This window comes from Diplotaxodon limnothrissa, linkage group LG12, assembly GCF_057381915.1.
Source record: "Diplotaxodon limnothrissa isolate DT_005_m linkage group LG12, D_limnothrissa_male_GT1.1, whole genome shotgun sequence".
Taxonomy (NCBI): Eukaryota; Metazoa; Chordata; class Actinopteri; order Cichliformes; family Cichlidae; genus Diplotaxodon; species Diplotaxodon limnothrissa.
In genome coordinates, this window is record NC_140607.1 from 34,242,858 (window position 1) to 34,387,036 (window position 144,179).

General features: G+C 39.5%; 5 protein-coding genes across 7 annotated transcripts; 4 read left to right on the forward strand and 1 right to left on the reverse strand.

Annotated features, from left to right (window-relative positions):
* The first annotated feature begins 11,313 nt into the window (after positions 1-11,313).
* ddr2l (discoidin domain receptor family, member 2, like) lies at positions 11,314-49,419 on the forward strand. Of its 2 annotated transcripts, XM_085367521.1 has the most exons (20): positions 11,314-11,590; positions 33,226-33,324; positions 33,503-33,605; positions 33,880-33,949; positions 35,034-35,186; positions 37,388-37,535; positions 37,898-38,003; positions 38,083-38,263; positions 39,212-39,452; positions 39,535-39,612; positions 39,849-39,991; positions 40,481-40,592; positions 40,742-40,858; positions 41,418-41,492; positions 41,916-42,160; positions 42,245-42,372; positions 42,867-43,064; positions 43,191-43,425; positions 44,822-44,971; positions 45,246-49,419. In XM_085367521.1, the coding sequence occupies exons 2-20, from the start codon at positions 33,264-33,266 to the stop codon at positions 45,378-45,380; spliced, it is 2,679 nt and encodes an 892-aa protein (XP_085223647.1). In that variant the 5' UTR covers positions 11,314-11,590; positions 33,226-33,263; the 3' UTR covers positions 45,381-49,419. The 2 variants fall into 2 exon arrangements, with proteins under 2 accessions (XP_085223647.1, XP_085223648.1); XM_085367522.1 differs by lacking the exon at positions 41,418-41,492.
* A 9,616-nt stretch (positions 49,420-59,035) lies between these two features.
* On the forward strand, positions 59,036-64,042 carry lox (lysyl oxidase). The gene is made up of 6 exons (XM_085366849.1): positions 59,036-59,537; positions 60,152-60,260; positions 61,262-61,393; positions 61,529-61,685; positions 63,651-63,746; positions 63,923-64,042. The coding sequence occupies exons 1-6, from the start codon at positions 59,036-59,038 to the stop codon at positions 64,040-64,042; spliced, it is 1,116 nt and encodes a 371-aa protein (XP_085222975.1).
* Positions 64,043-70,613: 6,571 nt separating this feature from the next.
* On the forward strand, positions 70,614-87,603 carry sncaip (synuclein, alpha interacting protein). The gene is made up of 12 exons (XM_085366851.1): positions 70,614-70,711; positions 77,620-77,707; positions 79,067-79,139; positions 79,218-79,771; positions 81,482-81,647; positions 81,736-82,007; positions 82,109-82,288; positions 83,492-83,605; positions 84,176-84,301; positions 84,989-85,158; positions 85,780-85,869; positions 86,311-87,603. Exons 2-12 carry the CDS (start codon positions 77,651-77,653, stop codon positions 87,299-87,301), a joined length of 2,793 nt encoding a protein of 930 aa, XP_085222977.1. The 5' UTR covers positions 70,614-70,711; positions 77,620-77,650; the 3' UTR covers positions 87,302-87,603.
* Positions 87,604-102,104: 14,501 nt separating this feature from the next.
* On the reverse strand, positions 102,105-107,591 carry rnf214 (ring finger protein 214). 2 transcript variants are annotated; one of them, XM_085366852.1, is made up of 7 exons: positions 107,512-107,591; positions 107,286-107,416; positions 106,587-106,816; positions 105,910-106,043; positions 103,592-103,820; positions 103,290-103,499; positions 102,105-102,957 (listed from the first exon to the last, which is right to left on the reverse strand). In XM_085366852.1, the coding sequence occupies exons 2-7, from the start codon at positions 107,413-107,415 to the stop codon at positions 102,133-102,135; spliced, it is 1,758 nt and encodes a 585-aa protein (XP_085222978.1). In that variant the 5' UTR covers position 107,416; positions 107,512-107,591; the 3' UTR covers positions 102,105-102,132. The 2 variants fall into 2 exon arrangements, with proteins under 2 accessions (XP_085222978.1, XP_085222979.1); XM_085366853.1 differs by lacking the exon at positions 107,512-107,591 and having other exon boundaries at positions 107,286-107,467.
* Positions 107,592-108,561: 970 nt separating this feature from the next.
* On the forward strand, positions 108,562-133,699 carry snx2 (sorting nexin 2). The gene is made up of 15 exons (XM_085366854.1): positions 108,562-108,740; positions 113,199-113,298; positions 113,586-113,746; positions 115,481-115,547; positions 116,240-116,283; positions 116,632-116,773; positions 117,836-117,914; positions 120,805-120,880; positions 123,898-124,011; positions 124,706-124,799; positions 125,037-125,242; positions 125,669-125,812; positions 132,488-132,568; positions 132,662-132,733; positions 133,329-133,699. The coding sequence occupies exons 1-15, from the start codon at positions 108,642-108,644 to the stop codon at positions 133,377-133,379; spliced, it is 1,530 nt and encodes a 509-aa protein (XP_085222980.1). The 5' UTR covers positions 108,562-108,641; the 3' UTR covers positions 133,380-133,699.
* Positions 133,700-144,179: the final 10,480 nt, after the last annotated feature.

Genomic DNA, 144,179 nt, shown 5'->3' on the forward strand with positions numbered 1-144,179 from the left:
GGGTTTTTGAGATCCTAACCTACTTATATGTTTTGTTTTGTTTTTTGCAGTTATTTAATTTTTTTATGACTGTCCTTGATTATTTTACTATCTTGTGCACAGCAAATCCAGCATGTCCAAATTAACACTGTCGGATTTGATTTCAACACTATTAAAGTGTCTATATGGGTCCACACCAGAGAGTGTTAATTTAACTCTTTTTGGAGAGTTGGTACGTTAACTCTGATTTAGTGTTAAACACCAAATCTGTCTGGAGTTGATAATTTAACACTTGGTGTTAAGAGTTTATATATTAACTCTCAAAGAGTATTTTAGTTTAACTACGTAAGAGTTATCTTCTAATTCATTCTAAAAAGCGGGAATTTTACTGTTCTGAACTTCTAGAAATTTCTTTTGGAAATAAACATTTACTAAAAAGATGCAATGGTTTTTGAAAAACATTTATTCTGAACTGTGCACCACAATTTCAAAACATTTTCTGAAAGATGTAACAGTGTACATGTTCTCACTTTCATTAGAATTTTGTTTATCAAAAGGTCTGACATGGTAAATGCAAATAACAGCATTCTCATCACTTATTTCTTCAATACAATATGCATGTCCTTCATTCATCCCTTTGTGGAACTTCAACGCACTTCTGCTCTCCCCCATATTCCATCTTCACAAGCATATCCTGTGTGGAGATTGAATAAAAATTAGTTGACACTAATTAACGGCACAAATAATCCAGTAAACAATTGCAGCACAGTAAAAAAAAAAAAAGGAATCCTCTTTGAGCCATTACTTGTGTAAAGTATTTTCCCAAAAGACAAGGACACAGGCAACAGGTAATACTGAACTAAATGTAAAACCTCAACTTTTTTCATTTTTACCTAAACCGTGTGCACAAAACTCTGGAGGGATCTAAATGCTACCGTAGAATCCAGTCAGGACGTCTGCTACTGCTGTTTGCTCGTGTTTTTTTATTTTTTTTTTTATGGGCGATCGTTTTCAGGCTTCAAGTAGCACCATTATACCAACATTTCACATTCTAGACATTGTTTTAGGTGTTATTGACCAAAAGTTTGACTGAAAATTCACATGCAAGCTTTTTTTCAAGGCTGTGGTATTTGCCCGCAAACAATACCTTTCAGCTAGCTAAAACAGAATATTATGCTATCACCGAGCAACATGGCTAATGCCTTTCACACAGCTTTGTCTCAACTCCAAAGAGCCACAGAAGTAAAAGCTAATAACAATTGAAACAATCTTTGAAAAAATGACTTACCAAGCATGGCAAACAACTCAAATATGTAGAGCAAAATGTTCTGAAACGGCTTCACTTCAGCTTCGATTGGAGCCGTGCTGGGGGCGGAGTCTGTGAATTTACTCTGTTGGTGTCATAGCCCCTGTGGGAGTTCAGAGTTAAGAGGTCAAGAGTTAATGTTTCCATTGTAACACCTCCAGATTTGAAATAGAAACACTCATTTTTAACACTCGATTTTAACTACTATCATTTTACACCTCAGAGTTACATTAAAAGAATGTGACTCTGCTTAGAGTAAAATTAACTCTACTTTTGCAAGGAGACTATTAACACCAAAAAATTTAACACTTTTGAATTTGCTGTGTGTATTTTAAAATTTTAAAAAACTGACAGTGTAAGAGTCAAGGCAGGGATTACTGTCATGGAGCTTTGAAATTATTTAAACTAAGAAGGAAGGATCATAGTAAAATACACATTTAGAAGTTGAAATGTTGAAATGTAAATCTGTAAATAACAATTTGTAATACCTTTATTATATTATCTTCTACATTTCCAGTTAAGATTTAAAGCTCGGCTTGAATTTTGTCAAATTTATTTTTAACGTAAGTGACCTCTTGGGGGATTTTAAGGGTTCCAAGGAAGACAAGTAACTCGCTTAAACTGACATAATTATTGCATGTTTGCTGGAGTCAGCAAGCTGAAGACAAATTTGGATCTTACTGGAATCAGATCAGAGACATAACATCAGAAGTGGTGGGGAGGTTGGGAAATTCAGGAGACAGGAGGATAAAAACAAGCTCAGACATATCTGACGTTCAGTTCAAAGAACTCAATAAAACAGAAAAACTCTTTGGTGCAGTTCTTAGAAGCAAACGTGGGATGGGTTTCATCAGCAGGCAGGTTTCTTTCAAAATGAAACTACAGTTCAGATCAGACTCAGATCCATCTGTTCATTCACTTTCTACCGCTTTATTCAATTCAGGGTTGTGGTGGAGCTGGAGCCTGTCCCAGTTTCACAGGATGCAGGGGACACACCCTGAACAGGGTTGCCAGTCTGCCACAGGGCCAACAAAGAGAGACAGAGTCCTGCAGGAATGTGGGTTACTCGGTTTTGCCAAGAGAAAAGTATAGAATAGCCTGCCAGTCAGCAATTAACATATAACCACTCCAAGGTTCACCCAGTGCTATTTGAATATTAAATTTGCGCCAGAGGCTTTACAAAGCATTTCAAACAAACACTTAAAGTACCATATGCACAAAAATGGTAAAAGTTGAGTAAAAGTTAGGATATTGTATGTTAGAGAAGGATATTGTATGTTAGCATCGACTGCTATTTTAAGGTTAGCTAGCTATTTAGCTTAACTGTGCTCAAACTCAGAACTTCTCAAATAAAAATAATCTTTCTAAAAACTCCAAGTTTCCACAAAGCTGACATATTTTCATTACATTAAGCTAAGCTAGTAACGAATACTTACTGTAGGGTCTGAGAGTATTCCAGGCGAAGAAAGACCGCCACCTTCCCGCCACTAGTATTTCATGTTGCTGAACAGAATTTGATTCATTTTCCACCACGTGTATAATTTAGTTGACTAAAAACAGGCCAATACATAAATACTGAACTGCTTTTTAGGTTTTTAAAAATAACACACAAAATATGTCGAACTGTGTAACATATCAAGTGTGTTGACTTTTTTACACGTTTTAAATATTTACGCTGTTTTTTTTTACACATGATACATTAAATTAACTCATTAATTATTAATTAACACATGTTTTGTGTCATTTTTTAAACATCCTTTCTAAGAGTGCATGCGTCTGCATGTATCTCCTTAGCTAACCCGAACCACACTTTGTACAAACATTGATAATTTATTCTTATGATTTCTGTATTTTAATTTTATCATCCCCCTGCAAAGGTAATATTTTATTTTCCATTTGTTTTAGCACTGTAGGGTCACATAATGACACACATTTTCTAATTGTGTTCTTTACCATTTTATCTCTCTTCACACGTGTGGATCTTATTATAGTGTAAGAATAACAAAGCTATTTGGCCTTTCGTGTCTGATGAATGTTTTGGATGTTTTTTATTTACCCTTTTTTTGACATTTTGACAGTCCTCTGTTACATTTGTCTCTGATCTACTCAACACAGCCTAGAAAATGTTTAAACCAAGCAGTCTGCCATGGCCTGTGTCTAGGGACCGAGGGCTCATGTATTTCTGTATTTATGTTTATGTTCCATGTGCAGTGCTTTGGATGCTCTCTCTCCTTTTTCCTCTTGTCTCCCTGTGTGTATTCATTTACGTTCGTACTCCCAGATGTTTTGGGTCGCAGAGGGATTGCAACCCGGAAGTGTTCCTGCGCTGGAAGCTGCCACACCTGCCGCTCATCAGCCATCGTCAGCTGCAGCTGATGGCCTCGTTTAGAGCGCCCTATTTAAGAGTGTGGTTGAGTCAAGCTCATCAGGACTGCCGTGATAGCTGTCATAAAAGTGACATCACATGATATGAGGCAAAGTGTATTCTCATTGTTAATGATATACGTAGGTTTAGGGTTTAATTCATACAGGTAGCGTCATTTAAGAGTTTGTTTCTCATGCCTTAGCATAGGCAGACAATGGGATTAGGCTGTGGACAATAGTTTATCTAATCTTTATAATACCTTTTGTACCTAAATGAGAATAGGGTGTGTTTTTTTTAACCATGTGAACGTAACTGTTATTAGGAGGAGAAGTTCTAAAGGTATAAAAAGTGAATTACATCAGTTTTACAAAACAGATAAAACCCACTCAAAATTATGATTATGCAAAAGTTTTGAACTCTTGTTTGAACTTATTGTTTGTTTGTTTGTTTGTTTGTTTGTTTGTTTTTCGGTTTCTAATCCATCACATTGTTTTATGGATCATCTTATGCTTTTGATATTAACTGATGTTATTAAGCCACATGCTTCATGTGTGACAGCAGCCAACTGGAATGTGTCCAGATAGCTTTTGTCTGACCTCCTACTCCTCCTCCACTCTGCTTCTGTTTTTCTGAATGAATCACAATAAGTTTGTTTTCACGAGGATAAGAGTGTGTCGTAATTCAGTCAATGAAACCACAGGAAGCTTTCATGCATCCATTAGTGACGACTACTGCTCGGAGTCTCCTGGCTGATAACCCAAAAATAAGCACTCTGTCCTCCTCCTTGTTTTTATCAGGAGATATGGGGGTGACTAAACTGATTTTTTTTTAAATAGACACTTTGTGGGTGGCTGCATCTTGGAAAATCCAAAGGTGAATGTAATCACGCTTTTTGTGTCTCACTTTTAAAGTTGGAATTTTGTTTTATTGAAAGATACTCAACAATGTTTAAAAAAAATCAGTAATCTTCAGTTATTTGGAGTAAGCTGAATTTAATTGAAAGTAAGCAGTAGAGTAAATTAATCAGGTCACCATGAATGAATCAGTATTTAATTTCCACTTACATCTCCATTAAGGCAAATAAAACACTGCTTTCAGTGTGACACTTTCATGTGTTTCCTCTTCTAACACTGAAATAGCTTCAACATATAGGCAGCATCCTCTTGTCTTTGGCTGATCTGATTGCTGAGGTTTCTTTTAATATTATAGTCTTACCTCACAATATAAAGCGCCTTGAGGGATAACATAAAAAACTGACTTATATCTTGCTGAAATTGAAGACTTCTTTTGAATCAGCTGTTGGGTGATCTGTGACAATTGGGTTTTTCCTGCATGCTTAGTTAGACTGGGTTAATGCATTGGCCTCTTAAAGCATTAGACGATGCTGCCATCAGGATGTTTCTGGGAAAGTTTATGTGGTTGGTGCATGTCAAAGTTCAGTTCAAATGTATTTATGTAGCACAGCAATCACTTTAAGGCGCTTTATATTTTAAGGTAGCGACCCTACAATAGTAAAAAGTACACGTAAGTACCATCAACATTTCTCTCATTTAGTGTTTTAATGATATAGATAACCAATTTAAATCGCTGTGTTTGCGCTGATGTGACTGAATTAAAGGAGCAGGGTCCACTTGAGTCCAAATAATTTGAATTTTATCATTAGCGTGAACATATCCACATACTCAAATTTGTTCCAGGACTTACAGACAGATAACATTTAGCATAGATTTGTATTTCAAGCTGCTATGATTGGTGGTCTTTTTTTATGTAGAAAAAGTGCAAAGAGTGAAAACAAAACAAATCGGTGCATTTAAGAAAAAGCAGATTTAGACAAAACATCTTGTATTCCTCCTCTGACGGTGTCTATTTATTCAAACACTTTTAGGTTCATACACCGTTTTACTGAGAAACTGGATTTTTTTACTGTACATTTAACGAGAACATTTGTTCCTCTCCAGCATGAATTCTGCCTTTGTGCGAGGACCAGAAACAAGGACAAGAACTGTGTCAGTCGACAGCGAGCTGGACTGTGACCATCTGTTAGATAACCTGACGAGCATGACACCAGCATGTGGTCATACTTAACAAGTTTCTAATGTTGTTGTTAAACAGAGCTCAACTAACTTTGTTTCCTTTTCTTTCTTGTAATGTATTTTTATTCATTGTAGTTCATGTATAAGCAAAAGAACGTTTAAAAAGCGCAAAACTAATTTTGTTCTGTGAAAAATTACCTTCTAATTAAAACTTTTTGTTTTAATTAATTTCATTAATAATTGTTTTATTTCTGATTCTGACCTTTAATGAAGTGATTTGCCTATATAAACGTAACTTTCCCAAGCTGTCGCAATTATAAAGGGACTCATACATTAAAAATAGCTGCTGGAATTTTTTTTGGGCTAACAAGATGGTGATAAGAATAAGATACACAACAAGCCAAAGAGCCAAAATGCAGCAAATATGAATTTGCTTTAGAAAGTACAGGAAACATGCCCATCAGTCTTATCTGTGGAAACTGTGAGTGTTTCCTGTCTGCAGCTGTGTGACCGAGCTGAGGCCATTAGCATGACTTGCACTGGATGGACTCTTAAATTTGAGGGGGAGGAGTAAACTCATGATGAAACAAACAAGTAATGACGATAATGTTTTACTGCATGGAGGACTGAGTTGCTCCTACAACCAGATTTGGGAAAGTTTACATGCATGAGTCAGAGCAAGTAAATGTTTAGACAGTAAGATGAAGGCGGCTCTGCTAAGTTGTGGTTATTAACAGCTGTTTGGCATTTCCTGCTTGCTGTGGATGACTTACAGGAGTTTTTGTCATCACCTGGACTCCGGTTTCAGTCTGTCTCTTGCCTATGGGTCCAAGAAAATATGCGGAAGCTGTTATTTCGTAACTGTAGAGCAGGGGTAGAGCAGACCAGCTACTGATTGGAAGGTTGGTGATTCGATCCTTGACTTCCCCAGTCTGCATGTAAGCTACTAAGTAGTACAAGTGGCTCTCCGATGCGTTAATCAGAGTGTGAAGGGTGGTTAGATTGCACTTGAGTTTATAAGTGCATGTATGAGTGGGTGTAAATGGTGAATGAGGCATGTTGTATACAGCGCTTTGAGTACTCCAGGAGAGTAGAAAAGCTCTATACAAGAATCAGTCCATTTACCACTCTTACAAGTAGATATATGGTAGTGCAAGACAAAACACAATATCAAAATTGCAATATTTTATATGCATATAACATTGCAACAGCAACAAATGTTGGAATTGTAGTTAAACATAAATTCCCATAAAAGAAGCTGCAGAAGCATTGAAATACTGGAAGCTGTTGCCTCACACATCAAATCATGAGAGCATGTCCAAAACAAAATAACAACTTTCTATCAAAAACACAACTGAATGTTTTCCTAATCAAATGTACATTTTTGGACTAGCCCCTGAGAGACCCATTCATTATATATCGGCTTGCATTGAGACAAGAAGTCATAGAAAGACCCTCCATAAATCACACCCTGCTTTAATCTCCTGCACATCATCAGGAAAGTGTTTGCTGGGGTTGTAGATCAAGTGAGCAGTAAAGCCCTTTTCTCATACACTTCTATCTTGTACAGCCGGAAGAGTCATCGATCAGTTGTTGCACCCAAGTCACAAAATCAGTGATTTTTAGTGATATGTTGGATTGAAAATTTTTTTTACTCATAAATAAGAACAAGCAGATTTATGTTGGAAATGAAACATAATTCACATAGACTAGGAAGCTCATGAATGTGAGACTAAGAGGTCCCTCCTTACTCTGCGTGTCATCAGGATGAGCTTCACTATGAGGAAACTGTGAATAATGTGGGGTTTTTGTCACTCATAACAGTGAATACTTCCTCTGAATAAGAATTTACATAGTTACATGGTTTGTTTTGGGTTTTAAGCATTTAAATATGTATTACCTTGTTATTATGAACTGGGTGGAAATATAATCAATTTAATGGTAAAGACCAAAAGAGGGGAGAATTTAGTTTCTAGTTTATTAAGAATTTGATCAGAAAAAAAAATTCACAGTCATTGTCACACATTGTGACATATTACAGAGACAAAACCATGTCTACATAACAAACTTTTGTTACGTAGACATTACATTTAATATTTAATATATTATATTATAAATGCATGACTGTAAGGTTTAGGTATAAGGTTAAGAGAATTCACCTTAATGTAAGCGAACGTCCCCTGAAGTGACAGAAACAGGATAATGAGTAGGGATGGGTACTGGTGTCGGTTCTGACATAAACGGTAGTAACCAGACCGAAAAGCAGCGCACATTTCGGTGCTTTATTTCGGTGCTTTTTTTTCCTGAGCTGTGATACACTTCTAGCCAATCATTTTACGTTTCCGAGGATAGTAGGCGGGGCCAGGTACGTGCGTTCTTTTAGAGCAGAGCTACAGATTAAAAATGCCCAAGGCGAAGCGGTCAAAAGTCTGGCTGTACTTCACAGCAAAATATGCAAACTCAGCAGCCTGCAACAAGTGCTTTAAGCTGATACTGTGATACTGTCAAAGGAGGTAACACCAAGAATCCGATTAAACAGCTGGCGACGCAGAGCGTTTTTTTTAAAAGCCGAGAAATGCGCCGTATTTGATAGCTTGCTGCGAGACCTCACACCGTGCACGTCGGGTGGGTTGCCAGTTATCGGACCCGGAGCAACATCCCCCAAAAACCCGAAGAATAGAGTGCTGGCCCCTAGCCCTGCCAGTGTAGCAGAAATGATGACGGATGATGATGCAGCAGCAGCCGTTCTTCTCTGCATGAGTAGCTTCATGTTGTTCGTGTGTAATTTACGTTGAGTAGGCTAACCACGTTATTACATTAATGCATGTAAGGTGAACTAGCAAACATCATCATAGCTACATGCGGCTGTCTTCTTGTTTGATGGCAGATACTCCCTTCACCCTGGCCAAAAAGGCTAAAATGACCAAAGAAAAAGTGGGAAACAGTTAAACATGAGAGGTTTTTGGACAAAGTTTGTGTTTTTTCCATTGTTTAAGCACTGCTTCCAGCCAAGAATCATACCATATATGCCCCATAGCTGCAGAAAAGGCTAACATTGTTATCTTTTTACAAAAAAAACCAGCTGAACATGAGAGGTTTTTGTACAAAGTTTGTGTTCTCCATTCTTTAAGCACCGGTTCGAGCACCGTTTAAGCACCGGCACCGTTTCAAAAGTACCGATTTGGCACCGGTATCGGATAAAACCTAAACGATACCCATCCCTAATAATGAGTGTGTGGCGGATTCCCCTCTAATTGCCATCTTTGTTGTAGTGTACACAGCTCTTGCGTCACGCCACACTGAGGGAACTCTTGTCAACACCGGGTGACCCACAGGGAGGAAGTGATGTGTGAAGTAATGCAAAACACGAGTTTAAGGAAAATAATGAAAAACAAGCAGCAGCTCCCCCAGCTGGATGTGCTGCTTAAAGAAAGACAAGCAGAGAATAAAACATAACCTACAGAAGATTTTTGTATCCATAAGTTATAAAGACCTAAAAAAAAAGTTGTATTCTTGAATAAATTACTCAACAAAAAAGCTCAGAATAACATTAAACTATTTGCTGACAATTAAATGTTTATATGGAAGTTTTTTTATGCAAAGATGATGAAAAAACATAATGTCCTAGCTCCCCAGTGTGCTGGATTTAGTGTAAATGATGTCATTTTTTTATGGAAACATGCATCATATACCTGCGAGCACATGATACACAGATTTTTACCAATTATATATTTATTCTCTTTAAGAAACATTTCAACAAAAATCTTTCTAACTGTATTTTTAACTCATTTTTTCCATTGTGTGTTTCTCTTTCCTGCTTCATGATATGTGTGCACATTTGACCTTTTCTGTGTGTATTGTTCAAGATTGAATAGAATATTTGCCAGTGAGAGGCTTCCACTTGTAACAGAGAATTTTAAAAGTTCAGTACGTTTGCTGATGCTGATAAGCAGGTCTCTGCTTCCACCTGCTGGCTAAAAGACACACACACACACACACACACACACACACACACACACACACACACACACACACACACACAGTGGTTTTAGAATAACTGCATATGTTTGTTAAAATACAGTCCTTATGTAGGATAACAACTTACTATGCAAAGTATGTTTAACATAAAAAAAGATTCAACTTTGTTTTTTAAGTGCTACAAAGTTGTGAGGCACAGGTGGGTCACAGAGTCCACTCAGATATAAAATGCTTCTGTGAACAGAGATGGGGGGCAAGAACGGTCAAGATTCTCACAGCTTCACAGCTTGAGGTATGAACCTGTTGAGGAACCGCAAGGTTTTTGGTTTTGGTTCGTCTTCTATATCTTATCCCTGATGGTAGGAAGGAAAACAGGCTTTAATAAGGGTGCGAGAGTGTCCTGGATGATGATGGAAGCCCTGCAGATGTAGTGGTGGTTAAAGATCTCCAGCATGGGAGAGAGGGTGGCAACAATGATCTTTGCTGTTCTCACGAGACTGTCTAGATATTTCTTTTCAGACATTTTAATGCTTTCAAACCACACAGCATTTGAGTTGAGAGTAACAACCTTTCTCATTAAACTGGGAACAGGATCCATGATGATCAAAGTCGATGGTCTTCTGGGCTATGTCATCATCAGCACAGCACAGAAGGTCCTCGGCTGTGCACTCCTGTCCTTACAGGAGCTCTGTAACAGCAAAGCCCACAGTATCCTGAAGGGAACATCCCACGCAGCACATCCCCTGTTTCAGCTCATGAAGGCAGTACAAGACCATAAAAGCCAAAACAGTCAGACTGAAAAAAAGCACACATTCCACGGTTGGTGCAACTATAAATAAAATTATAAAACAACTGAATACAATAAGTAAACAATGGTATGTCCCCTTTCACTAAACCGTTCAATATCGGGCTAATAGCTTATATTAACTTCAAAAATCCAGGTGCATTAGTAAAATGCTCCTGATTAAGAACGACTTCCAAGAATATTAGAGCATATTTGAGACTTTTGAAAGTTTAAAATTGGGGCGTTTATCAGCAAAAGTCTTGCAACTACCAGTCTGAATATTAAATCCAAATGAACAGAAAAGTAAACGTTTTTAAGGTAAAAATTGTTAAATTATTAATTATCCTTTATTTAGTGTAAACTAAAATGTTTTCTTCAAACAGTAAGTCCAGCAATGTTCAAGTAAATGTAACTAGGGGAGAAAACCATGAAGTACTTATAATCTAATGCATGTCATGTGGTAATTTAAGGCAGTTTTTTAACTGGTTGCTGAACTTCATTTGTTTTCAAACGTTTAAAAATCAATAAATCGAATGAATGGATCTGTAAGGTTTTTAATGTGCGATTGAACAGTGAACTAAGCGTAATTCGGATATTTAGCGACATTTAGTAGCCATTGTGCCGCTAAATATGGCGCTATTCAACAGCAACTAGCTGAAAGTGCAGCTCTGTGTAAGTACTATGATAATAACACGTTGCACTTTACATCACGTTGATGTAAAAGCCCTATCTTCCCTCCGTAGTCCCTTTCATAGGGCTCTTGTGCGCATGTCCTCCAGGCTCAGATGTCAGACACTCAGGGGGCTCATTGCCTTCCTCCTCCTCCTCCTCCTCCTCCGCCTCTTCGGAAACGGGATGTGATGTAAATACACAGAAACTTTTTTTTCTGTCCCTCTCTCCTTGGTGTATGTCTTCTTCTTTCAACAAACTGCTGCGTTAAAAGTAGAATAAGAGCAAAAGAAGTAAAGTAAAAAGTCGCGTAAGTGAAGCATCCGGGAGGTAGTTTTGTTCACCATGATCCTGTGAGCTCCTACGTCTGTCTCCGACAACAAACTCAAGAGAAGCCGGACTGCACTCTGAGAAAAACGAATCGAAGCGGAGAGAGGCTCGCTGCTGGTGTGGACCCGGAGGGAAACTGCGGACAGGTAAAACAGCTGACACTTTCTGTGGGTTTGAAAGGACTGAGAGCGGAGGATCCACGCTGCGGGAAAACTCGTGATGATGAAAGTGCATGATGGTAACAGGGCAGAAATCAGATTCTTTATATTGAGGCCTAGATGAGATGGGACATATCTCTTCTTTGTTGTATTGAGAAAGATGCAGGAAAAATAATCAAGACATGATGCAACCAGCTGCAAATAGATATTTACTAATTGACCTACTAATCCTACCTTCCGAACAACAGACATGTCAGAAAACAAAGGTGTGATTAGGTTTACAGAGAGGAGGAGTTTGAAAATTCTGGGAATACTGTAGAAAAATGTGCAGGAAATAAAATAGTCAGTGAATTACTATTAATCTTTTAGGACAAAGGCAAAACTAAACTGTTTAACGTAAAACTTGAAGATGAAAAGTATGATATTGAAAAAGCCCACAAGGTTAGATGTTCAGTTGGTCATGATGTGTTTCAAGTTTCAAGGTATAGAAATGTTTTTTTTTTTTCCCTAAAAGAGAAGGTGATAGAAGTATAGTTCTGTCCTGTTTCACAATCATCCCTCTTCCAGATTATGTTTAACACCATGCGCTGTAGGGGTGCTCGATTGTTGTCTTCTGATGTGGTTAGATTCATTACATCTTTTTGTGTTGTTGCGATTTCAAATATTCACAATGATTTGACAATAGGTTGCTTCACACAGACTGAAGGAGTTTTAACCTGGATGATGACTGATGACTTCTTTGTGATAGCTTTTTTTAAACAAACTGACAAACTTCATGGCTCACTTGTAGATTCGTGTTTGGACCTCATCTGGTTCTAGATGTTTATAAATTGTACTAGCACACTCTATAGGGGTGAGGGGACCCCAGGGTTAAAATATGTTACTGGTCTAATGCAAAATACCAACCAGTGGTGCAAACAACTTGATGATAGTGAAAAAAATACTAAAAACCTTCTGGCACCAGCCTCCCTGCAGCACCAGTTAACGACTCCTTACCCTTCAGTGAAGTAAATGGTAAAGTTCTATAGGCTGTTGATGGGGATGCACGATTTGTGTTGACTGAAATAAAGTATTGCAGGATGCAGACAAGTGCAGAACAGCTCGCTGTGCATTAGTTTGTGTTTGTATTTCTGTTGATAATATATATGCAGATGCATTACTGAGCTAGAAAAGTCCTTTAATGGCAGAAGCTGTGAAGCCTTTTAAAGGAACAATGTGTAACAGGTTTAGCACCAAAGTGAAAAGTTAATCAAAGCCAGGTATTTACACCAAAGTGAGCATAAATCACAGAGCTTAAATACAGGAGTAAATGAGGTCTTCTGTATATTTTACTGTGAACTGCTGTGGTTATGTTGTTATCGTGTAAAGAGAGAGCTCATTATCATGTTTGTGTGCAAAGACATTGCATGTGTTTGCAGTTTACAGTAAGTTAATGTCACCAGTCAGACAGCAGACAGGTACTGTTGCCGTTTAATTTAGAACAGCTTGTTAACTGCTTCAAGTGAGCACACATAGGATTTGCCAATCAGAGAGCAGGACTTTCGGTTGCATTGTGAGAGTCCTGCATGCAGAGGTGCGTCTACAGAACTTTGGTGTAAAAGTTTGTAGTCTGCTGTGTTATTATAAGCTTTGCATGTACAGTGTATTTGCATGCAGGTCCATGTGTGCGTGCTGCTGCTGACCTCTTCACCTGCAGTGGGATCATGTTTGGTTTATTTTCATGTTCAGCACTGAGTCAGCTCACGTTACAAGGATGAACTTATGGCTCACAGCAGCAGACCTTGAAGTGCAAACCCCAGTACGTTTGTTTTCCGTATCGCTATGATCATCATCAAACCTTAATTTCATCTGTGGCTCAAAAGTAAATATATGCAAAAGCAGAATGCAAACACAAATGGACAAATATGACCAAAAACATGCAGGTTGTGGACAAAAATGATGATGATACTACATTTACCAAGTATTTTTGCCACTTAATGTTGAAAATTAATAAATCAAGGTCATGGTGTTCTTATTTACTGCGCTGTTATCTTATTCCTTTAACCAGGAAGAGGTTTTAATATTAAGAATCATGTTTTGTGGGTGTGTTACTGGCTCACACAGGCAGCATTAACCCAACATGTTTTTCAATGGCAGTAGGGCAGGAGAAACTGGCGCTTCCAGAGAAAACCACAGGAAGAACATGCATACTGCCCACTCAAAGGCCCTGCCCAGGTTGGTTTGAACCCAGGACCCTGTTGCTGTCAGGCGACAGTCTTAAACACTGAGCCAGTGGTGCCAGGCTCAGCACAGTGGTCAAAAGTCTTCTTGAACAATATTGACACAGTTGTAATGGAAAAAACATGGTTTCCACATCAGTTATGGCTGTAACTTTTTTCCTTACAAATTTTTAAGTTAACAGCTCTCTTTTAGTCATCTGACACATATTTTATATGTTCCCTGCCTGTAAATAATTCCAGGCTTTCATAATATCTAAGCTGTGTTATTGCCGGGGATGTGTTAGTATCTAAACTTAAGAAAGAGACATTTGAGGGTTTAGCAAAAGAACATCTGTTGACAGTTTAGTTTGATGTAGATTTAGAAATTCGATAAGCGTGAGCTTTAGATGCATTTCCCCAGCAGCCGATGTTTGGAATAATAAGAGAGTACAGAATACAAGAAAGAGGAGAGCGGTGCAAGGCTGAAAATCCCCTCCACACCATGCATGAACCGAGTCCAGAAGGATCTGGAGGTAGTTTATGAGATTTTCTTGAGCTCATCAAGATGATGTGTCCCAGTTTTTTGTTTTTGTTTTTTCAGTTTGATTTGTCCCGTTATTAAATTTGCTTTATCTCTCAGTAGTAAAGGAACCTTTCAAAAATGTGTAGATCTGGAACAAGTCCAAAAGTTAATCTGCCCTAAGCTGGGCCAAACCCCACCTCTGAAGAAGAAGAAAGAAATCCATCCATGACTTTTTGAGTAATCCTTCTAACAAACAGGCAAGTAAAAACCTATAGCACCAACCTACTTTGTAGTGGAAAAATATAGCTGTTCAGCTCACAGACACATTGCACAAGTTTCCAAAATTAGTGTCAAAATATTAATGAAGCAACTTTTTCTTTGCATTTTTTTAGGTACACTGATGCTAAAGTCCTAAAATACAGACTATTTATCGATGCCTTCATTTACTGATACTAACTAAACTTTCTATTGTCTGAAATATTCTGCTGAAAAGCTCTCGAAAGGGAGCAAAGTCATAAAATCGGACTCCCTTTAAAAGTCCCCAAATCAGTGTAATGATCAGCAAACCAACAAATAACCAGCAAACTGCAAAGAAGGTGACCACAAACATTTGACACTAACGTTTAATACACAGCTTGGTTAGTTATGGTACTTAAAGCAAAACTCACTTCATCAGCCTGACTTACAACAAATGTTATAAATTATACAGGCTTAAGTTGAGCCTACTGTGAGAAAGGGATTTAAATACTGCCAGTTTGTGAATATCTATGACTAACAGTAAATAATACAAGTGGTTTATTTGGAAACTACTTATCGACCAACAATGTGACGCAGTCTCTGCTTCCAGCTTCTCTAATGAGAGAACGTGCTGTTTAGATTACAGTGAACTGATATTTTAGGACACTTAGACACAAATGGAGACACTGTTTTCTGACATTTTGTAGATAAAGCGATTTCTCTAAAAAGTAATTAACAGTGAGAAGTACCCCACCCCCAAACAAAGAACAAGGTTATTTCTATCAGCCTGGAGTTGAGTCAGTGACTATCCGACCCCTGCAGGTATTTAAGTGGCTTCATGTTTATGACGTGAGATGGTAAAAATTTCATTTGTTGTTTCTTGAAGAGACTCTGAGAGCAGCCTGGAGCTACATGGAGAGAGTGATTGCACAAGAGCAGGAGCTCAGTGTTTGGCTCACACTGTGAGAGCTGACACCTCAGCTCACTCACAAAGAAAAGCAATGAAAGACGCTTCACTCTGCTCAACTTGATGATTCTTATACCAACTGTGCAGTATATTACTCTTATTAAAGAAGTATAGGTCATGTTTGAGTGTAGCAGCAGCCGAGAATATAACAAGCAGGATCCGATCTTGCGCTGCTACTGCTGTCATCATAAGCTCATGATGCCTAAACCTTCACCTTAAATCACATGATACTGAGGTGATTCTTGGGGAGGTGGAAAAAAAGTCAACTGAGACAAAGACCTGCAAAAGTTTTGTAGTCTCCACATGTAAAACTTTATTAACTCTGTTAACTGGGAAAATATTTGGCGAGAGCCAAATTTCTCAAGAAATATTGATGTTGCGGCGTTCTTCACCGATTTAGATTTCTTTTCTAGCAGAAAGGACTCTGCAAATGTTACACTGGCCACGTTCTTTGTGACAGTGAAGTAACAGATAGCAATGTAACCTGGTGCCTCTCCAGTGAGTCTCTCCAACTCCTCCGTCTTGTACTACAGCTGGCGACAGTCTCGGTTTTGCTCTGCAATCTTGGTGAGCTTGGCATAGAGGCATGTCTGTGCAGTGAGACCGTGGCTAGTTGTTTACCAGCAGCTGAACTTTCAAACTTATTTGTTCTCCGTTTGTATACAAAGAAACTGCTTAAATTAGTTGCCAAGTATACTTGGGTGGCTGTTAATATAGTGAAGTGTGGGAAAACACCGAGGGAGCATTGATGCAGAAGTCTGTACCTTAGCTCTGTGTAAAACTGTGACAAACGTCAAATCTAATTGTTTGCAGGAAGAAACTGTTTCTTGGGTGTCAAAAAAACCCACCAAAGACAAGCTCATCTTATGAGCGCAATAGTAAACTAACCTTCATTATTCTTTGCTCCATTGTGAGTCAACAAAGGGCACCAAAAAAGAGGAAAAAAGGTACGAAAATGCAGATATTTCCCATGTACAGAGCCTTGTTACAAAGTAAAGATCTTACATCGGTTTGCATTGTTTGAGTGATGAAACCTTGTGTTTTCAGTCAAACGTGAGAAGGTGTTAAGAACATTTAAATAGCAAGTCTGGGTATCTGTTTTGGTCTATCTGTTGGTAATGACCATTTCCCTCTCTTTTCAATTTTTATTTCCCTTTTTTAAAGAAGATATTGGTGCTCAGCCAAAGCGATTCACATTCATGCTAAAAGATGTAGCATGTTTGCTTTTACAGTTTTGCTACAGAGAAAGAATTGATACTGTCTGAGAGTCCCCAGATGGGAAGTGTGTAATTGGACTCTGAGTGGCAACAAGCCACTGGCGGAAAGTGCTAAAGAGAAAGCAGAGAGATGCTGCTCAGACTTTCTTTTATCTGCATATGCACTGATGTCTGTAAACCTTGGCGTGGTAACCTACACCGTCGATGTGTTGATAGAAAGCAGGGGATAGTCACTTTACAGCCAAATAGTCTTTGTTTTAATGCTTTGGCCTCTCTGCACTCTGAGTCTGGCTTTGAGCTGAACGTTAACAAGATGACGTCAAACCATCTTCAAGAATCTCGATGAACGCTCTGGCTTTCCCATAAAGGATCATCAGAATTACAATATGCACGGCATTGGAGTTGCATCTCTTCTAAAATCTATCCAGCTCAATCTGGAGCCAATAAAGCCATCTATCTGTGGGAATCTAGGAAAAAGTAGACCTTTTTTTAGATTGTATCTCGCATGTTATATATTATATAATGCTATAATATATAATATGATATATCATCCTTCGCCCAACTAAATCTTTCACAAGTTTAGAAAAAGTTATCCAAAGTAATTTAACTTCAGGTCATTAAGTTACCACATAAATTCTTCGACCTTCTCGTCAGGTATTATTACGACATTCACGTAAAGCCTTTTTATAGAAATCCCACCACAGACGCACTGAAAAACACAAACACTTACAGGAAACTTCCACAATAGTTTTTGGAGAAACGTGTGCAGATAGTAGCTGCGGTTGGAGCCGAAGGAACAGATTACAGATAAGTTTAAAGGAGCCCATGTTTAAGTGTATTGAGTTTCCACCAGCCAGGCTGCAGCCAGCAGCTCATTAAACCCTTAAGAAACCACAAGGAGGATCTGTTAGAGTGGATCTGTGCAAGGCACATGAAGAGCAGAAGAAGAACGGCCAACATGGCAGCTGCTGAGAGAAGATGATATTGACTGAAATCGTCCGTGCCTATCACAACTTTATTAAAATTACATTTCTGTAAATTGCCAAAGGGATGCTCTGGTGGTTTGTGCACTGTCTGCTCTGAGATTGAGTCTTATCTGGTTTTAAAATAAGAAAAACAACTTGTCACTGCACTCTCAAATACTCTGTGTAGCTACTCTGCATTATTAGAAGTCTTATAGAAGGACTTTTCAACCGCCGACACTCCCATTCACAGCTTTTGTTCATATTTCTTGCAGTGTGGGATCCATTTCTTGCTCAATCATTTTCAAGTAACTCTCTCATAACAGCCCTCAATGGCTGGTTTAACTGTTGCTGCAAAGTACCCACATAAAAACATTGTTATTTTACAAGCTTCAATTTCCAAATGAACGACTTGCCGCTGAAAAGTTTGCTGGAGAATCATGTGAAGTCACTAGTTACTGAATGTGTTTTGCTTCAGCTGTGGTTAATGTAGCGGTCATATTCCCACCCGTTTACTTCCAGTAAGATCATTGACACCTTTGTTAGTCCTGCGGGGTGAGGAAAGGGTGAACAATCCTCAGTGATGTATCACACCCTCCTTATGGTGACTATGAGACTGATTACGATCAGGACAGACCTTTCCTGACTTCCCCTCTTCAGTGATCTTTTAAACTTTCCTGTGTAGCTTTGTTAATTAAATCCAGATAATATGAGGTAAGTGTCCCTTGCATTTTGTCGAGCACACTGATTTTAATTATTTGTAGCATCTTGATTTTTGTAGTTGCATCTATCTGACTGTTGCCACAAACTTGATGAGAATTCTTTCTAAAGTCGCTACAATGTGGCTACAATGTAGCTTGCTATCGCCAGTGTGTGAATGTGTGTGTGAATGGGTGAATGACTGAATGTAGTGTAAAGCGCTTTGGGGTCCTATGGACTAGAAAAGCGCTATACAAATGCAGGCCATTTACCATTTACCATTTAATCAATTAGACCAATTGTTGACGACCCACCCTGAGACACCTTTTTGGATTTTGGTTTGGATTCTTGCAGCCGATTTGTGACAAGTGGGTTGGTAATGGTTGATCTAATCTATTAGTCCAATTGATTACCATGCCATAGGCTCCTGTATTGCTCCTTAGTATCAGACAGGTAAATTAGTAGTTTGTTAGTACACTCCATTTTGGTGTATTACATCTTCTGGTAATCAAATTAAAGAATCAATACCTATACTTATGTATAAAAAAAATAACTTGTTTTTGTGCATTTTTTTACAATGTACTAAATCAGTGCTGCTGTACTTTTGCTAAAAGTCTATAAGATGAGTTGAACTGCACATTTATGAGTCTGCTGAGTGGATTTGACTAGTTGATTTGCAGAAGGGTTTGGTTTGAATCCAAAGATGCCCTGAATGCACTTTGGGATGTTAGCTGTTGGTTTATAGCTTTTTGGCTCATTAAGAAATTTCTCTCCTGCCCATGCATGCAAGTCAGGCTGGTAAATATGCAGATAAGTATATTCAACAGTTAAGTCACTCTTTTTCAGTTCTCCTGAGTTCTCCTGAGTTTTTATTCAAGTCTTACTAGGGTTTATCCCCATAATAACCACCACCTGCTGACCCATCACTTCTCCAGAAAACAGCATCAACCATTTCTGAAAATCCCCGTCCTGTGTAGTGAGAGATTACGTAGTTTTTAAAGAATGTCTGAAGTCTCTTACGTTCCGTGATAATCATCCATAAGGAGTATAGATTCTCATGAACAACTTGACTCATTGCAGTTTTCCCCTGTTGACTGAACAGTTAAAATGAGTAAGTAAACCTACAGACTTTTTCAAATTGTTTTTTTTTTTTTTTGTACTTGCTCACAGCTGGTTTAAAACCTCGGGAACTGGAGCTTGAAGAACACAAGGGAACATTGTCTTGCACTCCATGAGAATAGCTACCTTAATACAAGCAATGTGTCAGTTAAACTGAAGTCAGATCTTAGATAGGCTGCGTTTTTCTTTCTTGTGACACCTTACTTTCTTGGCTTTAAATGCCGTGCTGCTACACATGGATCTCTACAAGTTTGTGACTGGTTATGTGCTGACAACACGGCCTCTTTCTTTTGAAGGGTTAAGTTTGACTTGAATGGTTTATCTGTATTTATCTGAGTTCCTAACCACTTTCATGTGACTGCTAAACCTGGTTTTTAGTGTTAGGGTCAGTAAAAGCAACCGAGGAAGGGCTGTACTGGGTATGTTGAATTTGCTTGTTAGCACAGGCCCCTGGTGAGTTTTTATCACCAGTAATGGATGAAATAAAGCAAATGAATGCCAGATTTACTTCAGCCCTTGAATATGCCAGTTGATCTTTAGCTCATGCAACTCTGTGGTCTGTGTAATCATCTGGTGACAGACTGGGTTTACTCTGCATCTCACCAAGTGCATCCTGGGATGTCTGTAGTTCACGTGTGCTAAACGAGACCTAGTTCTGCCATCTGCCTGGACCGTCACATTAAAGTTAATGTACTCTGTGCTGTAGAAATTTGTGCAAACAGTAAACTGTTGGGTATCAAAAACCAAACAGTGGCCGTTTTTAAAGTGACAGGAGTCGTGAATAATGCTGTTTGATGTCAGAAACAGATTTTAGTTTACAGTTCTTCAGCGTCAACTTGTGTCTGCTCAGTGATAACTTCACTGAGCCTCCTGAGAGAGAGGAGTCGTCTGCTCCCTCCACCTCCAACCACTCCTGACAGAATTATGATACCCTGCATACCTGTGTGTGTATATCTGTGTGTGTACTGCTTGCATGTAGGTGCATGCATGTGTATAAACCTGCAGTGCTTTAAGGATGTATGGTCCTGAGTGTGTTTTAAATGGCTCCAGGTGTGTGCTTGCTTGCATGTGTTTTGTCGTGTCTCCAGGGTTTGTATTCAGACTTAAGCAACAGAGTCTTGAGTGACATTTTGATATCAGAGTAGTTACAAATTCTCCATCTGATTTCCAGAAGAGCAGCACTGAATCAATTAAAAAGAAGATGTGAATGAAGCAACACTTGCAAAACAAAACATTGAAGAGTTTTATGTAATCTTTTACTCAGAACTGCTTCAAGGCCAGTTCTGAGTAATTGTTTGAAAACTGTGATGGTTTACTCACTGAAGGTTTTAGCAGTTACTCAGCCATGCAGTTAAAAAGGAAGATGTACTACAAATATTGTCAATAAAATGCGTCTTGCAGAAGGTTTGACTATTTGCCAATCATAGGGCTGCATCTATCGTCAATTTCTTGGTGGATACTACATGTGTTTAAAATACAGTTGGGCTTATTCCCAATACCAGTAAAAGTAACTGTACAGTGTTTTCTATTAGTGGTAAAATAGTTTATCTGTTATTGCAGGTTGTGAGGATTTTGTCTTGCGAGGAGATCTCGAGGCTTGCATGCATGGGCCTTTCTTTTTGGGACTCGTTACCTCTTTGGTTCTCAACCCAGAAGTTAGAAGGAAAATGCCAGATGTCACAAGATGAGTAAAGATAAGAAAAAAGACCCAATTTTGGTCTTTGCTTTCATTTCCTGGCATCAGCTGCACATTTCACACACCTTTTAGCTCTAATTAAAACTATGTGACTCTTGAATGCAAACATTTCCAGAGGTGATGTTAGCAAATCAGTTAAGATCGGGTAAAATATGTCTTTGAAATTTGGAGTTAGCAGGAATTTCCCAGTTTTAGGCTTAGCATGTCCCCCATTCATACTTTTCGGTGTATTTAATTGTGTTTAACTTGGCTTTGGTCTTTGCTGTCAGTTCAAAGCTTTACATGTTAAATCAAGCGCTCCTCACATTCTTCAAATGCCAGCAGCTTTTTCTAAACCAGCTGCTTCTCGGCTCGAGTTCAGACCTCGCAACCATCACCTGCTCCAGGGTTACATTTGCATCTTAAACGTTTTTCTGACTCCCAAGAGCAGTTTCACTCCGTGAGAAAAGTTAATAAAAGAACATAAACATGGACCTCAAAGCGCTGAACAGAGACAGCAGTCTATAGCAGACAACAATAAATGACCACAAAGTTTTGCACAGACTGAACAGGCACTGTTTCTGCTCATAGCTGTGCTTGTGTATGAAATGAACTTAAGAAAGGACTCCACAGATTTTACAGCTGATTTGCACAGCATGGTCAGCACTGTGAAAGCTGTGTATAGCTTCTTTTGTGTGTGTGTGTGTTTTAGCCCAGTTTGAACTTGAAGTCTAGACATCTTGTGACCTGAGTATCACCAAACTTAACTCACACTGCTGTGGATAGAAAATAAAAGCGGCAGATTTTCTGTGAATGTAGCCTAAAGCGAGGGTTTTATGGATGGCCATGAGTCTATGTTTATCACAACCCACAAACAGATGAAAAAACCCTCTTTTGGCTTTCGATATGTCTACAGCGCTATTTGAAGGAAAACACTGGGAAGAAGGATGGCGCAAAATGTTTTGACGGTGAGCACACATCTGAATTTGGCTGCTCTCGGTCGTGTGGTACGGTTTTGATAAGAGAATCTCTTCATGAGTCTAATTATGGAAGTTTTATTTCTCGTGCAATTGCTCTGTTGTTTCTGTTGATAAGCAGCTGGGAGTCTTTATCGTCTAACAACTTGATGGTGTGTTCCATTACAATCTGGACCCAACAGGCCTCTATGATTGTGTGAGCGCAGCCTCATTTATTGTGTTGCATAATCAGGCAGACATTGCTGCAGTGACAGAAAGGCTTTACAGCAGATTTTGATTCATATTGACTTGATAGCATCGCACAGCTGCTACAGATTTGTCAGTTGCACATAAATGATACAAAGCTCCCATTCCAATACATCCCAAAGGTGCTCTGCTGGAGATCTGGTGACTGTGGAGGCCATTTGATTACCAGCTACTACAAATCACTGGTTTATTTCAAGAAACCAGTTTGAGATGATTTAAGCTTTGTGACATGGCACATTATCCTGGCTGAAGCAGCCATCAGAAGAATACTCAGACTGTGGTGTTCATACCATGCTAAAGTGGTACTAAGGGACCCAAAGGATGCTAAAAAATGGAAAGTATCACTCAAACCATTATACTGTTGATGCAGGAGAAGATGAATTCATGCTTTCATGTTGTTTACACCAAATTTTGACCATGTCAGAATGTCGCAGCAAAAATTGAGAAACATCAGACCAGGCAACATTTTTTCCAAACTTCTGTTTAGACCCTGACTGCTATGGTATTGGCATTTTAATGGCCAATTAAAAGCTAAAGGAGAAATGCCCTTCAGACATGTCATGAGTTTTAATGTTCCACAGGTAACTTTCCTACTGGCAACTTGTGTTTTGAACGACATGTCAGATTTTTGAATCACCAAGTATCGGTATGAGTATTGGTCTTAAAATCCTATATCAGTATATACATCAGTCTCTACTTCCATTGTTTCTGTTTTTGTGAACCCGTGTGTGCCAAGTGGCACACGGTGTGGTCTTCTGCTAATGTAGCCCATCTGCTTTAAGGTTCAATGTGTTGCACATTCAGAGATACTTTCTTGCATACCTTAGAGATGGTTGTGTGGGAAAATCCCAGTAGATCAGAAGTTTTTGAAATATGCAGCACCAACCAACAACCATGCTGCGTTCAGAGTCTTGCCAAACGTTTTTTTCCTCGGTCTGATACTTGGTTTGAGCTTCAGCAGATCTTAAATGCATTGACTTGGTTCCATGTAATTGGCAAATTAGAAATGTGCATAAGCAAGCAGTTGAACATGGGTACATAATATAGTGCTAGTGAGAATACACAGAAAGATGTTTTTGTTCATTAGAATGGTGATTCGATGGAGAGTGATACAGACCAGCTAACATGGCTCTGGGATTCATAGAAGCAATCACAATTGAAAAAATCATTTTTAATTAACACATTTATGCATTTAAAGGCTTTAAACTACAGAAACTCATCATAAAGACAATTAAAACATTGTGTCCATAGTCCTTGACAAAAGAGTGGGATTGTGGTATCACCTAGAATATGTGTGTGTGTGTGTGTGTGTGTGTGTGTGTGTGTGTGTTTGATTGGTTTATAATAAAGTCTTGCTCAAAGATCCCTTTTCCCTAAAGTGAAGTCAGGCATAACGACAGATAATTTTAGGTCAGTGTTTGTTACTAATGGTTTCTATTGTGTTCTCGGCGGGTCTGTTCAGTTTTGCTCTCAGTGAACTCTGTCTCATTCACCCCATCAACCAGAGAGAGAGAGAGAGAGAGAGAGAGAGAGAGAGATGTAGATTCCTGTGTGTAGCTGTAAGCGAGAGAGAGAGCCTTGGAGAAAGGCATGTGGATTCCTGTGTGTTTGTGTGAGCGAGAGACACAGAAGGAGAGAAAGACAGAAAGAGAGCGAGAGAGAGAGGTCTGGGTTGCGTTGAATGTTTGGAATGTTGAGGCTTTTGGCTTCAGTTTGTTCTGACGGGAGGAGGGAGGAGAGAGAAATGAGGGACAGAGGGAGAGGAAAAGAAAAATAGGGAGAGAGGAGGTAAGTAAGGGGAATTAGAGAAGGACAATGACGGTTTACTCTGTATAATAAGGAAAATGTACTTGAAGTAAAAGTAAAGGTATGAATGCGTTCTAATGGCCATGCCCATTTATGAACATAATTGTAGTTTGTTAGTATTTTGTGACTATTTTTGGCGGCAGTCAACTTTTTCATACTGGTTTAAACTGATGATCGTTTCTTTTTCCTTTGGGTGGTTCCAGTTACTTTATAAAATCCCATTCCCACGTGGCTGACATTCTAACCTTTTTAAACACCTGTTGGTCACGTTTGCATTAAAAATGTTTACTACTTTTCTGAACTGTGGCTTTAGCAATCATGGTGTAGTGTGTGAACTGTAAATGCCAATGCCCAAAACCACTGGAAATGAGGATAATATTTTTACTTTAGTTACCGTATTTTTTGGACCATAAGGCGCACTGTCGATGAACGGGTCTCTTTTCATACATAAGGATTATATGGATTATAAGGTGCATTAACCCTTTAAAAACGGTCAGAGCGGGCATGCTCCGTTTTGCGTAACTATTTTTAAATCCCGGTAGCACTGCAACCACGTGAGCTAGCGCAATAATTTTTTTTTGCATATGAAACCAGAGAAGTTGTACTTACATCTTATGCCATCAGCTTGTCCTAGGTCACAGTTTCCTTCCACATATAGCTTTGCAAAAACTGCATAAAAAGCACTTGCAGCAACAAAAGCATAATATTCCAGAAACACACTTTGCCGATCCGATCAGCTGTTCATAACACTTCCTACGTTGGAACAGACGTCAGCGCGAACTATCGCATGTCCGCCATGACCTGCCCGAAACCGGAAGTGATATCATTTTTGCGGAAATGTAGTTTTTTACCATCAGGGCCTCATGAGCTTATACTGGTGTTTTTAAAAGTTATGTTTGACTTTATGACTTTCTGTGTCGTTTCTGGGATGCTTAGAACTAAAATTGCACTGCTGGAAATAGTTTATTTTGATGCATATGCTGCTTTTTTGCAAATTTGCACTATAATATTTATTTTCGTTTTTCCTGCAGTGTATAAAAATTGGTGTATTTCAAAAATAAAACTATGAAGGCACTCAAAATTAATTTCCTGTGGTGGGAAACTATTTTGTGCAACTTTTTTGTATTTACAGTTTTGAGGGATAAGCCTCTTAAATTTCTCTAACTAGAAATATATCTTAAAAAAACAAAAACGATTTTCAATTTTTTTGTAGTTTATTGCACTTTTTTGCAATTTATGTAATTACTATGCACTTGATGCATTCATATTATTAAAATTTAGGCTGTAATGGTTGTATTGATGTATAGCAACTTGAAATGCTCCCAAAAATGGCACTACAGCATGTAAAAATATAATATAAGTTCTGGCGGACTTGGTTCTATGGTAGATCTTAAAGGGTTAAGCGAAACAAAACAGTCAGTCAAACTCCCACCTCCACTTCTGTACCATTGATTCATTAATGTTGAATTCTCTTGCAGCTGCTCTATTCCCATGTTGTTGCAGTATATTATTGACTAACCTCGTATTGTGGATGGATTATCTCAGTTGTTCTCCTGACTGAAGTTTGGTCCATTTACAACATCCTGCCATGCAATTGCATTTGTCCCTAAACATCGGGAACCCTCATGTAGGGCTGGGTCATATCATACCATTCACAGTAATACCGGTATAATATTAGGCAATGATAAAAAAATTTAAATATCGCAATAGAATATGGGTAAAAAGTGCATATGCAGTGCCTTTGTTTTCATACGCACATGGCAGAAGAAGCATGGCGACGACGGAGAATGAGAAGGGCGAAAGCGGATCGTTGAATGACAGATGAACCAAAATTGGTTTGTAAAAATGCTGCAACTTCAGTGGTGTGGAACTGATTTGGCTTTCGTCTGTTAACTTTTATCGAGTGGAAAAAAGTTACTATTCATCCTCTAGCTTCACTGTGTTTAACATAGCTGTTTAACATTTTAATTTTTTCAGAAATCTCTGTCAGAACATGCTATATCATGTTTAGGTAGAAACTAGCGAGCTAACTAACTTCTAACTCCGTTAAATTTAGTAAATTCTGTTTTCATGGATCCATGGATGTTAAACGTAACTGTTACACCTGGTAAAGCAGCAACGCTGAACATTTTATTACAGATGAAAGTTTTTAACTCTCAGTGATGCCGCAATGTTCGTTTGACTTTGGAACCTGAAGCGCTAGCCGTAATGCTCTGACTATCCATCAAGCGGTGCGGCTTCGTAGCTTACCAAAGTTGTACTAAAACATTTTTTGACAGATTTTTGAGTGCCGTGTACCACATAAGATCGGTTCATGGTCAGTAAGCACAACCAGAATTCATACATAAGGCGCACGGGATTGTAAGGTGCACTGTCGATTTTTGGGAAAATTAAAGGATTTTAACTGCACCTTATAGTGCGAAAAATGCAGTACTTTAAATTAGGGCTGCCACGATTAGTCGACCAGTCACGATTACGTCGACTATCAAAATCGTCGACAACTAATTTAATAGTCGACGCGTCATTTGAAGCTTTGTAAGATCCCAAAAGACGCAGGAATAAGTAGTAGGATTTAAGAGTGTAATAACGGACAGAAATAGAAGATGGCAGCACAGCATGTACAAGGATACCAGCTGCCGTTAAATCCCGAAGAAGAAGAAACTGTGTCCCAGAATTCATAGCGCAGCCCAGCTCAGTTTCCAACAATGGCGGCAGCTAGTTAGTTTTAGTATTACTTGTATTATTCTTTCTCGGTCACAAAATAAACGTTTAACATATTTTCAGACGAGAATGTAGCTGTGTAAACCTCAAATATCTGCTCAGTTTATCGAGACACCACATATTTTAAAAAGCGCTCCGACGTTTTCGGAGACGTCTGTTACCCACTAGCTCGATAGCTAGCCGGGGTTCAAGGCTAACTAGAGCCCGTGAGAACACCGGACTCCCGGCAAATCGTTTTCAAACCCACCGCCGTCTTTCGCTACTCAGGTTAAACATGATATATAAGTCACTTAGATAACTTACAAATGTTATTGTTTGGCTTTTTTTTGTATTTTATTTGTTCCTGAGTAAATCGGTTTGAGATTAAAGTTATAGTTTCTACGCAGCTGAATAAACGTCAAGCAGACAACTGATTATCAGAAGTGTGAGATGGTCAAGAATATACTCCGGTGTCCTGTTATATTTTAGATAGCAGGGAGCAGACGGCTGAGTTTATTAAACTCCACCGAAACAATCTGCAAATTTCATTAAAATTTAATAAACTATCGTCTTGTCTTTGTGTTTAGTTAGCACATACCTTAAACACTTAAAGCTGTAAGCTAATGGTAGTTATATAAGAGCAGATGCTGCTGGTGCAATAAGCTGTACGTTTTACGTCCAATGGACGCATGATCTGATTAGTCGACTAATTGCAAAAATAATCGGTGACTAGTCGATTATCAAAATAATCGTTTGTGGCAGCCCTACTTTAAATATATTTTTATGCTGAACTTTTGTACTAACAGCAAATAGTCTGAGTACATAGCTATTCTTCTATATATCTATAGTTTATCTGTTACAAAATAACATTGTCTTTTTTCATGTAATGCAAAAGTGCACATAAGCTGGACATGAGCCTGGGCATCCTGCACAATGGTTTCTACACTGGAAACACCCATGTTCAAACAATGGTTTGTCAGAGTGACTGTGACTAAGCAGTGATGTAATCATTTAAAGCACACATAGCTGGGCTAGGCAAAGAATCTCAAAGTGCAAGTTCTGCATAATTGAAACAAAGACAGTTTTGTATGCTTCCATATAATGTGACTCTGATTTTAATAAGATTTAAAGTTATTGATTAAATGCCCCACAGACCAGAGTGCGCTGAACAAAACTAGTCTTTCTGTACTTTTCTTTTATGATAACATACTTGTTTGATGCAAACTATCTTCAGCTATATTGTGTGTTAATTTATTACACAATAATCTCTGTATTGATGCAGAACGGAAATGCTTTTAAAAAATATCAAGCTATTTAATGAATCCAGTTTTTTAAATGCGTAAATTTCCTTTCACTAGTTTCGATCATGTTCTTTTTAGGCTTTGTGATGGTGTCAGTTTTGATCTCTGACACTGTTTTCTATTACACTCAGGTGGGTACACAGACCTGCTAAACCCATTTGTGCTTTCTGTCAGTGCTGCAGATTTACAGTTCGGAGGTTTTTGGTCAAAAGAAGGTTGTTATTTCCATCTGCAATAATTTATATTTGGCAGTAAGGCTCTGCTCTGGAAAAGCAGCAGCAAGACCCCTCTACAGAACAGGTCAGGCATCAATAACTTGTGGCTCCTAGAGTTTCCAAAAGAAGAATGGGAAGCAGAATCCAGCCCCTCTCCTGTGGAACCAGCTCCCAGTGTGCACTCAGAGACGCACACCCTCTCTAATGTTAAGAGCGGTTTAAATGTTCTTTTTGGATAATGCTTATAGTTAGGACTGGATCAGGTTACCTTGAGCCATCACTTAGTTGTGCTGCTGTCGGCTCAGACTGCTGGGGGACTTTCCCAGGTTGCACTGAACATTTCTTCTCCTCTCACCTCTTTTCACTGGCATTGCATTTATTGTACAGCTATTGCATGTTACTAACTTTTGCCTGCTCTTTCCTGCAGTGTTTTTCTTTTTTCATTTTGTTTGTTGTGTGTGATCTCTCTATGCTCCTGTTTTTTTCCCGTCTCTTTCCCCTCAAACCCCAGCGGGTCGAGACAGATGGCTGCCCCTCCCCGAGCCTCGTTCTGCCAGAGGTTTCTTCCTCTTTAAAAGGATGTTCATCCACATAGATGATTGTTGTCGGCTCTCCACTCAAATATTATTTGAAATTGAACTGAATCAAACTGAATTTATTTTTTTAAGTCTCTTATCTGTGTAAATTGCTGGACCCACATGTCTTCGTTCACTCAGGTCAGCAGACCAGATACTTTTGCTGATTCTGAAGAGAAAACTCAGACGTGACAGTTGCTTTTTCATTTGTGGCACAATTTGCCACTGCACACCAGGCAGACTTAAATCTCATTTAAAAATACACCTTTGCTCCCTAGCCTTTGTCCCATTGTGAGATACTGACTGTGATTTTAAGTCATCTTTTAATTGTGATGGTTCTTTTGTGTCTCCCTGTTGCTGCTTTAAAAGTAAAAGTGGCGAAAGTATTTTATAGATAGTGAATGTGGTTTGGTATGAATTGAACAGATCATGACATTGAAAGCAGGATGCAGATCTGCATCAACTGTGGACATGCTAGAGCGATTTAGATGAGATTTGCCAATTGGATCCATAGAGCAGTATCAGTAAAGCGATCGGGTAATGTAGGCTGATCCCAGCTGATCTGCTGCGATTTTCTGGACTTTGTAGCCTGCTTGAGCTAACCCTAAACTTGATTTATGCTGCTCTCAGCAGCAGAGAAGTTTGAAAAAAACACAAAAGGCCCTTTGCCAAGTCCACAATTGACCCATTTACTGTATCGCTCTCATGTTGCACACTCATCTAGAACAGTGGTCTAAAGCGAACACAGACCTTTAAAGTAGTTCAGATCTAAACAAAGACGTGGATGATGCATAGACAGTGACAAACAATCTCCTGTGTTGTTTAGAGAGCAGGACCTAGTTACATAATGTGCACACTTTGGTAAGGCATGTAATTGCAAGGCTTGATGCCCCAAAGTTGTTTTACGGCGATTTAATTTCCAGAAATCTGGTTTATTTATAGCAAGCCTGAAAAAACTAAATGGTCTGTTTGTCATGGTGGCTCGAGAGGTCAAGAAATACTCCAGGAAGTTATTTATAATTTGCTTATAATGAAGCAGAATTTTTTTCATCACTTATTTGTTACAAAAACAGTTCAGTATCAGTCTTCATTAGATTCTTCCAAGGGTTACTTTTTTGTTTCTCTTTGACTTCTCTTTGTCTCTTTTACTGTCTTTTTCTCTCTGTTATTTTCTCTCCCCCCCTCTCTCTCACTCTCTTGTCATGTGATTTTGCTGTAGAGATGAGCAACAGAGCAGGAATCTGAGGTTCAGCCAACGCATTACATAAAGCTCCCTCCTTCTCCCCCAGTCGTTGCTAGAAAACAAACGTGAACCACTTCTTCTTCAGCTCGGCTAAAGTGAATGAACTCACTTCCTGAAGGCAGAGCAGGGAGTTTTTCATTAGGGAAAAAAAGAGAGAGAGAGAGAGAGAGAGAGGGAGAACGATTGTTTCAGGAACAGACTGGATTCTCTGGTATTTAAGAACAGTCAGTATGTGCAGAAAAACATGCAAGTCTGTCTGAAGCGGGCTGCAATCAGCTGCTGCAGCCTGTTGTGTCTACAGACTGAAACATTCACATCCATGTCAAGATGGCAAGGCTTCCCGTCTTTAACTCCTGTTAGCGCTGGGCTGGATGTTTGCCACAAGGACAGACAGCAAAGGTTTTGATTCATGGTCACTTTCAGATTTTGCCTGTTGAAGTCATCACGACATAAACTGGACGCATCAGACGTGATTCTTCTTTGTGTTTTTCATTTCATTGTAGAGCAGAGGGTCTTGAATCTGAAGCTCCCTGTGGCTTTGACAAAAAAAGGAGAAACTAAACTTAACTACAGTAACTTTTCTATATTTTATAAGTGAGGTCTGGTACCAGAACTGTGCTGCAACCCCATCAAGAGAAGTTTGTGTCTCCCCCTGGTCTCAAGTCAGACAGAGCCACTGTGATTGTTCTGCAGATGGAGTTTACTTTCTTTTTTACTTTTAACCTCCTAAGACCTGAACTCTTTCATGGCATGCATTTTCAGTTTCTCTTGGGACCTGATGAATGTAAAAACAAAGAATTACGAGATTTTTTTTTTCTTTTTACCTGATTTTTGTTTCTGAGAGAAATTAGACTGACATATGAGGACATTCGCTTTACATTTCGATAGAACAGTGGCAGTATAATGTCCTCGGAAGTGGATATCAGGCCCTTATAGAGCAAAATTTAGTATTTTGGTCTAGACCAGCGGTCCCCAACCCCCTGCCCACGGACCAGTACCAGTCCGTGAGTTGTTTGGTACTGGGCCCGCGAGTTCAGGCACAGGTGTAAAATTTAGGGTTTTTATTGGTTTTTAGTGTTCTTTTTTTAATTGTTTTTATAGTTAACTCTGTTTCCCTGGGTCTTTTCCTGTGTGTTATGAATTAATCTTCTTTTTTGGTACCAGTACTGGTTTTATTTTGCTGTATTTATCTGCGACACCTTAAAGGCCGGTGTGTGAAAATAGTGTCGGACATAAACTGGTCCGTGGTGCACCTTTACTGGGTTAGCATCAGGGTCAAATTCCACTCTGATCCCAAAAGAGTTTAAAAAACCTGGAAGTTCGTGTTTGACTTTAACGCTGTCCTCTCTCTCTTTGCTTCTCCCTTCCACCCATTGTTGTCCTCCCCACCTTGCTCACCTCCCTCCCTCCTCCTCCTCTCTTTGTGTTTCTCTCCTTTTCTTCATTTTCTTATCGGCCCTCGGCCTCAAACCGCTGTCTGCGTTCTTTCTTCCTCTCTTTGTCTTTTTTCCTGTCTATTTTCTTTTTCTGTCCTCCTGTCTCTCTATCACCCCGTCTTTCTCGCCTGCCCAGCTGTTCTGACCCCGAGAACTTTACACAGAGTGAATGTAGAGAACAAGACAATACGAGTAGACAGCGGTTGTAGTTTTTCTATATGTGTCTATGTATTTATGCTTGAAATGCTTTGTGTGCAACAATAGGGGTGTGTTCGTGTGCGTGTGTATGTATGTGTGTGTTCTTTAGTGTTGCGTAACCTCTGTGAGTGGGATGCTGTTTGCGTCCAGTGTTTATAAACTACTCCGCTCCAACAGCAATAACGTTGCGAAATCAAACACACACACACACACACACACACACACACACACACACACACACACACACACGCAGTCCTCTCGTAAATGACGGTAGGAGTCATTCAGACTCCTCCTCGTCCATCCATCCTGCTGCAGTTGTGTAAAACAGTGACCGCTGGAGACAGTCGACTTCCTACAGCGAAAACAAAGATTTTCTTTGTTTTGTTTGGAGGAAATTGCAGTTTTCAATGTTTTAATGTCAGATAATCAGTTAAATTACTCTTAATGTGCACAATGGAACACCTAAATCTCCAGAGTTCTGCTTGAATGAGGGATTCACGTCTATTCAAGCCTCAAATGAGGGATATGATAGCTGAAAGACTCTTTAGATTTTATAGTAAACCGTAGAATGATTCTTTAAACGTAGATAAATTAGAAACAGATGAAAATATGTTGCTGGATAAAATGGGATTAGAGGGAATAAATCATTTTAAGGAGGGAATAAGGATAGGAGCAGCAAAAATCAACAAAAGTAGAATTCTTCAAATATTCATCATCACACAGGAGACGTAAAAAATTCGTTCATGTACTATGATTGTCAACTGTGGGTGACGATGGCGGGCAAAATCAAAGACTTAAACATCTATTCTAGTTATGTGTTTATAGGACCTTTTTTATTTTACAATGGCAGTAATGGTCTTTGCATATGTGCAAATTGGCATGTCAACTTAAAGACAAAATAATGCTGTATTTTATGGGTCAGTTTACTGAAACTTTCCTCATAATTTTCCTAAAAACATGCAAAAATTGCAAAGATATTTCCCAAAAGAAGTCAACGTGGTGCTGCAGTGGTTAGCGCTTTTCCTGTTTTGGAATGAGTTCTTTACACGCACTCTTGGCTTCCTCCCACTGTCAAAAGACATCCTCGTTAGGTTAGCTGGGTATTCTTAATTGGCTATAGGTGTAAATGGTTGTCTGTCTCGATGTGATTGGCGGCCTGTCCGGGGAATAAGCTCCAGCCCGACTACAACCCTGAATTGGATAAAATGAAGAAAATAGAGGGATGGGTTTCCAAAAAAATGTTTACTGTAACACTTTATTCCCTTGTTGTCTGAGCCGTCATTCGCTGTCAGCTGCAGATGTTCATGTTGTTTTTTCTGTGTCTCGCAGAGATGTAGCGTGTGTGTTGGTGTGATCGGCGGACCATCATGCACCTCTTCTTGCTGCTGATCCTTCAAGCTACAGCAGCCATCGGACAGATTGATCCCGGTACACAGGCACACACACACAAACCCCACTTTACCCCATCTTGATTTTAAATCTAAATCAGTCCTCTGCAATGAGCCAATTTAAACAGTTACAACTCAATAAAATGTTTCATTTGTAAAGGTCTAAAATCCGTCCTTGCAAAACACATAAAAATAAAATTGTGAATGTGTTTTTCCAGCACACTGTCGCTACCCCTTGGGCATGGAGGATCGACGGATCAAAGATGATGCGCTCAAAGCATCCAGCCAATGGCACGAAACAACAGGACCACAGTACGCCAGGTAGGTGTGGCTTAAAGGTTAAGTCGACTGGTTTTAAAAAAGTGTCTTTTATTGTTTTTAACTCTTGAATAAAGAAAAAAAGAAAAACCTGAAATGGAATTGTGCGATACAAAAATTGATTAAATATGCTTTAGAATGAAGTCAAATAAAAATTAGAAGATTTTAGAACTCCATCTTTTGGTTAAACTTGTGCAAGTGTGGTTTATGTGTTTGTGTGTGTGTTTGTGTGTGTGTGTGTGTGTGTGTGTGTGTGTGTGTGTGTGTGTGTGTGCAGGTTGAATCGTGAGGAGGGAGACGGCGCCTGGTGTCCTGCAGCGCTGCCATCAGTCAGTCAGTACCTCGAGGTTTGTGTCTGAAGCGTGCTCAGTCATGTCCGGGTACCTGCATTTGTTATGTGGCGAAGTTCTACTCCATAAGTAAGAAGGTGTCGTGCATGCAGGAGAAAGTGGCGCTGCACAGTCAGTGTAACATGAGAACGGGTGAAAAGATCACAGTGGATCAGAATCTGAGGTTTCAGAGTGTAAGACAATATTTAAGTGCTTTGCAAAGCAGCTAAATTCAGTACATTCTGATTTAAAGGTGAAGTCTGTGTGTGGTCTACAAAGTTATTCTTTGGATAAATCTAGAAGCTCATGTGTTACCCAGAGAAGGCTGTTATTACAAACTGGCATATAAACCTAAATCTGTGTATAACAGCTGACTTGTGGGACGAGTGGAAGACAAAGAAATACTTACCTTCAGAACTGAGCGATCTTTTAATAAAGTTGGTGGTATCGATACTGCGCCACATGTGTGAATGCTGCAGTGTGAAGCTGTAGGTATTTAAATATCAAAGGAGAGAATCTGAGTCACAGTCATCTGTGGACATCAAAGACTGTATGGAAAATCCTCAGTTTCACATGATATTTATGCGATTCAGACATTCTTACACTTCACATCTGTTTAAGTCGCTTTAATATCTGTATATTGACATACGTTTAATATGTTAAAATGAGGAAAGTAATTAAAAAATCTAAAACCTGAAAATAATTTTGTGATGTTGCAGAGGTTTTTGTGTGCACACTGTTGAGTAAAGGCACACAGAGCATCTTTAGTTTTTACAGTTTTCTTTATGGGCCGATTTCTGTAGAAATGCAACAAAAATCCTGAGACGCTGCAAACACTCAGCTCACGATAAAAACCAACTTTGAAGCCTGTTATAGATCTCTGACTTAAATGCATCTCGTATTTGGAAGCTGCATGCCTCTTGACATTAAAATTGCAGGATTAACAACCAGATGTGTGGACGGCTTGCCTCTATACTTTTGGGGTGAACCATTTTCCCACGTTAATGATACAATATTATCTTTAAATGCAGCCTTTAGTTTTTAGGTTACTCGCATGTTACAAGATTTGACCGAAAGCCTTTTGCTGGAATTTTCTTTTTAGGTGGATCTCGGCAGACTCACCTTTCTGACGGTTATTGGTACTCAGGGACGATATATCAGGAACTCTGGGAATGAGTTTGCCCGAGAGTATCGCGTAAACTACAGCAGGGACGGCAAGCTGTGGAAGTCCTGGAGGAATCGGCAGGGGAACGAGGTGAGTGACCCAAATATCTTACAAAAAGGACTTAATGAGAGGAGAGAGGAAACAGACTGAAAAATGGGACATGAGAAGGGTCTGAGCCGAAGGAAGAATAGGAGGAAATACGTGAGGACTGATGGAGGGAAGACTGGAGAAAGAGGAAGAAAAAAGAAACGAACAGGATTTTTTTCCTCTCGTTTTTCACTCTAAGCTGCTTCTGGTCATTCATATTCATATCAGAGGAAATTACATTTACACGCCAGCTTCCTGTTGGCATTCGAGATCCCCGCAGCTACGCAACACTGTTAGAACAATTTAAAACACCAGAATCATGTTTTTGATCTGAGGCTCCTCCCTCACATTCACATGGGGAACTTCCCAGAGTCTGTGCAGATTTCTGGTTATTTTGTGCCCAGCAGCACAAAGATTCACATTCCAAATTTCTCAGGGTGCTTTTTTTCACTTTAGGAAATGAAGCCCGGAAACATCCGCTGAGGAGTAACTGATGCATGCCGTCAGCAGAAACTCTCAAGCTTGTCTTCTTTGCTTTGAATGTTCGGCTGCTTATTTCTACACGTGCAGTTGTGCAGGGGCACTGTGTGAGAGGCAGTGAATATTAAAAAATATATATATTATTTTCTTGAGAACATAAATTTGGCATCATCCTCACCGTCCTTTTGCATCTATTTGTGATTATTTTTGTGGTTTTTGTCACTTTGTTCGATAATTCTGCTCATTTAGGGTGTGTTTGCGTTTTGTATTTGTTTAGCATAGCTTTTCTTGTCTTTTTAAAGAGATTTTCCTGCATCATTATAATAATGTTGGTCCAGGATCTACGTTGCAACTGACCAATCAGCTTTCAGTTTGCACTGGCCAAGAAGTTAGTTAATTATTTTAAAAGTATCACTAGCAAACTTACATGAGCAAACTAAATTTGGCTAACAGAAGCTAACTTGATAATATTTTTATTCGATTGTATAGATTAATAAAGAAAACAGAGCGTTTCTTATAAACATAGCCTTTTTTTTCTTTTTTACCCCATAATACAAAGCTGTGACATCACAACAATGTGACTGGTCACTTTCAATGTTGATCCTGGACACACATTGTTATGATGATGCAGAAAAAACACCAACACAGGGATATCAGATGCACCAATCGTTGGTCGCTGCCCCTCCCTGATCTTGATTTTGTCGGTGGTCTCTATTGCCAAGCGCTGCTCATAGCAGGTTGTTTGCTCACTGGGGCTCTCTCTCTAATATTGCAGCATATTTAACTCCCTATTGTCAGGCACAAATTTTCCTCTAGACACCATCACAGTGGATTTTAATCAAGCAATCAAAATGTGACTGAAATGCACACCTTCTGGTCTAAATCAAGGGATTTAACAAAAGTAACACAAAACCTATAAAAGTGGCTAGATAGCAACATTTCTATCTCTTTAATTAGCCCATTCTCACTCCCAATGCCTAATATACCGACGATTTGTCAAATCCTGAGGTGTTCCATGGGAATGTGAAAGGTGACCTTCTGCGTTCCTATGCTACGCGCTGGATTGTGGATGAAATCGAATAGAATGAAGCTCCCACGGTAAGACATGTTCCAGCCGTGTATTCCAGCCCCAACCCTAACCTTATCCCTAATCGTAACCGACACCTTAATCGTGTTAAATAGTGTTTTCCAAAGCAATTTAAGTAAAATAAACGTACATGTGTGGATTCGTTCCAACGGTTCTCATTTTCCGAACTCGTAATATAGCGTTGGGTGGCTGAAATCGTAATATACCGACTATTTGTCACCTAGCATAAAATGTTACACTTTGGGAGTGGGAACGTGTTGCTTTAATAGCTTTATTGTTTGTTTGTTTTTCAGCCTAAAAAAAATCCCTCCTTCACTTGCACCAATGTCTCTTTGGGAGGTCCAATGCACACCTTCCAAACACAAGTTCAGCACTTGGAATCAACTCCAGATCTCTTGTCTGGTTCATTTGTCACTGAATAATGAGGGCACAGGCCTCACCTGGCCAGGACACTGTTTGTCAAGCAATTCTCTGAAAATCAATGGACTGTATAAAGATGGCTATAAAGTCAAAACATGTCACATGACAACTTGTAACAACACTATTAACCTACTGATTGAACAGATGTTCCAGGGGTTTAATCTTTCTGTACTCCTGGTGTGATGGTCTTCTTTGTATCCCTGATATCTGTGTACAGATTATTGAGGGAAACAAAGACGCCTACACCTCTGTCATAAAGGACCTCCGCCCTCCGATAGTCACCCGCTACGTCCGGCTGCTCCCCGTGACCAGACTGTCCACCACCGTCTGCATGAGAGTGGAGCTGTACGGCTGTTCATGGGACGGTAGGACACATAAACACACAGTTTCCTTGTTAATGTGCGTTTTCGTCAGCTCAACTGCCATTAGAGACTGTTTACGCTTCCTCAGAGACAAGTAAACCTCTTCATGTCAACAAGCTTTTAATGTCCATAAACAACTGTTTTTCATCCACAAGCAACACTTTTATTTAACAAACACTGCTGTTTATCAGATCCTTATATCGAGCAAAAACAGGAATTTGAATGATGTGAGTGCGATCCTCACACTGTTGTCATGAAGGTTGAAAGTTTGCTGTTCTGAGTGCAGCTGTGGGATCTTATTGTGGTGAGATAACAGTGAAATGGGATGAATTGCACCTTTAACTTTCCACTCCTCCTGGTTTCAGATGGGCTGATATCCTACAGCGCTCCAGAGGGTCAGCGGATGCAACCGCCGGGTTATCCCATCGCCAACCTCAATGACTCCACATATGATGGAGTACACGAAAGGGGGTGGGTCTCTCTTTGCTGCACTCGTACATACATCACATATCAGCGTTTCCTGTTTACTGACTGCTTTGTCATCCGATAGGAAGCTTTTCGGCGGCCTGGGTCAGCTGACGGACGGCGTGATCGGCCAAGATGACTTCACACGGACCCACGAGTACAGCGTGTGGCCTGGCTATGACTACCTGGGCTGGAAAAACGACTCGCTGGAATACGTGGAGATGGAGTTCGTGTTCGACAGGCAGAGAAACTTCACCTCGATGAAGGTTTTTCATTTTTGCTTCCTCTACCTCATCAGTACTATGAACTCACCACAAACTTTGTCATAGCAGTAGTGGTTGACAGCACTTTTACATGTGCTTTTGCAATTACCAGACTTACTCAGAGCCTAGAAATTGCCTCTGGTTCAGATCCAGTGTCGGGTTTCTCTAGTTTGCTCGGCACCATGTCAGCGTCAGCCTAGGCTGATGGCAGGGGACATGTTTAAACATCTTTGTGAGGACAGTAAATTGCATGCTACTATACTTGTGGGGGCCAGCAGTCACTTATGGGGACAAAATGCCCGTCCCCACGAGTTTGAAGGCATTTTGGAGATTCAAAATGTGGTTTTAGTGTCAGTGTTACAATTAGGTTATGGTTAGGTTTAGGCTCAGGGTTAGGCATTCATTTTTGATGGTTAAGCTTAGGGTAAGGGTATGGTTAGGCTAGGGAAAGCATTATGTCAATGAGATGTCCTCACTAACATATGAAAACGTGTGTGTGTGTGTGTGTGTGTGTGTGTGTGTGTAAAAACGTACAAAGTAACTTAACTTTGTACGTTTTCAGGAGCATACACAGTATTGTCGCATAATAAAAGAGATTGAAAAGTATTTTCTGCCTACCTTTATATCTGGTCAAGCTTTTTAACCAGTTGCTTACAGCTCTCCTTCATCACTGTGTAACTGATTTAACTGCAAACTTACTTTCCATCCAGCATTTGCTCTTCCTGTAATATGGAGCGCAGTCAGCAAGTGCTCCAGCAATGTTCAGTGGAGTCATGTGTTTACTTTTAAGTCACGCATCAGCAGCTGCTAGCATCTCCTCCTACTGTGCCATCATTGCCACTTTGTCTGAGTCCATTATAAATGAGCTTTAGATCCCCGTGGAACTCCCTCACGCTTTACAAACAATAGCAGATGTTCTGCTACTTACTCTTACTTTCATTCTCCATCCAGGTCCACAGCAACAACATGTTCTCCCGCGATGTGAAGATCTTCTCCTCGGTCTCCTGTTGGTTTAAGCCCCACTTTGTATGGGAGGCGGAGCCTGTGGAGTTCAGGACGGTGCTGGATGACCGGAATCCGAGTGCTCGCTACGTCACCGTGGATCTGAACCACCGCACTGCCAAATCCCTCCGCTGCCACTTTTACTTTGCTGACGTCTGGATGATGTTTAGCGAGATTTCCTTTCAGTCAGGTAACAAACACGCACGTGCAAACAAAAGTGCAGAACAGTAAAAGAAGGAAAAATAAGTGACTTCCTGTTTTTTGTTTTTCAGTGGATACCATATTCCTGACCCAAATGACATCTCCTCTACCCACTAAGGACACCATCACAACACCTGCACAGAAGACAGGTGTGACAATTAATTGTTTCACGTTTTAAAGTCGCCACTTCAAAACTGCGACAGATAGAGGGCGCTGTTTTGTCAGTTTGTGCTCAGGTCATTTTTTTTTCCTTTTTCTTAATTTTTGAGGACATATATCTTTTTTAGCATTTCTGTCATACTTAGTGGAGCTACCACTAACAAATGTATTTGCAGAAACAAATGATAAAATCTTTGGTATATGGTATTCTAACCTGTCTTCTCAGCCGCTGCTCCATCAGCTAGTGCCACACCAGATGATGGGAAAACACCCATCCTTATTGGCTGCCTGGTAACCATCATCCTTTTGTTGGTCATCATCATCTTCCTCATCCTATGGTGTCAGTACGTCTGCAAGGTATTAGAGAAGGTGAGGATACAAATAAATGAATTACCTTTGTTTTTCTGAGTGGAAGTGGGGGTTTCTTAATAAAGTACCTTTATTTTGTTAACTTCCTGTCATGTCCGTTGGTGTTAAACATGCTGTAATCACTTAATCGCTTTAGGTTTTAAAAAAATGTTCCTGTAAACAGCTGCATTCTCTGCTGAAATGCAAACCATTTCCTAATAGATGTCCACCAGGAGGTCCCTGGTTCCATTTTATGGTCTTTAAGTCACCTCACACATTTGTTTTGATTTTTCAAAAAGAGGTTAAAAGCTGCAGTTTAGATCCCAAACTCACGTGGGAGATGGGAGGCATTTCTTTTTCTTTTTAGGAAATAAGATTATAGCTTATGTTTGTGGCTAAATCAGGACTATTAAGCATTAAATCAGATTAAAGAACGAATAAGAATGAACTGACTGACTCTTTACAGGCATCTGTGACCCCATGTTTTTTCTTTCTTCCATCCTAATCTAGGGTCCACGTCGGATTCTTGATGAGGAGGTGACGGTCCGGCTGTCGTCCTGCAGTGACACCATCATTTTACAGACTCCACCTGTGCCCCCGCGCTCTGGACGCGCCCCGACTGGTACTCTTCTTTTACTTGTATCGTTTAAAACATGCCTTTGTTTGCCATTATTATTCATGCAGAAAGAATTGGTGAAAGTTAAGGTGTTAAATTTCGTGTTTGTAGGAGAGATATTCTTATCCTTGACTGATTCCTGCTGTTTTCCTCAGGTCCTGTGAACACTGACCCTCACTATGAGAGAATTTTCCTGTTGGACCCTCAGTACCAGAACCCAGCGGTGCTGAGAAACAAACTTCCAGAGCTGTCACAGAGCGCAGAGGCATCTGGTAAACACCTTCAACGATGAAGTCGATGCAGGCGTTCATTTAAGAATTAGTGAAAAAGACACAAGTTGAGAAATAGCAGAAAGTCCTTTGAACGCTGCGTCATGATGTTTGTCTTTGAGTGACCGCTTCATAACCGTGTGTTTAGGCTTGTAGTAGGAATTTGTGTTAAGAATCATTGATGCCTCAGAGATGTTCCAGATCTATCCAATATGACATGATTAATCACAGCTGTAGAGGAAAAAAGGTCGAAAGCCTTTCAATAAGAGAGTCTGCTGCCTCCTGGTGGCGATGTCAGTAATTTCAAACAAACTCTACAAACTTCAAGCATCCATCAAAGTTCTGATCTTCTGTCACTCATTAACAGCTCCTCAACCTGTTTCTCTCCTGTTTATTTACTTCAGAACGTGTTAAATAAGCTCTTTTTTTTCTCCTTTTTCTCTCTATTTAAGTTTCCCGGATGAAGTTGAACATGCATGCTCATTCATACTTATTCTGCAGTGCTTCTCTCCTTTTTCTCTCGGCTCTCTACGCCTCTTTTCCAAGTTTCCTCTTCTTCCAGCTCTCCTCCTTGGTAATCCTCTCTATGACCTCCTCCTGCTGACTTCCTGTCATATGACATCAGGATGGCTTCGTGGTAAGAGTTGAAAGGTGTGACTTCATGCAGTTAATCAGATCACATATACTTAAGTGAAATCAAGTGAAGTTTGGAATTTTATTTTATTTTTATTTTTCAATTCTTTTCCTTCTATGAATCATCTTATGACCTCTCATGACCTACTGGAGGGGACCTAACCCTGAGAGGTTGGGATATCCTGGATTGAAAAAACTTCTGTAAAAAACAAATTCAAACTAGTAAAACTTCAGTCAGCAATTAGAATAATGGTACTAGTAAAATGATAAAGATGTACTGCTTTTACTTTAGATAGAAAACTAGAAATTGCCAGTAATTTAACGTTTTTACTAATTAATCTTGTGCTGTTGGTACTTTTCAGTAAGCTTCACTTCATTTTTTATTTATATTAGACATTAATTAAACAAGCGCTTGTCTTTCCAACAGCATGTGGAGGTGGCTATGCTGAGCCAGACATCACCCAGTGCACGCCGCACCAGTGTTTCCATAGCAATGCGCCACACTACGCTGAGACGGACATCGTGCGGCTGCAGGGCGTCACTGGCAGCAACATGTACGCCGTCCCCGCCCTCACCGTGGACTCTCTCACCAGGAAGGACATCTCCGCTGCCGAGTTTCCTCGGCAACAGCTGATCTTCAGGGAGAAGCTGGGGGAGGGGCAGTTTGGCGAGGTGAGCTTGTGGGAGGTTTCGTGGGCTTCAAAGTTATCCTGGAAAAATCTTATTTCATCCCTATTTCATCTTCTTCCCTGGCAGGTCCACCTGTGTGAGGCGGAGGGACTCCCAGAATTTCTTGGGGAAGGCTCGCCCCTCCCTGACCGAGACGGTCACTCTGTGCTTGTGGCTGTTAAACAGCTGAGGGCCGACGCTACCAGCCAAGCCAGGTACTCTTTATGAGTGTGTATATGAATCGCGACAATGTCAAACTATATAAATTTGGAGCTGAGGTGGTTAAAGGTTCATCCCCTGGAGAGCATATATTGGTTAAAATCAGTGTATTCATTGCTTTAATGTGTTCATATGATGAGAATGTTTCACTATTTATACACTAAAAACAAAAATATAGTCCATAACTAGTCAAATGAATAACGTGCAGGACCGAAAGCTCCAAACTGCATTTCCTGGTTGACTATTTTTTGCAGAGAAAGCCCTCCTACCTACAAATGCAGACCATGTTATTTGAAGTGAGAGCAGTACTTGACTCCGTAGATGAGAATATATTAGGATAAACTGGTGTAAGAGCTTTAAGGGATGTGCAGGATCTATCTGTGCATCAGGCTTCGCTGTAACACTGAGAAATACATACCTGTAGTTGGTTCCTTTGAGTTGAAGAACAGATCTGGAAATGCTTCCTCTCCTTTATCTGTCCGTCGATCAGGAACGACTTCCTGAAGGAAATAAAGATTATGTCTCGTCTGAATGACCCCAACATCATCCGACTGCTGTGTGTGTGTGTGTCGTCCGACCCACTGTGCATGGTTACTGAGTACATGGAGAACGGAGACCTCAACATGTTCCTGTCGCAGCGGGAGATCGAGAGCACTCTTACACATGCCAACAACATCCCTTCAGTCAGGTTAACCATGCACACAGTTCGCACAGGTCATACATGAAAACAATCGAGCGTCAGGTTTCTAAACTATCTTGTTAGTGCACTTTTGATTCTCACCACTTTGAATCGCTTTCTGCTTCTCCACTTCAGCCTGTCTGACCTCCTCCATATGGCGGTGCAGATCTCGTCGGGGATGAAGTACTTGGCATCTCTGAACTTTGTGCACCGTGACCTGGCCACAAGAAACTGCCTGCTGGACCGCCGCCTCACCATCAAGATTGCCGACTTTGGTATGAGCCGAAACCTGTACAGCAGCGACTACTACCGTATCCAGGGCCGGGCGGTGCTGCCTATACGATGGATGGCCTGGGAGAGCATCTTGCTGGTAAGGTTTGGACGAAGGGAGTTGATTTAAGATACGATCTTTATTTTGCTCCTTTTAAACTTTACACCCCTGTCATGTGTTACTTTTTGGTGGAAGTTCTGCGGTTATTCTGCTGCTGCATTCAAAATCTTCAGATACTTGAATGAATGTTACCCTGATGATACTTTCCTCTGTATTAGAGAGCTGAGAGCTGCTGTCATATGAGATAAGCTGATACGTTTTCACAGGATTCTGTCTGTAAGCACTAATCATGATTCAGTAGCTTGAAGAACCATCTTTAAAGTCATACAGCATTTTTTTGCTGTATGACTTTATTAGTCTAATATAATTGTGGAGGAATTTTAGCCCACTGTTGTAGTTCTTAGGTCTTTTTTTTCCAAACTGGGAAAACATCTGCTGGTAAATAGGTGGTCAGATATTATTGTATGTTTTTCACATGTTCGTACAGGATATTGTATTTGTTTTAAATGTTATGCACTTGTGTGGTACATGTATTTTGACTTTTGTTGCTATGATGCCAGGTCTCTCTTGGAAATGAGATTTTTAATCTCAATGAGATTTTTTACCTGGATAAATAAAGGACTAATAAATAATAATAATGATGATACTAATAGTAAAAAAATTGCTGATTATGCTACTTAGCCTATTTTAACCCCCAATACTTCACACATACTACCAGCCAAGCCAGACTCTATGCAATGCTATAAATAGTCTTTTTCAAATGACTGGTAGTCTATAAATGTCTTTAATATTCAAAAGAAGAAGAGCTAAAAGTTCCAGAAGTTTATATAGGCTTGTAATTGTATTCAAACCCTGGGGACATTTGCCTAGATCAGTTCAGCGACTTATAAAAAACATGTACGTTCCCCTCACATCTTCTTTTTTAAAAATCAACGGCTGAAAGCAGTAAAACAGTTTTCCACAAAACAAATAACAAACTCTTTACAGTTGCTTGTCTTTAAAATTGCTAGATGCATAAATGCAAATGCAAACTGTTTCACTAAAGGAAGTTTAGCTAAGAGTTCTTCAAAAGCTTCCTGCCCTCCAGAGGAAGCACCAGTAGCGGTTTGCACACTAAAACAATGGAACATTTTTTTGCTGCAGTGTTTTCTTTCAATAACTTTCCTGTTCTGCATCATGAATGTGGTTGCATAAGTTTAATGTCTTTTGCAGCTGTAAAGTTAAGCGAAAAAACAATGGATCCAAGCGGACCCAAACCAGGTCTAAAGCAGAAGCTTTTATCATACGTTTTTATCGTATCGTATTTTTTTTGTAAGTCTCACAAAGCATCACAATCAACATTTCATCAGCAGCTGTCTTCAGAGAGTCACTGAAAATAAGACAAAGTATTTTAAAGTTGGAGTGTTAAACTTTCAGATGTGATTTTTCTCCTCAGGGTAAATTCACCACAGCCAGTGACGTGTGGGCCTTTGGAGTCACCCTGTGGGAGATCTTCACTCTGTGTAAGGAGCAGCCCTACAGCCTGCTGTCTGATGAACAGGTCATAGAGAACACTGGCGAGTTCTTCAGGAACCAGGGCAGACAGGTGAGGCGAAACACAGGACAGAGTCACAGATTATTACCTTCTGTCACTGGATTAAATCATTTTGCCCACCTGAGAGTAAAACTGCAAACATTTAATTTAATTGCAACTGGATCCAAGACAGCTCATAGCAGTCTTTACAAACCTGGAAATCAGGACCCTTGTAAGTGCCTGCAGGATAAATTTGAGGGGCTACTAAACCTAAACCAACATTTGTCTTTTTTAACAAATCACTGGACTCTGTCATCACTCTTAATTCTCCCGTGTCCCTCACTAGATCTTCCTCTATGCCCCTCCACTCTGCCCACCTTCTCTCTTTGAGCTGATGATGCGTTGCTGGAGTCGCGATATCCCTGACCGACCCACCTTCGAGGGACTTTACCAAGCCCTGAAGCCCCACGTCAACCAGTGAGTCAAGGCTGCTGGGATCTGCTGGTTGGGATTTCCGTGGCGGTGGGACTCTTATAAGAAGACAGACTGACACAAAAGCACAGAGGACTGGAATTACAGTGCAGAGGGATTGTTGGTTTGCTTCACGGCACTAGCGACTCCCTTTTCTGAAAGACCAGGTGATGATGGAGGGAGACGTGACTAGTCAGCTCAGAGGAGAAAATATGGCAAGCTTCAGACCTTTTGGTCCATAGTGAACAAACCATTGGCAGTTTCATAGCTTCTTCTGTTTTTTTACAGCCGCTTTACCCCAAGCCTTTTGACTTGTTTGTGCCAAAAGTTGCCTTAAACCATTTGTTTCCTTCTCTTTGACTTTTAGAGATTACAAAAAACTGGATAGTCCTTGTAGTTTCTCCTTTCCCTGTGGGTTTTTATTATTATTATCATTATTATTATTATTATTATTGTTATTATTATTATTGTAAAGCACTGTGTCTGTGTCTCTCAGTTATTCATGTTCATATATTAATCCACACTGGAGCTAGGGCTATAGGGTCAGATTTTAGTGTAGGATTTTATTTTTTAGATTTATTCTATTTTAAAATTTTGTTGTTTTGTGGAGTTTCACAATCGTTGGTCTTTTTTTTTTGTGGATATGAATGTTGGTCAGCTGAGGTTCACGTCGCGGTGCCAAGAAGCTGAAGAAACCTGTGTGGCTCACAGACTGAAAATCAGTCGGTGGGTATCTGTGGGAAATTCTGAAAAAAAAGAACTTAAAGCCACATGAGAAAAAAACTGAATCATGCCACTTTTGTTCCCTAAGAGACAAAAAAAATGTTGAAATGCAGTTTTAAAATAAAAACAGAATTGTAAGCATCTTTGTGAAGATGGGCATGATGGTCAAAATTTATGATCCTTTTATTCAAAGTGCTTTGCATATGTAGCAAAATCGGTACCAGAGGGAAAGGTCATGGACGCCTGACCCTCAGATGCTGGTCACAGGGAGATTAACCAAGTGTCGAATATCAAGGTGTCATTTAACCTGTCGGTGTTTGTCTTTGGGGACCTGCAAAATATACATTTTGTGGATAAAAAAATCAAAAAGCATATCTGATTTAAACGTGGGCACCACGTGGTCAGAGTTTAGTGCACACCAGCATGCAAAACATTAAAAAAGCAGGATTTTCACTCAGCACTTGGTTTGTCCTCTCAAAATGAAATTCAGGTTCATTGGTCACACACGTCAGTGACACACAAATGCAAATCTGATAGTTATGAGCCCTGCTTAGGCAGCCCATCTCTGTGGGGAGATTTAAAACAGGTATCCTTTTTGATTTTTGATGGGCATTGTGGAACTTTATGAATGCACCTTGCATATCTCCTTATTTGAACTCACAAAGCTGAAGGTGTTAAGCTCTTCTCTGGCTTCATGTAGTCGGTTTTATTCACAGAAATAAACTGCAGTAATACTTACTGCATTGCTGCACATGTAGATGTCTCACCATTTGATATGTCTAGTCTTCTGTAGTCTGAATTTGCTAGGATTTGAACTCCAGACAAGGCATTTTGTCTTGACTTAATGTACCATCTACATTTGGGGCTGTGAGTTCCCAAACTACTGCGTTACAACAAGGTTCACTGATGAGTGAAAGCTGATAGACTGTGGGCAAATGGAGGCCTTACACCAAGGCTGGATTTCCAACTAGGCAAAGCAGGAAACTGGGAAAAAGCCATTTGTCTGTCACCACTGGTTGTAGCTAAAAAATGTTTTAAGTGCTTCCAACACTGAGCAGGTATTTAACCGAAGAGCGCCCTGCAATCATAGTTCATTTTCTGACCCTGTGTAGTGGAATAACCCTGTGGCAGATTGTACCATTTTAGTTTAGTTTGTCCGTAGCGGAGCCTGTTCCTGAAGTTATATTTAATCAAATGTAGGTGTAAAGACTAATGTTTCAGCTCAGAGGATCTGATTACACGGTTCATATTCAAAGGCACGCTGGTCAGGAGATCAGTGTTAGCTATCAGTGTATGTTTTACATGGGGGCCACTTAACAGGTTCATGCATCAGAGAAGTCACTGCATCCAATCACTGCAGCACCTTTACTGAAAAAACCATAAAGATTTTTATGTTTAAAAAGCAATGCATTCATTCTGACTTTGTTTTGCATAGCATTCAGATGAGTCTTGTTTACAGAACTAATGCTGGATCGATGCAGACTGTAGACTGGATTTATTGTTCTTCTGTCAGGATGTCTTAGGAGTAATAAACTTTTAACAAAAAAAACCCAAAACAATAAATGTTTCATGTCCAAATGTTTCACGATGATTTCAGCTTCAGCCAAAACTGACAAACGATACGAGCGTTGGAATTTTCATGATTCTGTCTCATCTTCAAAGTGTTGGCATTAACTTTAATCCAAGTATCAGTCCTCACCTTCCTTCTTGCAAGATTAAAAATGTATAACCGATAAGGAAGTTCATGTCGACAGTGCAACGATTTAAGCGAGCAGTTACAGATATAAGGCCATACAGATTCATATAGATAGGTGACCATAGCCAGTGAGTATTTTGCACAACCTGACAAGGGAGGGATGGATCTGACTATGAAACTGAGGGATGGGTCGTAAGGAAGGCCCGTTTGCATAAGCAAAGCATACCCTGCTTTAAGTCCAGTTAACTCTAAATGAACCGTAGTTTACAAAATAAAATTTGTGCTGAATTAGGTCAGACTAGAAACTATTGAATAAGACTATAAACTACCTGGGAAAGTCTTTACTTCACAAATGAAGTTAGCTGAAGAGAGATTCTCATAGACTTCTGTACAATCAGACTTTTTGCCACTAATGGAGTTTCCTCTGGGAAATGGGAGGTTTGAGGTACTTCTGTGTTCTGTGCCTCATTTTTCAGACACAGAGACTCTTTCTGTCTTTTCTACAGTCTGTGGATGGTAGCGGACGGTGCAGCCTTTTGACTAACTAACTCAAGTGATGCTGATAGTGGCTATCATGTTAGTAGTAGCAAGAGCCGCTTTGCCCCCATGCTTCCTGCACCATTCATTTTAACATGACTCAATAAACTTCTGATGTGTCTGTTTTCAGAGTTCTTGTCTAATGTATAAAGGTGGTAAAGCATAATTTAATGTCTTTTTTTTTTTTACTGTTTAGGTCACTCAGTTAATGTCAGTGTGTATTATTTGTATGCAGTACACATTTGCAGTATTTTAAATCCTCCCTGAGAACAAATCGTATAAAATTAAAAATGGCGCGAACGGAGAAAGACCAAACATGTAGATTTTTGAGTACATTTTTCCGTGTTTTGTTGTTGTTGCAGTAGTGTTTTGTTATCTGTACTGTATCTTACATTTCTTTCAGCGTGTTTGTGCGAGTGTTTAAGAGAAAGTGAGATACTGAGTGAGTCTTTTCAACATTCCCTTGAGCACTGGGAGCTAGTTGAGGTTAAAGTGGTTAACTGGATTTGCTCGGTTGTGCCAAATTATGTTAACTAAGCAAAAGAGGGAGTTGGGTTTTGTTGTTGTTGTTGTTGTTGTTTTCAAGGCAAGAGGAAAGATGGACAGAAGGAAACCACTAAACTCAATCTCCCAGAGTCCTTTGCTACAGTGAGCCTGTGTATTTTGTTTTGGTTCCATTTGAGAAATCTTTTAGTTTGATAGTGTACAGTATAATTGGTCTATAATATCTCAGTGTGTGAATGCAGATTAGGTGTGGTAATTTTTATTAATAATTAATTGTCTATCTGAATTTATAGCTATTTCTGTTTGTTTTCCCTTTTTTTTTTTTTTACACAGGAATTCAGCATTTATGGACATTTTTCTGAACAAGATGTTCTGTTTTGTTTCCCTGTTGTGTTCACAGTAATTTCTCATCCACACTGTTTAATCTTTGCTCCCATCTTCAGTATGTTTCAGACACATATTGTACATAGGCTAGTAGCTGTTTATATTAATATATAGGGAGGAGGAAGCTTGGTGTTCTCTGGTCCCAAGTGGTTTTCACTCTGTACTTTATCTCACTTTGGTTTGTTTTCCTATAATAAACAGTAAATGTGTCAAAGATGGGTTTTTTTCTTTTGTCTTTGTTTGTTTGTTTGTTTGTTTGTTTGTTTGTTTGTTTGTTTGTTTGTTTGTTTGTTTGTTTTTTTCATGAGTAGAGAAAACACTGCAAATTGAAATCTAAGCTTTTCAACAGTTGACGTTACAGTTTTCAGTCTAGACCACATCGATGTTCTGTACAGCAGGGGGCAGCAGAGAGATTTAAAACACACGTATACAGGACAGCCTATATGTGGAAATGAGTCCTAGAGAAGCTTTGTTGTTCTGAAGGAACACTGAAGGCCTGATTTCTGCACATTTTTATGCCTTTTGTTTCAGGTTTGAATGTTCTGTGAGGATTTACGCCTTTTTGGTTTTTTTTTCCAAGAAAAATAAAGGTTAGCAGGGATCCAACACAATAACAGGGTCCGTGGTGGGCAGGAACTTTTTTGTGAATTAAGGCACTGGTAATAAAACGTAACAGCCAATGATTAAAAATGACAAATTTCAGGCTCTTTAAGCTCTACTTTGGTCTCAACCTCCTCGGGAAAATATGTCTAGAGTAACCGTGGGTTTACCAAACTATGTGGGTTACATTATTAAGCCAAGATTGTTGCATCACTCGCTCCCTGTTCAATGTAGAATTGAATTAAATCCTTCTCTTTATAAACAAGGTCTTGAATAATCAGGCCTCATCTTGTCTTAAAGACCTTAAGTACTGCATTACTGGGATATTTAAAAGTAGAATGGGAGCTTTCATGCCTCTCATTTGTGGCACTAACTCTCAGTTTGGATTCGGGAGACAAACACCCTCTTTCATAATGTGTTAAAGGTTTTCAGTTGGCTGGACTGCAGGCAGGCCAGTTTAGTACCTGGACTCTTCTACTACTTCTTCTACTATAGGTGCTGTGTGCGGTTTAGTATTGTCATGTTTAAATATGCAAGGACTTCCCTGGAATAAGACATCATCTGGATGGAAACATGTGTTGCTCTAAATCTTGTATATACCTTTCAGCATTGTTGATGCCTTTTAATGTGTGCAAACCACCAGTATAGGCACTAATGCAACCTCATACCATCAGAAATCAAACAGCTTTCCCATTTGGATTTCTCTGACTACAGAAGAGCTTTTCCACTTTGCCTCAGTCCATTTTAATGAGCTTTAATGAGCCACCGTTTCTGTTTTCAGACATTGCTTCTTCTTTGCATGATAGCACTTAAATCAGGATTTTAGGACTGGAACAGGGAATTGTGTTCGCAGACGATGATTTGTGGAAGTTTTCCTGAGCATGCAGTGATTTCCATGACAGATGCATCCCTGTTTTCAATGCAGTGCCCCCTGCAGTTCTAAAGATTACAAACATCCAATACTGAGTTTTGGCCTTGTCTCTAGCACACAGAGATTTCTCCAGATTCTCTTAATCTCTTGATGATATTATGTACTGTGGATATTAGATATTCAAAATCAATTTTTTTACAGATTGGTGAACCTCTGCTTATCTTTACTTCTGAGAAACGATGCCTCCCTAAAGATGATCTTTTTTTTCCCTTTTCTAGCCTTCTGATGCCCCATTTGACTTTTTTTTTTTAAAATAGGGATTGCTGCCATCAAATTAAAAATGACTTGTTTTAGTTTTCCCATTTGAAACATTTGATATGTTTTCCATGTTCAATTGTGAATAAAATATGACTTTATGAGATTTGCAAGTCATCTCATTGTGTTTTTATTTCCATTTTACTCAACATTGCAACTTTTCTGGAATTGGGTTTTGGTCTCTTTTAGTTGAGATGTTTCTTTTGTATCTAGGATTTATCATGCATCATAATCAATCAGTTAGTTTCCGTAGTAACTGCACAAATTCAGTAATGAAAGAGAAGTGTTATAAAACCTTTGCAGGTTGCTCATGAACTCTGCAGGAATCCTGACAATCACAGATTTTGTAACTGTCCTAAATTTGGCAAAGAAGCCAAAGGCAGAGGTTTGCCTGCATGTGTGGGCTCAGTGCCGGCAGATTTCATAAGGGTGGTTCACGGCCAAAAAGCACGGCGCAGGTTTTACTTTGATGGAAGTTTGTTTAAAGTTGCCATGTCTCTCTGTAGGTATGAAGTGTAAATGTCTCTTGGTTGATAAATTGACAGCCTAAAAATGTGCTGTAAGTTTAAAAAGCACTAAAAACCTTCCACACGTGTGAAGGTTTACACAACACTGGGCAAGGTGACAACAGCTTTTATACAAGTGGTATGATGCTAGAGTAGATCCAGCCAAACCCAACCTGACTGTAATTGTTGGTGCTCTGCTCCCTGCTGTCCTTCCAAATGTGCGAGTAGGACTGGTCACAGTAGGGACTATTTTTGTCTCTTTAGTGTGAGAGCTGTCACGTACACCAAAAGCTTCATAGAGGACTGAGAATAGCTTGAGCCATTTCATTTTTGAACATTTACTTTCCTTTCACTTTAAAGGCCGTCAGTGACAGAATGACAATTAGCAAGTGGAGTACGCGAACATTTGGAATGGAAATGCCTTTAAGTTTCATTCTATGTCCAAGTCCTGCGTTTGGGTCCGTATCCTGCCACAGTACACACCTTGAAAGGTGCAGCACTGTGTACCTATTTTATATACCTATTTCACCTTGAGACTGCCACCAACATTTTGCAGACTGGCTGAGAAATATACATTTTTCCATAGTGATCTGTGGTTACCAGATGGTCTCCAGGCCTGTATGACTGGAACCTTATGTTACCTGTGCATTTCCATGACTCTGCTACTTTCAGCTGCTCCCTTAATCCCAAGAGCGCAAGCACCTCGGCACAGATTTACACCAGATATACTTCCTGACAAAACCCCAAATGGGATTTGGGTCTCCATCTATGATTGGACCAAACCAAACCTTACAGTTTTAAGGTGAATGTGTAAACCACTACACTATGGAGTCTCTTGCTTCTTCTTACTGATTCTTCTTCCCACCTTTCTTCACCTCATAAGGTTTTCTACTGTGGTGAAGAAAAGGTAACAAGGAAAATGTTGTAGGGAGTAAATGTTTTTTTTAGCTTTTCCACTGAACCCTCAGTCTTTGTTAGGTTGCCATTTAATCTCCCTTCTGTTTCTCAGTTTTCCGTTTTTCTGGCTCCCAAATTTTGATTTGCTTCTAAATAAATAGATCCTTTCATATTTACTGCCAGCCATCAGTCCCATCCAAAAACCTTTATATTTAAATTTGCAGATAAATTAATGTAATCTACATCAGTTAAACATAAATAGTTATAAAACCAGAACTCTTCTAACTCTGGTTTTTGCATTATGTTCACTCGTGGAAGAATCTGGATGTCTGTATAAACTCTCACAGCTCCTACAGAGCAAACAGCAGGATGCTATAAGCCAGTCATGAATGAATCGAAGCAACAGCACAATCTTTAATCTTTAACTGAATAAAATATGATACACGGAGGAATGTTAAGCCTTGTGTGCACAGATAAAGGATTCGGGTCATTCATTAAATAATGCCACTGTTGTGTTTTGATGCAGGTAAATGCCCATGTGCCATTTTAAGAACTCGGTTTTAATTCTTATTTTGCCAAAAATAAATATATCTTGAAACCCTAAGAATCCGGAAAATAATAATTGTTTTCAAGTTCAAACATCTGGCTGAATAAAGCCTCATTAGTTTGTGTCGATTAAAGATTTAATGGTCCATGTCAGGAAACAGGGTCCCTGCAGGAGTTATAATAGGAAAGACCACAGAATAAAAAGGATGGAAAGAAGGAACCAGCAAATTGGTCCTAAATGGGCCAAATCACGCACAAGATTGAGGGCTTGGTGTTATTTTTCTCTAACATCACTTCAAAGAATGAAATTATATTATTTAAAATTGATTAGCTTAGGTGCTGAAATGTATGGATGACCATGAACAAAACGTTTTATTTCCTTTCCCTTTGTGAAAGTAAATTACATTTTAGAATGATTTATATTTTAAATGTTTGTTACTTTGGGAGTGTTAATTGATATTTCCGCCTCTAGAACTGCTCTCAGGGGTTTTGACACAGTTAGTGCTCTGAGGAATTTTACAAAAGCCTTTTGCTTTGCTTTGATTTGTTTTATTTAAATGGAGCTTTTCTAGAGGTCTCTGTTTGAGTGTAACAATCAGATTACTACAAGCGAGCAGGTGGCAGATACTGAACTGTACATGGAGAGCAGAGACCACCAGATGAAAGTACCAATGCCAACAACGTGCAGCCCTGCCCATACAGGGTGATTGACAGGTTCTCTCGTCAAAGTAACTGCACAGAAATGACAACCCCCACGCTCTGCCGTTTATGGGTGCTATCTGTCCCCCAGCTGTTTGACCTCAGGATAGAGGAAGGGGCCAGCTAGTTGATGTGTTTTTCATGAGTTTCTCAGCAACTTTACAAGCAGATCAGCAGCAATGAAGTGAAAGCAATGCTCTGGTTGGATGGATGGATGGATGGATGGATGGATGGATGGATGGATGGGAAGACTAGTTAACTGCCTATATTTTGATTCCAAATTTTTCACCTTTTATATAACATTTTTTGGTTTTGGTAGCATGGTAGCTTTTTCAAATTTCCAAAAATTTCAAAAATTCGTATGGATTAGTTTAAATTAAATAAAATTTAGAGGACAAAGATGGAAATAACTACAGACAAATACAATAAAGATCACAGTGAAAGAGTGTCTGAAGGCCTGACTGATTTACAGCTTCACTTGTTGACTTGTTGCCTTTTAACCATAATCAGTAGAGACACACACACACACACACACACCAGGGAAAACCTGCTGTTTGGTTTCTTGACCTATGGATGGATGGCATGTGCTGGGGCTGGAAATAAAACCCACAAAGCTGCAATTAGACAACCACATTTTTTTTAATTTGTCCAAGTTTAATTTGTCACCAATTATTTGATGACACTTTTGGAACAGCACCATAAGCCACTGACTCAACCAGCTCAACTCGCAGAAAGTCATACTAACACATTAGCAGCTGAAGCCTCCCTTTAAGGGTGAAAAAAACACTTTTTCTTTTAAAAATGATTCATTATGATATTTTTTTAAAATTTTATTCTGATGATTAAGAGTGATTTTTCAGAAAACAGTCTCTTTTTTTGGTTGTTTAAATATCACATGTTAAATTGTGACACACAAGCTTGTGAATGTATCTGGTGTGATATAATCAGTGTTTTCACACTAAATTGATGTAACTGCAGCTTTGTACTGACCTGGTAAATAAGAATGTTTTTAACCCATTCAGCCATGCACACTGCAGTTTACTGCCACCCAAAGTCTCATGAATATGGTTTCTATTAGAAAAAATACACAAACGAGGGATTGGTAATGATTTTGTACTTCATCTTAAATTGATTCTTTAAAGAAATCTACCATGGGGTGCAAGGCGTGACCTTACTTCTGAAGTGGGTGCCAAAAGACATTTGAGACCCCCTACTGTAGTTTAACACATGGTTAGAATGAAGTGCTGTCACGTGCCTCACGTGTCTAAGTTGTTGAATGCAGGTGTGCCACTGACTAACATCAAACCTTAAACGTGGTTTAAGACGGGGAGCTGACAACACAATCATGTTGTTGTTTTTTTCAATTTCGTGGCTTTGTTATGGATCTCTTGTTTCATCCACTGTTTTCTACACATACCAAAGGTGATGATGATGTTTGTAATGATGAAGGTACTGCTATTGTGCCTGGTTTCCATGGGTTGTTATGTGTCCCGTGTGCAGTAGGCACCCTCCAGGTAGCCAGCCCTCATTATGAGGCTGTTTAAAGTGCTCAGATCAGGCCGACACCTGCTTCTCATTGGGAACAGCCTTGTATTGCTGAAAGGGAAGTGCAGTGAGCTGTGATAAAATCCGCCCTCCTTTGATCTTCACACAAATGTTGTAAAAAGCGGCTCTTGTTCAGGCAGTTCACTTTTTCCTTTAGCAGTGAAGGAATCAGTTAAAATTTGTACACGTGTTTGTGGCTGAAGCGGCTACCTGCAGCTACTCACCAAAACACCATGCAAAAGCATTTCTGCTCCAACACAAAACCCCAAAAGGCAACCTGGTGTGCTTCTATGAATTTAAGACAAAAGGAATCAGTATGATTTTCATGCATATCTGGTGTAGATTGATGATTTCTTAGAGAAATATTCTAAGTATTTGTTTTCCTGTGCAGATAAACTCTGCAGCAGACAAGACAAGAACACATTTCACATGTAGTCAAAAATGCATAATTACAACAATATAACAGCAGTATTTACACTGCATCATATTTCTGTTACAAACCACAGATAAATCAAACAAAGTCTACGACCGCTCCAAGTCCTGCAAGCCTCCAAGTCTACGACAAGCAAGTCAGACAAGCAGGCTGCTGCAAGGCCATGAAGCATTTTATTGAGAAGTAAAAGAACTGTAAAATCATTATGGAAACCTACAGGCAGCTGGTAGTTATAAAGTTATGTTTTCACCTTCTAGTCTACTGTGTCTGATATTTGAAGCCAGAAAGAAAATAAGTGGCAACCACAAGAGCTGAATGGGTTGATTTTAGTTGCACAAGCTTGGAGTGCTGCATTTGTACTGCCTGCAACTTTATACATGTCCTGAGGTAATGAGCAAAAAGTACCTGCCTTGTAATATGGGCAGGGCTTGGAGCAAACCTTTGTAGAAAGTAGATGACCCCATCAACCCCATCAACAATGTGAAATTCATAGTGCTTGATAATGAGCTTGTTTAGATTTTTTTTCTCTTTACTTTACCCCACTTCTTTAATTATAATTTATAATCTTTAATTGCATATGGCAAATCCCCAAGCTTTACCATCTGAAGCCCTGAATTAACATTGCTGAACAGGGTTTTCTTCACAAACAAACAAACATGTTGATTGGACAATTTCAGTGCCAGTTTCAGGTATCAGTATTAACAGGAATTAATCAGTTAAAAGGAATAAATTAGGAACTGAGAGAGAAATATACTTAACATTTTGAGTAATGATTAGTCTTGAGACAGTTTCTGGGTACCAACATAATTAAAATCTATTTTCCTTCTCTGAGCTTCTTCCAAACAATGACTGCAGAGCTGGTGAGACTCCTGTCATTACAGTAGATGAAGCAGCTGATCATTTGGAGATGCTCCACTGTTCCTCCGGGGAACAATGAACAGGTTCATTATCAAACTGTGGATACCAAAATAAGTACTTTGCACATTAAGCGACATGAAAACAAGGACAACAAACTGTAAACAACATTTTCAAGGTCTCAGACAAGAGCAAGCAGATTTTTTACCATCTCATTAAAGGAAATATACAAGGACCAAGGTAAGGATACAGGTTAGGTTCTCCTTAAAGTGTGTAAAGACCACTCCGGATGGAAACATAACTCACTGACATGTTAAACAGAAAATGTATAGTGTAACCTAAAGCATTTGAAGTGATTTATCTGGATTGGTTTAAAGGGAAGGAGCTGTGGCTCTGTGGGTGGCAGGTTGTGTTTTACTGTGCACTCAGAGGAGGAAACTTCTCAGTTGGTAAGTGCTTCAATTTCAGCTTTTTTTCTAAAGCATCCTGAGCGCTCAGCATGAGAGGAGCTTATTATTTTCCAATAAAGCCAGACAAAACCTGTAGGTGTCGAGTCACTGGAGCACACCTTATTATGATTAAAAATATGTTAAAAAAATATGATATATGTATTTTTAATACAATAAATACCCACAAAATATAAGCCCCTAGTTTTGGGCCACAAATAACTGGAGCATACTGGACTCCTTTTTTACCCTGAGAGGTCTTTTTTCTTCTTTTTAAATGAAGGGTGGACACGCTAAAGCAATAGTGAGTCAGAAATCAGTATCTTTAGATCTCTGAGTAAAGTTGAGCAGCTCTGGCCACAGACATAATTCGACTGAGACAGGACTGCTATGAAGTCAAAGCATCACCCTAATTACGCCTCATCCTGTGAAGAGGAGACAATAGCCTGGAATTTAAAAGTGAAAAAGAAGGAGCTGTTTTTGGTGCCGTCTTTTCTAGTAAAGCTTGATAAGATTTTAGTTTCGAAATGTCTCAAACCAACTCCTTCTGACATGCAGCGGTTTGCTTTCTTTTTTTCTTGTTCATAAACATCAAACTTTCTGAATCACAGTCAAAATTACTTTATGCTTCATGGAGAAATCCATCCACAGCATTGAAATCTGGAATTTAAAGGTTTTCATGCATTGCTGTCATGATCCATTTTAAATCACAAATCTCCCCTGATGATATTTTCCATTTGCCACATTTGGGTAAAGCTGCAGTTTCATGATATCTGGTGCTCCTGAGCTGCATCTGCAGTTTGGGTTTGGCTGGGATATGAACTATAATTGTGAGGCCTGGGGAAAAGCCTCAATGAAAACAAATAGGACAATGTGTAAAACTGCTGGTCGAGCCTTCCACATGTTTAGTGTAAAAATCAGGAGCCTCTTTCAAACATGTAAACCAAGACAATAAACTTCACATTGTGTGTGAAAGAGACAGAGAGCATCTGTATTTTTTTGTAAAGTCTCTAAATGCAGTACTGTACTTTCAGCAGCACAAAGGCTTGTCATTGGTATCATAACTTCTAAGGTACTGCCTCTGTACCCTTGTAGTTTGTGCCTTACATAGACTGTTCGTGAACCTCTACTAACATTTTTTCATCTTGATGTAATAGCACCAAACTGGACATTTTAAAAAGTCATCAAACTTCAGAACTATTAATAATTCATTGTATGGTAGTCTTCTGACCTTAATAAACACTCAAAGCTTTATTATTTCTGCACTTATGACCAGTTTTAGAAGCAACAATTAATGTAATATGCATGTGTTTAGACTGAGAGACTAAACAGTTGCTACAACAGGGAGAACGGAGGCCTCATGCTGTCAAACCCAAAACCTTCTTGCTGTGAAATGTCAGTGCTAAATTCTTCCTCATACTGCAATTAGGAAAGAAAGATAAACATAACATAAACCTGACAGAATGCATGAAATACATTCAGTCAACTTACAAGAAAATACAGTAAAAGCTTAATATTTTAGAGAAAAATGCATATTTTACCTGATTTCTTTTCATACTTAGCTAAGTTGAAATTGCCTCCTGTTATCACACCTTAAACTCTATCAGACATGGTGTCAATATACAACTTTGGCTACTTTAAAACATAAACTTGCAAAAAGGTACATGTAGTTACAGTGAGGTCCAGTAACTGGCTCCCAGGGTACTTTTGTGAGATTGTACTTGCAGTGGAAGGGCCTGACTTTAACTCTAATTTCTACAGTGCACTTGTGAACTTCGTAAAAAATAATTCCCATTTGATAGCACACAGCTGGAGACTGCTGGGAAACTTACTGGACATCTACAAAACTCAGTTTCAACTGTATGCTTTTTTATTTTTTGAGTTGAAGCGAGAATAAAGAAGTTACAATTACACCAAATGAGAGTCTGAAGCCACATCTGATACTTAAACTTAAACCACCTCTCCCTCTCTCTCTCTCTCTCTCTCTCTCTCTCTCTCTCTCTCACTCTCTTGCGCTCAAACATTTGAGAGGAAGTCCTTGAATCAGCAGCTGTGTGGCTGGAAAAAGAGCAACTCTCATTAAAAACTCAAGAGATTTGCTATTAATAATGAAGGAGCTCTCCCCCATCGTTTTGCTGATTTCTTTTGCACACATTTGTTTCCTCTGTGCTTTTCTGGATGGAGCTCGCGCCCAGGAAGGTCCTGCTGCTGATTCACTTCGTCGGGGGTTGACATGGCAACATAACGGGCAGGTTTTCAGCATCCTGAGCCGTGGCTCTCAGTACAGGCCCTCCGCAAGGAGGCAAAGCGGATCACCCAGCCAGGGGAACCCCGTGGTTGTCCTCAGCAGTGCTAACGATACAGCCCGGGGCTCCCCGAGGGTCCCTGCGGCCAGCAGCTCGGCGCAATTACGCGCCATGACGCACCAGCGGCGGCAGCGACCTGACTCCGGCGCGGTTGGACGGGAGGACGTGATGGTGGGAGATGATCCCTACAACCCGTACAAGCCTTCCAACTATGACCCTTACTATAACTACTACAACTCGTACTACAGACCTAGACCTCGGGTTCAACCCCGACCCGGTTATGGCACCAGCTACCACCAGAATGGTAAGAAAACTAGCTTGCTTATTCATTAGGACGTCACTGACAAACCATCACAAAACAAGCTGGCATGATTAAAATCAGTAAAATTACACAAACGTAGGTTTTTTTTTTCATAAGACTGTGAGCTTACCATATATTTAAACACCTCACATCGCTTGTGTTAAGTGTTGGCTCATAACCTCATGTTATTTTGTCTACATGCAGCTTTTTATAGGCTCAGCGTTCATGCTCAACCAATAACCCTTTAAATGTTGACTTGAAATAAGGTAGATTTGGAGTTTCTACAGCCTTCCTCCATATACACAATGCCTGCAGGTGTTTCAGTGTAAAGATCCTGTAACAGCCCATTTCAGCTTTGACTATTTGGCACGACCAGTTTATAAGTTTTTCCTAAGCACATTTATAATATGCCTTAAGGGGCTGATCTTAAAGCTAAATGTTGCTGGCTTTCAACTTAGACCTACATGTTAAACTACACGGTATCTCAGTAGTATACTGAGCCAAGGTGTCACTTTTAAAGTTTAGTTTAAAGGTTTTACTTTCTGATGTCATAATGTCATGTGAGTGAAAGTGGAAAGGGATGAAAACAGTATACATCTGCCGTGTCTTGTTTGCAGGACTCCCTGATCTGGTTCCTGATCCATACTACATCCAGCTCGCTACCTACGTCCAGAGAGTGCCCATGTACAACCTGCGCTGTGCTGCAGAGGAGAACTGCCTTGCCACGTAAGATAACACAGCTGACTGCAGGCCTCGGTTCTGCTGCCTGTTATCAGATATATTTTATTTTCACACTGTGCGTTTTAAAATTCACCAATCAGCTGTAACTTCACTTTGAGTATGAGTGACTGATTGAACGAAAAACTAATGTGTGAATGGACAAAATAGTTTTTTTAGTTTCAGATGTGAAACAGTATAAAAGGAGAGGGACAGATGCCTTCACTAATAACTAGCTGCACAGTCAGACAAATGCTGGTGTCCTTTTTTACTCCCATTGAGATAATTTCTGTGTATGACATAAAAATGTGAAGCTAGGACTGACCAAAATTCAGGAGCTCAGTGAAGGAAGCTGACAACTTACTGCAGGTTCGTTCAGCAGCGCCCCCTGGTGTGCAGACGTCAGCATATACACACAAGTTTGTTTTTTACATAGTATCAGAATCAGAGTCAGAATTTATTGCTAAATCTTGAGCAAATTTATAACATTAGGAAATTGCTGCGGTACTTAGTGCGAAACATACTATAAGACACAGACTTAAATAAATATAAAAAGTGCTAAGCAGATATATGTGTGTGTAGATAGATAGATAGATAGATAGATAGATAGATAGATAGATAGATAGATAGATAGATAGATAGATAGATAGATAGATAGATAGATAGATAGATATCAACTGATGCTGTGCTTGAGAGTCACCATCTACCGGAACCAAATTCCTTGTATGTATCTGCACATATAAATGGCCACTAAACACGATTCTGATTCTGATGAAGTGCTGTATTTGGGTAACCATCTACCTGTGTCCCAAAAGAATATTATATGATTTATAAGATACATTTAATAACATACTTTACATGGAAAATACCTCATCTACTGAAATTCCAAATCATTTCCATTTCAGTGATGGACACAAGACTCAGTGTTTGTGCAGAATTCCCTCTTTTATTCATTCAAACTGAAGACTTGACTTTGAGCTCGTCTCTCGCCATCATCTCTCCTCCTCTAGGTCTTCTCGTTATTCTCAGGATTATGACACCAGAGTTTTACTGAGGTTTCCTCAGAGGGTGAAGAACCAGGGAACGGCCGACTTCCTGCCCAGCAAACCTCGATATGCCTGGGAGTGGCACAGCTGTCATAAGTAGGTTGCCAGATGAAAGGGTTTAAGAGATTCACGTTGGTATACATTTATTATCCCAGTATTGTTCCTGGACTTACTTTCCCAGTTATTTGGTAGTTTACTGCCACACTGTGACTTTATTGTGGTGTTATTCAGTCACTTCCACAGCATGAACGAGTTCAGCCTGTACGAGCTGCTGGATTCCCGAACTTATAGTCAAGTGGCTGAGGGTCACAAGGCCAGCTTCTGTCTGGAGGACACCTCCTGTGATCCAGGATACTATCGCCGCTTCGCCTGCACCTCACACACTCAGGTACAAAAACACATTGGGGACAATATGGAAGTAAATTCATTTATATATTGGATTACTTCTATATTACTATTAAGGAGAAAAACACATTAACCTGACTTGTAGACGTCATATCTTTTATAAATATGACAGAGTACTGTATAATGAGTACTTTTGATCTTATGAAGCAGTTCTTAGTTTCAGCTAAAGCAACTTTTTTCCTGGTTCCTGAAAGCTGAAAACTCATTGATGCCATTTTTTTTTTTTACAAAAAAAAGAAGAAATCAATATTTTAAAAATCTTAATATTAAAAGGAACAAGGAAAAAGTACTCTTGCTTAACAATATGTAGCCTAGTTTAGGGCCTGAAACTAGATGATTTCTGAGCTCACAGACTGTAGACAGCACAGGTTTTTATTCTATAAGAGCCATGTCTCTTACAACTAGGGATGGGTATCGAAAACCGGTTCTTGTTGAGAACCGGTTCCCACTGTTTCAATTCCTTGGAATTGTTTGCCATTTTTGCAAACGATTCCCTTATCGATTCCAGTCGCCCCGAATGACGTCATCACGTTGCGGAGCGTCATTTACCTGGCAGGAAACACGGCGCGTAAGCGGCTCAAACGCTCAAAAGTTTGGTTATACTTTACGAGAACGGATGACAACAGGGCAACTTGCAATACTTGCAAAGTAGATGTTTAATTTAAGGGAGGAAACACTACGAATATGCAAAAGCATTTGCTCACAAAACACGCGATGACCTTAAATGAATGTCGTGTTTTTAATTCCGCTCCGGACTCGTGAATCTCAACCCAGCAGCAGCGGTAACGTTTGCACGTCCTCTCCCGTTAATGCGGCAGGTAAATAATCAACTAACAGTGCATATTATGTTAGCGCGATCTGCCTTATTACAAAACCTGCCATTACTGTGCATTTAGGTGACCATGATGAGAGAGACAGAGTCTGGCTCAGATGCTGGCAGCTCTCGCTGCAGTCTACCGTTAGCGTCTCCTTTCAGGCCAGGATAGACGAATGTCACCGAGCAGTGACTAAGTTTGTGGTAAAAGGCTTGAACCCATTTGCCACAGCAGATGCCCCCGATTTTCGGTAAGTGAATGTGTTTAATTGTAGGCAGGGACATTACTGGATATTCTTGTGTAATTGCTACAGAATAATTTATGTTATACTTTGTTATTGCTACAGAAGAATATTTATTTTATTATTTTACATTTACAATTTTTTTTTCCTGGGGACCCTGTGACACCCCATTGAAGAGCCGTAGGCTGTGGATCTCTTAAGATCTCACTGTTGGGCTTGTAAGGCCATGTTACTCCTAAATTTCTATCTTGTTCAAAGAGAAGATATAAAACAAAGTTCTAAGCTAATCGACCTTAGTGTTCTCCTTTTTTAAAGAGAATCGATAAGAGAATCGAATCGTTAAACAGAATCGAAAATGGAATCGGAATCGTGAAAATCTTATCAATACCCATCCCTACTTACAACCATTAATTATATATATTCAGCAATTCATCATTTAGCACATTAATTTTCATTCGGTCTGACTAATAAACTATTTGACAGCTTGAATGCAATTAAGCTACATTGCAAAACAGACTCCAGCAACAGTGGGACGTAGGACAGGACCCCCTGGTGGTGGCTGAAGCAAGTGGAGTTTGAAAGGCAGAATGACGGAAGAAGACTGAGATTTATAGCACATCCAGGGCTGATCGGCTCACATGGGGAGGCAGGATAATAACTGGTCATGATGAAAGAATTAAGTTTGACAGCGTTTAAAAGCAGAAGTGATGCAAAGAATAGATTAGCAATCCAAACACCCACAAATGCAGCCAGATGAATGAATACAGCTATCCCTTATTGACGTTACGCATAAGCCTCAACAAAAATGTCTTAAAATTGTGTTGTGAATGTTTATATTAAGTTCACAGGACTGTGTTAATGTGGAGTTTTTTTCCCTTTGTTTTTCTAATAGGGTTTGAGTCCAGGTTGCTATGACACCTACAATGCTGACATCGACTGTCAGTGGATTGACATCACTGACGTCTCTCCTGGAAAGTACATCCTGAAGGTCTGATTCACATGTCATGGTTTTGACCGTTCTGTGCCTTTTTAAAATACAAAACAATATATTATTGAGTTGTTAAAGATTGAAAATAGTAAAGTTTTGCCAAATGTTGTTGATTTGGTCATATAATTTTCACCTTCTGCACTGATGAGTGTTGTAATACACTCCTTTCCTGTCAGGTGACAGTAAACCCCAGACAGCAAGTTCCAGAGTCCAACTTCAACAACAACATCGTTCGATGCGATGTTCAGTACACCGGCACCTCTGCACATGTGTCCGGATGCACCGTGACAGCGTGAGAAACCTCTACGTTTCCTTTACTGTTAATTCAGGCTGATTTGGTGAAGTTGTGAAATAGAAGAACAGCCATAGAACCATGTGATTACATCACAAGAAATCAGCTGATGCATTTTAACATAAGGACGTCATTGGGTGTTAGCGAGACCTGCTGTGATATTCTGTCTGGAGATGGTGGCACTAACAAAAAGACAGGTGGCCGAGGTGGAGGTGGCAGAACTGAAGATGCTTCACTGGGAGACAGCTGGATGGACGGGATTAGGAATGAGTATATCAGAGGGATAGAGCAGGTTGAGCAATTTGGACACAACGTTAGAGAGGCAAGGCTAAGATGATGTGGACATGTGCAGAAGAGGGATAGCTGATATACTGGAGAGAGGAGCTAAATATAGAGCTGTCAGGGAGGAGGAAAAGTGGAAGACCACTAAGAAGATTCATAATTGTAGTGAAGGAGGATATGTAGAAGAGCAGTGTGGCAGAGGGGGATGCTAGGAAGAGGATGAGATGAAGATTTTTCTGTGGTGACACATTAACTTGAATATCTTTGGACTGTGGGAGGCAACCAAAAATACCTGGAGAGAACCCATGCAGGTACAGGGAGAACATGCAAGCTTCTTACAGAAAGACTCCAGCTGACCAGCATGTTGAAACCAAGAACCCTCTCCCTTTGAAGCGATAGTCCTAACCATTACATCATTGGATTATAGCCTGGTAAAGCCCAGACAGAGAGTGGGTAACTCACTAATCTGTGCTGCTTTGTGAAACAGCTCCTTCTACACCTGAGAAAAGATTCAGTTACAGACATAAATTCTGTACTGATTACTGATTTTTTATTATAGATTTTCCAAAACTAGAAAGTGAAGACTTCCTTTCAGGTATAAAGGTGCAACTGTGTTCTGTGATTGATGATCACATGTAAAAGGTGCAACTGCAGGTTTATTAATCAGCTGATTTGTCTAAAAAAAATCAACATTTGTTGTGATTCTTTATGTTGTTTCAACCTGTGGAGTTCCACCTTATTTCCTGACTTTGTTCTGGGGAACACATCCACTTCCTACTGTCTCTACAAGATACCCACAGCTCAGTTTAATATTTCACCGAAGCCAGAATTCTGCATTTTGCTGACAGAAAAGTAAACTTAATTTTACGTCTCTGAGTGAAAATACAGGATGTTTCTTTAGCTTTTATCTAATTTATGAATTCAGAATGACTGGAACCAACTACCTATCAATCATCAGTACCTTTGCTTTGCTTTTTGCAGCTATTGAGGTGAATCCCTGGATATGAGCCTGAAGATGAACATAGAAGACGCATACAGAGCTGCACAGGAGTTAAACTTACAGTTTGTTCGCATGTGAGTCAGATGATTCAAATATACACAATAAAAAATACTCAGGACATGGAAATACCTGAAATAGGGACGATATGCTGATTAATATTTTAGTATTTTTGAGTTACTGGGGTAGATGATCGATTTATGATGGATCCAAACCAGAGATGGAAAATAACTCAGTTTGTGGCTTTCACAGCAGTTCTGATTCATGACATGTGTACTGTATTTCTATATTGAGAGAGACGTTGTACTTTTTGCTTCCATACTACTACATGTATCTGACAGTTGGAGTTACTGGTTTCTTATTTTTTTCTTACTTTGCACATTTAGTTTTTATATCCAACATAAAAGTTTGTTTAAAGAAGCTACTTTTTACCCAAAGGCCATTAGATACACTTTTTTAGCCTAAATAATTTCAGGGCAGGATTGAGTAGGAATTTATTTGCCTTTATATCATGTTTTTTCTTTTAATTTAGTTTTCTCATGACCTCGTGCGCTTTTTCTATTTTAAACTGCAAAAAACTATTTCATGTGAGTGGGGCAAAACAGACACGCATGCTCTCTCTGCGCTTCTATAGACTGCTTCAGTATTAATTTAATGTTTGAAACTTTAAACACATTTCGATGACAGTTTCTTGGCATTTTTAAATATAATGGACATTTCATTTTTTCAGTATCCTGTACGATTTAATATGCTTTTTTGGTGCTATAGACTAGATTTTTGAGTTTTGGTGCTAAAATATATAAAGTTTGCACTTTGTGTTTACGAATTTAAAAAACGAACAAAAAAAAAAATCCTGCCTGTAAATCCTTTACAAGTGAGTAAGTGTGTGTGTGTGTTTGTGTGTGTTAACTGTGTAAACACAGTACACAGTGTGTGTGCCTGATGACCTGTAACCACACATACCTGCAGAGCTGTGTATAGGCCAAGCTCATGTCTCATGCTATCATCCTACATTTCTGCTTCATATCACACTAATAAAGTTTGCTTGAATGTGAAGTCATTCGTGTTAACATTTGTCTGTTTTAATGTGAGTTTTCACCGTGTCCACCGGCAGCTGTGGCTCAGGTGGTAGAGCAGGCTGTCAACCAATCAGAAGGTCAATAGATCTTCCTTGGGCAGGTTGCCCCTGATACATCCATCACAGTGTGTATGTCAATGTTAGATAAATGTCCTTAAGTATAGATAAAAGCCCTGTGTGAATGAGACTTGCAGTGCAAAACGCAAAATTAGGTAGAAAGGTGCTACATACCAGTCATTTACCGTTCAAGCCGTAGCCTCTGGGGCTGGAAAACGAAGCAAATGTCCATTTGAGGCTGACTCCAGAAGTGAGTCACTGCTAATAAATCCCCAGGCCAGCATTACAGGATAAAAAATAATGTTATCAGTCTCTTTTGGTCATAGATAGTTTCTTCCATAAGCACTAAGGTACAATCCAGGTACATGCTCCAGCTACGAGTGTAAAATACCAGTATTCCTTAGGTTGCCAAGTATTAATATTAGGCTGCATATTAAAGATGCCATATTATCCACATTTTGAAGCTTTAGCATGACTATTTTTACCACCACAATGTTTTTCTTTGGTTTTGTGTGCTGTTGTTTTTTTTAATCAAAAGCAACCATATTTGAACAAAACGTTAGCAACTAGCAAGCTTGCTTAGGAATCTGCACCCTAAAACTGCACGGGTGATCTTCAAACACACAGATACCCACTAACTAGTGCTAAGCAAAAGAGGAATATAATACAGAAATTTCATGCACCAAAACTGAAGCACAAACTCCTTAAATAAAAAGCCATTCATGTTAGTCAGTTACTTTAAAAATCCGAACATTGCTACAGCTGCCAGTGATAGGACACGTATACACACCCTGTAAAACTGGGCATTTTAACAAAACAGTTTCTGATGATTGATTTACTTTTGTACAATCATTAGTAGCCATTACAGGGACTGCAGCTTTTAACACTTCTCTGTTGCCTTCACTTTTCAGCCACATGATTGCAGCTTGGTTCCATTAAGCACATATTTGTGTAAGTGTGATAAATCTATACAGTACATTGATGCAACTTGCTAACCATTGGGTGACATATATAGCAACCATTCACAAGAACAGTCACATTATTATTATTATTATTTATATTACAATAAAAAGACCTACAATATTGAGAATAAGTTTAACATTCAGATGGTCCTCTGTGAGGAAGCCGTTGGTGATGGTGGGAAGGAAGAACTCTCGTTTAACAGATGAAGGGACAGAAATGAGAAAAAAGAAAGCTTAAAGAGACGAGGATGAAATACAAACTATGTGGCACAGTATTACTGGCACGTACTGGAAAGAAGCAGGTATAAAGAGTAATAAAAGTGTAATCTGAGTATTATCTTCTACTTGGTATTCTTGTCACACCGAGCCTTTACCTGAGGAAAACCTTTTGTGGTTAAACTTATGTCATTGACACCCAAAACAACCTGTCCGGTATTTAGATTGTTTCAAATATTTATCTGGGTAGATTGTCTCCATTTTTAATTATTAATGTTTTTTATTGTTAAATGAAAACAAAAACAAAGAATCTATGGATTATTTCTTTATTAGACATTTTAGCAAATAATAAACAATATAATCACTCATTATTTTTATATATATTATGGTACTATTTAGTGTGAATGCTGACTTATTTATTTATTTATTTATTTATTTATTTATTTATTTATTTATTTGTCATTACTCAGCTTTTTTAGATTTTAAGGATGTTTACTTTCCAAACTTGGAAAATTGTAAGTGCACTTTACCCTTCAGGTGAATGATTCCACCTTTTTCAGCTCATTCAACATTTTAACTTAACATTCAGCAATTATTTCATTTCAGCTCAAAACATCTATCAGCATTCAAACTGCAGTTTCTTCAGAAAGTGCATTTTCTAGTTTTTTCACTTTCTTTCCTTCTTTCTTTCCTGTGACACTAGATGTCAGTGTTGAGGTAAAAATGAGCTGCTGATGCCTCGTCTAGTAAAGCAGAGGTTTACAGGCTGTTATTATGGAAACACGGAAACACAACCTAACATTTATATCCCATCTGTGGAGTAGCTTCTGCGACTAAAAGTTATGTAACTGTGTATATGATGTCAAATGGCTCATTTTAGAAGACAGATCCAGGATGCTGACAAAGAAACCACTGAATTTGGAAGTTTGTTTTAAATCATTGCGGTCGGGAAAATAAATTATCTTTCGCTCACTATTTAGCGTAAAAAGGACATTTTTCTTTAGTATATCTAATTTTTCGTGCCAGACAGACCATTTGTGAAGTTGTATTAATATTTGTGTTCAAAATGATAACAGAAAAAGGCTCTTGTTCAGGCTGGGAGAGGGTGAAGAACACTTTAAAATGTTTATGCAAAATTGAAATACTTGGGCTATTTTTTTTAATCTTCATTGTTTCAGCCAAACGTTAAGATTCATGACGTTAAAAATAATTAAAATATAGATTTAAGAATATTAGTTTAACATGAAATGAAACATAACAATAAGAACTGCCCTTATGATTCTATATAATCATATAATTACGATTAGAATGAAAACCCCATTCAGGATTTCAGTGTGGTCTTTATTCTAAGGATAACGGATCCATATAACGGACTTCATTTCCTTCGTCTGCGCTGCTGCCCTCATCGAAGATCGTCTATTGAAACAACGCCTCAGTTACCAGCAGGAAAAAGACACCGAGAGACTGAGCATAAGACAGACTCGGTGCTCCACTTTTTTAATAATAGCTCCGGTTATTAAAATAAGTTCATTATTAGGATACTAAATATTAATAGTCAGAAATGAAAAAAAAATTAAAGCGGGGTTTACATAGGCAGGTTTGAAAGGTAAGAAAAATATGGTTATTTTAAGAGCATTGGGAACAGTCTGTGTGTTGTGTGAACTTGATGTTTCTCCATTTCTGTAAATGCTAACTTTAACTCATCATTGTCCTTTTCTTTCTTTCTTTCTTTCTTTCTTTCTTTCTTTCTTTCTTATTTTTCTTGTTGTAAAATACATTTCTATATAATACTATATATATATATCTATCTATATATATATAGATAGATATATATATAAGAAGTGGACACATCTGGTCAGAAAAATCAAATAAAGGTCACATTTCTGCACATTATTCGTCTCCACTTTTATTAATTCAATTCTTGTAACAAAGTTGAAGATTCATTATTACCATTACAACAATTAATAATATTTATTTGATGTACTATCTACAATTTTATCTTCGCATTTCTATAAAGGACTTTTAAACAGTTATCAAAGCCTCTCAGCGCGGCTAATGTAACTCGATATAGGCTTGTCCAGCTCCACTCTTTCTCAGTTACATAGATAGGCATAGCTTTGATTGTTCAAATTGCACTTGTTGGACCTCAAAATGGTCCAAAGGAAAGAAAAACAGCAACAACACACCCCCCCCTTCTTCAATTTCAATGTCTATGTTTCTACATGTGAAACACTGAATTAAAGCGTCTGACAATCAACCCTATAATATATTATATATCAGTCTTTTAAGTCTATATTTTGTCTCCAGCTTTTAGCAGTTTCTGTCACTCGGTCCCTTTTGCTTAAAACTCAAAGGCAAACTTCTCTGTTCAAACCCTGACCTAGCCCAGTCATCCTAGGATTGTTCCCCACTTATTTCACTTATTATTTTGTTTATTGATAACATTATTATTATGGTAATTTCGCTGTGCTTTTCATTTTAGTCCTGTTGTTTATGTGGGTTTTGTCTTTTGTTCTTGTGTTTTTGGGGGGACTTGGGATCTTAATACGTTTACCTGCTTTACTACCTACTCTACGTTTACTAGAAAACACTTTTTGTAAACTCTTGTTTATAAATAAAAAAAATGTTTGACATTATTTTCAATGCTATGAAATTTGTTAGATATTATTTCAAATTCTTTTGAAAATGTGTATTATTCTTGCTTTGCTCCTTAGTGAATAAGCTACCCCGCTGCACAACAATAGTTAAAGAAAACAAACACAAATTATTTATTTATTTATTTAATTTTTTATTATTTATTTATTTATTTTGCTTTATTTAGCCTAAAAAAATCAAAAAGAAAGTGAAGTTTGTCTTTTCTCCACACTACGTGGTCTTGGGAAATTTCCTCAGAGTGAGAGCTCACCCTGTTTCCGGCGCTTTGTGCTGCCCATATGTCAAAGTCTTTGTGCTTTTCAAGACAGAGAGGCGACAGAAGGGAAAAAAACAGCTGGATCCAACAACCATCCAGCTAGCGTTACCACTAGCAGCAACCAGCTCCTTAAACCGGCTAACCCCCCTCGGCTGCCTGACTTCCGAAAGGTACCGTGTCTGAAAACTGTCCGTTAACCGAGAGCTAACGGCTCCTTATTCCGACCGCCTTATCTTTTACCTGAGCTTTCTCTTTGACCCAATTTTCCAACTGCCAGCCTGGCTAGCCTGTTAGCTTCCACATTAGCTTCTTTAGATGCTGATTAGCTAGCTAGCTTAACTGATTAGCCTCCTGCTGCTTGAGCAGGTATCCGAGGATTAAACAAGCTGTCAGTAAGAATCATAGGAGCACACTCGCCTCCCATCCTTTGTTGTCATTTATAAAGCAGAAAGCATAGGGCTCTGTTGGCCTCTTTAAGTCTGCTTCATACTAACTGTCCTTTTAAATAAAGTCAAATGTTTCTCGTATTTTACTTTTATCTGCTTTTAAAGTGTTGCCATACTACATGTACAGTACTTTTAGTCATTTAAAGTACGCAAGTAGTGCTTTCTGATTGGTTTAAATCTTGTCTAGTGCGAAGACAATCTTATTTTCTGAGGTGTTGAAATCTGCAGATCTTTGATAAATTTACTCAGTTTTTACTGGAAAAAATAACTGTTATCTATCAGACTGCTTCCAACTAATATTAAGGCCAGAATAAAGTAAAGTAAAGTAACCACCTGTCAAATCAAACATGCGAGGCTACTTGAAAGTAGCTTTTATTTCTCTGGTGCAAACACTGGTTGAGGAGCTGAATGGCTCCTGTAACCACAGCAGTCCCAGGGGAGCACTGGTTGAAAACTGGCACATAATGCCAATGAGGGTTCTAAGTGCAGAAGCCTCACTTACCGACTGTTTCTGCTGGTGACAGGCAGACAATCAGAAGAAAGTTAGCTTAAAAGTGGAGGATTTTAAGCAGCTTGTTTGAGTGAGAGAAGATGAACTGGATGCCCTGATAAGGATAAATAATGAACTGTGAATGATGCCAAGTCCAAGAATAAAAATAGGGTGCTAATATTAGCTGTTCCTCTTTAATTGGGTAATCTATCATCTATTTTCTATTTTCTACTGCTCATTGTCTCCCCGGGTAGTGTCCATTTAGTCAGTTGTGTCATGGGAGTTATTGTTATATCCTGTGGCTATCATTGCAGTTTCTTTTGTCAGTGTGGGTTTTCTACTGTATGGACATGGATATTATGATTGTAATCCATGTTTTGAATGTCGTTCTGTATGCTGTCATTTAAATTTAACTTGGTGAGCTCTGAAGAAACTCCAGGTCTCGATTCTGTCTGATTTACAGCTTTATCTTGCAACCTGTGTTTGGCAGGGCTCAGCTGACAGTGGCGCTTGAACCCAACTAACCTCACGAGGAGTTCAGGGTTTTAGAGGTGCTGTGTGCATTCCCTGCTCCCAGTGGTCGTTAGATCACTGCTTCCATTTCTATTTTTACACCAGTTCAACAAACAAGTCAGAACATGTAAATAAGGGAGACTTTGAGATGACGGAAGGTGGATTTTAGTTTCACTGATTTCCATGGGAAATGCGAAGTAGCATGCAGTAAATTTCTAATTACACTTTGAGGAAAGAATAAACTCCCATCCTTGTTTCTTGTCTTTCCTCCAAAACAACGCTTCATCTCTGATTATTTTTGTGTCTTGCTGTCTGGAAGGATTTGGACTCGTCAGCTGTTCACATAAACAGAGTGAGCAGATGTTGTTCTCCTTCCTTTTCTTTTCTTTAAAAGTTCTATGTTATTTTTGATGTCGGGTTTCGAAGCCTAAACTGTTGTTATCAAGGATATGCAGGCTCGACTCTTTCTCAAAGCTGCAATCAGAGGGTTTTTTATTTTGACCCGTTGACTCCCACGCAGTCTGAAAACAGCTCCAGTCTTACACGGACGCACCAGTTTGTTGCTTTCTGAACATCTTGGACTTCCATGACTGGACGTTTGTTCTTCTCAAAACATAAAGAAATCTCTAAGCGTAGTCTTAATGTGTGGTCAGAAAAACAGACAGATTTCTATTATTGCCTGGAAAATGACCATATGAATTTTAAATTACTTCTTGCTTTATTTTTCTCTGAAAGCAGTGTACAAGGAAAAAAATGTTAGTAATCAAAGATGAGAAAGTTATGTGGTAGAGTAGGGGTTAAAGCTTCTTTAAGGCGAGGTATGGCACAGCGGCACACAGTAACTTATTATATATGTGAGAAAATTGACGATTTTTCAGTTTGGTTCTAAATGCAGATAGCTGTAAGTGATCTCACATCAACAGGCTCCATGATCCCGAAAGAATGGGCCAAAGAAATGAAATGTTCCCTCAGAACATCTGGATCTTATTGTAGGTACACCACCTGATGACGTGAGAGGTCTCACAGTCTGACTCCACTGTAGCCATGGTGTTATTTTAGGTGATCCTCTCATGACTAATACTTCCATCATTGATTAAGCTGCAGATTTCTTGCAAATAATGGGGCTAATGTGCAATCAGTTTTTTTGATTTTCATTCTTTATTTCTAATTTGTGTGTATAGATATTTTTTAACATCAGCACAAATTTAGTCTACAAAGAAATCTTGCTGCTTTTTTTTTACAGCCACCTTTGTAACAATTTGGGATTTATTGTAGCTGTTTTGAAGCCTCTTTCTAAATGTGCATACATTTCATTGGTCTTGTGTGTATAAAATTCCACGTATAGCCAAATAAGATGTTAAATAAACAAACACAAAAAATGTTGACTTTGTTTGAGAATGAGGTAAAGAAAAATAGCTACCCGTCCCACTTGCAAGTAATAAAACACTGAACAAATGGCACGCTGCTTCAGATGAGAAGGATGAAGCTAGAAATCTGCTGTGCTGCTTTAAATCATATTTGTCCAGTTCCAGTTTCTTTATGTAAACTTGGAGGTTTTTTTTCCTCTCATACAAAAGATGGAGTCATGAGTTCTATAGGGTTTCATGTAGTGCAGAGAGCAATGCAGTTATACATGGATACATTTCTATTACTATACAGATAATACCTGATTTTCTTTAACTATTAAGTCAGGGGAAAAATCAATTACTGAAGCTACAGGCATGTCTTGGAGACATGAAGGGCAGTGTGACTTGTAATTTTCACTCTGTTTGGCCCTAAGAAATTCAGAAAGCCTGTGTCTAACCTGATACTCTGGGTGGTATTATTGTGTCCTCCTGTTGTAATGTGAGTCATTTTTGACCATGCGTATGTTCTTTAAATTGCATACTGAAATTGTATATAGCACTGTCATCATTCCTCTATTGCTAAATATTATCAGCTAAATAAAACAGTCTTTTTTTTTCTTTTTCTTTTTTACTTTAAAATTATTCTTAAAACTTTACTTTTTAAGAACATCTATATGAGGTTCAGGTGAACATGAACCATGGGATATAAAGGGGCAGGAACTCAATAATAAGCCAATGAACATTTCAAGAAGTGTATTTATCTCCATCTTTACAATAAAGAGAGATACACCCACTCCCATTCAGCTGAAACTGAACCTCAACAGTATCCATGTGCCACACAACATGGCAACATTGACTTTCTATTGCTGTTTGGCTATTTGTGTGAAGGAGCGGGCCACTGGGTGTTTAGTGAAATCTCCTCCTCTGTATAATGTGTCTATCTTTTGATGTCTCATCTTTTCTTCAGCACATCTTACTTTCAATTCTAAGAAGTATATTTTTCACTTTTTGGCAGTTTTTGGTAGTTATTTTGTAAGTGGGAAACGTAGAATTAAAATGGCCTCAAGTGTTATTATAAAAATATGCTACTAGTGTCATGGGCCTGAGTCCATGAATCAGTGATTTTGTGGTAAATGGCCTGTATTTGTATAGCGCTTTTACTAGTCCCCTCTAGGGACCCCAAAGCGCTTTACACACCCAGTCATCCACCCATTCACACACACATTCACACACTGGTGGAGGCAAGCTACAGTTGTAGCCACAGCTGCCCTGGGGCAGACTGACAGAAGTGAGGCTGCCATATCGCGCCATCGGCCCTTCTGGCCAACACCAGTAGGCAGTAGGTGAAGTGTCTTGTCCAAGGACATAACGACCGAGACTGTCCAAGCCGGGGCTCGAACCGGCAACCTTCCGATTACAAGGCGAACTCCCAACTCTCGAGCCACGATCGCTCGTGTTTGGTGTATTTATTGTTGTTGTTATTATTATTGTTTGTGGGCTGTTTTGGGATGGTTTGTGTTTTGGGGTTTTGGATACTGGGTTTCTGGGTTGGTGCTCCCTCTGTTGGTCCCTGGTGTTAGTGTCCCCTGTCTGATCAGGATAATCAGGTCCAGCTGTGTCTCCCACCTGTGTGTGATTTCCCAGTGTCCCTCTGTGTATTTATAGTGTGTGTCTGCCTCTGTTCCTCGTTGTGTCTCTGCATTACTCTGTGAATCCTCAGCGTGCTCTCTCTGCTGTCCTCCCTTCGTGTTCAGGTTTGCTATTCTATGGTTTAGTTTCTCCCAGTTTAGTTTATCCTTAGTTCTGTTTTGCCATCCCCCACTTTGTGTTCTGTATTCTTAATAAACCACCCTCACATCTTAGTAAGTGCTGCATTCGAGTCCTCCTTTCCACTCATCACAACGGCTGCTGCCCCAGTCGTGACAAATAGAGGTTTAAAGTAATTTACTAAATACCGGAAACTAGTCTGTGAGTTTGGTATCTATGAAGAGCTTTCAAAGCCAGTTTCATCTTTGATCTGATCGTTGTTATGAGCTCTGAACTCAAAAAAGAAATGTAAACACGATCTAATTTTAGCCATAACCATGTTACTCCCTGGTTACTTAGTCCTACCAGCTGGAATAGAACAGGAAATTACACAGAAAACACTGACGATTACAGCATTGGTGAGCAATATTTTATTTATTTTTTTACAAACCATACCAGCTTCATGGTCAGAGCTTGTTCTCTATTTGGCCGGATTTTCAAAGAAAGAGAATGGCACTGATGAATGACAGGAGCTGATGACGTGTCTTCTCTTTCCTTGCAGGATCTTAACTAGAAACAGTGCTGATGTGATTGTTGAGTTTTTCTGTGCTGTCATGTAAATGGAATCTGTTCAATATGTGTTTTCACATTCTCTCTCCCTCTGACAAAATAAGTCATTTGGAAACATCCCTGTGGGCTCTGGAGACTTTTATAGAGTTAGTATGTAAATTGATTAATGAACAAAAGTAATAGTTGGAAACCTCATTAGCCATCTTGGGCCTCAGTCACACCAGCCTAGAGTCCAGTTGACAACCCTATGACCAGTTCCAGAGTGGTTGCTAAAAGTTGCTGTGAAAACTATACTTGACCCAATCAGCCACATTCATGCAGGCCCAATGATTAGTCAGTGATCCCCTGGTAACCACAAGTTGTGAGTGGTTACTGGAGGTTTCATGTAGTCATCAGGTGATATTTATGGGCTCAAATTGTGGTCATAAATATTTTGTACTTGTAATTCAGGATTTGTATGTGTAAAAAAGATTTGTGTGTGTGCAAAAAGTACAAATTTTGACCCTACTTTTCTTCCTTTCATCTGATTGGCCAATGTCATGTCAATCACAAATTTAACTATCCAATCAGAGAACAGATGGGTTTGGCTGTTGGAGGGGTGCTTTATGGAGCTTCAGGTCCTTGAAGAGAATAAATGCCCTTTTACATGCCAGCCCAGCATTTTCCTTCATCACCACGAAGGAAAACAGTCTGTGGTCGTCCGAGTTTGGTGATTTTTGTGCCACAGGTTTACGTGCTTAATACAGGGACTTCCACAGCCTTTTCAACGTATTTTTTTTTCACGTCTGCATGCAAGTCCAACTTTTGTTTTGAATGCGAATAGTCTCATTTGCAGTTCGTCTCACACTTTACAAAGCAATGAATGAAGGCATGCAGCTTACATGTGTTTATCATCCCTGAAATTGTCATGTGGTTATCCTCTACCTATGTTAAGAGGACAGAAAAATGTTGGAAATTTTAGGCATTTTAAAAATGAATTCCTATGTAATCAGAGGCCATGTAAAGCAGAAAAGTTTCCTAATGCGGGAGTAAAATTTTGCATAGCTTCATTAGATAGCCTAAAGTTATTGTACAAAAAAATAGTGAAAACTTTCAGATTTGACAGATTTTTTTTTCTGTTTCTTGTTTCAGAGTTTGGCTTTTGTTGCCAGGGAGCTTCTTGCTCTTGTGTTTGTTGAGGTTGCGTGCTCATGGTACAAGTCACGCTGCTCTGTGATTAGTCCTGATTATCCTGCTGTGTGTTGCCTTTGATCACAACTGCTCAGTCAGATTGTGCAGATTGGGCTTTAGACAGTTTTAAATGTGCGGCATTACCCAGTAGAAGAGGATTTGATTTGCTTCAAATAATCCCTTTTAGCCCTTTCTTGGTGGGTGAAAGAGAAAATTCTCCTTAAAATAGAAGTGACTTTGTTATTTGTTCTGTGACTTTGTTCCCGGTGCAGAAATTTGTCATATCAGTTAGAAAAAGATCATCAAAAAGCACTTTAACGCACATTTTCAGCCAAACTGTTTCCTGCAGCTACTTCCTGTGTTTTATCCCCACTGATCATATCACTGCAGCAGTAATTCCCAGAGGTTTTTTTTTTTTTTTTTCATTTTCATGATTTAAATGCTGCCAAATAAAAAAGCTAGGCAAAGAAAGTTGTGGCTTTTATTGTCCTGATTTGTATAAAATGCAACCCCCCCCGCCAAAAAAAGATAAGCGTGAGGAATAATTACCAGTCAAACCCAAGTCTACTTTTTTCCTTTCTTTACAAATTATTCCCATAAATTTGAAAACTGGACTTTTTTAATTGGCTCAGCTAAACCAAAAACAACAAGTCAAACATTCATCAAACACAGAAACACAAAACTGTCTATTGACTTTGAATGTTGATGCTGATGAGCACAGGGAAACCATTAGTGATATCCTGTTGCTTTGTTAGTGCTTTTAGTCACACATTGACATCTTGCCTTTTTGTCTGCAGCTGGTTGTGAGGCTGATGATGTGGTGTGAAGATGGAGGCTCCTGAATACCTCGACCTGGATGAGATCGACTTCTCTGATGATTCAGTGGTCAGTATGATATGACAAGCTGCCCACAGGGGCGCAACTACCAGCTGCATCTTCATCACCAGTAAAGTTTGATGGGGTTGTACGCAGCTAACAGAATATAAAGCAGTTCAGTCTTTGCGTATCTCTGGAGCTCAAGAAGATGATAGTCACTACCACCCTTCAGTTTACACACAGCTATGTAAATAATGCTAACTTTGCAATAAGCATATTTATGGTTGCTCAGTGCTTAAAAAAGATTATTATTTTGATCAATGATTAGCATGACTGTTGATTCACTTAAAATCATCCGCATTTGGTGAACTTCATAAAAAATGTGTACTTTTGCAGGAACTTAAAAAAACAACACTTTAAATGAAAGGCAAATAGATTAAAAAATGTTGGCAGTGCTGGAGTTCTACAGTAGAGAGTTAAGTTACATGCACACTGGAAGCAATTTGCAGGGACGTGGCATTGAGAGACTGTAAAAAGTGAATGATATTTGGCAACTTCAAACAGCTGTGGGTGAAATGACTAATGACAACATGAAATGGGCAAGAAAACAACAAATTTTCAGGTGAGCAACTCAAGAGACTACCACTGAGAGTGTTAATTGACATATGATGTGCTAGTAAATACATTAGAGGTTCACTTGGGCCTGGATTGTCCACAGATAACCAGACCATGTCTGTGCAGATGGTGCCAGCAGCAGACTCAGGCAGTAACCTCAGATAAAAAGTGATGAAGAGCTGAAGCTGATAACCAACTGACACACCACAGAAAACAGATCAGGTTAAAGTCAGAGATGCTGAGACAAAGCCAGCTGCAGACAGCTGTTAGTGATCATTGCACAGGTTCCACAGGATGTAGGCTTTTAGGGTAGTGGCAAAGGCATGGATCAGGGATGCACTTTCCTCTAAGTTACAGTATAAATCAGCCATACACACTAACCCTAAGGCTAAGTGGCAGGACCTGTTTTATCTATCTGATAAATAGGAAAATAAATTAGCCAGCCCATAGCATTGTATCAATTTTGGATGGGTGGGATGATACAGGTGGCCTTGACTGTAGCATCGTGCAGTCAAGGCCACCTTGATTGCACGAGGTGGCCTCGAACTGCTCTCAGTTCTTGGTCGCATTTAGTCAGTGCATTTCTTTATTCCGTTAACTTTCATGACGGAAAGATTTGGACAGATTTTCTTGGCTTTGGGTCTGTGTAGGAAGGAGTTTGAAATTACACAGCTGTAACTGCTTCAAGTTACAATCTGTCAGTACTTAAAGTAATTGGCTAATATCTAAATATAACTTCCTTGCACAGCTGCTGGACTGCTGCGTACAATTTTCTGTCTTTTTTTTTTTTAATCTTTCCCCATCCTCTTACAGTATTCTGTCACGTCTCTGAAGAGCATCCCTGAGCTGTCCAGGAGAAGCGATGGTCAGGCAGAGGAGAGGCAAGGTAACTTAACAATAATATAATTACAATTTGGCTTGAAACAGTTTAGATCAGATCTCTGATCATCCTGTCCTCCTGCAGCTCCAGCCATCAATTGGAGCCGCAGTGTGTCCTCCCACAGCGGCGGGGGAATCAAACCCACAGGGATTGCTGAGGTTCACAGTAAGTTCCGGCCGGTGAAGAGGGTCTCACCTCTTAAGCACCAACCAGAAACCACTGACGCAGAGACCGATGGTAAAGTCCAAGGTCAGGGGCTGGTTCTGGGGGAGCCAGTTGAGAGTAGTAAGGATGACCCTGACAAACAGACTAATGCCTCCTCTGACGGGCAGGGAGGAAAGGCTAAGAGCCTGGGCAGCAGTGTTGGTGTTGTTGGAGGGAGCAACAACCCCCAGGCTTTGTTTGGGGAACTGGAGCACTATGATCTGGACATGGATGAGATCCTGGATGTGCCTTATATCAAGTCCACTCAGCAGATGTCCACGCTGCCCCGTGTTCCCCACGACAAGCGGTCAGTGACGGGGAGCAACATAGGTGGAGGCACACTGGAGAGGAATCGGGGAGGAGGGCTGAAGAACTCCACTTTAACCCACAATGAGCCTCTGAGCCTGGGCAGCAGTAGTAGCTCACAAACTCAGGTGAGTCAGCCAGCATCTTTTATGCTTCATATTTCTGTTTGTATTTACAGTGCCTCTGTCCAGACCTAAACATATACATAAACAAATAAATATAGCTACTACTTTTGAAATGTGGGTTACAGTTGCTCCTGTACAGTAACATTAACAGATATAGACTAGACTATTCAACAATACAGTATGTTAAGATAAAAGGAATAGCACAATATATACACAAATCACCAAATAATAAATATCTGGGGTTGACAGATGTGAATATAAATAAATATCAAGAAAATTGACAGCAACAGTACTGAGTAAGAAAAGAGTATGTGCAAAAAGATGTAACTATTGCAGTGTTTACAATGTGTTAGATGGAGGAGTTGTACAGGGAGATGGCCACAGGCAGGAATGATTTCCTGTGTCGTTCAGTGGCGCTGTTTGGTAATCTCAGTCTCTCACTGAACGTGCTCCTGTGGCTAGCCAGCATGTCATGGAGTGGGTGGGAGGTATTGTCCAACATTGTCTTTATCTTGGACAAAATTCACTTCCCGACACCACTTTAAGAGAGTCAAGCTCCATACCCTCAACATTACTGGCCTTGTGGATCAGTTTATTGAGTCTGTTGGCATCAGCAATGCTCAACCTGCTGCCCCAGCATGCAACAGCATAGAGGATAGCTCTGGCCACAGCAGACTCATAGAAAATCTTGAAGGACCTCAGCTGCCTCAGATGACACTGGCCCTTCCTGTAAAGTGCAGTGGTGTTTTTAACCCAGTCCAGTTTATTGTCTATGTGTACTCCAAGGTATCTATAGTCAATGTCACAATGTCCACGCTGACCCCGTGGATTTCCTGGTCTTTCCTGGTCCACAATCAAATCCTTGATCTTTGCCACGTTGAGCTGCAGATGATTCTGCTCGCACCACGTGACAAAGGAGTCAACCACAGCCCGGTACTCGGACTCATCACCCCTGCTGATCCAACCACCACAGAGTCATCAGAAAACTTCTGAAGATGGCAGGTCTCTGTGCAGTGGCTGAAGTCTGTGGTGAAGAGGAAGGGGGAGAGGACAGTCCCTTGTGGTGCCCCTGTGTTGCTAATTACCATCACAATGTGGAAGACACACTTACTGTGGTCTTCCTGACAGGTAATCAACGGGACACAGAGAAGCATCCACCTGCATCGCTGTTAGATTATTTTTATTAATCCTTTATTTATCCAGGTAAAAAATCTCATTGAGATTAAAAATCTCATTTCCAAGAGAGACCTGGCATCATAGCAACAAAAGTCACATACCACATAGGTATATAACATTATCACCCAGGAGAGTCAGCCTGGTGGTGTTGAATGCACCACCAGGCTATTTTTTGAAGTCAAAAAACACGACCCTCACAGTGCTCTCCTGCTGGCCCAGATGGGTGTAGACACGATTGAGCAGGTAGATGATGGCGTCCTCAGTTCCGAGTCGGGGCTGGTAAGCCAATTGAAGGGGATCCTGATGTGGTCTGACTATGGGTTGGAGCTGGTCCAGGATGAGTCTTTCCAGGGTCTTCATGATATGGGAGGTCAGTGCCACAGGCCTGTAATCCTGGGGGCCACTGGGATGTGGCGTCTTTGGTACAGGGACGAGGCGTGATGTCTTCCACCGCACTGGGACCCTCTGCAGACTCCAATATAACTGTGACTGTAATTTTCTCACTTAAACTAAAAGCTCACTTGGTGTTTTCTGCAGTATTGCGTTCTGTCACCAGTGAAGTGGTCTGACCTGAGGAAGTCCAAATCAATGGATCCAGACCTCCACCACCTCCACCGATCCCCAGGTGGAGGAGGTTACCAGCCAGAGATGTCTTCTGGCCTCCTTAGCTGCTCGTCCTCTCTCTCTTCTTTCTCTGATGCAGGTATTAAATAAATGTACTGTCCTCTGTTCTGTTCTTCCGTGCTAACATATATATATATATACATATAAAGACATGACATGATTTTCAGACAAACTGCTGTCTGCACGGGTCTATCCAGACTCTCAGAGCCAGAGACCAAGTGTGGACCCTCCAGGGGGCCCAGGACTAATTTTCCCTCTGCCAGGGGGCAGCGTGAGCAGGCAGGACAGCTCCAAATCCTGGGCTTCTGCATCAGGAGGAGTGGGAGGTGGGTCAAGGGGGTTTGGAGGGAGTGGTGGAGCAGGAGGGGAAGTAGACGAGGAATCCAAGAAGAACCAGAACATCATTAACATCGTTAGAGAAGGACAGATCTCATTGCTGGTGCGTATTTCATCATATTTTGTCATCCTTCTCCTCATCACCCCGTCGTCCTTTACACTTCACAACCTCTGTGTTTTCTCCTCTTTGTCCTCCTTGTGCAGCCTCACCTGGCAGCTGATAATCTGGAGCTGATCAGAGACGAGGATGGAAACAACCTGCTCCACATCTCGGCCTCTCAGGGCCACGCCGACTGTCTGCAGCATCTCACATCTTTGATGGGGGAGGATTGTCTCAATGAGCGCAACAACCAGCAGCTCACCCCCGCTGGTCTGGGGGTCAAGGTGAACTTCAGTGTTAGACTGGGTGTATGTCTCCAAAGTAACATGCTTGTATTCAAGTGCTGGCAGAGATTCTGCTTTAATGACATTGAAAAGACAACTTTGAATTACGTCAAGCCAGAGTACTGGCACCCCACTGTGTGGTGTGTTCAGGGTCACCCAGCAGTGTTGGCATTCAGCGGTGTCATCATGCATGTTACACACATTAACTGCAGTATCTTGTTTGTCAGATAAAGTCCAACAAAAGTGTAAGAAATGTGTTTATGCAGCTTCAGCCTTATTTTAGCTATGTATCTACCCTGCATGATGTGAATGTAATGTGCCTGTATACCCTTTAAGTCTTCAAATTCCCACTGTTCATACCTGCAGGTCAAAATATTAGTCCTCCTGAAAGTAGAAAAAAACATCTGTAAGCTAACAAGGGTATGCAGACATTTGATTGGTTACTGACAGCTGGTCAGTGAGGTCATACTGTAATAATAAGATGGAGGTTTTTGATAAAATTAGGTAAACGTTTACTCCAGCTCTATTGGCAGCCGCAGGATGTTAGAAAGAAAGAAGTTAAATGCCGCAAATATGAGCAGGTCCTGCTTTGGCAGCCCTGTAGTGGAAACTAGGCTCTTGATTGGCTGCCAGAAGGGAAGTGTGTTATCTGGAGACAAGCTCTGCAGCTGTTTGCTGATTCCTGATTGGTTGTTATTAACAAGACTGTTGTTTATATGCTTAGATTAACAGGATGACAGATTTCCAGCCACCTGGTCCATGCTGAAGTATGTTGTTAAATGAATGTAGTCGTATTACTCACGTTGCAGGGGCATAAATCTTTTCACTGACTCATTGTGGGAACTTGGCTACTTTTTAGGCCACATATCAGTAGTACATAACAGTTTGGATCTAAAGACACAAATAAGTTCATAGCAATGGTTCCTCTCTGGAAAATATCACAAGAATCATGTTGTGACATTTTAGGAAGCTGTCTTTTCTCACTGTAACACTCTATAAGAAATAAATTGTGCCAGCCCTGTTCTTACTCCTAGAAAAACTCAGCTTATTTTAGGTGAAGTTGTTGCCCGCATGAAGAACATTCGGTAGCTTTTTTTCAAAGAAGCTGGCTGGCTAAATACTGATCTGGTCACATTGCAGTTTGGACATGCACCGGCTGATATGGCTCGAAGTGATTGAAACATGCGTGCGTGTTTGTTGTAGAATGGTCATCTGGAGTGCGTGAGGTGGATGGTAAGTGAGACAGAAGCCATTGCCGAGCTGAGCTGCACCAGAGAACATCCCAGTTTGATCCACTACGCGGCCCGATATGGACAGGTAATACACACACGTGCACATAAACACACACATGCAGGTGATGAGAGCAGTCGATTTTATTTTTTCCACATTACACATTGAGTGTTTTCATTCCCTACAAGTCAGTAGGTGGATATATTGGTAATTTATAATTTGCTTGTGACATCTGTGATTTCCAAGTGTGTGGCACAGCAGTCAATAAACAAATCAGATTGTTTGTCTGTTTACTTAGCGTAAGTTTAATTTGTGTGTTATTTTTAAGTTATCTTTTATTATTACCATGAGGAAAATTCATTCACTTTATTTAACCCATCCTATGAAATAGGAGTAGCGTAAAGCCGCTGTGCAAGGGACGACCATCTTAATAACTTAACCTGGCATGTTTTTGCTGTTGATATTCTAGTGTAAAAGCTAAAATGAAATGCTTGAATCACATGAACTGTTAAACTTTATTATGAGAATTTATTGCTGCTTTTAACTATCATTAACAAATAATGACACATTATCATGGTTACTCTCATTTCACTGATCCAATAAGACGATGAACATTTAGTTATATTGTTTTAATGGATATGCCATCTCTCCCTTCAGGAGAAGGTGTTGCTGTGGTTGCTTCAGTTCATGCAGGAACAGGCTATCTCTCTGGATGAAGTCGACCAGAACGGAAACACTGCAGTCCACATAGCAGCTCAGTATGGTCACCTCAGCTGTATACAGGTAACCTGATGTTTAAGTCTGTGATATAGCTTCAAGATTTACATCACTGGATGTTTTGCTCCCATAAATATACAGCAGGTTCTGCTGTTAGTCCGCCTGCTGTCAGAATCTGTGTGGACTGAATGACTTGAGCTCTAACCTCGACCTGCGGCAGGTGGAGAGTTGGTCATATTGTTTATTGTCTCAGAGCAGCTAATGCTTTGTCTTTATTCATCTGTTTCTCTGGTAATGTGTCATTCACGGGGTTTTTAAAAAGTTCTACTATCTTGAACCTTTTTTTCCTGTTCCTAAATATTGTTTCTTTGCTCGGAGATTTATCACTTTATCACCATCCATCATGCTTCTGTAGAGTAAAAGGTTAAATGCTCGCTGCAACATTCTGGTTAGTTCCTTTTTCTCTTACTTAACCTGACACAACACTGATTTATTACAAGTGTTAGGTTTTACACTTTTCGCTAATTTTCCTGCAATAGAGGCTGAGGGGTATTTTCTCTGTAGGTGGCACACCCTGCTGAAGGAAGGGCGGATATTATTAGTCTTGTCTGCTTCCTGCTGGCTAGCCCAGGCTGACAATCAAAATACTGATAACTAATGATATGGTTTAAATGAGAGAGCTGCTTCTCTGAAACGTCTGAAACTTGTGGGCTAGAGCTCAGAACTGTGAAAGGTTTGTGTTTGTTTATCCAGACTCTGGTGGAGTACGGCTCCAATGTGACATTCCAGAACCAGCAGGGGGAGCGGCCTTCCCAGAGTGCCGAGCGGCAGGGACACACCACTTGCGCCCGCTACCTGGTTGTAGTAGAAACCTGCATGTCGCTGGCCTCGCAGGTTGTTAAGCTCACCAAGCAGCTCAATGAGTAAGTTGATGTGTTTTTGCATAGTTTAGAATTGTAGTATTATCATCCTGTTATCTGAGTCTCAAATATGTCATAACCCCAAAATGTTCAGCTTATCACATTATGAGATGAGAACATCATCACCACTGGTGGTCATTAATAATAATTCTTTGGAAAAGATCCAGCCGTCCATTTTTTTTTAAACTTCTTATTCACTTCAGGGTTGCTGGAAACTATCCAGGGCCATTTTTAAAAATGGCGGTTTGGATTTTTCTCTCATGACTCATCATTGACTGGTTAATCGGTGGCATGCTGCCTGTCGACGTCACATTTTCACATAGACTCAGCTCACATCGAACCCCAGCTGAGCAAGTACTAAAAAAGTACCTGATACCAGGTACTGCTATCTAATGGAAAAGCCTAAAAACCGAGCTGAGTCAAGCTGAGCCAAGATGAGTGGGTACTAGTAGAAAAGAGCTATTTGTGTCTTTGTGGGATATCTTTTATTAATTATTTGCATCATGAAATCTGTTTGTGTAATTGTTTTGAAACAGACAGCATTCAGACTTCAGTGTTCTTGGAAAAACACAGGAGCTGTCTCAGTGTTAGATCTGTCATATGTGTTGCATGTTTGTCATGTAGACAGGCGTCAGAGAGAATGGCCTTACAGAAACAGCTGCAGAGACTGATGGAGCCCAACAAGGCAGAGGGGACACCGTCCAGATCACCCAGGTAACAGGCACACACACACACACGCTCGGTGTGTAAAAGCCATACAGATGAAAGTTAATCATATAATAAAAGAAGATGTGGAAGCTAAGATCTGCTTAATGAGTCAGAGCTGGTAAAGTGACAAAGCAGCAGCTTTCTCAGTAGAGCTTGGTGAAGGACCACAATAACTTGAAAAACATAGACATGTGCCTTAGGTCATGCCAAACAAACAGAAATCGTTGCTAATGATTCCAACAGATCTAGCAGGTAACAGCTGAGCAACACACTGCTTAAATAAAAAGGCTGTGTTTTACTGTTGAGTGGTGTGTATGTACTAGGGATGTGAATAAGTAGTTGACTAAGCAGTTTAACACTGCTTTCATCGCTAACCAAAGGTAGAAATACTAAAGCGTTAAAATATGAACATGGAGCATGATCTCTGTCTCCCTGTCTGCGCTGCAGCTCCCATCAACCCTCTGTGGAGGCGTGGCAAGAGATGATGTTGACTGCTGAGGGGACTCCTGGTGACGGTCACTGGTTGGTTCGTCAGGGAGGGGTGGGTCCAGACTCCGTGCTGCGGCAGCTCCTGGGGAAGGACATGTCGGAGACACTCTGTCCTAGAGAGAGACTGCCTCCTGCAGGTGGTATGAGCAGAGAAGGCCCTGGGGCTCCTGGGGGCCGCAGAATTGGGCTGGTGGAGAGGAGAGAGCTCAAACTAGCAAGACTCAAACAGATCATGCAGCGTTCCTTAAGCGAATCCGATTCAGATGGTTATCCACCAGAAGAGGGCAAGAATCAGGGAGCTCCACCCTCAAACACACTACGACCTGATAGGCCATCCCACTTGCCAATCACAGAGGAGGAGCCGGTGTCAAACCACCTCCAACTAATGATGAAAAAGCACCTCCCCTCATCATCATCTTCCACAGTTGAGAGGAAGCTGGCATTTTCTCTCAGTGGATCAAAGTCAGTAGATAGCATTGGCTACAACCCGTCCCCCACCTCCAGTGACCCTGAAGCCACAGATGGCAAAACCCCAGACGTTCCAGGGGACCAGGATGCCACCAATGGCCAGAAAGTCGCAACCAGCCCCAAGAGTGCCCTGAAGTCTCCCTCATCTCGCAGGAAGACATCCCAGAACCTCAAACTGAGGGTTACATTCGATGAGCAGGTGCACAAGAGCTCCAGTCAGGAGGCAGAGCCAACAAAAGTGCATCAAGGGAAGGAGAGGACTCCAACAGGAAGTTCTGAAAGCAAGCGGCCTTTCGGGACGTTCCGCTCCATCATGGAGACACTGAGCGGAAACTCAAACCATAATAACAACAACAGTGGTGGTCAGTCGGGTTCTGCGGTTAAAGTGTCCACCATGCAGAACTCCTCTGGCAGGAAGTCAGAGAGTAAAAGCAGCCCAGGAGGCGGAGCCAAGGGCAAGAGCAAAACCAGTAACGTTTAACCAGCTAGTTCCTACTGAAGGGCAGAAAGCGCATAATGAACAGAAAGCAATCAAGAGCAAACAGCACGAGGCAGAACATGAGAAACGTAAATTAATTTACATAATTTGTGTGAGACATTACAGAAAACTGACCACAAATAGTGACACGGGACATAAAAATGCTTCTTGATAGGCAGACCTTACATGTTTCAGTGGTAATGTCTTAAGACAGGGGTGTCGAACTCCAGGCCTTGAGGGCCGGTGTCCTGCAGGTTTTAGATCTCACCCTGGGTCAGCACACCTGAATCAAATGATTAGTTCATTACCAGGCCTGTGGAGAACTTCAAGACATGTTGAGGAGGTCATTTAGACATTTAAATCAGCTGTGTTGGATCAAGGACACATCTAAAACTTGCAGGACACCAGCCCTCGAGGCCTGGAGTTTGACACCTGTCCCTGAAAAGCCTTCAGTTGATCCCAAGTGATCACCACGCAACAGTAAGAGGATTAAGGGGACTAAAAAGAGAGAGCATATTTCTCCCAAATTGGCTCAACTTCATGGGCTCCCTGTTAAATCCAGAATGTATTTTTTAAATCTTCATCCTTACATAGAAAGTCCAGAATGATCAGGTGCCATCATACCTTAAAGACCTCATAGTAAGGGTTTCAAAAAGCAGAATGAAAGCTGGAAAATTCAGCTATCGGGCTAAAGAATTAGCTCCCAGTTTGGATTCAGGAGACGGACACCCTGAACTGAACTGTCCACTTCTAAAATTTCCTTTGTAATAAAGCTTTTACTTATGGTTGGATGAGGTGACCCTGAAACATCCTTTTATGCTGCTATAGGTTCAGGCTGCACTTCCCATGATGCACTGAGCTCTTCTACTTGACTTCTTTTTATTCTTATATGTGCAACTGTTGCTCTCTTGTTGTTTGTAGTCTCTCTGTGTCCATCTTTACTCTCTTCCCTTTTGCTCCACCCTCCACCCAGTCACACTAAATGCAGCCCAACCCTAACAGCTGGAGGTCTCGTCCTGTTAAAAAGGAGTTCATTCTCCCCGTTGTCACCAAGTACTCCTTATAGGTGATTGTGTGATTGTTGCAGTTCTCTCTCTAATAATGATGTAACTTACAATAAAAAGCGCCTTTTAGATGACTGTTGTTTTGAACAGACACTGTACAAAGATATAAACAACTTATAAAAACAACAACTAGCTAGAATGTAACTGAAGTTTCTCATGTTCATTGTCTCAGATGTTTAGCTTTTGATTTGACAAAACAAACTGTTTCATGTCTTAAGTTCTCTGAAGGATTTGTTTTATTTGATGGGCTGATGATGATGCTGTGGTAGCTGATGTCCTACGGAAACCTCACTTCTCCATATTTCAGCTTTTCATGCATTTATTTTTTTTGTTTGTTTTATTTTGTTGCACAAAAAGTGTCAACATTTTCTAAATGGAGGTTTGGAGTTCCTGTTTCTCTGCCACTGTTACTGTGCTCTGATCAACACTAAAGACGAACTTAGGAATATTAGTATTTATGTTTACACACAGTTATATGATTAAATTTTTTTTATGTGGCTATAATCATGCACATTTCTAACGTGCAGCAGCACAACAACAAATTTTTAAAAACCACTGTATATATTAGTATTTAATTATGTGGTTTTGTTTGTTTTACATTATATTCAACTTTTTAATTTTGATTTTATCGTCTATGGCATGAAGTAGAAATTAGTAGTTTGATGTGTTTTTGAGACTGGGAGGTTTAAAGATGCACCTTCTACAGCAGCTGATAAACTGGCTGAGCATATGAACGATGAAGTGGGAAAAGAAAACGTTTAAGCTTTTTCCTTTTTCCTTTTTCTTTTTTTTTTTCTTTTTTCTTTTTTTTTTTTTTTTTTTACATCTTTTGTGAGATTGAAGTTTTACAAACTTTCTCAAAGCTTGAAACATGAAGACTGAGGCTGTAATCTGATACTCCTATCCATTTTTTTTTCAATACTGCAACATTTTCTGGTTCAGTGTTTAAAATAGGAAACTTTATTTATCACGAGCCACATTTCCACCTTAATTTATCAGAACTCTTGCTTATATGTCTAAACTTTTCAAGTTTCCACCACGCTCTGGAAATATTTGGCAAATACAAGCCAGTCATTTATAAAATCATTGACTTACTATTAGCAGACCCACATTGTCGGGTTAATATTTAAAAAAAAAAAATCAAAAACATAACAATATATAGATTAAAAAGTGAGCGTATAGTCGAACAATCAACAACACTCAGGACTGTAACCCCACCTTAAAAGATTAAGCCCTGCCCACTTCTGCTTCCACCTCGCCATACACGTGCCTGCAGAACACACTGTAGATGATTCTCAGTGGTTCGATGTAGCTGGCTGGAACCACTGACCATGTACTACCATGACTAATCCCTTATGCAATTACAGATTGTGCTCTTTATGTCTGTGAAGGTTCTCAGTCATCCAGGTCATCGTAGTCCTTTAATGTTTGTGCTCTGTAGTTGAGAAACGTCCATTTGTGTTCTGCAGAAACCTCAGCTTTGTTTTTAAGTTTTAAACGGTCTCCCTGAAACTACATTTTGTAGAATAACTGACAAGGTGTTTATCTCCCAGGAACATTACTGCATTAAAAATGTTGCAGCTCTAAGTCGCAGCATATATCAAAGATAACAATATGAAGCAGGACTAAATGAACTCAGTAAATGAGGCATTCCTAAGCTTTGGGACGTTTTGTGGTGCTTTCTTGTAATCCAAAAATGATTTGTAATTTTCTTAACATTTAATGTTTGACACAGCCTCTAGAGCCTCACTAGCGCCCTCTAAAGGCTTTTGTTTTTCTTGCTGTCCGATTGCATGAACAGAACAGCAGAACAGATTACAGCCCCAGTTTTTTAAAAGCTGTGGGAAAAACTGGATCACGTCTGTTATGTTTTAAACACATGTTTATGTTCATTCAATTACTGTTACTGATGTTTCACAGTGGTTTGGACTTTATTCTCTAGTTTTTAATTCACATTCCTGTATATTTTTTGCAGTTTGAGTCAGTATCATTCTGCACTGCAGTTTCAGATGGTTTACAGTCACCTTTTTGCAGTTTTCTATTCCTCTGGCTTTGCACACTCGCTGTGTGTGGTGGGCTGCAGTAGTTGGTGGGTATCTGAGGCAGTGGGGCTCAGGAGGATTTACCCGCATCTAGTCCTGATCTGTTAAAGGAACAGTCCAACATTTTAGTTTGTCATCTCTGTGCACTTTGCCTCTGATTGGATGATTAAGTCTGGGGACTATGCGTACAGAGTCTCTTCACTTCATGTTTTGTTTTGTTTTTTTCCCCCATTTAATATTTATCTGAATTGATATTTCCCAAATATCTCACTCTTCACTGTTTAATTGCTAAATTTACAGTTAAGTGTAAAGGAGGTGTGACAAGATTAAAACTTTACTCTTACTCAGGACATAAAGGTTCCCATGCTTGCTTCACACCCCTTCCAGTGAGCACACTGGAAAAGACAAGGTGTCATTCGGCTTTAAAAAAAACAGTCAGATTTGGGACCTGTTATGCATTTACTTCTTTTCTGTCGTATACATACTATTACAGTGGTGGATGCTTACATTAAACAGAGTTTCAAGTAATTAAGTCAGTGTATGTACAAGTAATCCCTGAAACCCAGGCTTTAGACTCCCCTAAACACCCCATTGTCCTACAGGGTTGTTTTTCCTATTGTTGGGACGTCAGACACAGCAGATCCCTAATTCAGTCATTTCGACAGCTGCACCAACCTGCTGATCATACCTTCAGGTTTTCAGAAAGTTGCCTCAAAGGAGCTAAAGCAGCTGGGGAAAATATGGCCTTTTATATTTAAAGGTCTGTAATCATTCCCAAAGATTCAACATAACGTTCATGCTTTCCTGCCAAATTATAATTAGTAATTTGATACTAATTATAAGAAAATAATTTGTTTTGTTTTTATACAGTAACTTTAGCATAACTGAAGTCGTGCAAAATTTTACCATAATACTGTGAAAACTCTGAATTACAGGCCTCTAAAGCATACAGGGTTGGTGCTTTTTAAATTGCCTTATTTGTCCTTCATCACTTCAGGAGTACAGCAGATGGACACATGAAATTTTCAGGACTGAAACACAATCTTGAACTTTGTTAAAAACTGCAACCAAATTTTAAATCGGTTTTAAACCAACTCGAAGTGTCACAGTTTTTTTCTGAGGATGAGGAATTGTTTTAATTTTAATTAATTTTTCATCTGAAATTTCGTGCAGCCAGCTGCTGAACCTGAGAGTCACCTGTAAAGTCTGCTTAGAAGGTCTGTGAGAAAAAAAATCATAGTATGAAGGCGCAGTGAATGAATCATGTCTTCATTGTGAAATGCCAAAGTTATTGTATATAAACTAAGCTGATTCTGGCATTTTTAATGTGGAATTACCAGATTAAATACTCAAATTTTATTTAATTTTTTTAGGTCATTTTGAATTTCAGACTTTTAAAAGTACAAACAAAAATCAATTTCCTTTAACAAAAATTTCCTGGGAAAATATGAACAGGCTGCAGGCCTTTAGGACCGTTATACCTGGAGCAGGTTGCAGGGAAATGTTTCAGCTTCCATTGCCTCAAAATATTGCTCGTTGCCAAACAATCAGTGTTCTCTTGGCGGGGCTGGCTGTGTTAAAGATTGTCTTTGAAATGAAGTTGTTTTTATCTGGAGCATTTTCTTTGTAGGCACTCCCTCAGGACAAGAAACGGGAGACAAACTGAACTTTTGTGCTTCTAATGAACTCTTTAGAAGCACGGTTACTGTTGCTGCATCGACTTGGATGTTTCCTCTCAATGCAAAGAAAGAAAAACAATAAAAAGAGACGCAGTATCAGTGAATGTGGAAGTGGAAGTGTCTGACCTGAGTTTAGATTTTTTTTTTTTTACTAACCAATGTGTACAGAGACGGACGTCTTCTGTCCTGCTATTTAAATTGTTGTGAAGGCTGAAGACGAACTGAAATAAACTTTATTTCTGGACTTCCAGGTGGTGTCGGGTCTAATTGTTCACAATGGTGGGATGAATAATGTTCCTCTTTTTTGATCCCCGTTATCAGAGCAATATTTCATAAATATTACCTTCCCTGTATCATAGTGACACCTGAACTCTTATGTAGATATTAACTTACTGCTTCATTTAACAGTCATTAACTGGCTTTTTCATGTTTTATCAAATGACTAAAGAAAAGGGATACGTTTATGCCAGAAACCTTTTTCAATTCCTTAAGTCGCTTCTCTTAAACTGTAGATTTACTTAAAACTAAAATCACTTCCTGTCTTTCATATCACTGATTCTGTTTTCTAATAAGTGTAGAACCCCAGTTCCACATAGCTGGGGTGCTGCGTAATAGATGTGCAAATCTTGTAAACTAAACTTTATTCACAATAGAACACAGAAAACATATCAGATGTTCAACCTGAGACATTTTACTGTTTCATGAAAAATTCTAGCTCATTTTGGATTTGATGGCAGCAGCACATCTTTAAAAAGTTGAAATAGGGCAACAAATGCCTGGAAAAGTAAGTGGTGCTAAAACAAAACAGCTGAAGGAACGTTTTATTTCTACTTAGGTTAATTGGCAACAGGTTAGTAAGGTGATTGGGAATAAAAAGAGCGTCTTAGACAGGAAGAGTTTCACCAATCTGGAATTCACCGTGTGCAAGGGACACGACCAAAACTATATTGGAGGCGCTGCATTAAAAATGAGCGTGGTTCTGTCATGAAATCGCACCATGGGCTCAGGAAAGCTAGAAATGATTGTCTGTGGACACAGTTTGCTGTGCCCTTCAGTGCAAATGTGAAAACGCTGCTTCTACTCTGGGTCAAAGGTCATTTAAAATGGAGTGAGAACAACCAGCAAACTGTTCTGTGGTCAGGTGGATTGAAATCTGAAATTGTTTTTGGAAAACACAGTTGCCGTATCCTCAAGACAAAAAGGAGAAAGACCATCTGGCTTGTTCTCAACACTCTCAGTTCAAACGCCTGTATCTCTGATGGTATGGAGGTACATTAGTGTCTATAGAGTTAGCTGTTTGCACATCTGAAAGGCAATAATGAAAGGTATACACAGGTTTTAGAGGAATATTTGCTCCAGACATTTACTGGCTGTTGTTAAAGTGTTGAGGTCAGAAAGCCCTGGTAAACATGAATTTTGTGATGTGGTACTTCCATCAAATCAAACTTACTTTTTTGTCTCAAATCTGTTTGTTTTTTCTCAGTTTAAGCATTTGATATGTTTACTTCAGAGCTTTGCTGAGAAGTCCTGACTTTAAGATTCTGGAGAATAAACTTTGTTCAGCCTTATTTTGATGGTCTCTGTTAATCTGACAAATAAAACTTCCCAAGTTTTGCAGCCTTCTTCTTCTCGAACAATAAATGAAGCCGTCACTGAGCCGTCCTCCAGCACCGTCAGAGGTCCTCTGCAGGTCCCAGGACCCCACTTTTGACCACGGCTGACCAAGATGGATGTCATGTGTGAATTGTGCTCACTGGTAATTTAATGGACAATACATAACAAAGCGTATATTTATTTCTGCGCGCTTCAGCAGCATCAAAAATAGTCACTTAACAGGGCAGGATTTATGGTGTTTGGGTAGCAAATTGGTCTTTGATGGTTCCCACGCAGGGTCAGCTGCTTCCCCACGGAGCCTAATGGGGTTTGCTCTAATAGCGTCCCTCAATCATCGCAGTGAATATGAAACATGAGCTCACCGGCTGACAATTAGCAAAACAAGGAGAGATGAGAGGGTGTGATATGTGAGGAATGCAGGATTTATTGGGATTTTTTTTCCCAAACACTCCTCGCCTGTTCATGCAACAAAAAATGAAAGCTATTTGTTTTCCTTTTTCCCCCCACCCTCTACTCTTTCTCTTCACTCCTTTTCTTCGAGGGGTTGGAGTGGGGTGGGGGGATGAAGTTAAACTGATAAATTAGACCTCATTTATTGGACAACAGTTTGAGTCAATACCCAGGGGCCTCCGCTGTGCAGTGTGGACGAGGTTCCAGAACCACTAATTGGATCACTCCGTGTGGATGGAAGGGGAGGGGCTGGGGGTGTTTGGGTGAGAGGGGGGGTTTAAGGGGTGGGCGGGACAGGCGGTGCATTTGGCCAACACTGACGCCTTCACACACACAGACGCACACACACAGAGTAGCAGTTGTCTTGCGGTGGACGTCCACGGCACACGCCACGAAAACAGACGAGACAAGCGCTTGATTTGACAGCCGGGGCGGAGGGCCGGAGAGGGTGGGGGGCTGCAGGAGTCATGTATAGATTTTTGTGTCTGTTGTTTTGGCTTATTTGTGTGCTTCTTTTACTCAGTCAATCAAATTTAATTGACACCGCTGGGCTATGGTCGGGGGCCCCGTGGCATGCTGGGATGACAGGCCTTTAATGCCAAAGAGAAGAGAGGAGGTTCTTCTGCCTGTGAAGGATGGAGGGAATGCGAGGGGGTGAGGGTGAGGAAGACGAGGGCAGAGGGTGACAATTCCTCAGCCCATCAACAGCATTAATTGATGTAACGACAGCGATGATGGATTCTAATAAATACAACCTTTAAGAAAAAAGGTAATTAGATGGCGTCCTGTGCAAAGCGCCAAGCGCTGATTCCAGACTGGCTGATAAACACCATTCGTCTTCCACAGCGGCCTTCAGACGGACACGAGGCATCATTTACATGCAGATCAAACTCAGCATTTGCATTTTAGCTTAAATGAGAACACAACAGAGCATCATGTTGCTTTGTAGCCTTACCAACAGCCAAACTTGGCCTTAACAAATGTGAAACTGTTGGTATCAAAAAGTGCAGATTTGATATTTCTCATGTTAGATTACAAGAGTTCTGCATAAGCCTGAAAGTGGCCAAGACAGGACCCAGTTAACCCAAAAGGTGCTGGGCAGGAGATCTGCTGTCATGTTTTTTATATTGCATTATAGCTATGACTAATGTTGCTGTTAGCCTTAGTTTTTCCGTCGCTTCGTGTTATATAATATAATAATAAGGTCCATCTGTATGGCACATTTCACAACCTGCATTACAAAGTGCTTCACAGAAACTATGACTAAAAGAGGAAATTGTAAATCAGACAATAACGACGTGAGCTTCTTTTGGCAGGTCATTCCACAACTGAGGAGTCCTAAACACTCGATCATCTTTTGTCCTTAAGTGTGATGTCAGACCAGTTAACAGGTTTCTGCCTGAGGATCTGAGGCTGTGAATTGGTTGGTACAGGAGAAGCAGTTCTAATATATATCCTGAGACAAGACTATTAAAAGGCTTTAAGAGTCATAAGTGAAATCTTAAAATCGATTATGACCGGCCAGTGTAAAGGCATTAAAACTGGTGTAATAAGCCTTGCTGCAGCATTTTGTACAATCTGAAGTCGATTTAATGTGTTCTGATTTATAGCCATTAGAGTAAGAGGACACGAAAGCATGAATGATGGCCTGAGTGTCATTAAAACTTAATTTTGAAAGGATTCTTACAATATTCCTGAGGTGGTAGCACAGCTGGGTGAGATGAGATTAGGATCCAAAATCACCACCAGGGTTTCTGACAGCTGATTTTACATGTGTGGATAAAAGGCAGAGAGAAGATTTATTGAGTCTTGGGTTCTTCTTGTGTTTTCCTTTTTTCACTGTGCTGTCTGTCTCGCTAGGCTTGGGCCCTCTTTCAGTTTACTTCCTGTTTTACTTTGAAGGCTAGACCCTTTTGTGCCTTTCTGTGGTTTGATTTGATTTCCCCCCCCCCCCCCTTTGTTCTTTTCCCACCCTCTGTTATACCTGATTTAGTTCACCTGTTCATACCTGTTTCCCTCCTCGTGCATATTTAGTCACTGTGCATGCACTCAATTCTTTTTTTTAATGCAGTGTTTTCTGATGCTGGTTCTTTTTGCTTGGATTTGTCATATTTTCCCATTTTTGAGTTTTTTTCCCCTCTGCCTTCATTGTGTGGTATTTATTTTAAGTTAGTTTTTCACACTCCCAGGAATTCTGAGCTACTTTTCTGTTTTTTTTTTTTCTTTTCTGTCTCATGACCACAACAAAGTTATTCATATGTGTATATTTAGCTCATGTTTGTTGCCTTTTCTTCAAAGGTTTTCCATCAATATATGGAGCTCAAGTGTTCCCTGGTGTTCTCGGGTCCTTTTTTCCCCCTTGTCTTTATCCGCGTGTCCTTATAAGGCTTTTTAGAGGCTGGTTGACACTTCACCCCTGTCAGGACTATAGCCTTCCATTCACCATCCAACCTCAAACAACTCAAATGCCTTTTCATCAACTGGCAACTTTAGGAGTTGAAAGATTAAGCCAGCATGGATGTGCCAAACACTAGAGTTCCAATAATAGCCTCAAAAGGGAGTTAATCTTCACAGCATTAGCACAGCATTACAAAGCGTGCTTAGCTCCTGGTACAACAATCTAACACAGACAGAATTTGTGCTCTTGCTGCCTTTTCAAGCATTTTAATCACATTATGCTGACATAAAATATGCCTTTTCAGGCAGTAAAAAGCTTTAAAAAGCTTATGATTTACTTTTAGTGAGGTAAATGCTACTATTTTATTTATTTTTCTTCACTGATTACTTGAAATGTGGCTAATGCACTTGTTTATGGTAGCAGTTTGCTAAGTAAGCTTGTTAGCATTAGCTGATTAACTCTCATCCACATATGGTTGCACAAAATCCAACATGGAAGCGTCCAAAATGCCAAACCAATGGCTCACAATGCTAGTCTATCTTGTATATGCACTCTGTGCTTTCCATCCATGTGTTTTGTATTAAGTGTGATCTTACACTGTTATGACGCCCATTAGAGTTGCTTCAGGCTTTTATCTAAAAGTGGAACGAGCAACCAAATGAATCTTTGCATGTAGGGCAGAAAAACATGTTTCAGTCTTAATGCATCACATTGAAACACATGAAATGCACAGACAGATGAATGACAGGACCCAAACCAGAGATGAGCCTGAAGCTTGGTGTGACAGGAAGTGGTTCAACAACAGGTGCATTTAGTTCAGGTCAAACTTTCGTTGTTCTAGGTGTGCACGGACACAGACAGAGCCTTTACTTAGATTTTGCCTTTTAATAACACGTTGTTTCATCTGAGCAGTGTTATTAGAATATGATAATATTGATGGCATACACAAGGTCTGGTGTGTGGTGGATCAGTCAGCTTGGTACAAGCTGCCGCAACCAGAAACAAATCTGTGTACCTAATGTAAAAATTAAAAAGATCAAATTCACTTTTAAAAAATGTAAATAGTGACCTGCTTAGTTTTATTGCGTTTCACTTATTTATGTTCCTCAAATCATTTTACTGTCACCTTTATGTCTTTGGACATGTGATCTACAGTGTGATAGTTCAGCCTGTTAGTGGAGTTCAGGGTTTATATTGTGAGCGCAGCATTTATGATTCAGCTTTGATATTGGCAGATGCAAAAAAAACATCATCATTCAGAGAGATAACGGGACTCCCAGCTGAGAGCTACCATATGTTATAGTTAAATTACAACAAGGCTTTAAACTGAGGAAGTTACAAGAGCTCAAAGAAAGAAAAGACAGAAGTCTTCATCACAAAATGACAGGAGAAAATGATTCTTGCAGGTCTATCAGTATTTTTCTTTCCTCATTGTTTGCATTTTTATGTGCTTTTTATTAATCATGGGATCTATTACATTTTTTAAATGCAATTTAATATAAAAATTAAACAATCTGAGTTTTAAAGGTTAAGGAAACCAAAACAGGTGGTTTTAGACCTTTTTCTGTTCCTTTATTTAAGTCTTGAGCTTTCTTAAAAATGATTTTAGAAGGAAAACTTCTAATTGTAGTTATCACTGCTGATGTTCATGGATATCAGCCTTTTTGACTGATATCAACACATAAATAATGTTTACTGGTGTCAGTAGCTAATGTTTAAGGATGAATGTGATGAAGTGCTGAAAGCCTCTGAACCAGTTCAGATATTTTCCAGTGATTATAATTAACCTGGCACAAACATGGACGTGAATTACAGCAAACAAAAGAAACTACCAGGAAGAAAAAATAGCGGGCAAGTTATTATTTCAATTTTAATTTCAATTTTTAACTCCAACACATCTTTGATTGTATTTCATTTATATATATTTTTTTCTTCTGTATATTACTCATCGTTTTTTAATCTTATATTTTATCTGGAAAACGAGTGAACCGAGGCTCGGGTCAGCTGACATGCAGTCCCCCTGCACGGCCAGCTGGGGGCAGCATTGCAGAGTTTAAGCCGCTGCAGAAGCAAACTGACCCTCAGCAGCAGTTTCGCTCTTCAGCAGCCGTTTGGCATTTACCTCCTCTCTCACGCAGTCGATTTTGTTGATTCTGAGCATGAAAACAGCAGCGGCACCTTGTTAAAGTGTTTGTTCGGCCTGCAGACTGTTTGTCCCCGGAGAACCGGCTCGCTGGGAGCAAGTATCCCGAATAACCTGCAGTAAACCGGTGTCTTATTTTAATCTTTTTTTGCCTCTATAATTGACAGTGGGCTCAGTTTCCTTCCCTGTGCACAAACAGTTTGTGACCCCGGAGACGACGAGGCGATCGTTGATGATGTTCTGTAAAATGTCAGAAACACGCGAGTGTTACACCCAAAGAGATGATTGATTTCCCCCCCCACCTCCCAATTTCTAAAATGTTGTGGAAGCGGGAAGCTTTCAGCTGAGAGGTTCTTTAATAAACAGCTGCTTTTCCCTCCGCACACAGACGTGAAATAGCCACAGAGGGAACATCTCGTTAACATTTATCTGTTTTAACACGAGAGAGCATCCGAGTATTTCTGTTCTCTGAAGACAGAATCTCAAATGTCACATCAGCATCGCGTGCGCGCGCACAGACACACACGAGAACTGTGTGATAAAAATCTCAGAGCTTTAAAATTGTATGTGCACTACTAAAATACACTTTCCCCTGATGTTTCTAGAATAAAACGCGATGGAAACTCCAAATATGAACCTCCATACTAATTTTTCATTATTAAGATTAGGATAATGAATTTACATGATCCAAGCATTTACAACAGTCAGTTGAGTCTCTAAGTATTTGGACATGACCCTGTGTTTTTTTTTGTTTTTGTTTTTTAAAATGATTTATTTATTTATTTATTACTAGCTTTACTGCAGGACCTTCAGCAGCTGGTTGATTTGATGTGTGCTTTCAGTTTTGTCTTCAGTCACTGAAACTTAAGCTCTACTGTGAAATCTCTTGCCATTTATTTGCCTTGGGAATATCTTGGCTTGCTTTTATAGTATGATTTGCCTCATTAGCTAATGGCACTGTGAACCTCCATTCATTCGATTTTTCCAGCATTTGACTGACTGCATGAATCCTAGTAGAGCGTATAATTAACATAAACAGAAGAGTTATGGCTGTCCTGTTGTTTCATTTCACATAACTGCTGTTTCCTATCATGATGACGTCTGCAGTGCATGGGGTGAAGGCATGCTGACTGGACTGTGCAGGAGCCAGGCTGGGACTGGCATTTCAGGACTACAGCATATAAATGATTGGCTTCAATGAGACAAGAAGGGTCCAATCTATGGAGGTTTATTTGTAGCTCTTTATCCAACCAGCCACACCACTGATTGTTTTAAACTTTGCTTTGATCTGGGTCTAGAAAGAGTAAGGCGAGCTGCCATTTGTTTTCTGTTACTCCTAGGAGGTAAGCGCTTGTATGATGCTTTATTAATGTTGGGTCAGCTGGCTGGAATTGATAGTTCCTTTGTTTTCTAGAGATCTTGACAGAAAAGAGTCAACTGTTCTTCTTTAGGTTCTTGATGACGTTTCACCTCTCAGACAGTCATTGCTCTCATCTGAGATGCTTCTTTGGTTCTAAAAACAGAATGTGGAGAGTTACAGATGTTTAACCCCTAGTGGGGGTTTGTCTCCTTGGACATTCATGGGTGTCATTGACCCACAACTGATCCAGTCATAATAGTAGTAGCAGGGTGTGTGTGTGTACATGTTTAGACGTCTTTGCAAGGAAAGAAAATTGGGATGCTACTATACTTGTGGGGACCAACAGCCACTTAAAAAATGCCTGTCCCCACGAGTTTGAAGGCATTTTTGAGGTTCAAAATGTGGTTTTAGTGTCAGGGTTACAATTAGGTTATGGTCAGGTTTAGGCTGAGGGTTAGGATTAGGCATTCATGTTCGATGGTTAGGGTAAGCGGCTAGGGAAAGCATTGTCAGTGAGGTGTCCTCACTAAGATATGAAAACGAATGTCTGTGTCATTTATCTATTTTACTTTATGTGGCATGTTGTGAGAGTAAAACATGAACTTGAAGAGCCTGCTGTTCATTCATGTGATTCGAATCATGTGACTAAACCTTTCATCATCCCAACGCTGCAACAAAAATCATGATGTCGTTCTATCGAGACTTAAATCAGTTGTTTCAAAAAGTAACATAAAATAATGTTGGTTAGCTACACTGGAGTCAACAACAATTTCCTCAAAACAAGTTCACCTCTTTTAAGAAAATAACACTAAGGGCTCAATTATAGAAAAGCTTGACTTGATACAAATGATTTTTTTTGTTTTTGCTGTAAAATGGATCCAAAAAAAACCCAACCCTCCAGCAGCTGGTTTTTAGTAGTGTGTTTTATGGCTCAGTTTTCCTTTAAATACTTGCCGTGGATCACAGCGTGGACTCTCACACTGTAAAAACTTCAGTCCGAGAGGATTCAGTCTGTCATGTACTCAGACCCAAACCTCTGATCGCTCATTCTCACTCACTCCGTTATCTCTTCCTGAATGAAATAATAGTCAAATAAAACTCTCTCATTTTGCTGAGGGGTCCTCCGGGAGCCTCTTAGGGACCCTCGAGAGTCCCCAGACCACAGTTTGGGAACAGTCGGTCGGGTCCGAGTTTACAGGCTGCGGTAATGATGCTTGTTTGTCCAGTGGTCTGTAAATCACACCAAAATTAGAGTTGTCACAGGATTCACTGGAGACACAGCAGACCATCACTAATACCTCTGCACCGTGGAGACACTCTATAACACCGAAACAAAAACACGCACACTCTAAAACCAGCCTGCAGAGGAGATAAAAGTAGTTTTAAACTGATACAGACCATCTTTAATAGGAGCCTCTGGAGTTATGACTGTGAACTGCAGACCCACAAAGGGACCATTTAAAATAGTGATACTAGTGATAATAGTAATTTCTTAATTTATTACTGTTTATTTATGTTTGTGATCAGTGTTGGACAAGTTACTTTGAAAAAGTAATTAGTTATAGTTACTTCTTCAAAAAAGTAATTAACGGAGTTAAAATATTGCAAAATTATACATGGGGCAAATTATTGACAGCTGCCCAATTCACAAAGATTGTTGTTACATTAACTTTATGCTGACCCAATGTTGATGATGGTGTGATGAAAAGCAAAAAGATCTCAAATTAATTCTTCCTTATTTATTTATTTATTTAGACCTACAGATCAGTGTGATTCAGAGTTGTAGGCAGTTGTATTTTTCATCCTGTGGCAGAATAACATTACAGACACTGAGAAGACTAACTTGATTTTTAAGGCTTTGTAGTCAAACTCGTTTCTGTAACCCAAACTTCAGTGTTTAAAAATTCACCCAGTTAAATCCAGTGTATTAGCAGTCAAAACATTACAGATTACTCAGCTACATGCTAAACATTGCCAAAAAAATCCAGACAACTAATTAAACACTGAATATATCATAACACTATAATAACATAACTAATATTTGGAACGACGCTGATGAGAGTCACAGCTGACTGTCATCTCTGTCACTTTGCTGGACAGAAGGGGCAGGAGTTGTTCTTGCTGGACTGCAGCCACACCTGGATACAGTCTTTGTGGATGGTGTGAGAGCAGCTCAGTGGGTGGCGGCTTTCTGGGTCCACATGGTTCTGGCACATCAGGCAGAGTTTACGGGGCCCGGCAGCGTGTCCACTTGGTGCTGCTCTCTGAATGGGATTCATTGGCCTCTGGATGGGGCCTGGGGGAGTGGGCCGGCTAATGGGCCCCAGGGCTGACCTCTCGTTTTGGGCCAGCCTGAAGCCAACCTGCTCGATGACTTCCTCCATGGACATGCCGGCCAAGGTACCACGAGAGCTTTTTACCTGCTGGAGCAGAGACGTCAGCTGAGCCCTGTTGCATTGTGGGAACCTCGCACCGAGCTTCTCCAGGACTTTGTCCAGTTTGCCTGCCGGTGCAGAGGAAGCTGCAGTAGTAGCTACAGCGTGGGGTGGTGGGGAAGGAGCTACAGGGTGGGTGGCCTGAAAGGGGGGAGAGGGGGACAGACTAGGAGGAGGAGTCACCCTCACTGGGCCTCTGATGTGAGGCAGAAGCTGAGGGGGAGGCTGGAACTGAGGTGGAGGTTGATCCTGCAATGATGGGGAGGGTTGGAAGTATTGCGGGGGTGGGGGGTGGTGGTAAGGGGCATGGTACTGGGGATGGTGCGGGTGAGGGTGATGGTGCTGCTGCTGCTGTTGGTAATACTGTGGGTGCCTCTGCTGTTGGAGGGGTCGATGAGCTGGGTTTGAAAGAGGCGGGGCCATGATGTGTGGCTGAACCAGTGACTGCATCACCTGATCGAATCGCAGCTCAGCCTGTTCGAGAAAACGCGTAGTTACTAACAGAGCTGATGACAAGCAGTCGTCTATGAAGGAGCATATGTAGCATTTATCAGTATCTTTCACAAAGGAATAGAGAAATCTGATAACATAGATGGGAGAGTGGGATGGACATGAAAACACAAGGTGAAAATAAGTCTAAACCCTTTCTATCATGATGAAACAGAAATAAAGATTTAAAAAGGTGAACAAATATGGGAACTAATACAAAGTAAAGTAAATAAAGAGGGAAATTAGAGCCTCAAGTTGATACAATGTGGTACATTTAGTAGTATATTTATTTCACTGAATTCGCTTGAGTCTCTCACCATGGGAACCTGCGGTAAAGAAGGCACATTGATCCTAGGGAGGGACTCTAACTCTCGCCCCTGGTGAAGCTGCTGCAGAACCTCCTGGAAGCGGCTTTGGAGCTCAGCCTGGTTCCTCTTGACCAACGCTTCTTTCTTCTCCCACTTCTGTCTCTCATGAGAATACTGCTGTGGGAACTCCACCCTGAGTGCGTTCAGGTATTGCCCCACCTAGGACATAATCAGTCTCATGATTATCATTACTTATATAAATAAGGTGCCTGACAGATTATGATCTGTTTATCTAGAACTGGGGTCTAAACCTCTTTCAGCCAGGCCTCAATGCGAGCCATGGCTACGTCTCTCTGCTTCTCCACAGCTGCAATCTCGTCCTGCAAGGCCCGAAGCTGAGCTTCCTGTGCTTCCTTCCTCACTCGCTCCATCTCCTGCCTCAGCTCCTCCAGCTCTTCCTGCCACCTCCGTTGTTCCTCGCTTTGCTCCTCTGTAAGCGCTGTCAGCTTTTTTTCACCCTCCTCCAGCTCTTTGGCCAGCCTGATTGCCAGAGGAAGATGAACAGAGAAGAGCAGAGTTAGCAAGCAGAAAATTATTTTGTAACAAATTCCTCTTTTTAAAATTTAAATATATTCTAGTTTCTTTAATTTTCTGTCAAAAGGAATTAAGGCATTATCTTAGGTTTTATAAAAGTGTGACTTTAGCTGCAATTTTAGAACCTCATTTTAGCCTACCGATATTGCCATATCACAGATATATCACTGTAATCATATGTTGTCCTCTCAACCTTGAGGTCGAGGTCACTCCAACTCGTCCAACATTTTAAGTAGATGCACCTATGGTATCAATTTTAAGCTTGTATGTTACCTTGTTCTCGAGGCAAACTTAGGTGTTCAGGTCTAACATCATCTTAACTACAGTGGGGCAAAAAAGTATTTAGTCAGCCACCAATTGTGCAAGTTCCCCCACTTAAAATGATGACAGAGGTCAGTAATTTGCACCAGAGGTACACTTCAACTGTGAGAGACAGAATGTGAAAAAAAAAAAAATCCATGAATTCACATGGTAGGATTTGTAAAGAATTTATTTGTAAATTAGGGTGGAAAATAAGTATTTGGTCACCTCAAACAAGGAAAATCTCTGGCTCTCACAGACCTGTAACGTCTTCTGTAAGAAGCTTTTCTGTCCCCCACTCGTTACCTGTATGAATGGCACCTGTTTGAACCCATCATCTGTATAAAAGACACCTGTCCACAGCCTCAAACAGGCAGACTCCAAACTCCGCCATGGCCAAGACCAAAGAGCTTTCGAAGGACACCAGGAAAAGTATTGTAGACCTGCACCAGACTGGGAAGAGTGAATCTACAATAGGCAAGCAGCTTGGTGTGAAGAAATCAACTGTGGGAGCAATCATCAGAAAATGGAAGACATACAAGACCACTGATAATCTCCCTCGATCTGGGGCTCCACGCAAGATCTCATCCCGTGGGGTCAAAATGATCATGAGAACGGTGAGCAAAGATCCCAGAACCACACGGGGGGACCTGGTGAATGACCTGCAGAGAGCTGGGACCAAAGTAACAAAGGTCACCATCAGTAACACACTACAACGGCAGGGAATCAAATCCCGCAGTGCCAGACGTGTTCCGCTGCTGAAGCCAGTGCATGTCCAGGCCCGTCTGAAGTTTGCCAGAGAGCACATGGATGATACAGCAGAGGATTGGGAGAATGTCATGTGGTCAGATGAAACCAAAGTAGAACTTTTTGGTATAAACTCAACTCGTCGTGTTTGGAGGAAGAAGAATACTGAGTTGCATCCCAAGAACACCATACCTACTGTGAAGCATGGGGGTGGAAACATCATGCTATGGGGCTGTTTTTCTGCCAAGGGGACAGGACGACTGATCCGTGTTAAGGACAGAATGAATGGGGCCATGTATCGTGAGATTTTGAGCCAAAACCACCTTCCATCAGTGAGAACTTTGAAGATGAAACGAGGCTGGGTCTTCCAACATGACAATGATCCAAAACACACCGCCCGGGCAACAAAGGAGTGGCTCCGTAAGAAGCATTTGAAAGTCCTGGAGTGGCCTAGCCAGTCTCCAGACCTCAACCCCATAGAAAATCTGTGGCGGGAGTTGAAAGTCCGTGTTGCTCGGCGACAGCCCCAAAACATCACTGCTCTCGAGAAGATCTGCATGGAGGAATGGGCCAAAATACCAGCTACTGTGTGTGCAAACCTGGTAAAGACCTATAGTAAACGTTTGACCTCTGTTATTGCCAACAAAGGTTATGTTACAAAGTATTGAGTTGTATTTTTGTTATTGACCAAATACTTATTTTCCACCCTAATTTACGAATAAATTCTTTACAAATCCTACCATGTGAATTCATGGATTTTTTTTTTCACATTCTGTCTCTCACAGTTGAAGTGTACCTCTGGTGCAAATTACTGACCTCTGTCATCATTTTAAGTGGGGGAACTTGCACAATCGGTGGCTGACTAAATACTTTTTTGCCCCACTGTATAGGCATCTTTAATGTACAGTCTATGATCACAATGCAGCGATACAAAGTGAACAGAATTTGTTTTGTTGGGAATATGGTGGGAATATGGTTTAAGTCTTACCTGTTCTTCTCCTCCTCTGCTCTGTTTTTCTCAGTGGTCATCTCTGCTTTCTTGGCTAAGAAGTTCTTCCTGGTGGCTTTGGAGTTGTTCAGCTGCAGTTTCACTCGCAGAGACTCCAGTTTGTCCAGTAGACCCTTAACGCGCGCGCGCACACACACACACACACACACACATACACACACACAGTGGTCAATCCCACAAGAGATTCAGAACCATAAACACATGCATGCATTGCATAGCTGTGTGTGTGTGGGTTGATATCTGATATCCTCGTGTTGGTGTTGTTCCCAGATCATCATACTAAATGTTGTTCCAGGATCAACATTGCAAGTGACCAATCAGAATGTTGTGACGTCATACTTTTGCGACTTCGGGAAAAACCGGCGTAAAACAAAAAACTGTACTAAAGCTGCGTGAAACCGCCTCTGTCCGCCGATCAACGGACCCTGACCCTAACCCTAACCGTAACCCTTTAATAAACAGTAAGCAGAATTGATATTGTCCTTGCAACATTGGAATTTCATAAATGCACGAATGGCTTGGCGCGCAAAAGAATAACATCACAACAATGTGATTGGTCACTTGCAATGTTGAACCTGGAACAACATTTTCATGATGGTTTGGGAACAACACCAACACGAGGATATCCGATCATCCGTGTGTGTGTGGTGTCTCACCTGGTGTTGCCGAGTGGCCTCCTCCTTTCTTTTCTGCAGCTGTTGTTTGTACTTCTCGTGTTCCACCTCTTCCTGATCCTGTTTTTTCAATAGTTTGTCGTACTGCTCCATCAGGGTGGAGGTGTACTGAAACACGGCCGCCACGTGACTCTCCCAGTCGGGCTCTGTGCTGACACTGGACTCTGCTGTCATGCTGTCTGTCTGCACAGCCTGAGCTCTGTGTTTCAGATCTACAAAAGACAACAAGGAAACAACTTATTAGGTACAGAAGTAGTTATGGTAACAGTGAGACTTTAAGGAGTTTAAAAAGCAGTTTATGGTTTCTAAAATCTATTGCATTTTTGTAAATTGCCAAACTGCCACGCCACACTTAACAGACCTGGTATAGCAACTAAACAGCCTGTGAAATACAGTTTCTGTTTAATAAAATGTTTTGTCTACAAGTAAAAACACAGTGAATTTACAGCTTAAAACTAGATTTCACATTCATAAATCACCATTTCCAGCTACAAAACTCTTTAACGGCGAGTTCACTGCACTTTCTCTTATCTGGACCACATTATTTGAGTCTATCAAAGACCACTATGTGCAGACTTCTCAAATTCCCCTTTCATCTAGAAAACACGACACCAGATGTTGTTAAGCTCCACCGGGTATTCTTCACTGTTCAGCTGTCATTGTAAAATTCCGGCGCTTTACCTGTCACTCCCATTTTGGCGAAATCCAGTTCAAGGCCAAGGTCCAAGTCCGGGTCTCCATCCTGTATTACATGATGGTCTTCCGCTTTATCGTCTGAACCCTCAATAGCCGTTTCCGCGCTAGCATCCATGCTAAAAGAAGTACAAAAACGAAACTTAGTCTTTTGGATTCGCTTTTCTAACTTGACACAAACGTTACGTGTTCTGTAAACACCGAGCGAACTTACAACAACGTAGTGAGCTCCACAAAGGCTCTTTAAAATAAAACTTCGGCGATATCAGCTGCCGTTAAGATCCTGTTTACACCTGGCGCCAGCTACGAATGTGTGCACCCCTAAATGTAATCCGGCTGAAACACTTCAACTGTCCAGGGGTTCCAAAACAAAGATCTTCTATGTAGGTAGATAATTAGGTAGAAATATTTATTTATTTATTTATTTATTTGCATAGGGACATATAGAAAAACTACAACTACATAGATACGACAGGAGTAGCAGAATTGAAATGTAAAGCTGGTGACTTTGTAAGGAATAAATTCATAATAATTAGAACTGTTATTTGCTACATTGTTATTTTTAAAATATAAGAAAATACAATATTGTTTAAGTAACAAAAATACATTTAAAAAAGGAATAAATCACTAGATGGATGTTTATTGGATATTGGATGTTTTTTTTAAAGAATAAAGTCGCAAATTATTTCTTTATTTTTCCCCTGACTAGTTGATGTAATTAAGTATTTATCTGTACACTCTAAAATTTTGATTTTCATATATCTAGCAGTACCTCTGCGCACATACAATGGTTATAATAGTGCATAATTATTTTATATAAAACCATTTATAAAAGCAGTTCATTTCTTTTTAATTGCATTTTTCTAAATGATCTTTAAAGAAAAAATACCATAAATGACTAAATCACATCTGTAGTTTTCTACTGTTAGCTTATATATTTCAGTTTAATTCGGTTTTTCTTTCTTCTTTAAATGAACTAAAATCCGTCCATTTTAAATATTTACTTTTTCTACTTATTATAATTTTCAATATAGTATTTACAATAAAAAAATTAAATAATGATACAAATAAACTTCAAAGAAAAGGTATTTTTCTTTCAATTTATGTTTCGTATTTTCGCAGAGAGGTTCCACAAACTCGTGGCGGAGTGAGTCCTCTTCTCTTTCCGCGCTGGCTCCCATAGGGAGTCCTTTTATTGGTCACATGACAAACTGGGAAAACCTCCTGACTCCCCGCTCCTCCTCCTCTCGCCCTGTCAGTCGACTGTTTTAGGGCTGTGTGTGTGTCTGTTAGCTAGCTGCTAGCCATCATCACCACAATAAACTGCAGAAACAGAAGACGGATATGGCAGATACAGCCAGGGACGCTCCACCGGAGCAGACCGACTTCCATGAGCTGGAGGACGGGGAGGAACTGTTCCCGGAGCCGGCCACAACACAGGAGGTGAGGAGGAGGTGATGAGGGGAGGCCGAAGGGGAGCTGTGGCAGGCAGGGCGTGATGCCTCCAGCTGACAACAGATGGAAACTTAGAGGAGGGGCAGCAGGCAGGCTGGACACCTTAAAATCGCTTAATTTTTGAATGAAGTTTGGCGTGTGTGGAGGCTTCTATTGCATATATCTTTGCACTGTCATCATTCACGAAAACGGCTAAAAATGCGAGGTGTTGATACACCAGACGGTGGCCTTCTAAGCCACTGTTACAGGAGCCGATAAGGTCTATTTGGGCTGAGAAAAAGCGCAATGGAGGTGTGTTTTCTTGCAGTCAGGTGACAGTCACACAGGTGTAAATGATACATTCAAGGCGGATTGGAAAAAACGGAAAAACAATAGTTTAGCAGATTAAAGTTTCTTTATGTTTGTGTATCTGAGCTGATTAAAGACAGTGGTTAAAGTTTGAAATGATTATTTGTCAAAATTATGTAAATATACTGGTGAAAGCAGCCCAGAAAATCCAGCAGGCAGATTATAGTTTTTTGACAAAGTGAAGGGACACCGAAGATACTCAAAACAAACAAAAGAAGAAGAAATATCAAGGTCAAAATGTTGAGTAATAATATGTAAAACGGCAGTTTTACTAATGCTGAACTAGTTTGTTGTATAGGGCTTGGCTTTGATAAGATTTAGATGGCATTAGTGGTCATTATTCCAGCCTTTTGTTTGATCAGTGGAATATCCAGAGAGTAATTACTGTCAAATATTTGTTGTCTGCAGCTTCTTAGACTTAAAGGTTGGATACAGTACTTTGTGACACATGACAGCAAGCTGAACATTTCTGTGTTTTGGTGTTGACTAGATTTGTTTGAAAACGGAATCTTTTTTTTTTTCGTATTAGTGTTAAAATGTTTGTTTTTAAAGGGAGCTCAACAAAGCTGCAGCACAAACATTTGTAATGGCATTAAAAGCATAGACTGTAAATGAAAGATGGCATCATGTGAGCCCTCGCCATTTTGAAGCCTCACTTTTTGCATTTTGGCCACAACCATGTCAGGTTTTTGGAGGCACAAGTGGACGTATTTGGATGAGAGGGTGACATGCAAGATGTATGAAGAGTGAACAGTATGAAGCTTGGTTAGCTTAAAGTATTTTTAAAAACAAACTGAAGCAAAAGCTTCCTGTGTGTGCCACACAGCAGACCATATTATGTTTCAGATAACTGCAAGAGGTCACCAGCATCAACTTGATCGGGAGGTCCAGTTCAGTTAGCTAAAGCTTCTTGTGTCAATGAAAGTGGCCGTGCCCTTATTAACTTCATGATCATGGGAGGAAAAAAAGTTGGGTATTGACAAGCGCCAAGTGGCCCTTTGAGGAATTATAGATTTTTGCACCTCCTGTTCCCAGAGGTTGCTGCATGCATGAGAGAGCTTTTTTGTTCAGCTTTTACATTTGTTGATGTGTTCTTTATACCATCTTTGTCCTTTCTGACCATTTTTGACCAACCCGAATCACTGTGGTGCGTGTTTCAGCCTAAATAGAAACAGGCAGGTGCAGAAAAACGAATGAAGGAGCAATTTATATTCTCTTGTTCTATGATTAAGAGGTAAATAAAACAAATTACAAACCATGTTAAAGAATTTGCATATAGAAAAACAGGAGCTTTTCATAGTGTTGGAACCTCAAATCAGAAACAAAGTTACCAGCCTGCAGCAGGAAAGTGCAAACACACACACACACACAGGTTCTCTTAAACGGGCCTCTTTTTGTCATGTCAACACTCTGGTTTTTCTTCCCGGTGATGATTGCCTTTCTTGAGTGTCACAACAGCACTCGTGTGTGTGTGTGTGTGTGTGTGTGTGTGTGTGTGTGTGTGTGATGCACTTCTGCACTTCCCCATCTTAGCAGCCTGGGTACAGTTTCATGGCCCACATGTTTCTTCAGAAGGACTAGTAAACTGACAGAGTGACCACTAACGTTTTAACTCCTCCTCTTTCCCGCTTTTGTTTTTGGTTTGCAGGAAGGTGAAGCATATTCTCTCTTGTGTGTTTCTGATCATAATCCACTATGTATTTCCTCCTATTATCATTTCCCCCTTCCTTAAACGACTGCGATCCAGTCTGACAGTTCTTCAGAAAACCCACCCCTGGTCACACTTGGTTTTAGTTTTAGAAAGATGTTGATTGAAACAATAATTTTCATGTTTTTGTGCTGCAGGTTTTGCTGTTCTATTTTCTTGTAGTTTCTAGTAAATTGAGGCCCTTTAACGATTACATTTGAGTCATATTTTTTGTAAGTTTCGCATTTGATTTTGATTCAGGGTCCAGATCAGCGGTTAGTTTTGTTTTCATGAATTATCCATCAGTTTCCTGTGATTTTCCTCAAAGTTTGTTTAAAGCCTCACAGTTTTGTTGGAACTGTGCAAGTTTGAAACACTAGTTGTTGAATGGAAGCAGCTGCTCTGCTGTGTTTGTGTGCGTGCGGTGTTTCCTCTGACCCCTCTTTGCTTGCTGAGTAAGGAGGGAGGAAGCTCCTCGTTATCATCACTCATTTCCTCCTCCTGCCTCCACACTCAACTCTTTCTGTCCTCTCAGCTAAAAATCTCCTTCGTTCGTTCTTCCCACTTCTCTCTTTCTGGGAGTCCAGCTGAGTTCTGTTTGTACAGGTGTGGTTCATTCAGTATTTTACCACCACACTGACCAGAGAAAGCTCCATCTGCCACCCTAATAACCAGCCAATCAGAACAGCCCTCACAGAGACAGCTCGATGTTGTTGCCCACATTGGCATTTGATTAAACTACCAATCCAACTTTGTGGGGGGCCTGGAGCCTATCCCAGCTACCACGGGCCGAGAGGCGAGGTAGACCCTCGAGGGGGAGTCGAACTCTGGATCTTCTTGTTGTGAGGCAACAGTGAATCAGTTAAACCTAATTAATCGGAACCTTTTCTCTAGTCATGTCATCAGCGTGTTAGAGATCAGGCGTTAAACTTGGAAACCTGCACATAAAATAATCTCCACTCCTAAAGCAATAAAGTTGCGACACACTCTACACAAGTGATTCATAAACTGTCAACTGCTCTGTGCAGTTGACAGTTTATGCTGGGAAGGAGTGTGTTTAGGTCACTGAGAATCACTTTCTTCTTCCCTGAAAAAGCAACGGAAGTGTCAGAAGACTGCATATGAATATGTAGAGTCTGTAGTCAGGATTGTTGGTGTCTTCTTCTTGTCTGAACAATCACGTTTGAGCACGCTCTGGTTGCGTGCAGGTAAATGGTTCTTGAGTAGAACAATGATGACCACATAAAGAAATGACCACCAGTCAGTTCATCACTGTGAAGAATAGAGCTTATTAATTTGACACTGCTATCAAATCAGTACTCAGTATTTGCAGAATCCAAGATATCAGATTCAGTGATGGTGTAGCCCATTTCTCTGAAGTCCTTGTGATGTCTGTAGTGAGGCATGAGTCATTTCTAATCTTTGAAGTCTCTTGTTTCTCTGGAGGAGGCAGCCTGTTCAGCCTTTGTTGGTGCTGCTGATCGATCAGTTTTACCTTCAGTGTTTGTGGAGCAGCTGGCCCAGGCAGGAAGTCCTGTGGTTCAGCAGGATGGATGACACACACTGCTGGAACCTTTCTTTTTTCTCTTTTTTTTCTTTGCCTTGCTTCTTCTGTAGAATATGTTGAGTCTGCACAGCTTCTGTGCAGATGTGGCAGCTGCTCTCCTTCCACTTTTCTTCCGCGCTGGCAGGAAAGAACTTAAATTTGAGTCAGTCTGCTGTGACGTGAAAATGACACTCAGGCTCTGTGGAGTTCAGAAGTTTGCTGGAAGTGAAACAACGTGGAGTAAAGTGCAAACTCCAGCTTCAGTTTTAAGAGGAATTCAGTGGTTTCTGCTACACAGATGTAGGCTGTTGAAATTTCTGCTGTGCCTGCATTAGTCACCTTTTAACAGATACATATTAACCCATTAGAGCCCAGACCCATTTTTATTGTCAGGAAAAAACTTCGGGACAGTCAAAGTTGGAACTTTAACAGGAACTTTCCTCCATGTGTGAAGAGGCGATGACACACGTGTGACCCTGGGTTCTTATGAGTTAATATGAAGTCTGATTGTAGAAGCGGAGATTTAGAAGAAAACAGACAAAACAGTTTTGTTATGCTACTTCGAGACATTTTAAACTACTTTTTTTTTTTTATTAAAGTCTTTGCAATACAGAAAGCTCTCCAGACTTGGATATTAATAAAGTATTTATTTAACTGAAATATCAATGATAGATTCTCAGTCTACCAAAATCAATAGGTGATGAAAGGAAGCAAGGCATGAAATGGTAAATAATTCAAATCTCTGCACAATAAGATGTCATTGTGCACAGAATTAGTACATGATATAATTTATCATCAGGTCAAAGCTCCTTTGTTCCTTGTTGCACAAGATCTCACACTTTTTTGCATCTGTGTTAATGTGCAGTCCCAACCAGCCAGTTTAGCTGCTGAGGACATCAGCACCAACTCAAATGGACCCAAGCAAGACTCGCTCTTTGATGACGATCCAGAGGATCTGTTTGCAGGTAGGAATCCACAAACTCACTTTCACATTAAAATTAAACTCCAGTGACTACAAAGAGAAGGACAGAAATCTATGCAAAAAGGACCTCACTGTTCACCGTCTGTGACCTCAATAAAGTTGTTCCCGATGAGCTTTTGATGAGCTGGATTCCCGTCTTGCTGAATACAGAATGATATTCATTTAGTAAATTATGGTTCCATTAGAGTCAAAACAGATGAGTCATTGGAAGTATGAAGCCTGAATCACACAGTCTCAGTGACTTCCTGTTGTGTCTCTGTGGTGTTATAGAAGCGACAGAGGAGGTTTCGTTGGACAGTCCAGAGAGAGACGTTCTGCTGTCCGATGGCCCATCGCCCGCCATCACCCCCATCACCCCTCCCACGTCCGTCATCACCCCTCGCATTGGCCACACCCACGACGACATGTTCACACACTCCTCATTTGATGAGGTAACGGCACTCAAAACTGGCTTTTAATACTCTGATAGCAGTTCCTCTAAAGTCTTTCTTAAACAAAGTGCTTGTGTATTTGTGTATTTTCAAATTGGAGCAAAAATTTAGTTCCTACATTTTATTTTAATTTAGATTAATTTCAGTCTCATGAGTTTGAGACTTAAAAGAACAAAAACATCTGTGACATAATTTTATTCTCTTCTTCTTCTTCTATTATTGTGACATATTTATATTCTATTTTCTTCTTCTTATAAATTTGTTTATTTGTTCTAGAGCAAATGCATTTTCTGAAAGGCTCATTTTAATGCATTTTTTATCATCAAATTATAAAGGCCCGCAGGTCGTTTAACTTCTTGAATGTTTCTTTGTTATCTCAACAAAGGATTTCCAAATTGTGTGTAATAACTACCAGATTTAATAACTGTTTTATGGCAAGAGGCAGGTATACTCTCAGTGGGTTGGTAGACTGTCAGAGGTTTAGCACAGATTTAAATTATTTTACTTTGACAAATTTAAATTGCATCTTTTTGGCATATCGAGATGACTATAAGTGCTGGAGAAATCCATATAAATATTGTGATATGTGGTGTAGCGCCTGACTCTTTTCTCTTTTCATTGTATGTGTTCAGCAACATTATTACGTATAATATTGTCATTGCTGCTTGTATACGTAAAAATGTTTTAGAACGTCATGAACATAAAGAGAGGTCTTACATGTGGAATTAAAATACCAGAAAGACAGAGACTGAAGCAGCTGCTCTGTCTGAAGGCACAAGGTCCAGATCTGGTAACAATTTTAGACTCTGACCTGAATTTTATTAGACATTTTAATACGGTGACAAAAATGACTTCGAAACATGAGACAATTTTTAACTCCAGTGTTGCTGAAATGCTGACGCATACTTTTACAAGTGACTTAGGTTACTGCAGCTCACTTTGTACTTGACACCTTAAGAATGCTGACAGTTGGCGTTAATTCAAAATCCTGCTATACTTCGAACTCCAATTACTCGCTTATAAAGCCTTCAATGAAGTAGTAGCTTCCTTTGTCAGCAGTTGCCTTTCAGTTTATGTACCAACAATGCCTCTTTGATTATACTGCCTTACTCTTGAATTTAATGGCACTGAAGTGTGGAATGGCCTCCTTGTTGTATTTTAATTGCATTTTGAGCAGTATTAGAAGTTTGAATGGTGAGGATTTTAATGTTTTATTGTATTGTTATTTTCTTTATCTGTAAACCACTTGGGTTACTTTGCATGAAAGGTGCTAAAAATTAAAATTGGAATCATTGTTTCAAAACTTACATTTATTGGTCAGCTTGCATTCCTTCTGTTTTGGAAGGTGTAGTACTTTTTTTCATCCTTTCTTAAAGAAAACCTGCATTTATTTAGAAAAAGTATTTGGCAGAAAGTAAAGAAATCCCTGCTGAATGGGGAATTGTTCACACATATACTTCTGAGTGTTGAGTGGAGTCTAAAAAATAAATAAATCAGAAATGTTGTTTTGAAAAAGTCTCAGATTACACTTTATAACTTTCGATTTGATTCACATTTCTATTGTAATATTATCGGTTAGTAGCTAAAGGACATCAGTTGCTAAATATACAAAGTGCATTTTTTTCCCTGTTGTCTTCATTAAATATTCATCTTGCTGTTGTGCTGATGTCAGACACTAACACAATTTCCCTGGAGGAATAAAATTGGGAAACGTTTTGCTCCTATTTTCTGTAGATTGAAGAAGAGGAGGGCGGAGATTCTTTTGACATTCACATATCGGTGTCTGACCCAGAGAAAGTTGGTGAGTACATGGCTTCACATCATAACATATCCACGCAAAGATCTCCGAGATGCTTCCCAGAGCCAGAAATGCAACTGATTTTAGTGGCAGCATTACGAGACGGTTCTCTCACTCACTAAGCCTACATTTCCCATCAGCCCCCTGTTACTCTGCATTTCCTCTCGTCCGTTTCACATCAGCTTCTTCTGTTTTCATCAGCTTCCACCACAAATTGAGAGATGAAGAAAAATGCAGAGGAGACACCAACAGTCTGCTTAATCACAATCTTGGTCATCATGCAGGAAATTATTACACTAAGCATTAGCACTGGAGCTTTGCAGCCCTGCTAGATCCCTGAACAAACTCTGTCATTAGTTATTCAACAGGCACAGTCCCTTTAAATAAATATAAAGGTCAAACAAGGAACATTAAACAGTAAATTGCTGATGCTTGTCTATCACCGCAAGGAAACACATGAAACCAGTTTAACTAGTCTGGCACCTGATCAGTGTATTCCTGTTACATCAGTCAGATATTTGTCTTGGTGTATAATTACTTCTTTAACAGTGACAGAGTGTGTGTGTGTGTGTGTGTGTGTGTGTGTGTGTGTGTGTGTGTGTGTGTGTTTCACTGGTTTGTGTAAATACTAGTGATGCAATTGAGTAATTAGAGTAATTATTTTAGTGTGAATCAGCTTTCTGTGTGTGTTCCAGGTGATGGGATGAATGCATATATGGCCTACAAAGTGACGACCAAGGTGAGATTTTTATACAACATATTCATATAATGTTGATTTTTGTTTAACATTTATTTTTGTCATTTTATATTTCTAACATAAAGGTGGTATAGCAAGGGGGACTTATCATTCTCTTTTTAAACATTGCTTTAATGTTCAGTTATCTTTAGCTAGGAGAAAAACATTTTACTAATCAAAAAATCAAATTTTTTAGTTATATTTTTACAAAAAGTATTCATTAAATTAACTCTTCCTAAAAGCAGCGATGGCTGAAAGCTTTAGAGGCCTGCCAAACTTATATTTCAGATGTTGTTTTCTTCTACTCATAATTTATCGTTCTCTGTCTTTCCTTTTATGTTGCTCCTTCAGACCTCCGTGTCCTTGTTTAAGCGAAATGAGTTTGCTGTAAAAAGGCGTTTCAGTGACTTTCTGGGTCTGCACAGTAAACTGGCCTCCAAGTACCTGCACATAGGCTACATCGTCCCCCCTGCACCGGAGAAAAGCATCGTAGGTGAGTAAATGCAGCGCGACATGCTGCACCTGCTCGACTCCTGGGCAGATTTCAGTATCTGCAAAAAAAATAAAAAAATCTCTTCATTAATTTCATTTTAACTGCAGTCTAAGACCTGCACAGATGAAGCAAATCAGTCATTAGTCACAACACTGGGACGTGATACTCATCCCTCAGCCTCACTAAGAACAGAGCATTTGGGTCCTCCTCACCAACCATTTACAGTGAAGTCCACAAATGTTTGAAAAGTGTAACAATTTTAACTTATTATGTGAAAAGAAACCAATCTATGATTTATTGAATTTACCTTGAACCCCTGAAAATACAGAACTGTCTATGTATACGAATGTCTGAAATTCCAACCCCGTGACTTCAAGTTGAAGGTCTGCTCTTTAACCGCGTCTGGATTGGTTCATTTCAAATCTATTTTGGCAATTTACAATTATGACGCTGTCCAAAGTGTCTATACTTAACAATGCTTTTCTGTCACACCTGTCAGAGGGTTTGTATCAAGATAATGTGGGCTGCCCAGAGTTAAACTGCACTGAGATAAAGCCCCAAATTAACTGTCAGGGAATGCCCTGTGAACTGAACCCTGAACCACTAGACACACAAATGTGTCTGTGCTCCCTGGAGCATGATTATCTGTATTAAAAATATCCTTAAATACATCTAGCTAGCCAACCATTTAATTTAGCAAAGGACAGTAGATCTGTATAATGAGCACATGAAAGAGCATGTGGTCCATAACACTGCTATTAATATATAAAGATATTACTTTAAATAAATAGTAATTTATTGTCATAATGTTATTAATATATAAAGTTTAATATGTATAATGTTTACAGGAAATTTCATGTATTAATGCAAAATATTCACTTACGTGGTTTTAATTTTTAATTAATACACTGAAAAACAATATTAATGTCGGAGAGGAAAAGACTACAAGCATGAGGAGGCTGTGAGAAAACTGACAACATATGCATGCATGTGTTCATGTAAATGTCCCGTCCTTAACCTGTTTGTTATTCAGTTATGTTAATGAGCTTCTCCTCTTTGCAGGGATGACAAAGGTGAAGGTGGGGAAGGAGGACCAGTCATCCAACGAGTTTGTAGAGAAGAGAAGGTCGGCACTCGAGAGGTATGAAAGATTGTCCTCAGACATTTAACGTGAAAAATGAGTGTTTGTGTGTGATGAGTGACCTGCTAGCGAGCATTTTCTGGTTTATTATCTATAGAAATCAGATTACTGGGAAATATGAATCATCACAGCCCACATTTGCATTGTATCATTATCATGCGGTGATGATGTAACGTTGGGAGCAGTTTTAGATCAATTATCTCTGATGCTCTCAAACACTAATGGAGGTCTAAAAATGCACATCAGCTGCTAAACACTGTTTGTTTTCCTTTTTTTGTGTTTTTTAATGTGTTAGAAAGTCAAGAATATTTGAGGATAAATATAGATTAAATTATTAGACAACCTGACCTGACTTTTTTTCAGAACGTCATGCAGTGTGACTACCTGACAATGAATCCACATTTTTGCATAGATTTGGCCTCTTAAAGATATGCAGGCCTAAACCTTTGATCAGCCTGTTTCAGTTTAAGGGTTATTTTCAATAAATTGCATGCTCAAAAAATGTTTTGTCACACTCCCGTTTCTTCTTGTTGCATGTTGGAGCTCTACTTGGAATCTTGTTACAACCCAACCATGCAAAATATGACTTTTTTCCATTATTCAAGTGGTCTTAAACATTTGATCAGGACTGTATCAGAAATATCCAGTTAATTCAATACATTTGCAACTTTTTTGTGGATGCTTTTAGTCTCTTTCTGGATATTTTGTATTTGTGGTAGATGTGCTAAATTTTTATTTATATCAGAGTTATTGTTATGTACAGCTGCACAGTTTGTTTTCTGTCATTGTTCACCCAGAATGATGATGAAATAGGTATTTAATTATAATCTGTGTGGTGTTTCAAAAGTCTAAAAATGTGAGAGAAACAGAGCTACCTTAAACAGGGGATTACAAATATAAAGAAATGACTTGGAAATGTAAAAAAAAAGAACTGAAGAGCTGTTGTATCAAACGTGGAATTCAGGCCTTTTTCACAGGAGACTTTTAATTTGCCTGAACCTTAAGCTGCTAAACTGAATGTAGCTGTTAGTGTTTTCAGACTGTAAATAAATGATGGTTAAACCACAAATATCAGGTGCATCATTATCAAAACCTCCATCTTTGTGTTTGTGTCTGTTTGTGTGTGTTATGTTGAATGCTGAGCAGTAAGGTGGAGGGAGGACGGGTGGGGCGGGGCTGACATTCTGCTGCCATTTACTGATGCTGTTTGATTGACAGGAAGGTCAGCCAGTGACAGCTGATGGAGCTCAGAGCTGCTGCTCAGAACTCCACCCTGATGGACGGACACACACACACACACACACACACACACACACACACACACACACAGTTAATAAGATCACATTAATAGAATTTTGTAAAGTTAAAAACAAGTATACGTTGTTTGAAAAACACTTTTTTCCCCTCCAAAAGCAAATGCTGTGCAAACACCAAACCAACAATGGGAGAAGGTGGAGGGGTGTCTCCAGAATATAGAAATGTAAACTTTTGGAGGATTAAACAGTCCGATGGCAGAATAGAAGCCATCGTCGATGTGCTGAAAATGTTAAATACCTCTCTTTGTGGAATAAATTTAGCTCATTAAATCATGCACTCGTGTTGCTTTCAGAGCCCAAAGATTAGCACCCTGTGAGGGCTGCTGCCCGTCTAGAGCTCACTGCGTTCTCAGGCAGTTACCTTTGCTAGTCTCACATGGGCTCAGTTGGACATGACATGGACTTTGTACTGTGGTGCCGAAAAAGTAAAGCCTGTTTAGCATTATTGGATCAGACATTTCTCAAGGTCAGGTGTGGCATCAGTTAATAAGAGAGTCGAGAAGTGTAACAAATAGATGAAAAGATGGTCTACATGAGAAACCAGAATGGGTGGCAGGCCCGTCTCAAGCTACCAGTAATGACAAGGACACTAGCAAAAAGCAAAAGTAGAGAAAATCCTGTCAGGAGGGATAAGAGTCTGTGCCCACCACCTGCAGAACCGTTCCCCTTATGGGGGGTTTTCTTGTTGCCTCTCTGGCACACCTGTTGTCACTATCATTTGCAACAAATGAGGGGCAGATTGATATCTCTTAAGTTTAACTGACTTTAAGTTTGCAGCCACACTTTAAAGATGACTAAAGAAGAGCCATAATTACTAAAATCATTTATTTTTCTCTGGCGGCTGCAGCTTCTCTCACACAACAGGGAAGATTCACTTCCCAGAACAAACCCACTCAGTGAGTTGGTGTACTGTGACATTGTTGAATAAAGCTCCGGAGACTGCTGAGGTGTTCATTCTTAATTTAAAAATTTCTTGCCTTTTCTTGCTGCTGTTGCTCTTCCTCTCTCGCCTGCTTTCTCCCTATACATGCACCACTGTTCCCTGACATGAGTTTGTCACTGGTCTGATTGACTCCCTGCAGTTTGATGCTTTTCTTTTTAACTTGTTACCTTTTTAGGAATGGTGATTTGTAGTAAAAGTCTGATACTGTGACAACCCCGACTTATAATATAAATTTTAAGACAATATTCCAAAATCCAGACTGAAATGCAAACGTTGCAAGCTTGATGATCCTGCCAGTTCTTGACCTATAAGCTGCCCATGATTTAGAGTTGTAATATCAGGAGCATCATCAAATATAAGTATTTCACAGCAGTGGTCAGATCAGAAAATGTGTAAAACTCCAGTGGTCTGTTTTGGATTCATTGCATAAGGCAGTGCTTTTCTTTAATTAGAGCTCCTTGAATGGCACGTATAAAAACAGAGCTGAGAATTGCAAAATAATGAGTTTAAACACCAGCCAGTCGTGTCAAAGAAGAAGCTGATTACTCAATGTCATCTGGGATGGCACCGGAAACTAAACTTCATAAAAAGAAAAGTTTATCTTCTGATTCATATTTCTTCTTGTTTTCAGATATTTGATGAGAACGGTGAAGCATCCCATCCTGCTGAAGGATCCTGACGTTCTGCAATTCCTGGAGAGCTCGGAGGTAAATAAGAAAAATTACACCTTTTGCTTGGAGATGTTGGACTCATCAGCGTCAGTCAGTGCAGGCAGGACTTCCGACAAACCTCAGCAAACTTGTTCATTATCATCACATCCCTGCGCTTCCACTTTTCCCTACTGAACTGATGTAGTTTTAACAGCAGCACTTCCTGCAGCCCAGTGTCTTTTGAATGTAGCGGTGGGCACCAGTCTGCATCATTATTTAGAAACTGCTTCAACGCTCCACTGCAGAAAATCAACACAACCTGCAAACCTGGAGTCAGACCTCTCTGTTCTATTTCTGGAGTTTGATTTTTACTTTAACGCTAAAAACTGAGTTAAAACTCTGAGCAGCACGTTCAGTTATAACATGCAGTTTGTTTGCGGTGAAACTTTTGAATCAGGTGAGCTGAAAAATCTATTTATTTCCCCACACAAGTGTTTGTCCATTTATTTTCCAGACAAACAAGAGATGGTATTTCATGCATTAAAAACGGCGAGCACTTCCACACTAAACCTTAATTGAGAGAAAACCTTTAGTGCAGCAAACTCTATGAGTAGCTGGAGCTGAGTATCGATATCCAGTGCTTAAGGATTTCTATGATGCATCACGCTAAAGCTGGAGACTGCAGAATAGTAAACATAGACTGTATAGAAAAGATGGTTTTAGCCACCGTGATGTCACTAACTCGTTAATGAAGTCTCGTTTTGAAGTCTTGATTTTAATTCAAGTTTATCTCACACTAAGGTTACCTGCACAGTGCATTACACAGACACAGATGTCTGCTAATTAGTGCCAAGTACATAATAGAATACTTTCACTCAACAAAATCCACCAACAGCACAAACACTGTACAGAGGTCCAGTTCACTCTCATTGGCTGAAGTCTAGTGGATTGCTAGCTACGCAGTTGATACAGATTTGATATTCAAACAGGCCTTAATAAAATTTAAAGGCATAAGTAAAAGCGAGAAAAACCATATACCTTTTAAAGCTGTCGCAAATGAAGTAAAAGGGAGCAGCCACAGCTTTATAAAGACTAAAACCAAAAGATGTGCCAGACTGTGAAGCTTCTCAGTTGCTTTTGAATCCAGTCTCAAGTGACGATTAGAGGAATGAGCTGAATGATTTCACTGTTAGAATCTGGGCATCGCCCCCTGCTGGACATTAAAAACAGTGCAAGTTATACAGGCAATGACAGCTGCCTATTTGTTCTTTTTTTTTCACTGACACTGGATTATCCACTAAAATCTCTTAACACAACTGCTGTGTGCTCATACACCTCATAGAACAGAGTTAAGTGTATAAGAAGTGGTTGATAAAGATGAACCAACAGGAACAATGAAATAAATAAACTAGAAATAGATTCAGCTAAATGTGTCAAATTAGCTGACATGTTATATCTGTCTGGACTGCTGTTGCATCTACAGTTGTACCAGCAACAACTGCTAATGAGCCTCACATCCATAAGAGACTATCTACTATTACACTGCAGGGAAACTAAGATGTCCTAACCCAACAACTGCTGTACCAATCTGATTTGAAAAACTCTTTCAGCATCAATAATCAAACAAATTAAACCGTGCATAATTTGGATGCATATGGTATTATTTATATAGTTTCATTTGCTATAATTGATATATTTTTTGCATATTTAACTGGGCCATCTGCACTGTTTCGACCGATCATGGTGGGCCGCCTTGTTATTGAGCCACCACAATTTGCCTAACAAGTTCCCCATAAAGGTTGTTTATCTGAATGTCCATAGGCCTGCTAGAAACAGAGCTACAGGATGACCATAGTTGAAAGATCAGGGTACTATTTTGATTCAGCCTGTGAGAACTAATGGCATCTATGTAAATGTCATCTTTCTTTAATCATACCTGAAGGTAGATTGCCCTAACAGAGCAAAAAACAAATAAAACCCTTTTAAAAAAGGCAAAAAACAGGTCCTCACTTTTCCAATCTCTTCACTTCTTTTTCCCAACCAGTGGCAAAATGTCCCAACCAGGTCAAAGCCCAGAGCCGCTGCTGTGAACAGAGCTTTCCAAAAACTGCCTCGGGGCTTAACAGCCTGCGGCGTTTTCTGTTTCCTTGTTTTATTGTCCACTCCGACAAATCCTCGGCAACATCGGATTCAAACTATCCTACCCCCGCCCCGCTCCCTCCTCTCCTCCCCTGCTACCCACCTGACTGTTGGTGGGATTGTGTTGTGATACAGCTGCAGTCGTTGGGTCCAGAATAAATGGCTTTGTGTCACAGATTTAACAGGTGAATTGCTCGGACGCTTGACCGAGCGTGTCGGTCCGTCTGGCCCGCTTAATGAAACACAACCAGAGGAGGGAGAGGTGGAGGGAGGGGGTGAATGGCACCGAGCTGCAATTGAAAGCTATTTTCACCTCCCACCTCAACTCATTTACCCTCGTCCCCCCCTTAACTGAGGGCCCCGGGGACGCCGCCGTCCTCCGGCTGCTGCTGCTCCTGCTAAATGAGATTGGAGTAGGGGGGGGAGTAAGCCGTCACAGGAAAACCCTGTATGTCTGGAAAAAGTAAACTTTTCCAGAATGAAGAAAAATGAGGCTGTTTTCAAATGGGTGTCCCAGCTTTTTCATTCTGATGCAAAGGATTCTGTGATGGTTTTTGTAGCCGTAAAAGACGATCAGCACATAAAGAAGCTGCATTAAACCTGTTTGTAGCTAAAATGTGGTAGACAAGACAATCAGAGAGGAAAGGAGAAAAGACCAGAGATGTTTGGAGACGGAACCGGAACGAGAAACAATAGGAATTGAAAAGTAGCAGGGGAAAAAACTCAAGGAACAAAGTGATCAGGAAGGTGGAAACAATCTAAATCAAAGAGACGGCTATTAAACGCAACACATGCAGTAAGGATGACACTAACGAAAAGCAGGAATAAGCTGAAATGTATGAAGAAATGAGCCAAATAAATATAAAGGTAATGAGAACCTGAGCTTGTTTGTTTGTTTGTTTGTTTGTTTGTTTGTTTGTTTGCTTGTTGTGTAGTTGCCGCGGGCTGTAAGCACTCAGGCTCTGAGCAGCGCCGGACTTCTGCGAATGGTCAACAAGGCGGCAGATGCAGTCAACAAGATGACCATCAAGATGAACGAGTCCGATGCTGTGAGTGACGAATAGAGAGGAAGGGGCGAAGGAGGAAAGGAGGAGGGATGAATAGAGAGACTGAAGGATGTACAGAAAGATGGGAGAATATAAGGAAGACAGAAAAGAGAGGAAAAAGATAATGAAGGAAGGAAAGAAGAAACTCGACTGGGGGAATAAGGACTAATAAAGAGTGTGGAGAGGTACTACTGAAAATGAGGAATGAAAAAAGATTAAGAAGGGTGAAATGAGAAGGAGGGAAGATGGGATGGAAACAAGAAAATAAGGAAGACTAAAATGGGAAGTGAAATGCATTTTAAAATATAAGGTGTGGGTAGAAATGAATAGGGAAAAGATGGAGGAGGGAGAAAGAAGGAAGTATAAACATATGGTAGTGAGCCAGTAACTTAAGGAGGGACAGGAAGGACAAAAAGACAGAAGATTGGGAAAAATAAAGTAAGGAAACGCAAAAGAAATCTGGAAGTGGGGCGGAGCTGGGGGAAGGAAAGAATGAATGTAAAGCAAAGCAGGAAAATTAAATAAGGAGGGAAAGAAACAGCTGGATGAGCAAAGAATTGGAAATGGAGGCAGAGGTGAAAGTGACAAGAAAAGGGAAATAAAGTAGGAAAGATAACAGTAAGGAATGAAAATCAGATGGGAACACTGGATAAATGAAGACTGTTTTAATGGCTGGGTGTGTCTGTGTTTGTGTCAGTGGTTTGAGGAGAAGCAGCAGCATTTTGAGAATCTGGACGTTCAGTTGAGGAAACTTCACACCAGCGTGGAGTCTCTGGTCTGTCACAGGAAAGGTACGCTTAGTGTTTACCAAAACAAATGTGTTCTCTTTGACACTGTCTTCTTTGTTTTCCGTATGTAGACAGAGGCTGAAAACTGTATTAAGCCCAACAAAAGAAAACACCTGAAAGTTTTTAACATAGAAGTTAAAAATAAAAGTTCTGATAAAATGTCCGAACTCTTCCTCTGCTTGTGAGTAGAGACCCTGTAAAGTGGCTGACTCTTAAAGTCCTCCTCTCGCTCCCCTCCAGAGCTATCCGTGAACACGGCGCAGTTTGCCAAGTCAGCGGCCATGTTGGGGAACAGCGAGGACCACACAGCTCTGTCTCGGGCTCTGTCCCAGCTGGCTGAGGTGGAGGAGAAGATCGATCAGCTGCACCAGGACCAGGCCAACGCTGACTTCTACCTTTTCTCCGAGCTGCTGGGTGACTACGTCCGCCTGCTCACCGCCGTGAAGGTACCACTCACGACTGCTGAAGGTTCCCACTACAAACGAATGAGAGGTTAATCCGGACGTGCTGGAGCTAAGAAGCGTAGAACTACATCTGAGCTACATCTGAGCGACCAGATGTAGCTCAAGACTGTATGTCTGATAAATGGAGGATAAAACGATAGAAAGTGACATTTTTGTTTGTTTGTTTTTTAGCTTATTTTCTTCAATAAGATTTTCATTTTTTTCATCGTTACAAATAAGAATGTGTTCTTAATGGCTGCATAAAGGTTACATCACTGCGCCATCTTGTGGTACAAGTGGGTTTTAGACTAATTCACATTACAGACTTGTTGGTCACAGCAGTTGTTTCTTCATGTTCTTTTGAGAGCTTTTGTTCATTTTTGATGGTTTTAAGAACAGAAATTACAATAAGTGTGTGTGTTTGCTCAGGGTGTGTTTGATCACCGTATGAAGACGTGGCAGAAGTGGCAGGACAGTCAGATGTTGCTGCAGAAGAAACGGGAAGCTGAAGCCAAACTGCAGTTCACCAACAAACCAGACAAACTGCAGCAGGCCAAAGACGAGATCAAAGAGGTAAGACGGTCGTTTTGTGAAACATCATCACCAAAAATAACATTTACTATGATAGAAATGACAAAATATCCCATTAGAACACATGGGATCATCCCATTTTTGATATTTTTGCTCATCTGGTCATCAAAACTGTTGCTTTTTTTTTTTTTTTTTTTTTTTTTGGATGCAATGATTTTCAGACTTTTTGCCCATCACAAATGGGAATTCAGTTTGAAAGCACACCCACACCCACACCGTGTCATCTGACATCTTTGTTTTGCCACACAAAGGCACTTTTTACAGCCCAACAATTTGTGCATTAGTGTCACAACTCTACTTTACATATTAGAACTTTCAGCAAATAATCTGAATTTGGTTACAATATTAGAAAAGTAAGACATTTCATTGTGTTTGGGGGGTTAAAGAAGCACCATCCACCTGTTGCAGACTGTGTTTTGGGGAATCTTACAATTTATGCAATTTTATGTGGCTTTTTTATTTCTTTTAAATCAACCCGTTTTGTTCACTTTTTTTTTCTGTCACTTTTCCAAATGCTTAATCGGCGTCCAGCTGTTGGTCTTGCTGCTTTTGGTTCAGACGCAGCAATCACTTGAAGCCAAATTTCAGAGGAAATCCTTGATTTCCAAATTCCTCTGTCTTACCTGGCACCACCTTATCATTAGCCAGCTTCTCCCAAAAGATAATACACCTGGTCCTGAAGCTATAAGACTGACAGCTTTTATGATGCTGTTAGCTCTATTTTCTGTAGTTGGTGGGCTGCCTGCACAGGAGCGTCGTTTTAACATCCTCGCTGTCAGTCAAGGCCTCTGATGCGTCACCCTCTGATAATTCCGTCTAGTTTCCAAAATGAAAACACGACACACATAATTTTTTAAAATTTTATTTATATTGCTCGCTTTTTTTTTTTTTTTTTTTCTCTGATCTCAAATTGCCATCTTTATTCCACCTGGACCAAATTCCCGTCTAATTACTTTCTAAGGTTGGGTTTTTACTCTGAAACCCTTCCGAGTATGATTAAAAACATATGGTGTCGTTCAGGAGCGACTCTCCTCTCTCTGTGGTTTTGTTTCTGATGGGATGCCCGGTCAGGTCGAATAAATGCACCTTCACGGTTCATTCATGTGAAAATATTTTGTTCTTTTCGTCCGCAGACTTCACTTGAACTCGGTACGACAAACAAGAGCAGAAGAGAACAGAAAAGTACTTTATTAGAGCGTCTGTTGAAGCTGTCACCACACAAATTCATCCTCCGTGCTGTCTGTCAGGATTCAGCTCACACACACACACAAACAGAGACGGTCAGGGGGGGGGGGTCTGCGCATTAGAGCCGAGCAGCTGTCAGATGTGGGGTTTTGGGTGGAGAAAGGGGGGGTTTTTTGGGTGAGGTGGGGGAGGCTGTCAGAAGCTGCAGACGAGGACAGATCACAGTAGAGTTACAACCAACATTTATTTGGAGCCGACGAGAGTTTTGCCGCCTGTCAGGAGTCGGGTTTTGGTTCACGCTTTGACAACAGCCAACAGAAAACACACACGAGCTTTTTCTAAAGTCCAGAAAAAGAGTTTTACAGCACGCTGCTGCTGCTGAACCGCTGCTGCTCAACCACCGCTGCACACATCATGTTAAATGTTGACTACGCTCTGCTGGATTTTAGGTAAATCTGTTTTATCCAATCCCAGCGCTTCATTTAAAGAGAACTTAAAATCAGGGATGTCCTTCTTTTTTTTTTTTTTTTTAAATGGTAAATGTTGTTTTTGGGTTTTTTTTTAAGTTTCTATTAGTTTTTGGTAATTTGTGTGTTTTTCTGTGCCCGTGCTTGCAGCATTAGTGATGTGGAAGAAACATTTCTGAAAGATTACATAAGGAAGGAAGTTGACTGTGGAGCTTAATGGGTCTCTGCTTTACTGCCATCCGTTAAAAACAACAGCTGTCGTGAACAGTCAACACAAAGTGAATCATATTGGGGTTTTTTTAATATAATGTCAGAGTGAAAGGAAGTTGTTTTTTAAAGCTATGACGGAGCTGAACCTCCATATTCCAGATCAAGATGAATAATCACACAAAAAGAAATGCAGTATATCAGAGGTTATGGTTTAATAGCTCATGACTGGGTCTTTATATCCATACCTGAATGCTGTTTGACCTAAACAGAGTCTGACAAAAGTTGCCCCCATGTGTGTGATTTTGACCTAGATTTCTTACTGCACTTCTACTTCCTCTCACTCCTTCAGCGTTTTTTTTTTATTTTTATTTTTTTATGTCACTTGGCTTCTTTATTCTAACACACAGAATTAACTTCAAACCTGAATGTCATCATAAGTTTAAGTTTGCCTTTAAACAGCTTTGCCTGGAAAAAGGATGCACAGTGGATGTAGCAATAAAAGCTTTCTTGTACATTTATGGCCACATTAACAGTGTGCTATGATACAAGAGTCTATTTAATGTCAGTATGACTCAGTAGATGAAAATCAACTATGAAAATTATGTATAATTGGTGTTATTTTGGGCTGTAGTTTCCTCTGTCACAGAGATGTGGACTAGTCTTTGGTGAACAGTCAGATTTTTAACCCACACTGCCCCCTGTGGGCAACACACTGAAATAACTATCAGAGTCTGTGAATCGGAGTCTGCGTTTTTTTTCTAAAATAATCTAAATAATCTTTTTTTTGCGCCAACACATTTTTTTTCCCCACACTCAATTATTATTTTATAACACAAATGATCATTTCTGAGTCATTTTATTCCCATTTTTTAAAAAAGCTTTTATTCTTTCTAATTAATTTGTCTTTTTTTTTAAAAGAGTTGCATGAATGGTTTGATCATTTTTATGCTTAACAACATTTCATCCTTATTATTGAAAGGTAAAGAAAAAAAGAGCATGAAGGGAATTTTTTGGGACACACAATTACTATTAATTAACCCCAAATAATTAATTAGTTCATTTCCAAATTAACAGGATATTTTAACAGACTTTTAAATTTTTCGATTAAGGGCTTTCTTCAGTTTAGGAAACTTGACGTTGTTTTATAAGAAACAAGTCTTCCTCCTGTGTGATGTTTAACACATTACAGCTAAAACAAAAATATAATATATATAGATTCTTTTTTTTTTTTTTTTTTTTGGTGGTGATTTCCTTTCTTCACTAGATGAGATCAGAAGGTTCGTATTTAGAAACCATTCTCGGTGAAAGACGTTCACTCTTCATCTTTTCCAGCCGTGGTACGACAGCCTTTTAAGGAACTCACTTGTTCTGCTTGTGTTTGCACTACAGGGTCCAGAGGGACTTGGGTCTAAATTAAGTTCTGTAGGATGGTTTTACTCTTTTAAAAATGCCCCTTCTGAGGTTGTGGTGCTGACTGATTGTTTTGTTTTTCCCCAGTTTTATATCAGATTATTTTTGGTTTGTTTTTTGAGTAACTACAGTTAAGGAATAAAGTAACCAGATTACATAAATAGTGGAGACAAAATACTTCCTCTCTGTACTCTCATGTCTATACCTGTCTGCAGACATCTTCACCAAGTCCATCTACACAAACCCATGTACATTAAAGATGATATGCATTTAATTGAACACTTATTTTTCTTGTAAAACAGAGAAAAATAGCAAGGAAACCATTCCTCCCAACAACCTAAAATCCCAGACTTCATCTTTATTTCTACGAACGTGTTATTTATATAGAGAGATATCTTTTATACTAATTTAGTTTGCATACAAAATAATTAGGATGGGCCTTTCAAGAGCACAAACTTTCTAGATGGAGAGGCTACATGTTTTTCTTATTTTCTGAGACATATATGCTGTTACAGTGGTGCATACTCAAGTTTCAAATGAGGTCAGTATATGTGCAAAATCCCTGTGAGCCAAAAGCTCAGGCTTCAGACCGCTCGAATCTGTCTTGGCTCTTAATGGTGTCAGTGAGCGCAGATATCCCATATACGGTCATCTCGGGCACAAAGAGCCCTCACCAACCTGCTGTTCAGACCTTTGGTTTGTTTGGGGCAGTCGTTCAAAAGTTGGTTTAAAGGAAGGGTGTCCTTAAAGGGGAGGGCCCAAAACTTGTTTCAGATAGTTAGCGGGTACACTGGAACACAAATGCACCCCCCAAGATGAAGATTATTTTAAACTATGAGTCATGAAAAGCTAATCTGGAAGAAGCCAAAAATGTCTTCAGGAAATTTTAAACCTTTTTGTCATCATGTTTACTACTGATCTTTTATGATGATGTCATTTTGGCCATTTGCCTGCTGGAGCAGTACAACAAAAACTGGCAAAAAAGACATCACAGGTATTCAAAGCATTTAAAAGAAAAACATTTAGGCTGTTAGTGAATGTCTGGTGGATGGACAATCAAGCTGTTTTGTATTAGATTAGAAATATTTTATACACTGATTACATTTTTAAAATTACATGTTAATTAGTGAACTTTTTGCTCCTCCTTCCAGTCTTTATGCTAAGTTAGGCTAACATCACTCCATAGTGAACACACAGATTTATGTTTTAGAGCCATCTGAATATTTCAGTCCATAAAATACTTCAGATTTTCCAGTGAATGTGTCACATTAGATAAAATCACGAGCGAGACGTATGAAAATACAGTAACATGATCAAAGTGTTGAATTAAATCTGCAACTATCTAACTAGACATAAGCTGATAAATTATGTAAAGACATGCTCAGCATTTTTATTTTGTGTTGGAGGGAGGATTTCCTTTCCTTTCAGTGCCTGCATTTCTCCTCTGTGTTTTTGCTCATGTCTCTGGATCTTCCTCTATGATTTTGGAAGCTCTGAGCATTTTTTTTCCCTGCCTCTTAACTTTTGTTGCATTTTTCCTGCCATGCCTTCCTGCAACCAGGAGATTGAGGAGGTAGGACCTGCCCTGTCTGTCTGTCCATCCATCTCTGTGTTCACCTGCCCGACCGCCTGCTTCACACCTTTGAGTTGCTTCTCTTTGCTGTTTAGTTCTCATATTTATCAGTATTCATTTGTGGCATATTGTCATGTTACCCTTTTTTTCTGTTTTGCTGTTATGGCCCGTCACATGAATCAGACCGTCAATCTGAAGAGTTTTCTTACAGCCATCAGGTTTTGAACCAGTTTAAAGTTTCTCTCTTTGGGACCAAATGTTGACTCAAAACTTTCAGTGAATGGACAAACTCTTTCATGTGACATCGAGTAGTCTAGTGATACCCAACCAGACACGCTTGTACCACAGATCAGGTTCGCTTTGGTGATTTGAGCCATCTGCAGCTATTGAGACTGAGAATGCCCAACTTAAGTGTGGATTAAATGTTAAGCATACAGGAAAAAATGGTAGCTAAATCAAATAAAAAGCCAAACGTACCTTATTAATTGCTCAAATAAACAATGCTAGCTGGACCAAAGTGCCTTATTTATATGAAAGCAAGCTATGAATTACAGACTGACTGTTCAGTTGTCTGAAAAATATCATCGAAATCTAGCTTTTATATAATTAGTGGTGTTAGTATTCGGTTCAAATTGAATTAAATGAGAATATTTGCGACCTTATCAAAGGGGTACATCCGGCAGGAAGGTTGGGAATCGCTGATCTAATCAAAGTCTTTATAAGCATCCTCATAGCTTACATCATAGTTTTTCTTGTTTAGTTTAGTTTAGTTTTTTTTTTTTTAATCCATGACCACATAACACATAATAATTTAGTTAAGTTTCATTGTTGTTTTATCCTTTTTAAAGACTTACTGAACTACAACTGTCTGTTAATTAAATATTAGTAACCTTAATAAAAAAAACATGTAAAGTATAAAAGTCAGCTCTGCTGAGTCAGTTCTTAACAGAGAAATGTGATTTAGGTCTAAGCTCTTTACGAAAACAAATAAAATGCTAAAGTCGTCTTTATGAGCACCGGATCAAAGATCAGGATGAAAAATAAAAGTATGACATTAATTTGTTTCCTGTATTAGCTTAAAAATATATTAAAAATATATATTTTCACAGTCAGTCGTTCATTTAAACATTATTTTGTGTTCTTAATTCCTTTTTTTTTAACACAAAGGAAACTAGTTTGTATAGAACACTTTAGGTTATGTACGACTAAATAGTTCTTCCTGTTATATTTAGGGCGCAGAAATGTTGGCATGAAAAATATCGTGTAGATGAACCTGTTACTGACATAATCAGTGTTCAGGTATTTGCAATGTGTCAAATATGCTCACAACATTTCCTGTGATAGATCCCATTCTAAATCATAGATCCCATTCTAAATCAAGTCCCAGTTGGATTTACTTCAGAACATTGTTTCTGTTCCAGCTTTTCCAGCAGGAGTTTTAATAGACAAAGTGGGCATTTTCAAATTTCATGCTTAAGATACATACAAGTTACAGGTGCACATAAGTCAAATCTGATTTTTTTTGGTTAAAATATGTCTTTGTAAACTTCAAACTATCAGTAACAACATCAGTAATTACTGATTGGTATTGTCATATTGTTTTTTTTCTTATTTAAACTGGCATGTGAAATCAGTCATCTAGAACAATCCTAATTATGATGCAGTTTTTAAAGCTGCACTTTTGCAGAAAGGCATTAAACACTTAATAATAACCAGCAATGTTTCTAAAATATGACAATGAAATTTAGAATTACAGAAATATTCTAAATGTGGTTTTCTCTTTTCCCTTTTTTGTATGTATGTGTGTTTCAGCTGGAAGGGAAGGTCCAGCAGGGCGAGAGAGATTTTGAGCAGATTTCCAAAACCATCCGCAAAGAAGTCAGCAGGTTTGAGGTGCGTGGGTGAATGTGAATATGAATCGGTGAACTGTTAAATGATGAAATGAGGTGGGCAAATAAATATACTTTTTATGTCATTTTCTAACAGAAAGAGAGAGTGAAGGACTTTAAAACAATCATTATCAAATACCTGGAGTCTCTGGTTCAGACACAACAGCAGGTAAACAAAACTGTTAGTGACATTTTTCATCACAACTAAAATACTCTCGAAACGCTCTTTTAAATATAAACTTTAAATTAAAAAAAACTTTTGTGTTAAACTTTGTAAATATCATTTATTGATATGAAAATTAAAAAATGTTTAATTTTCATTTGAGCAAGATACATATTTTTTGTGTAAAAACTGTCTGAAAATTTCACTTTTTCAGAAAAGGTAATTACATATTTAGAATATAAGATAAAATAAATTGCATATCTGAGTACTGAGGACTGATGTCAAGCTATAAATTTTGGTGTCTTTTATTTGACAAAGAAAGATTAAAAACACGGATTCTAATTTAGAATATAAATAGTTATATGCTTTATACAAATATTTAGCACTTGTCTCCATTTTAATTGTTATTTTGGGAACAGTTATGCAGTTAAAAGTAAGGAAATTACAACCCAAAACCAAAACAACAAAACTGGCACCTACAGGCTTCCATATAGTGTGGATGGAACGAACAAAACAAGTTTTCCATAAAAATGAAAGAAAATGCCTTGTGTTTGTGTTTGTCTCCTAACTGAATATTTCTTCACTTTTTTTCCTCTTTCAGCTGATAAAATACTGGGAGGCTTTCTTACCTGAAGCCAAGGCAATCTCATAGAATCCGATCTACTCACAGACAGTCCTGACTGGCTCTTGTCAAACTACACTACCCATAATGCACATGTCCTCCTGGGTCCTTCCTGCTCCTCCTTATTAAGCTCAGAGTAAAGAAGAGAAGTGAGGCAGCAAATCAGCTGAAATCTGATAAAGTTCACAATGTTTAACTCCTGCCCCCCCCAACCCCCCCGCCCCCCGCTGTGCTGCGTTCATGTCACGACTGAGGCTTTGGAACATTTAGAATAATACCTTAGGAATGCTGATACACCAAAACTGATTTCTGAGTTCCCTTATTCATTTTTATGAAGTCTAAAATCTGCAGGGAGCAATTCTTTGGGTTGAAAAGTCATATTTTCGTAATAATGTGAACGCAGCACGGGTTATGGCCCTGGTGAATTTTCTTTTCTTTTCCTTTTTTTTTTCTGTTTTTAAAAATTCTGGTTGATTTTGTTTCTTTCCTTGTTGTGCATGAGGAAAAAGGTGATTGCAGAAAGCTATTTAAGGGCTTTTTACACAATAATGATCAATATTCAAACTTTTGACTAAAGAAAATTTTTGTTTTTGTTTTTCTCCATAAGCTTAGCATTTGAAGGCATGTTTCCACCTTAAAAATGTGGAACATAATTCACATATATTTGAGATTTGAACTGATAAAACAAGATATTCCCTTAAATAAATAAATAAATAAATAAATAAATAAATAAATTGGTAATTTTGAAAAAAGGAATTCATAAGAACAGTTTCTTTGAAGAAAGCGTTTTGATCCTCTCAACCGAAATATTGTGTCTTTAGTTAAATGAAGATATTTACTTTTCATTTCTTTTCTGATTTTCTACTACCCACGAGTGCTGGCAGTTAAGGATGTTAGGATTTCTGCACCTCCAACTTTAATCTGCCATTCCCAGTGACCTGTGGGGAAAAACAAACAGGACCCCTATGCCCAGCTTACCTTATCGCCAGTTAAATTTCATCCAGTTTAAGTCACCAGTTTATTTTACTGAAGGAAGTTTTTGCCTATTTTTTTTTTTTTAAACAGTTCAAACTGCTGAGTCAGAATATGCGCTTTTATTTTGAAGTTTGGATCATGAGCTGTGAAACCGATCCAGAGTATGTGATCAAGGAGGACCGACTGCATCGTGTTTGTGTATTGTGTCTTGTTACCTCCTGCCACCTGTTCTTTCACTTCCTCTCATTCCTTTCAGAACAAGAGCCTGTGTTTTTGTTGCTGTATGATCGTAAGTGAAGGCAACATTTTCTGTTTCTGTCCTCTCTGAGCCAACAAGAGCAGAGAAGGAAGACTCTCACATGCTGGTTTGGTTCATTGCTGTTCTCGAGAAATTATGGATGGAAGTTTCTGAACAAAAACTTTTAGACAGTTTTTTGGGCAGTTAGTTTGAAACCCTTTTGAATATGAATAGAACTTAATACGCTTCAGTGGACACTGTGACATAAAAAAAACATTTTCTTCTTTTAATATTTTCCACCTTTAAATGACAAATTTACCAAATTTCTTGGCCAAAATATAAGTCTAAATAAGTCAAAATTTCAGATTATCTGAAAATTTCAACTTACTAAGTCAAACTTCTGAGAAAATTTGTTTTCTTTTGCTTCTCCCAATTCTAATGTGAATCTACAAGAGCTGCAATATCGAATGAAACATTAGTAGCCATAAAAAAAATGTGAATGTTGATTTTCTTACGACTTGAAATCATTATACGAATAAACGATAATGCGAGAATGCCCCTCTGTGGCAGATTTTCTCTATCTCTGTGAAATCATGCTTAATATACACTTAATTACTACCTTATGAAGCTTCAGTGTGAACTGGGCCTTGGTGGTTTTCTTCCTGCTGCTCATGTTCAGCGCAGAGAGGAGACTTTAAGGTTTTGAGTTTTAAATTAACAAGAACTGATTAAATCAATCAGAAACTGCTTGTTAGTATTTCTGAGTTTTGGAAGCTTGTGGTGTTCCAAGCTCTTCATTACAGATGAAGGATTTCCTTCAGGGAATGATAATAAATCTGGAGTTCGGAGCGTCTGAGTAGTTTCAGGCTTGGTGGAGGTGAGACTTTGTCAGCTGACTGAGTAGGTGTCCGTCCAGAGATCAGCCTCAGACTGTGAGATTAATTTTTTACTCTTTGTTAATTAAGGTGACGACTTAAAAATCCTGCAGAATATGACCTTGATTTTATTTTTTTGTTGAATTCAAAGAACACTTTGCTATCCAACGTCTGTCATAAAATCTACAAATCAGATATTTTAGCTTATTTGATACAAGCAGAACGTAAAACTGGAATTACTTTTGATTTTGACTTTTCTTTTGGTGCTCAGCCCACATTACTCCTCAGTCTTAAATTCTACAAAACTATGTTGATTGTTGTGTTTTTGTTCATGTTTTGTTCCTCATTTCCTGCCACCAAATGATGTGCAATGGTTGAGAACTTTTTATTTGATTTTAGTTTTTGTTTAGTTTTTTTTTTTTCACTGATGATGAAATGCTTTATCTGCTGAGATTTTTTTTTTAAAGCCATTTTGGTTTTGATGTGACATTCCTGAAGTGTGACAGAGCAGACGTTTGAGTACAATAAATGAATGTATCTCATCCATGGTTGGACTGGGTTTCAATTATTTATCTTCTGACTGGTTAAGCATCAGTTTATCTTCATTTTTAAAGTAAACCTAAGTTTTAACCTATTGTAAGGCTTGTAAAAGCTTACTGCTGTGAATGTATAACAAAAAGTATAGGTCAGATAATAAACTGAGGTTAATTGATTCAGTAAGATTATTATATATTATTAAATTACAGTAAGATTATCATTATTATGAGCTTTTGTTTTTCATGTGTTTTTTCCTAAAGACTTTAGATAAGTATATTTACATCAAACTCAAAGAGGTCATTCAAACCAAGTTTGAAGTTGCTCAGTTTTCACAGCATATTCTATACATACATACACATATTCATATTCTATACATCCAAATACTGTAAATACTGTACTGTAAATCAAAACTGCAGTTAGTGTGCATTAAATATATGAAAATGTAAGTCTCATATTTTGTAACTTTAAATCAAGGTTAGTTGAATACCCTGTTATATACCTCGACCACTGCTTCTCACTCCAAATTCTCTTTCACATACATGGTTCTCAGTGTGTTTTGTCAGAGAACAACATCTGGAAACACAACAAGTTTCCAGATAAATATTTTGCCAAATATTCATCAAATGTTTGCTAAATGTAATTAAATATAGTTTTTATTGCATATAACATAGTTTATTGAATGAAAGAACGTGTTTTTTATTCTAGTGTTTAAATCCTATAATACTGTGACAAAAATATCCGTACCTCTTGTAAGTGGGCATAGTTACTTAACAGGTGAGCTATACTAACTAGATTGTTGTGAGTGTAAGGTATTTAGGTACGATATCACATGAAGAAAAATGTAGTAGACTAAAGTAAAAGAGTACTAACAAAGAGTAAATGTTGTAATGCATAAAGTAAGAAATGTCACAATGTAAAAACTAGATTTATTTATTTTTTAGAAAGTTAAACTTCACACATTCACAAATACTAATAAATTGGAAGGTTATCGGATGATGATATGACTTTTTTTCTGTCTTTTTTTTTTTCTTTACTTGTTATATTGAAAATCAAGTTACCATAAATAGTTTCCTGTCTAATAAAGGGCTAATCTAACAAAAACCCAATGTCAGTGCTAATCAGGAGTTATTAATTATTACTGGAGGTTCGTCTACTGCGGCCTTTTTCTAGATTAACATTTACACCGTTCTCAGACACAAATGACTAAAGTACTAAAAAAGTGCTAAATTAAATTGTTGCCATTATCTTTATGAAGCTCATTAACACTGTGGTAGCAAAAGGTGATTCCAGTGATTTTGGATCGTGTCCTTGCCTACATTCAGTCAGTCCTCAGCTGTCCTCTGTTACATGTGTTTCTCTCCTCCGGCTCTGTTTTTTCATCCAAACCGTTGTTTTTCCTCAGAAGCTCGAAGTGATAATCAGGATGCCAAGACTGAAAACGATTCACACAGCCTGTCAGGAGGCTTCACGCCAGCTCTGCTTATACAGAACAGACTGAGCACAGAGGGAGAGTGATATCAGAAAGTGGGCTGTGCGGTACTTTGCATCGTGGCTGTGACAGGATTGACTAGCTGTCATATTCAGCTTTCAGGTTTTGGCAGAGGGCAAACAAATTCACACTTGACTATATTAAGAGACACCATAGCAAATATTTACACCCACTCTGAGTGTAAGTGGTGTTTTCATTCATTTCAGCTTTTGTTTGACATAAGTTTATCTTTTAAAAAGAATTACCAGCTGTGATAACATGGTTGGCTGTGTTATCACCTTTTGATTGTGTGTGTGTGTGTGTGTGTGTGTGTGAGTGAGTGATAGCAAAAGACGCCTACTGCAGTATGAACTGCCTCATTCTTGAAGCCAGAAGTGATTACATCTGAACAGGACGGTGAAGTAACACCCGTGCATCTTGCTTGGTTACATTTAATTGCACTATACAGACAAAAGGACTGGGCCATCTATGCATTACTCCTACAGAACCTGCTCAGCCATGGAAACCCATGCCATGAAGCTCCTGATGCACAGTCTTTGTACTGATGTTAATGCAAAAGTAGTTTGGAAATCTGCAGTTACTGAGCCAGCTGAGCATCGGTGACACTACGAACCCCAGCGCTAACTTTGCGTGGTCTGCCCTTTGCTGTGGCTGCCAAACACTTCCAATGCTCACTGATAACTAGGGGTGGGGGAAAAAATCGATACTGTGTAGTATCGTGATATTTTGTTTGCTAATAATGTATCGATACAGGGACAGCAGAAATCGATATTTTGTTGCAAAAAAGTTTTTGTGGACTGGAACGTGCTCTGACTTCAGAGCATGGTGATCAGCTCCTTTTTCTGAGCAAGAATCCTGACACTGTCCAAATGTGTTTAACTTTTTTTATGGCAGCAATAAACATGACAGTTTACTTATTTTAATTTAAGACATGTTTTATTTTAATTACGTTTAAAACTTTTTTATTTAATGTAAAATTATATTTTGTTTTAATTTACTTTCAAATTCTTCAGTTGCTGAAGAAGGTTTCATAAATTGCATAGTTCATAATAGCTATAATTGTGCCAGATGGTTGCATTCAGTTAAGTTGGACTAGACTGTAATATAAACCGTTCAGTTTGTCAACAATAAAACTGACTGAAATGAGAGAAAGACTGAGTGTGAGACTTTGTTATTAGATAAAATGAATATTAATAAAGTTTAACTTTATGTACAGAATCTGAATATCGCAAAATATTTTTAAAAATTGCAATAATATCGTATTGTGCGTTAAGTATTGTGATAATATCGTATCGTGGGATGTATGGTGATTCCCACCTCTACTGATAACACATTTGATCATGGATATCTAGAAGGAAGAAATTTCATGAACTGACTTGTTCCAACTGTGGCATCCCATGGTCAAATTTAGTGAACTCTTTAAAATGACCCATTGTTTTACAAATGTTTATAAAAGCAGACTGTATGGCTATGTGCCCAACCTTATACACTCATGAAAGAAAGGAAACCGAAAACATGTGAAGTGAAAGATTAAGAGACAGATGAGATACTTCAGATTAAATTATAAATCAAGAGACACAGTGCTTTTGTTGATACAGTGTATCTACTAATCAGAGCAAAATAAAAGATGTTTAAAATGTCACCATCAAAAATTAATCTCAGACTTCTTACGTGGATTGTCTATAGCTGACCCCAGAGCAAGATGTCTGTTTCCATACACATGACATGTAATTTGGGACTTTTAATGATTTCTTTTAACTGTTTTTTCCCCCAGGGTGGAATGATTACACGACATATATCTTTAATAAACCAGGTGTATGTCTGAATTTATTTTAGATTTTCTCTAATCCGCACATTCATCCATTCCAAACCCGTTTTGATTTGTGTTGGGATCATTGTTCTTCTGGACAATTTAAATAAAGTATCAGTATCACTAGCAGAAGAACATGAAGCTACCACCACCATACTCAAAAGCTGGTACACTGTTCTTAGGTTTTAACATTCTGAATATTGGTGAATCCAGTGAGTGTAGTCAAACAAATCCTTTTTATGCTGGCAAAGAGAAACTACCTTGTAGTCTATAATGATCACTGATGAGATGTAAATAGCTCTTGGCTTTGTCAAGTTGAAAGACTTTGTAGAAGCTTAAACAAAAATCCAAAGATTTAAATGAATGGATGTGTATATTTGAGCCTGTATGTATTAGGAAAAATTCTAAACCAATTCAAATTTAGGTACCCAACTAGTATTTTTGTTGTTGTTTTTTTAAAGTTGGTAAAGATGCTGTATAGTAATTTGACCACAACTGTATTTGCATTAAAATGCCCCCAAAGGTAAAAACAAACACAGTAAAACATTCCTGATGATTCCTTAATGAGCTTAATTAGTGGAGATGCGACCTACCTATAGTTACTTGTTTCAGCATTCAGTGGTTTCTTCATGTAGCTACACCCTTAATAATGCAAAACTCTAAACCTTGATGACAATTTTACTGGATAGGCTAGTGTGATGAAAACTTGGGCACTTTAACATGGATTGATGTGATTTTGGAGGCAGTATGTAGTGGTGATTTGTGGTTGTCACTCAGCGGTGTCACGTCAAGTTTGGCTGCAGTAAAACCAGTGGAACCACTGCTGTGTGATTTCCCTCTGAGCTCTTCTCTCAGGTTGAGAATAATGCAGGTAAACCTGCATGCTTAACCTTCCCACTATCAATTTGTCTGAAGAGTAATGGTTCATCCAGTTTTCCAGCTTCACCTCCACCTCTAGAAATTTCACCCCGACTCCAGAATAATGCGTCTGCATCTGTTTTCCTTGCTCACGCTAACCTCTCGCTCTCACATGACTCTAGAATAATGTAGATGTATTTCTTTTCACACTCCCCGCCGCGACCCCCATCGCTATCAATCTGGCCTTAGAATAATGTAGGCACATCTGTTGTGCTCACCCTCCTAACCCCTCAATTTCCCCACCACTTCAGGATAATGTAGGTGCATCTATTATCTCCGCTCACACCAGCGCTGCTGTCTACGACCCGTTTTCAGAATAATGTAACTGCATTTACAAAGAATGGGCCTCCCCTCCTAACTTCGCATGTTATCTAACAGGGTTAGGAAATAAATAAAAGGCCGTGTATGTAAACCTACAAGTGCAACTTTAAAACTGTGCAGGGGAATTTATTTTTTCAGCTAATCAGCTGCACTAAATCGTCACAGCATCGCAGGTTTCCATATTCTCTCCTGTGCCAACTCCAGCTGCCCCCCCAGGGACAACAACACAGACGAGGTGCAAGGAGGGAAGAGAATGGAACAAAAAGCACTCAGAAGCAGATAAGAGTGTTGTTGCGGCCTCACCCCCGCCTTTTATTTATCATATCTCCAAATAGCGGTGTAGCTGTTGTGCTGTGGTCAGGATACAGTGACCTTAGTTGATCAACTACCCCCCTCAGCAGCCTGATAAGAGGGCTAATATAACAGCGAGCTTGTGGGGAAGGCTGTACTGTAATTATTTCTGCGCTGTCAGAGAGGGAACGGACCGAGGCCCTCGTGCCGATTCAAATCTGAGGGGAAACTAAAAAAGAAGCGGAGGAGGTGGTGGAAGGAAGGAAGGGCCACAACAACAACAGCAGCGAGACAAATATCAGCCAGGCGCCGCGACACGCTTGAAATTGGACCAGTTTGTCATGCACAGAACTGCCACACACACACACACACACACACACACACACACACACACACACACACACACACACACACACACACACACACACACACACACATCTGTGAGACCATATAGGACTTAATTCAAACTTTACTGGTAACACAGAAACCACTCACAGTTAGATGGGGGAGAAATGTAGAATTTCAGTCCTCACTTGGATGTTGAAAGCACAGATATAGCCTACTTTATACAAACTCTTTGATTCACATGGGTCCAGACCCACATGGGGCTAAGAAACTATGTTTCAGTAAAAAAAAAAAAATTATTAAAAGAAAATGGCAATTGAGCGGTTGTTGGATTTGTATATATGGATATTTCCAACTTGGAAAGTTTATATTTGTCAACTAAATATTATTTACTCTTTTACTTTTCACATATTCTTTAACTCTTTAAGACCTACCATAGAACTAAGTCCACCAGAGCTTATATTATATTTTTACATGTTGTAAAGCCATTTTTGGGAGCATTTCAAGTTGCTATACATCAATACAACCATTATAGCCCAAATTCTAATAATATGTCTGCATTAAGTGCACAGTAATTACATAAATTGCAAAAAAGTGCAATAAACTACAAAAAAAATTTAAAATCATTTTTTGTTTTTTTAACATATATTTCTAGTTAGAGAAATTTAAGAGGCTTATCTCTCAAAACTGTAAATACAAAAAAAGTTGCACAAAATAGTTTCCCACCACAGGAAATTTATTTTGAGTGTCTTCATAGTTTTATTTCTGAAATACACCAATTTTTATACACTGCAGGAAAAACGAAAATAAATGTTATAATGCAAATTTGCAAAAAAGCAGCATATGCATCAAAATAAACTATTTCCAGCAGTGCAATATGAGTCCTAAGCATCCCAGAAACGACACAGAAAGTCATAAAGTCAAAGATAACTTTTAAAAACACCAGTCTAGGCTCATGAGGCCCTGATGTTTTTTGTTTTTTTTATGAGTCCCTGATGGTAAAAAACTACATATCCGCGAAAATGACGTCACTTCCGGTTTCGGGCAAGTAATGGCAGACGTGCGAAAGTTCGCACTGACGTCTGTTCCAATGTAGGAAGTGTTATGAACAGCTGACCGGATCGGCAAAGCGTGTTTCTGGAATTTTATGTTTTTGTTGCTGCAAGTGGTTTTTATGCAGTTTTTGCAAAGCTATATGTGGAAGGAAAGCGTGACCTAGGACAAGCTGATGGCATAAGATGTAAGTACAACTCCTCCGGTTTCATATGCAAAAAAAATTATTGCGCTAGCTTACGTGGTTGCAGTGCTACCAGGATTTAAAAATAGTTATGCAAAACAGAGCCCCACTCTGACCGGTTTTAAAGGGTTAAGGATATGTTCAATCGATTACAATCTATTATGTTGAAACAAAATAAAGTAGTTGTGCTTTCTCTCGAAGTGCCACCCTCTGTGAGGCTCAACGCTTAAGTTGTACCTCAGAATAGTCTACCGAGGTTACTTTGGAGTCATCCAGCTGGTCTTGAAACTAAGAGGCAGCATATTTTAAAGAAGAAAGAGCTAAAGACACTGAATGGATTTCTGTATTTCCATGAGACAATTTACTAATCTCACTAACTGTTGCAGTCGCACTTTATCTTCCTAAGGTCTCTTAAAATCACAAAAATTCAAGTTAAATTTCTGATATAAATCTTTTGTAAGGACTTGTGGCCTTGCAACTGAGGTCCAGCAGTGTGTTGTTGAGTAAAAAAAAAGCAAAAAAAAAAGCAAGGTTCCAGTTTATCAAGAGGCAGAAATGAAGGAGCAGGAGTGCAGGAGGACAAAGAGATGATAAAAATATACATGTACAAATGTTAAATGCTACCAGGATACCCAAAGAGGTGTTTGGGATTTTGAAAGTAAAAGTAACTTATAGGTGTACTACAGTAGTATGTGGCTGGTCTCTGGTCACATACATAAACACTGTCTTGGCCCCTGTATTCAAGATGGCAAGAGAGACATGGCGGCTTGTACAAACTGGAACCTGCTTTGATGTATTTTTAAAGGACTGATTCCAAGTTTATGTGAATGCATCACTGACCTGGAAGATCGATGAGTACAGCTGTTTTTTTTTCCCAAAGTTTTATCCAAATTACTCAATCAAGTAGGCATACTGTATGTCCCAATGAGTTTTGGGTTTAAAATCAGCTTTATTATATGGCAGAAAAAGATATTTTAGAAATCACCAACTGTCAAACTCTGAACTGGCCTGTGTAAATTCTCCTTAAAACTTTAATTATTGTGAGCTTGATGTCTCATAATATGTGGTGTTACGTGTCACCGCAAATCAGCTTCAGTGAACTGGACCTCTCAACTGTGTTTGTGGTATTGTCGACTGTTTTCAAAGAATAACAATAATTAAAAGAATTAAGTTTGTGCTCTAGTTTTGGCTGATGGAGCCTCTTACTTAACACTCATTACGAGCCATGTGTCTGTGCTTTGCACCTGTGTAGTCTATGGGTGTAGCGGCCTAATCAAGCCTACTAACATTAGCCTCTCATCAAAATATGGTAACTTCTGGTGGGAGAAAACAGGATGGTATTGACCTCAAGGTTAAGGTGTGCTTGTAAAACCTACACATCAGAGGGGGGTGGTACCCTAGCTCCTTCCATCTTTTAAATATAGTCTATGGAAATTCTCAATTATTCAAGTACAGGTGGAGATGGAAAAAATAGGAAAATGCTGGAATCTCTTTGCATTCTTGCTCTTTTCTTTGTTTTCTCCCTCATGTTTTTTTATTCTCTTGACAACAGTCTTGCATGTATATCTGTCTCTCTCTGAGCACTCTCTGTATTCACACACTCGTCGTGCGTATGTCGATCAGCTGATGGTAAGTGCTTCAAGACTTTGACAACATTTCTCTGCTCTTTGTCCTACTCCATCCGTCATATATAATTTAACTTGACACTTAAAACCTGATCAGAACTAATAATAATCAGACATTTCAATAAAAAGGATGTAATTAGTGTTTTTCTAGCTCCAGGGTGAATTATGA

What these genes read in the sequence shown, in the direction of transcription:
- ddr2l (XM_085367521.1), top strand. Translation starts at nt 33,264, where the DNA reads ATGCACCTCTTCTTGCTGCTGATCCTTCAAGCTACAGCAGCCATCGGA. An exon ending in GACGCTACCAGCCAAGCCAG is followed by an intron (nt 42,373 to 42,866) that starts GTACTCTTTATG and finishes TCCGTCGATCAG; the next exon opens with GAACGACTTCCTGAAGGAAA. An exon ending in AACAACATCCCTTCAGTCAG is followed by an intron (nt 43,065 to 43,190) that starts GTTAACCATGCA and finishes TCTCCACTTCAG; the next exon opens with CCTGTCTGACCTCCTCCATA.
- rnf214 (XM_085366852.1), bottom strand. Translation starts at nt 107,415, where the DNA reads ATGGATGCTAGCGCGGAAACGGCTATTGAGGGTTCAGACGATAAAGCG. An exon ending in CGCCAAAATGGGAGTGACAG is followed by an intron (nt 106,817 to 107,285) that starts GTAAAGCGCCGG and finishes TGTCTTTTGTAG; the next exon opens with ATCTGAAACACAGAGCTCAG. An exon ending in CTTTACCGCAGGTTCCCATG is followed by an intron (nt 102,958 to 103,289) that starts GTGAGAGACTCA and finishes TTTCTCGAACAG; the next exon opens with GCTGAGCTGCGATTCGATCA.
- sncaip (XM_085366851.1), top strand. Translation starts at nt 77,651, where the DNA reads ATGGAGGCTCCTGAATACCTCGACCTGGATGAGATCGACTTCTCTGAT. An exon ending in GTAGTAGCTCACAAACTCAG is followed by an intron (nt 79,772 to 81,481) that starts GTGAGTCAGCCA and finishes TGTTTTCTGCAG; the next exon opens with TATTGCGTTCTGTCACCAGT. An exon ending in CTCTTCTTTCTCTGATGCAG is followed by an intron (nt 81,648 to 81,735) that starts GTATTAAATAAA and finishes CATGATTTTCAG; the next exon opens with ACAAACTGCTGTCTGCACGG.
- lox (XM_085366849.1), top strand. Translation starts at nt 59,036, where the DNA reads ATGAAGGAGCTCTCCCCCATCGTTTTGCTGATTTCTTTTGCACACATT. An exon ending in GAGGAGAACTGCCTTGCCAC is followed by an intron (nt 60,261 to 61,261) that starts GTAAGATAACAC and finishes CTCCTCCTCTAG; the next exon opens with GTCTTCTCGTTATTCTCAGG. An exon ending in GAGTGGCACAGCTGTCATAA is followed by an intron (nt 61,394 to 61,528) that starts GTAGGTTGCCAG and finishes GGTGTTATTCAG; the next exon opens with TCACTTCCACAGCATGAACG.
- snx2 (XM_085366854.1), top strand. Translation starts at nt 108,642, where the DNA reads ATGGCAGATACAGCCAGGGACGCTCCACCGGAGCAGACCGACTTCCAT. An exon ending in AGAAGGTCGGCACTCGAGAG is followed by an intron (nt 117,915 to 120,804) that starts GTATGAAAGATT and finishes TCTTGTTTTCAG; the next exon opens with ATATTTGATGAGAACGGTGA. An exon ending in AGATGAACGAGTCCGATGCT is followed by an intron (nt 124,012 to 124,705) that starts GTGAGTGACGAA and finishes TGTTTGTGTCAG; the next exon opens with TGGTTTGAGGAGAAGCAGCA.